Source organism: Pongo pygmaeus, chromosome 1 (assembly GCF_028885625.2).
Source record: "Pongo pygmaeus isolate AG05252 chromosome 1, NHGRI_mPonPyg2-v2.0_pri, whole genome shotgun sequence".
NCBI classification, from domain to species: domain Eukaryota; kingdom Metazoa; phylum Chordata; class Mammalia; order Primates; family Hominidae; genus Pongo; species Pongo pygmaeus.
The window spans coordinates 45,127,739-45,269,637 of NC_072373.2; the positions used below are offsets into that span (position 1 = coordinate 45,127,739).

Sequence of the window (141,899 nt, forward strand, 5' to 3'; positions counted from 1 at the left end):
GGTCACTGGGCTGGGCTGGGCTGCAGCATGGACTTGGGTGCTCAGCTCTTCTGTGTTCTTGTTCTTCCCACACCTTCTGCCTCCTTTCTTCTTCCCGTTTCCCCCTTCTGGTACCTACCTAACGCAGGCAGAAAGGCAACAAGGCATTTGATCAGTTGCTGCAGGTGCTGCTTGGCTGAGACGCTCATTCCTTTTTTTTGTTTTGTTTTTGAGGCAGAGTCTCACTTTGATGCCCAGGCTGGAGTGCAGTGGCATGATCTCAGCTCACTGCAACCTTCGCCTCCTTGGTTCAAGCGATTCTCCTGCCTCAGCCTCCAGAGTAACTGGGATTAGAGGCATGCGCCGCCACCATGCATGGCTAATTTTTTTGTATTTTTAGTGGAGATGGGGTTTCGTCATGTTGGCCAGGCTGGTCTCGAACTCCTGACCTCAGGTGATCTGCCTGCCTCGGCCTCCCAAAGTGCTAGAATTACAGGCGTGAGCCAACGCGCCTGGCTGAGATGCTTGTTCTTTCCACAACCCAGGGTACCGAAAGGCCAAACTCAGTATGAGGCTGGAGATGCTGTTTGTTTTCGGCTCTGAGCCAGGGTGATCTAGGGAAGGAGGGGTGCTTCACATCGGAAGACAGAATGAGGCTCCTCCACAACCTCATGGTGGGGCCTTGGAAGGGCTGCTTCCTCTTTGGTAGCACTGGCTCTACCTCTGTCAAAGGCTCTGAGGGGATCTGGCTATAGAAAGTGAGCTCTAACTTGTCACAGTTGTTCTGCTGGGAAGGGAAGAACAGCCTGAGGGTTCTCTCTACGAGTTCTCCAGAGCAGGACCTCCAGAGGCCTGGCCAGCTTAGAGGAGTTTATTGCACTATCGCCTAGCACAGTTACTCCTAATCTGTAGGGTCTGATTTATATTTTTAAAGCTTTTTATTAGAGAATCAAGCATACACAAAAGTAGAGAGACTGCTATAATAACACCAATGTGCCCAAGCTTCAGTGGTTTTGAAGTCTTCTCTTAGTCAGTCTTCTTTCAAGTATATTCCTGGTCCTTTCTGCCCTCTGACAATTTTGAAGCAAATCCTAGACAGCTGAATATTTCATCTCTAAAGAAAGGGACTTCCGGCCGAGCGCAGTGGCTCATGCCTGTAATCCCGGCACTTGGGGAGGTCAAGGCAGGCAGATCATCTGAGGTCAGGAGTTTCAGACCAGCCTGCCCAACATGGCAAAACCCCACCTTGCAGCTTTTTGGCTAAGATCAAGTGTAAAGATAGGGACTCTAAGAAAAATACCAAAATATGATCACACCTAAACAAAATGAACAATTCCTTAATGTAATCAACTGTCCTGTTACTGTTTATATTTCCCTGATTATATATATATATTTTTTTCTAGTGTTCTTTTAAATTTGGATCCAAATCAGGTCCATTCACTGTGATTGGTCATTATAGCATTTAAATCACTCCTAATCTGTAGGTGTTCTCTCTCTCTCTTCTGAAGAAACTGGATTATATGTCTTCTTTTTTTTTTTTTTTTTTTTTTTTTTGAGACAAGGTCTCACTTTGTTGCCCAGGCTGGTCTCAAACTCTTGGCCTCAAGTGATCTGCCCACCTTGGCCTCTCCAGTAGCTGGGATTACAGACATGAGTCACTGCACGCAGCTTGGGTGATTGTCCTGTAGTGTTTTTCACGTTCTGGATTTGGCTGATTGCATCCTCATTGTGTCATTTAACATGTTATGCTGTCCCTGTAGTTCCTGTAAATGTAGTTAGATTTAGGGCTTAATCAAATTCAGGTTCCTTTAATTTACTTATTTGTGGGACAGAGGCAAGAATCCATTCGTGGTATGCACATCTATCAGGAGGCACGCGATATCTGGTTGTCTCTTTTTTTGTGTGATATTGGCAGCCTAGATGATCTTTGCCTAGCTCCATTAATCCATTACAGGCTAATTGCCTATTAATGACTCTCTAATTAGATGTTGCTTCTTTGATCTCACAGTAAGTGATCTTTTGCTTTGGAAAGAGGCCCTTCTCTGGGAGGTGTTGTTGTGGTAGAGGCTCTGGGATGGCAACAGGATGGCCCACTCCCACCTGTTCTGGCTTCTCTGTGGATTGGTAAGACATGGGCCCCATAAAGGCCAGGTTGAAGGTCCTGGAAAGAGTCCTTTGCATTGCTTTCTAGTCATGTTTTAAGTCTTCGTACTGATGGATGGAGTCAGAGCCTGAAACATTCCAAATAACTTTTCCAATTAGCTCTGAAATACAATTCAGCCACGTTTAATCAAATTAATGCTCAGACACAAATCTTTCCTGACTATCCCCTATAATCACCCCAGGCTCTTTCTACTATCAGTGACCTAATAATAACTCTATAATAATAGCTTACAGTCTACAAAACATACACACACAAGAAGTGGTGCAACACAGAGGGTAAGAGTGGAGCTTTGAGGTCAGCAAGGTTGGCTGCGGATTGTGGGTCCACCACTTTCTAGTTGTTTGGCTTTGGGCAAGCTAGCTAACTTCTCTCCACATTAGTTTCTATCCAACCTTATAAGGTTGTTATGAATATTAAGTGAGATGATATAAACAAAGAGCTCAGCACAGTGCCTGGGATATAGTAGATGTACAACAAATGTCAGCTATTGTTATTTTGAAATCATCTACTCATAGCAATCTAGTATCTAGCTGCAAGAGTGTGCAGACACTGCACAGGGACAGAGTAGCAGTAGACAGTTGAAAGTTGACTGTGAGGCCGGGCACAGTGGCTCATGCCAGTAATCCCAGCATTTTGGGAGGCTGAGGCTGGCGGATCACCTGAGGTCGGGAGTTTGAGACTAGCCTGACCAACATGGAGAAACCCCATCTCTACTAAAAATACACAATTAGCCAGGCATGGTGGTGCATGCCTGTAATCCCAGCTACTCAGAGGCTGAGGCAGGGAAACCTGAGAGGCAGAGGTTGCAGTGAGCCGAGAGGGCACCATTGCACTACAGTGTGGGCAACAAGAGCGAAACCCTGTCTAAAAAAAAAAAAAGAAAGAAAATTGACTGTGGGTTGGGTGCAATGGCTCACGCCTGTAATCCCAGCACTTTGGGTGGCCGAGGCGGGAGGATCACCTGAGGTCAGGAGTTTGAGACCAGCCTGGCCAACATGGAGAAACCTCGTCTCTACTAAAAATACAAAATTAGCTGGGCGTGGTGGTGCATGCCTGTAATCCCAGCAACTCAGGAGGCTGGGGTAGGAGAATCCCTTGAACCCAGGAGGCAGAGGTTGCGGTGAGCCAAGATCACGCCTCTGCACTCCAGCCTGGGCAACAAGAGTGAAACTCCTTCTCAAAAATAAATAAAATAAATAAATAAAAGCAGCTTCTTTCCTTTTAATTCCAGCCAGGGTCATCAGAAAGCAGCCAGGGCTCCAGCTCTAATTTTGAGAATAATGAGGTTTTATCCAGAGAAGTCAGGGAACTGGCTTTCAGAAACACAGCGAGTCAGAGGATATGCCTTAAATGGGAAAGGAAAGCCAGCCATCCCAGCTCTCTGATACCTGCCGTATCCTTTCCTTAGGAATGGGAGCAAGTGAGAAGAGACGAGAGAGGATTGGGGTTTGGCTTAGACTTGCTTTTGTATTTTTCCCTTTTGGAGGCCTGGGTTGTCTCTTGCCCTTGAGACAGGCCCCCTGAGGCCTTGGTCTAGAGAGCCAGGTGGCTGTGCCTCCTCCCCAGGAGCTTGTGGTCCCCTGGGGCCTGGCACAGCTGCTTGTCCATCTGCCCGTGCAGATCACAGATGGAAATCTGCAGTTAGACCATTGGACACCACAACGTGCATGGACAGATGAGGAAGCCTGCTTGCAAGGTGCCGATCAACGACGGGGCTCCCAGCACTCTCCTGGGCCTCAGTGGGCCAGAGACTGCAGGCCAAGAGGGGCTCCCAGAAGGGGCCCGTTTGCATCAAGGCTTATTTGCCCTGTGCTAGCTCCTTATCGCTGTCTACTTCCTGTACCTCTCCACATGCGGGGCACTAGAGACACAAGACACCCTCTGTGGGCCTTGAGAGGGAGACAGAAGGGAATGGAGCTGAGGATAAATCAGGAGTGAGGCCTCAGGGCCAGGTGGGTGGGAGAGGTAAGAAGGATAAACAAGCAGGAAGCCCTGGTACTGCTTTCTTGGGCATTAAACGAGGAAGAATGGTGCACAGTGAACAAAATGAAATGCTGTATTTCTGTTTCACTGGGCTCGCGCCTGTTACATCCTTGAGCTACTTCTTTTGCTGGGAGTTTAGCCTTGTGACTCAAGCATGTGAGCAGAGAGTGGCAGGGTTTCTATCCCAGGAGGAGGAGGAGGGGATGGAGAGAGACTGGTCAGTGGCTGAAACCCAAGTAGCTGCTTTGTCCACAGTTCCCTACTACAGAGGCTGCCGTACTCAGCGCGCTTCTGCCTGGACCACTCCCTGCCTAAGGGCGGAGGCCACAGGGTTTGGGCAGTGAGCAGATCCTCGCCCTATTTGGATCACATACGAAGGAGGGAGCTAGTCTAAGGATGATGAAAGGCAGTGAATGCTGAGTGAGGTCAAGTCCTAGTGCTGAGCTCCGTACTGGCACACAGAAGGCACTCATAAAATATATATGGAATGAATGAATGAACCAACCAACCAAGGAGAAGGAAAGGGGTTTGATTACATTTATCCTCTGACTCTTAATTCTCTAGCTTGATCCTTAGCAGTCGGATTTAGGGCTTGGATAGCAAAAATTATTTGCTAGAAATGTGTTGTGAGTGGGTGTAAGGCTTGATGATCTATCACCTGGAGCACTGCTTTGTGAATTAACCAGGCTTTTGGTTCTCTTCTTTCTCTTTTGTCTCCATGCCTCTGTGGTGCTCACTTGGGTTTGGGAGGTGGCACAGACTGGGGCAGCCATGCAAAGGCTTGTTAGAATGAGAGCTGGGAAGCCTCTGTCTGTCTGTGCTCTCATGGCCCTTTTTGGGTTCTGAATATGGGTCTCGATTGCCTCTGTTTCTTTGCCAGTGCTTTGCACATAGTGGGCACTGATAGAACATTTGATGAGCTAAGACATGACTGTGTGTTGGCACAGGCAGGAGGGAGAAGCTTTATTCTCCTGGCTGGATTGGATCTAAGGGACAGAGGAGATGAGTATCTACTTGTGCCCTCTGGTCTCCACAAACTGAATGGCACAGTTGGAGCCGGGCTCTGTTTCAGCTGGCAGAAGGGGGCATGGAACTGGAGCTGCCCTCGGCCATGGAGAAAGTTGGCCACAGCAGGACTGGACACGTGGAGTGCTCAGAGCCTGCCTCACAAAGCAGCTTAGGAGAAAATTAAGTGGACTCAAGCCAGGGGAAGCATGGCTCACTGTGCCGGATTCATTAGGGAGACGGCTGGGCAGGGTGAGGAATGGGACTTGCTGTGGGGACTCGGCCCCTTTTGTGTTCAGCCCAGTCCATATGTTAATGGAAGCCCAGTGGTGCTTGGCTTTGGCAGCCTGGAAATGGCAGCTACTACTTCTCCCCATGCTGCCCTTCCACCCCTTGTTCAACTGGGCCCTGAGATCTCTGCAGGACTAAGTGACCTTAGGGAAAGGCAGAGTAGAGTCTTGCACCAAGGCCTCCTGGGTTTGTTCACAGGCTACTCTAAGAAGCCACCAATAAGGAACTTTCTTAGGGCTCAGGGTCCTGAGCACCTTTAGAAGTTTCTAATAGGATTTTGTCTTCCAGATAGGAAGGAAAACCCATCCAGATCTTATAGAGGAACCAAAGCCCAGTGAGGCAGGGACTTGCCCACAGTAACATGCATGCTGAGGGCTCACCAAGCAGGCAGCTGGGCATTTGGGCTCCTAGTCCTGGGACCTGAGCTCTCAATATTTCTGAGCATGAAGATCTCATGTGGTGCCCATTGGTTCTTTGTCAAACCAGATATTTATTTATGTGAGTTCTTTGGTAGGGCAACCAATTTTTCTCAGTGTGCCTGAGACTCTCCCGATTTGAGCACTGAAAGTCCTGGGCAAACTGGGACAGTTGACCACCATGTCTCTAGGGATTCTTCCCCTGCCAGCCCTCTAAATCCAGTTTGCATTTCTCTTTATTGCTTTAATTGCAGGAAACATTTCTTCCTGACATTCGTTTTCTATGGGCTGACCCCAGAGAGCTGAACTTGTAGATAACTGGGAAGTAATGTTGCCTACCCAAGGTGCCTGACACTAGACTTTCCTATCTCTCAGGAGCTCTAAGACAATCAAAATAGTTGCATCTCTCTAAATGTAATTGGGGTAACTGAAGTACAGTGTGGAGGTGGCTCCTGACTCTCCCTTGCTGAAAGCTCTGATCAAATTCTGTATTCCTGGGAGGCTGACGCAGGAGAATGGCATGAACCTGGGAGGCGGAGCTTGCAGTGAGCTGAGATCGCACCACTGCACTCCAGCCTGGGCAACAGAGCGAGACTCCATCTCAAAAAAAAAAAAAAAAAAAAAAAAATTCTGTATTCCTACATCTCCTCTCTTCTAAGTAACTCAGGCATCATGTGATCTCCAGTCTCCTTTACCCAACACAGTCCGTAAGCCAAAGGACAAAGACACAAACAGGTGACACAATACCCTTTTAACGAATGGAGAAACTGATGTCTATGGAAGGTTTAGTAAGCTGTTGGCCTCAGGTCAGATAAAAACACCAGGATCCGAATCGACTTCCAATTCAGCACCTTTAGACATAAAGCCTTCAGCTTTTGTGACTTCTGGAATAGTCTCTCCACTTTCACTCATTTCTTCTGAATTGTATCCCTCCCAGATAAGACTTTGTCAGAGAAACTCAACCTCAGAGAAAACTGTTTCTAAGTTCTCTTCATTTGGTTCCTTTCCTTGTCTTATTGATGGTGAGACATTTCTGTCTCAGCATGAGCTGCCTCTCTAATGGGGACCACAAAGTAGCCAGAGCTGGAGTTTCCTATTGCCCAGCCCTGCCCTTCGTATCCTATCCCATAGAGGGCTTATTCATTGAGGCCCCTTTCTTTATCCTATTTATAGATCTTTTCAGCATGTCTTTGTGCCCAGTGACAAAACCTACTCTATCCTCTACTTCAGGCTTTGAGATACTAAAAATTTCCTTCCATCTTCAAAATCCCTTCACAATCCATAGCCCTGACTCTTACCAGGGATTTCTGGCAATCAAAGTCAGAGCAATCAAAGTCAGATTCTGGGATGTGGACCCCAAAGAGGGCTCCTGAAGTCCTCGTGCGGCTGAAACACATCCCTACCGGCTGGACTTTTATTGCACCTCATCATAGCTAGGAGTGACTCATGCAGACTCAAGCAGAACCTTGGGGCTCAGGGCAGAAGTGTGACTTCAGGTCTCACTCAACACTCGTCAGAACACTCATTCAGTATGCTTGTAATTAGAATTGAGTGATCTCATGGATGAACTGTACTGGGCTAACTTGAAGAGCACAGCTCTGGAGTCAGTCTGCCCAGGTACTTTCCAAGTCCTGCCGCTCCATCCTCAAGCAGGATATTTAACCTGATTTTGTCTCAGGTTCCTCATCTTAAAAGAGAGGTCATAATAATAACCATCTCAAAAGGCTGTTGTGAAGATCAAATGAGTTGCATTTAGAATTATGCCTCACACAAGTATGCACTCAATAAATAGCTATTATTATAAAACTAGGTAGCTTGCACCCTCTGCCATTTACCTCTCTAGTAAGCTGTTTATTCATTTGACAAACACATACTGAGCACCTATTATGCACCAGGAATACAAGTACAACCTTGTTGAAGCTTTCCAGTTACACAAGCAGTTTATAATGCCCTCTAATCTCACATTAGCTTTCTTTCTTCCGAAATGTCCATTTGGCTGTGACAGCAGTTGAGAAGTCATCACTTTGGTCCCATCTAGCTCTCAGTGATCCTAGTCTGCATGTTGTGGGGCAAAGGCCACTTGCCTTGGGAGTCAGAGGACCTGAATTTCTATTGATGATTCAGCTGGTAACCAGCTGGGAGGTATTGGACAGGTTGCTTCATCTTTTCTGAGCCTCAGTGTCTCCATCCTACCTTGAGGGATGCTGCGGAGATAAGATGAGATAACGATGCAAAAGACCTATTGAATGTCAGGTGCTAGGATGGAGCAAAGAGAAGACAGTCCTTGCGAGAGTGCCCCATCTAAGTGCAGGGGCAGGCCTCCCCCAGGCAAGGCTCTGAAGATAATTAACATGAGTGCAAGCTCCCGGAGGGCACTGAGTGTCAGGGCCTAGCACAGTGTGCTGTGGCACATAGTAGATACACAGTTAATGCCTGCCACATAGCTGTAGACCCTTAGCAAATGTTTGTCAAATGAATAAATGTGACATAAATGGCTCTAACCAATGTAAAAGCGGGGAAGGCATTAAGTTCCCAGGAAATGCAAAGCAAAGGGAAGGTCAGGTTTGGGCATGGTCTATCAGGGAGGGCTTCCTGGAAGAGATGATTTAGATTTAGGACGGGAAGACCTTGCATCCGTAGAATGATACTCCATGGGACAGGAAGGGAATTTGCAAAATGCGTAGGGCCAGTTAGCTTGGTTGGAGTGGGAAGAGCGGTCCCCAGAATAAAAGGAGTAGGATAGGAGTTTACATGGGTAGTAGCCACAATTGGGTTTTGAGAGAGTAAACACTTGGTTGGGGGAATGTGGAGGAGCATGTGTGAGGAGTGTGATTATGGTTGTGGGGAGTAGACCACAGGAGGCCCATTATGTGCTGCCTGCCCATTAAGGAAAGAATCCCAGTGGCTGATAGCTCTGGATAATAGTGACAGTGGTTGAAGCTATGGGGGCCTGGGACTGCCTGAGACCACCGGCTAAGCAGCCAGTTTCTATTGTCCACTAACGGCACTTTGAAGGTGGTGAAAGCTGGATGGCAGCAGCCTGCTGTGCGACCCCACTGGCTTCCCAAGTCATAGCAGGGAGCTGGTGTGGCTCGTTAAGAGTCCTGGGAACTTCTGTTGCGGTGGAAAGCAAGGGCACAGAGAACTTCCAGAAGGATGCCGGGGCAGCTAGGACTAAAGTCATCCAGTTTAGAGCCTTGAGGTGAATAGATCATCATTTCCTCCCCTTAAACAAGAAGTCTGGGCACAAATAGGCGCTCATTTTTAGTGTGTTAAATTGGGCAGCATGAGACTAAAGGGGTGTGTGTAGGGGGGCAGGTTGAGACAGACCTGAGGTCCTGTGCAAGCTCTGCTGCCTCTGTATGACATTAAGAAAGCTTCCTAACCTCTCTGGGCACCACTTTTCTCATATACGAAGTCAGAGTAACAAAGACTTTTGCCAGAGAGTTAATTTGAGGACTAGCTAAAGTATAGAGAACAGTGGCTACATAGCACATGGTAAACTGCTCCACAAGTGGTGGTGGTTTATGTTTTTAGTTTCTTCTCAATATTTTTTAGTCTCCTGCTAAGGGAGAGAAGGCAGAGCATGCCCTGCCAGAGCCCCAGGGGCAGCTCCTGGGTCTGCCTTTCCTGACTCAGCAGCAGGCTGGGCCCACTCGGGACTGCACTGCCTTAAGCACTGGGGCCAGCAGACTGTGAGCCTGCCCTTTTCTCCTTTCTATTCTGGCAGACACACAGCCGACATTTATTAAATGCTTGTTGAATGAAAGATGCATTTGACATGGTCCTTGTCCTTTCAGTTTCACAGTCTAGCAGGGGAGACACACTTGTAAACAAAGGATGAAGAAAAATAAGATCGGATGCATAGAGTGGTTTGCAAACACAGAGGGGGGAAGACTGCCTGGGTGGAAGTAAAAAGTGGCTGTAGGGTCAGGTTTAGGTTGAACCTTAAAGTATGGGAAGGGTAGGGTGGAAGGGATGAGGTTCCAGCAGAAGAAACAGCATGCACAGAGGCTGAGATGCAGGAGAAAGCATGGGCGCCGGAACTAGATCAGCAGAGTCAGAGGATGGAGCACAGAGCGCACTGCAGGGGGGCAGTAGGGGAGGCTGGAAGGTGGGCCAGCTTGTGAAAAGCCTTGACAGCCCTACACAGGAGGCTGAACTTAATCCTTTAAAAGTTATAAGCAGACATGGGGCACAATCAATTTGCATCCTTTCCTCTCCTTGCTCCCATCCTTATGGTCATGTGCAGATCCTCAGGATTCTGAGGACCAGAGAGGCTTGTGGCCTGCCTGAGGGTGCACAGCATGTTAGCTGTGAGGTCAGAATGAGAGTTCAGTGCCTTTGGCTTCCCCTGAGTGGTGCTTTATGTAGTGGACTGTCCTGATGATGTTCCTTGACTCCCTCTACCATCCTTGTGGGCAGCCATGGCCTCTGGGTAACACTATTCCATATTCTGACCCGAAACAACAGCCTTGTCCATTTAAAGAGCCTAGTGTGATTGAGCCTGGACCTCCCCCTTCACCATCCGCCCCCTTCTTTGGCACAAAGGAGAAGCTACAAGATCCCTTGGAAATAGCCTCCTGCTTCATTTCCAGGTGCTGGGCTGCCTGGCATGCACCAGACTTGGCTTCAGAACATGTTTTTCAAAAGAGATCAGGCAGGCTTTGCAGAATGTAATGGCATTATTCTGGGTTTTTTGGGGGAAGGCAAAGAACCCCTCTGTCCCGCTCCCCATTCTACACACACATACTCTAGAGATCCAGCTCCAAGAGTGCCGCAGGCCAGCCCAGTGTGCCGTGCATACAGGAGATCTCCACAGAACACATGGAGGGAGCAGTTGATGTATGAGCAATAGCCATGTGGGGAGAGATAGGGGACCCAGCACTTTCCAGAAAAGAAAGAGGAGCTGTGGGGCCCCATATGGGCTCAGCATAAACAGGGCTGACCGAAAGTTTCCCTATCTCTTTGCCACAGGGAAATTCCAGAGAGAAGCCAAGTTGCTAAGTTATGGTTTCTAGTTGTTTCCCTGAGTCATGCAGGCACCAAGCCCGCTCAGAGCCCCTTCCTACAGAAGCCACTGCTCCTTCCCACCCACAGTCTCCTGGGGAGCTGAGCTGTGAGTATGGTGAATCCAGATGGAGGGCATGGCTCCTTCCTCAGGGCCCTGCTGGCACCAGCTCCCCACCTGAGAAGCACCCCCCATGCTCACCCCTACCTCGGGGGTTGGGAGTCAAGTGGAGGGGTCTACCCAGTGTACATTGCATGCCGCCATCCTCCTAAATCCACTTCCATCACCCAAGACAGCACCGAGCCTCCATTAAATGTGTGGACATGGAGGCATGAAGGGGTGGTGGAGCATAGCATTCCCCCAGGGAAGAGGCAGCTGGTTCTTTGTTCCCTTCCTTGTGGTGGGAAAGGAGAGAATAAGGATGATGGGGCAGCAATGTCTGAAGTCCTGTGGCTTCCTGGCCCCTTGGTGGCTGAAAGGCCACTCTGCTACTAGTGCTCTCTAGTTATATCCCGGATGGACTCTAGGAGGGCAGCCTGTTCCACTCGTCCCTGTTAGAATTAGACCTGCAGAGGGTGGTGTACCATGATTCCATTGCACTGGCTTGAGAAGACCATGAGCTCCTGGTACCCACTCACCCACTCTTCCTCCCTCCCTCCTCATCCTTGCCCGCCCTGTCCCTTTCTCCCTTCTCTCTTTCCTCCCTCTGTATGTCTCCCTTCTGTCCTCCCTTTCCTCCCTTTCTTCCCCAAATATTTATTGAGAAATGTTTATATGTCAGATACCAGGAATGCAAAGATGAGTAAGACACGGCCACTGCCCTCAAGGAACTCAGAGTGCTGTGGGGGAGACAGACATGTAAACAAATGACTGCAATGCAGGACAACAGTTGTGACTCAGAAATACCTGCGTCTGACTTACAGACAAAGCGCACAGGAGGGAGGGACCACTCCTGTTGGGTGGGGACAGGGGATGTATGGGGACTAGAAGTGCCTACTAGCTCTAAAAGAAGCCCGCCTTAATGGGACCCTCCCTCGCTTACGTTCACACAGTTGTGACAATGAGTAAGTCTCTTAATGTCTCTTGATCTCAATTTCCTCAGTTTTTAAAAAAATAATGTATGTTTGGGGCTTACCACAGAATGAAAAGATATGAAAAATCATGGGTTGTGCCCAGTATGAGGAGATAGTTAGCCAGCTCTCATTTGTAAGGACAGCGAATAGGACACGGAATTTTGGAGGAAACAGTCTATAAGACTGACAGCCTGCTCCTCCTCCTGCTCCCAGTGTTATGAAATATTCCATAGCACAGGAAAGGACTGTGGGCGCCTCGCGGGGAAAGGAGAGTGATTCCACAGTTATAGCCCACTCCTGTCTTCTTTCTCCTCTTTCCTTCCCACCAGAAATGTCCACTGGGTTGATGTGGCAGAGGGTCAGTTCTAGAGATGAACTGAGTACCTTGTTTTGGGCGGACTTTGCATAGTTATCAAGATGGGAAGGAAGCAAGGGCAGACTGGGAGAGATAGGGACCACAGGAACTTGGAGATGGAGATTACCTGATTTTCTGTTCTCCCATTTACTGGACCAGAAACCTTCCCTCTCTGCACTGCGGGCTCACTCATAGAGTGGCCTCTGGCAAGTCAGAGGATATTCCCCTCCTAACATCTCTGGACCATGGAGAAAATGAAACGAGACGTGCTCAGAAAGAACCTGAGTCTTCCAGAATAAAGGGTGTGGGAGAGATGTAATGTCATCTGGTAAGGTTTGTACTGTTCAAATTAAACGAGTACTTAATGCATTATATGTTATGAGCCCTGTTAACCGAGTTTATTATCACCAGCTATTGTAGTAGAAAGCTCTGGACTTTATAGTGGGACCCTGGAGTTATTGTTTCCTGAATTCAAGCCACTTGAAAATTAAATTGCTTGGATTTGAGGCGAGTGCCTATGAGGCCACCCTTATGAAGCCACCCCTCTCACAGACAAGGCCAGCTCCTCAGTGGCCAAAGCTTCTGAGGGCCGGCCTTCCCCTGCTGTGCAACAAGTTGGCTGCAAAGTGAAACAGACGCTGTAGTCCAGTAGTTCCAAGTCCAGACTTGGGAAGCAGAGTTCAAATCCAGCTAAGAAGCTGCTTCTTAGCTGTGTGGCAACTTAACTTCTTTATGGTTCAGTTTCCTCACTTGTACAGCAGGGGTAATAATAGTACCTACCCTGCTGAATTGCATGTGGAGTAAATGAGCCAATTTGAAGCACTTGGCCCTGTGCTCTCGGATCCTCTACACGCTCTGTCCAGCCACTGCTCCTCCAGTGACCTCTGTCTCCTTCTCTAAAGCCGGGACAGACACCTGTGAAATCTTCTGGGCACTGGGAATTGGGTTCCAAGAACAGATTGTCTTTGGAGAGACACTTCTTAGCTTCTCTGACATAGTGACTTTCAGTTTTTTCCCCACCCTACAGAAGGATATTTACCTTGTAAGCAAAGATACTCATGCACGCACGTGTACACACACATGCACTCATGTGTGTATAAGTGTATGAAATAACACTTTTATATAACACTTGTGTAAAGTGCTTTTCCAAATGCTCCATGAATATGGACTAATACGGTCCTCACGATAACGATATGAGGTGGATACTGTTATCGTCCTCATTTTAAAATGAAGAAATGGAAGCATAGAAAGATTAAGTGGCTGAGTCAGGATTCTCATATTGTATGTGTGTGTTTTAACAAAAGTATCCCAAAATAATACTTATTCATATCAAGTGCAGTATACACTATGTTCTATTCTGTTCCACTAAATTTTATAAAAATGCATTTCTGCCATGTGCCAATTTGGATTATGTTTTACTAATTTGAGTTCCCAACTCACTGATGATTCCAAAGCAACAGTTTGAAAGACACTATCTGTAAGATGGGGTAGTTAGAGGAAAACTTCTGAGGAAAAAGAAATGGCAGACTTCCTCCGTGTGGCCTGTGTTCAAAGGTGGGTGGAGATCTAGCCGGGAGTGTTGGTGGGGCTCTGAGATGGATGAGAAGGTGCCTCCTGTTCCCAGATGTGAGATTCTAAAGAAAATAGGCCCAGACCCTCAGAGCTGGCTGAGGAGGTGAAGGCTACAGGTGGGGCCGGGCTTGCATTCCTGGTTGGGCAGATTCTGCTGATAAACTCTCAGAAGAGGCCTGGCTGCTGAACAACATCGCTGATTGTTATCTTATCTCTTCCCAGACTCAAATCAGGAAAGGCCTTCCAAGCTGGAACCCCTGCCTGGAGCTGGGACCCAGGGCTGCTAGCTGTCCCTGAGGGCCTCTTTAGGCTTGGATTGGTATTCTATCAGCAGTACCCTATGCTTAACTTTTTGGTTTAACTTTTTGAGACATTTTTGTATTTACCAAGTTATTTTATGCTCAGAAGAGCTGAATTTGGTGAGCATAGGTTCCATTCCATTCTACAGGTGGGGAAAAGAGGCTGAGAGATGCTCAGTGATTTGGTCCAGGCTGGAGGAGACTGGAAGGCACCTCCAGATGTCCGGTTCTGGTTATTTCAGCTGCAGATGGCACGGTAGATTGTGTGATTAGCCTTGGAGATGTTTAAGGAGTGGATACAAAGAGGCCGCTTTATCTGTCTGGGGTTCATCATTTGGCTTCTCCATTCTTCAGCCCTAGTTGCCCCTGGTAAAATACCAGTAGGGTGATTGAGTCCCACCCTGGGATATCCTAACGCAGATACCAAAGGAAAGAGGAATGAGCTGACATCTTTACTGATTTCCCTAGTGGGGAATGGGTTCAAATAGGTAAGTTTGATACCTGTATTGAGCTCTCCAGTGGAGAATGGGCTTAAATTCCAGTTGGCCAGATAAAAGTTAAATCAAAGACTGGGAGGCCAGAAAAGATGGAAACCGAGGGAAATTGTGACCTTTTAGAAGGACCTCCATCTCTCTGGAATGAGTTACTCAAGTCACTGTGCCAATGAGTAGGGAGGCAGGGCAAACTCAGCTCCGGAGGCTCTGCCAGCTCTGGGTGGTGCTGAGTGAACCCTACCCCCACATACCCTGCAAAGGCACTGGGAACAAGGGGTTGGGTACCCCTGGACTCACCCATTGAAAGCATTTCTCCCGTGTCCCTATTCTGAGCGGCCTGCAGCTGTCTTTCCTGGCAGCTGTCTCCCTGAGCCTACTTGGGTTTCTCGTGGGCACAGGGTGTGCTCCAACACCCACTCTCCACATCCTGTATCGAGAAAGTCAGGTTCTTACCCAACCAGGGCCTCTCCTCCCCTTGTCAGTCCCGGTGTTTCTTTTAATAGTTTAAAAAGTTAGAAAAATATTTTTCAGAGCTTTAGTTGCTCCTGAAAAATTCTAGCTTCCTCCCACTGGGAGCGAGCCTTCAAAGATCATTTATCCATTGATCAACGAGAAAATATTTATTGAGCGGGAGCCACTTCGCGCATTGCATTACATGCATCGTGGGACTCCACAGTCTGGCCCCCAAATACCCGTCCAGCTTCATTTAGTTATGAGGAATAAGCAAGCTCATAAATAGGAAGCATTCCCACAGTGTCCATAGTAAACACACAGTAAATGTTTATAGAATTATTGTTACTTCCCAACACGAACCTTGACCTAGTCCAGGGACCCCAGTAATCTCCTGTCTCCTTAATGTGACTCCCTCTAAAACGCCCAGCCTCCTCCTGTCATGCTGTCGTCTCCATGCTGCGGCCTCCCCTGGGCACCTCCCCGGCTCACCACTCACACTGCCCTCATCCCAGGCTACCTCTTATGGGAGGATGGTTTTGTTGGTTTGCTTTTATCTGTATCCACTCCCTAGATTAGGGTTTCCTTGAAGGTGGGGACCACATCTCTGCTCAGTCTCTAGCACTGTCATGCTCAGGACATTTCTAGGGAATGACTGGCTAACATATGCCTACAACTTCACAGTGGAGGGTGTTTTCTGTGGGCTGGGGGTGTTTAACCGAGGCTTTCTGGAAGAGGTGTCATTTGAGCTCAGTCCTAACACGGTGTCCACCTGCCTTCCCCTGGGAGATTTGGATTTAACAGGCATCTGGGGGAGAGGGAGGGGGAATGACGCCGTCAGAGCAGGAATGCCTAAGGCCTTTCGGGGAAATGTGGCAAAGTTCAGTCAGGTTGAACTAGAAAACTTACACATGGAGCCATAGGATAGGACGTTTGAAAGATGAGTGGAGACGTGCTGCGGTGGGCCTTGGATGCCAAACCGTGGAGGTGGACCCTTATGTAGCAGGCAAGGGAGGGGTAACCACTGAGGATTTCTGAGCAGGAGAGTCACATGATGAAACAGGTGTTGAGCCATAGCCAGTGGAGGGGAAATTGGCTTTAATTTTAAAGGCCAAGGACAGAGTCCTAAATGTCCTCTTATCACCCATTTCAAGTGATTCTTAGTATCTAACCTAAACCGTTCCTGCTGTCATCAAAGTCCAGTTTGTCTCACAGGAACTGGAAAACAGCTGGACAGGGCTGTCATTCTCCCATTTCTGCCAGAGAGAACCCACATATCTTGGTGTGGTGCAGGAGTGTGTGCCAGGGTTCTGAGCCAAGCTGGCAGAGCTCTGGGTCACATGAGGGCACCGAGGCCTGCATTGATACCTCTAGGGGTTGGGTTTGGAGTCACTGAAGCCCCTGTGGAATTAGAAGACCTGGATCTGTCCCTGAGGTACTATTCCCTACTCCCCAATACCAGCATACGTGCTGTCCCCGTGAAAAGCTTGTGGGCATCCATACCAGCATCTCTACCGCCCCTGCGCCATTGTGGAGGTAAGAGATGAAGTGGATAAAGGTCTCTGAGGCAGGGAGATAAGGGCCTAGAAGAAAGACAAGCTTGACTCAGGGAAGGGCACAGGAGAAGAAGTTAAGGAGGGTTCTGCTATTTCTCACCCCAGCTTGGTTGGGGTACTCATCTGACACCTGAGAGTGAGGTCCACCAGGAGCTACAGAGGCAGCAGGTGTCTGTCTATTCCTCTCCAGTCTCCTTGGTTAGACCATCCCCAGGCCAGGGGGAGTGGTGGCCAGTTAGGATCAGTCTTATCCTTCCAGGATCCTTCTCTGCACTTGCTGTTGGCCCAGTCACTCCATTGTCATCTGCAGGAGTATTGGATGAAATTCCAGAGACTTCAGTCTCTAAAGAAGAAAGCTTTTCTAGAACAGGGAATTTATTTCTCTCCCCGGGCTCACAGGGGAAGTGGAACATTCCATTTGAAGGGTGAAACAGGAACAGGTGAGCTACAGTTCAGACAACAGGACTCTGAGACACAGGTTGGGGGAGTGGCTGAGCCACTCATGCTGCCCACCTGTGCCTCTGCCATCTTATCAATCTGTTTGAGGGCACCTTGCTTCCTGTGCCCTGATCTCAAAATGCTAGGATGGCAGGATATGGCTCTGGGACCCCTAAAGAAGACAGGTAAGAGGACATCCCTCAGAAGACCCTGTCCCTCCCCATTTGGGGACCCTCACTTTCCCACCCACCAGTGCTGCTGTGTCCCACAATTCTGAGGGCACCATTCACATTATGCTATATGGGAATAGTACCCCTGGGGTTGTGCAGAGGCCAGGAAGTCTGTGTCAGCAGATAAGTAGGAGGGCAGAATCGGAGACTTTTCTGTGTTCTAGGCAAACAATAGAGACCTTTCCAGGAAGCTCGGGGGAGGGAGCTGCCTGTAAGAGGATCCCCGGGTGGATGCTCTGCGGGGTGGCTTGAACGGGTTTCTGCATTTGCTGCTGCTTGCTTAATTAGACACCTACATGGTGCTCTCTGCTAATGACCATGTCTCCCAGGGAGATGACAGATAGAAAGGTGGATAGCTGCAGAATGTCAGGTGAAAATCTCAAAGACAGCTACCTGAGGATGGGGGCATGGAGGTGGAGCATCATATGATTTCCTTGGGCTAATATGGAATATAGACTGTCAAAAAGAGTATTTTCTCCCCAGGGACTGAGAAGAGAAGCAGTAGCCTCAAGGTCAGCTTCTTTCTGCAATAGTAACATCTTGTGTGAGCTCTGAACTCCTGGCTGTGGTTTGTGCTCTTGAGAAATGGAGAGGTCATCCCTATGTTCAGGGAGTCCCTGAGGCCAGATGAGCCCAGGAATGTGCATGTTTCTGGAGGTAGGCATCCTGGAGTGGAGGACAACCCAGTGTTTTTCCAGCACCCTGTAAGTTAGGTTGAAAAGATGAGCCACGTGGGGAGGCCTGACTATTGTGTGAAGTGCATCGCTAAGATGGTGAACTCCAACAGGGCGTATTAGTCAGGAACCATCCTGGGATTTGGAGCTGAGCTTTGGAAATGGGCTAAGGGCTGCGCACAGTTGGTCCCACTTGTAATTCCAGTGCTTTGAGAAGCTGAGGTGGGAGGAACGCTTGAAGCCAGGAGTTCAAGACTGGCCTGGGCAATGCAAGGAAGGAAGGAAGGAAGGAGGGAAGGAGGGAAGGAGGGAGGGGAGGAAGGGAGGAAGAGAGGAGGAGGGAGGGAGGGAAAGAAAAGAAAAGAAAAGAAAAGAAAGAAAATGAGCTAAGGGCCTGTGCTTTGAGAAGCTGAGGTGGGAGGAACGCTTGAAGCCAGGAGTTCAAGACTGGCCTGGGCAACACAAGGAAGGAAGGAAAGAAGGAAGGAAGGAAGGGAGGGAGGGAGGGAGGGAAAAGAAAGAAAAGAAAAGAAAAGAAAATGGGCTAAGGGCCTTGATGCGAATGCTTCAGAGCTTCTCAGAGAGTGCACTAGAGGCAAACTGATTTCTGCTGATGACTCGGGAAGTGGCTGCATTTTGGCATTTGTGATTCTTCTGTGCCTGTCCCCAGCACACTCTAGCCCATCTTTGTGGAACTGGGATTGTTGGGATATGGGTAAAGAGGTCCTGTGGTCCTCTCCTGGGTGAGCCAGCCAAATATTTACCAAAGCAGCGCCGCCGAGAAAAGGTGCCAGGACCCCAGGTGAACGTTGTGTTTGTGCTGCCCAAACAATGCCGTGCTTCATGGGGTCCTGAGCACCCTGGCCCTGTAGTAAGGCCTGGAGCCAGACCCAAGCAAGGGCAGGTTGTAGGAAAGCACAGGACTGTGTGCCACTTGTGAGCCAGAAAGGTGTCACTCTGCCGTTGAGTGTTTCTGGGATGCTTTGAACGGTTTTGCTTTTGTTTCCCCCATCCCAGGAAGGCCTGAACACCCCCAGAGGGTGGAATCTGGAGAGGGACAGTAGGATTGCTGTGTGCTGTTTATCTCTCCCATGCTTCTGATGGAAATGATGGAAATAAGCATTTCTGCACATTTCAGGGACAGAGTGAGGTTGGCAGAGATGATCGACTGTCATGGAAGCCTTGGACTGTAGGGAAAAGACTGGGTTTTGAAGCTGAGTAGACCTAACTGAATTTTGGCTGTGTCACTGACTAGTTGTGTGATGCTGGGCAAGTTAGCTAACTCTTCTAACCATGAGTTTCCTGTGCTGTAAAATGGGAATACCACCACCCACCTCTGGAGTTTCTGTAGGAATTCAATGAGACAATATGTATAAAGCATCTATCCAGCACTGGCTTAAGCATTAGGCATTAGCATTTTGTCATGTAGCGCCAACTTAATGCCTATAGTAGGAAGGGTAAGAAATGGGCTGAGACCAGAGGAAATGCTTTTGCACGAGGGATTCAGTTTAGATCTTAGGATGCATTTTCTGAGTTTAAGGATTTTAGGGCCTGCATGGCCATGGGTGATTGTGAAGTTTCCTCCTCTAAAGAAATAAAATGATTCCCTTTAGAAGGTAATCTTAGGGCTTTCATGTTGGGAAGTAGGAAAAGGAATTATATTCAATTTCATTCAATAAACATTTTTGAGCAAAGGTACTTTCAGTTCCAAAGAGTTGATGATTTTGTGTGTTTAAAAACCCTTTGAACATCTTGGAAGGAAGAAATATTTGAAAACTGTATTGTATTTGGCAGTTATCATTAGTTTTTTTTGTTACACTCAAGAAGCCCTAATCTGCTTAGTTCTGGAACTAGAAACAATGAGTAGAAGCAGAATAACTTTCTTTCTTTTTTTTTTTTTTTTTTGAGACAGAGTTTCGCTCTTATTGCCCAGGCTGGAGTACAATGGCGTGATCTCGGCTCCCCACAACCTCTGCCTCCCAGGTTCAAGTGATTCTCCTGCCTCAGCCTCCTGAGTAGCTGGGATTACAGGCATGTGCCACCACACCTGGCTAATTTTGTATTTTTGGTAGAGACGGGGTTTCTCCATGTTGGTCAGGCTGGTCTCAAACTCCCGACCTCAGGTGATCTGCCTGCCTCAGCCTCCCAAAGTGCTGGTATTACAGGCGTGAGCCACCTTGCAGAACTTTCTAACAGCACTCTTCAACAATGGAGCAGGCTACCTTCCAAAGTAGTGAGTGTGCTGTCTCTGCAGGAGTTCAAGCGGCCTGTGGATAATCATCTTTCATAGTGGTTGCAGAGGCCTTCTCCTGCACCGGCTGGGAGGGCAGACTGCTTAATGCTGAGATCCCTCCAAAATGTGGGAGGCTCTCATTCTGGGATCACCAAAATCTCCCAGCTGAGGATAAGGGGTTTCCCTAACTCTAGGCTAACGCACTAGAGATTGGAATCAGGGCGAGTTCCTCCCCACACCCGCACCATCACCAGAGGCATTCTTCCTGACTTCCTTCTCCAAAGCAGAGCCTCTTTTCTCTCCCTAAATGTCCTTTACTATGATTTTTTTCCCCAAAGTCTTTGAGCTTTTGTGTACTCTCCCTGCTGCATGTCTCAGAACCAGCTTTTATTGCAGGTGAGTCTTTGCCCTCTGTTCCTAACCATTTCTAGCAGGATGAGAGATTGGCAATCAAGCAACTATTTATTGCATCTCTACTATGTACAAGGCACTGGTATAGGAGCCGAGAGGGAAGGCAAAGAATTGCCATAAATAGTCCAATCCTTAAAGAGCTTCAGTCTCTCTTTTGGAAAGACGTTTTTGGCGTAAAAAGTCAGTTGAGGGTCAAGGTTGTATGTAAATGACAGTTGAGTGGTAAAGACAGTGGTAGGAATGGGGGAAAGGGAGGGAGTAACAGATGGCCAGTAGTAGGCTGAGGCACTTTGGTGAACTGGGCCGGTGGATTTCAGATCTGACTGCTGTTGGGATGAGAGACTGAAATAGGAGAGTCAAAGTTGACCTGGCAGTTATAACCCTGTTTAACCAGGAGAGTGAACATTGACATTGATAGAAGTAAGAGTGAACTTAGATGGGGAGCCCATTCATAATTGATTTTTGTTTTTTTACTTGCATGCGTAGTAGTCAAACAATACAGAAAAGTGTTCAGCGAAACTCTCTCTCTTGATCCATCTCTGATCTATGCCCAGTCCCCTCCTTGGAGATGATCACTGTTACCAGTGTCTGCTACATCCTTCCTGAGAGGCTGTAAGCCAGGGGTCGGCCAACTGTGACCCATGGGCCAAATCCAGCCCACTACCTAATTTTGCGTGACCCTTAAGCTAAGAATGGTGTTTATATTTGGTGCTGAAAAAAAAAAATCAAAAGGAGAATGATGTTTTGTGACACATGAAATTCAAATTTGAGTGTCCACAAGTAGAGTTTTATTGAAACATAGCCACACTCATTCATCTATGCTTTTTTGTTTCTGCTCATTTGTTTACTTATGAGTGGCTGCTTTTGCACTATGATGGTAGCATTGAGTGTAACAGGGACTGTACGGCCTACAAAGCTAAAAATATATATCTAACCCTTTACATAAAAAGTTTGCTGACTCCTGCTCTAGGCAAATATAATAATATTGGTAGTTGTTAACATAAATTATTTTTTAGTCCAAGAAGCATCATACTAAATTGATACTATCTTCATTTACCATATCTTGGACAGTTCCTTCTCAATACAGTCACGCATTACTTAATTTTGGGGCTACATTCTGAGAAGTGCATTCTTAGGTGAGTTTGTTGTCATGCGAACATGACAGTGTACGTACACAAGCCCAGGTGGTATAGCCTACTACACTTGTAGGCTTTATGGTGTAGCCTATTGCTTAAACCTGTACCGCATGCTACTGTACTGAATACTGTAGGCAGCTGTAACACAGTGGTATGTGTGTACCTAAATATAGAAAAAGTACAGGAAAAATGCAGTGTTATAATCCTATGGGAAGACTTTTGTATATGTGGTCCATCATTGACCAGAACGACCTTATGCGGTGAGTGATTGTACAATGATATATTAGTCAGTGGGTGGTCAATCTTAATTTGATTGTAGCATGCTGAGTTTAAGGTTCAGTCTGGTTACCCTCAGGAAAATGCTCAGTAGGTGGTTGGGCTCATGGGACTGAAGCTTGGAGCCTGGAGGTTGAGATGTGAGGGAGACCTGCAGGGAGTCTTCAGTGTGAATCTGTCTGTGACATCAGCCTGCACGTCAAAGATTTCCCTTAACAGAAATGAAGCATTACATGCTGAGCACTGTACAAAGTAAACTATGGATGATAGAGTAACAGAAAGACAATGAATGAGAAACATGAAACCAGCCCCTGGAGGAACAGTAAATACTACAGGCAATTTAGAATTGCCTTCTTGAGGCCGGGCGCGGTGGCTCACGCCTGTAATCCCAGCACTTTGGGAGGCCGAGGTGGGCAGATCACGAGGTCAGGAGATCGAGAGCATCCTGGCTAACACAGTGAAACCCCATCTCTACTAAAAGTACAAAAAAATTAGCCGGGCGTGATGGTGGGCGCCTGTAGTCCCAGCTACTCGGGAGGCTGAGGCAGGAGGCAGAGCTTGCAGTGAGCCAAGATTGCGCCGCTGCACTCAGCCTGGGCGACAGAGTGAGACTCTGTCTCAAAAAAAAAAAAAAAAAAGAAAAAAAAAAAGAATTACCTTCTTGAGTCAGCTGGCGACCAGAGGTAATGTGGAGTGGTGAGCAGAGTGGGAAGAGCAATAGGCATTTACTGAGTGCCTACCATGTGCCCATGTATACATGTTACCTTATTTACCGTGACTCAGGTGGGATCCTTAGCCTCATTTTACAAATGAGGAAATTGAAGCTCAGAGAGGTTAAGTGATTTTTTTCTTGCAATCAGTGATCCAAGTGAATATCTAGTTGTATTAAAGCATGGTTCCAACTGACATTGATTGATCGATTGATTGATTGATTGACAGGGTCTCGCTCTGTCACCCAGGTTGGAGTGCAATGGCATGATCATAGAGGATCATAGCTCACTGCAGCCTTGAACCCCCGGCCTCAAGCAATCCTCCTAAAGTGTTGAGATTATAGGCATGAGCCACCGCCTGGCCCATCTGACGTGTAAGCCTCTTATTTTCCTTCTACCATCCAAGATGCCGAATTGGGCTGGGAGTCACTCCCTGGCTTTGCCAAGCCATGTCATCCATCATCCTGGCCTCAGCTCTCTCATCTGCAAAATGAGGCATTTGTTACAATTGCTACAGTCTCTTCCTAGTCTCACCTGGCCTAATTCTATTATGGGTGGAAACACAAAGGAAAGGGGAGCTCCATCAGAAGGATATGCAGAAAATTGGGAGAGGTGAGGAAGACAAATTTAGCAATTTGTATATGTCAGACCCAGTTATCTAGAATCGAATCCTTAGGAGAATATTCCCTAATATGGATGAATAGTCTCAAAATCTCTGCTCTTAAGCTGCAGACTTGCCTGTTGCCCTTATTGCCTCGATCCTGAGTGCCACTTAAGCACCTGGACTTGAACTGCTGGAGGGGTTGGGGCTGGAGAGACAGAGGAGAGCACCTGGCAGGGCTCTCACCCAGTGCCTGCACCTCTGGGCTCAGCTCCGCTGGGCTAGCTCAGCTTAGGGTTTCAGGAGGAGCTGCAGCTAGAGGGCTGTCTGATGTTTCCAAGGAGCAGGCGGGGTGGGGAGTGAGGGGAATGCGAGGGCGGGTAAGCCATCAGACCCGAGGAACTGGGGGTGTGAGTGTGTTTATATAGGACTCGGCCAACCTGCAGTTTCAGATTTCAGAGCCAGCTTTATTGGGAGATGTTCCTTAGGTTTTCAGTTAGCGCTGGAGCAAGGAGAGAGCTGACACCAGAGTCTTCCTGGAAGGCTGGGGGAATTCTGGAATCCCAGGCTCTCTCCCTGTCTCCTTCCTTCTCATGGGCGCTGCATCCACCACCCTTGGCAGTTTTCTCCGATCAGAAGTGTTGCTTCACTCCTCAGTCGGCAGTGTGCGTCTCCCAGCTGGGTCCTGACATCCAGCATGGAAGGTAAAATCTAGGGTCCTGGGGATCTCCGCTAGGAAGAACTGGGGACAGCCAAACTTCCAGTGGAGAGGACCTGGGAGAAAAACTCACATGTTGGGCAAAGAGCAGTATTTCACAGTAAAGCAGATATGAATGAGTGTGAGTGTGTGAGAGTGAATGTGTGTGAGCGTGTGTGTGGTGCAGGTACTTCTGTTAATAGTTGGGAAGCAAATCTTTTACCTCTTCTTCCTCTTTCTTTTGCCTCTTCTTCCTTTCATTTACCCCTTCTTTCTCTCCTAGCAAATAAGAATATTGCATAAATGTTCATCTTCCTTGGGGTCTCTCATTAAAAAGTTAAAGAAAGTATCTAATTTCTAGAAGGTGACTATTTCCTCCCTTGGGGGTAGGGGGCTGCAGAGGGCATTTAGAGACATAAGTACAGACCCATGTGTATCCAGAGGACTGATGCCCCTAGGGTAAGCCCTGGATTTTGTAGGTACTTAGAACACTTGCTTTTTTAAATTTTAGATGGTGGGGGATGGTGTACATGTACAGGCTCGTTACGTGGATATATTGCATAATGCTGAGGTTTGGGCTTCTGTTGAACCAGTCACCGAAGTAGTGAATATAGTACCCGATAGGTTTCTCCCCCATTTTGGAGTCCCCAGTATCTATCTACTGTTGTTATCTTTATGTCCTGGAACATTTCTGATAAATCTACCTGTAAAGCTGTCTGTTGGGAAGGTGAGCTCTGTATACATGCCAGCATGGTCTCCATGTGAAATTAGCTTGAACCAACCCAAGGGATCAAAGCTATGAGGGGCAAGTGGCAGACGCACTTTCTTTTCAGTGCCTCAGAATTGGGCAGGATGGAGACCAAAGCCTTGGAAGACGGGGAGGAGGAATTGGCATTTTGCCTGAAAGCAGAAATTTGGGCGAGACAGGTGATTGGTGGATGGTGGGTAAGGCTGGCTGAATGTGGCCCTGTCTTCCTAGGGTTTGTGTGGTGTTTCTTGGTGGCAAGGAGCAGAGATCAGAGAACTGCCTCATACAGGGGCTGGTGGGTGGGCAGCCTGGCCTGGCTGCCATTTGAGCAGTCACTGGTCCTGTGGGCAGCACATGTTGTGAGGCAGGATCTTGCAGGAATGGTGGGTGGCCCAGGCTCAATGGGACAGAGCCAGAGGCTGGAGGTGGTTTTTGAAAAGCAGATTTGGGGTGGTGAGATATACATTGGAGGAGGAATGTGGTGGAGAAAGCTAGAGAAAGAATATGGGGTGGATGGAAAGGAACAAAAAGAGGGATTAGGGAGTCCTAAACTCTGACACATTCCAAAGCTGCAGCCAGGCAAGGGATCTCAACTCTCAATGGAGATATAATCCAGAATAGGTGAGAAAACCACCATTTGCCTACTGACTTCTGAATATAATGGGAGAAATGTATGAGAGGTGATGCGGGCTGGGCAAAGTGCAACAAAAATACATTTTAAGCCTAAGAAATCATATAGTACAGTGGAATTTAGAAGGCAATCACACAGCCGTTTATTAGGCAATATAATTAATAGGTTGTACAGTCTGGCTATTTTTGAAACTATGGGCATTAAACATATTTTATTTATGTCACCACCTACTTCCAAATAGAATTCATAGCATCTTTATGTATTTGGTAGATGCTGCTGTGCATAATTTTGGCCAAAAGAGAGTCATAATTTCTTCCTTTTGTTCAATTGTACAGTGCTTTGCAGCTCAGATCAAGTGCACTTTCATATCCACACTCCCATTCTAGCTCAATTTAGCAGGTGTTTACTGATCCCTCTTCTTCCCTAAGCAGTGTGCTAGGTTTTGAGTGTACAGAGATGGAAAAGAACTGGATCTGCCTTCAAGGATCTCCCAGTCTACCTTTAATCCTGTAGGGAAGACAGGAAAAATATTCCTACAATATGGATGAGGAAACTGGAGCCAAAAGATGCTGCTATGGTTAGTCAGCAGGAGGGATGGATTAGAATCCAACTCCTAATCCAGTGTGCCGCAGTACTGCATGCACCTCCCTCTACCCCACTGCCCAGCAATGCACGCACTTTCCTTTACCTGTTCATCCCCCATACTTTCTGCATCACAGTAATGAGAAAGAAGCAGTGATAGGGAAGGCAGAGTGGAAAACTGCTCCCTGGTATGGAACCAGTCCTCTCTGGGCCCCCTCATCGTGCAATTGAAATGGCGTCACTGGGTCTATGTCTATGTTATGTTGCCAATTTGATGCTCTCTACCACGCACCAGAGGCATACTTTTTTTCTCAGGTAATTCTTGACTTGGAGTAGATTGCCTTCTTCTCTATTCTCCCTGAATTATTTGAACAGGCAAGGATATGGTAAAATTCAGGGGCTCACAGAAATTTAAGAGATTTCAGTAGGGTGGTAGATGCTCACTGGACACCTGCTTTATAAAATAACAACCAATGTTTGTTCAGTGCCTTGTAATTGACAGAGTGCCTTTAATATAAGTAAAGAATAGTATGTGTATTAATTTCCCCCTCCCTTCCATACCTGCCCTATTCAGGTTTTCTAGAAGGTCTGAATCCCAAAAGCGTAGGATCTTTCTCTTAATTTTTAGGCTCAAGCTAAAAGGGACATGAAGCTGTCTTCTGGCCCAGTGATTCCCAAGTTTTGGTCTGTGACAAGAGTTTTCACCAGTCTAAGGTAAAATAAGAAAAATAGGGAAAATTTACCAATTTTTTTCAGAAAGCAAAATGTATTAGAAGACATCTTTTAGGGGAAGGAGATGTGCTGAAATATTTACTAGCTTGTCCTTTTTCAGAGCTGATGGTGTGAGTAGATGGTAATCAGGCTTTTAAAATATCCTTATTTAGCAAAATTAAAAGTTGACAACTTTATATTGGTTGTCCCTGATAAGGCCAATTTTGGGGCAGATTCCTGAAAATTTGAATTCTGATCTTGTCACTACCATCTTTCCCTGCGGGTCTTTAGAATGTGATAAACTGATAAACACATTGAGTCTTTCTCCATTCTTACTTTGTGAGAGGTTTCTACCTCCAGGGTCAGGCCCCTGGTGAAGGAATGTGCTCTCACTTCCTCTTCCCCTTTGTCCTGAATAGCAGAGATAGCAGGGCTTTGGGATTAGGACTCGCCCATTCTTATTCCCACAGTCATCTTTTGGAAATGAGGGAGGTCGTCTTCTATCTTTGGAAAAGACCAAGGAGATCTGTGGATTGGATTTTGGGAACAGTGTGAGAAACATGTTGTTAACCAGGTGGTTGAAGTCAAGAACATTTTAAAAATCTTGATATCAATTTTTGAAATGGTGGGTCTTCTTGAACTCTCAAGAATATAGGCTAAGCCTGGCACAGTGGCTCACACCTGTAATCCCGGCACTTTTGGAGGCTGAGGCGGGTGGATCACTTGAGCTCAAGAGTTCAAGACAAGCCTGGGCAACATGGTGAAATCCCGTCTCTACAAAAAAATACAAAAATTAGCCAGACATGGTGGCACACGCCTATAGTCCCAGCTACTCAGGAGGCTAAGGCAGGAGGATTGCTTGAGCCAAGGAGGCAGAGGTTGCAGTTAGCCGTGATTGCGCCTCTGTACTCCAGCCTGGGCAATAGAGTGAGACTCTTGTCTCACCACCGCCCCCGCATCCCAAAATAATATAGATTGGAGCTTTTGTAAATTTGGAGGCTCCTGGGGGTATTAGAGTGTCTGAGTCTCCTACCTTTTGAGGATTCAGACCTGGAATTACAACAAATATGTGGGAAACCCCAGACAGGTCCCCAGCTGCCAGAATCTGAGACACATGGTTGGTGTGCACATGTGTGCAGACTTGTATGAGCAAAAGCTTTTAGGAAAAACTCAGTTTGAAACCACCCTAGGACTTGAACTAGATGCTCTTTTTTGAGGTTCATTCTAGGACCCTTTTCCTAAAAGCAGATACCCAGGACTTCTTTATATAAGAAAACTTTCTGATTTTTTCATCCCATTTTAATGTCCTGAAATAAGAGTCCTCCTAGCCTAGGAAAGTGGTTAAGATTCCTAAATTAGGAAGGTTGTTCAACTGTGGGGAGAGGGTGAGAGGGTGGCAGATTCTCGAGCTTTCTCAGGGCAAAGAGGCATAGGGAAAATGACTAAAAGGAAGATTAGGCTCTGATCTGGAAGACCAGGCCAAGGTGTATGAGATTTTCTTTTCCAGACAGTTTCTAGATAGTGATGGGTCAGTCCAGCAGCATAGCCCTTAAGAATGGTGATGCAGGAAAGCCTGAACCTGTGACTGATGATGGATACCATGGGGCTGTTCAAACTAGCAGAGGTGGGAAAGAAAGAAAAGGATCCAAGAAGTGTAAATTAAAGATAGCTGCCACTTGAGGAGCTTTTGCAGGGTAGACCCCTCCGTGCTTCATCTGATGGCTCCACCTAGGGTTGGGCAGATGAATGATGGTGACAGGCAGTGATTTTCTTTCTCTTTTTCTTTTTTTTTTTTGAGATGGAGTTTTGCTCTTGTCCCCCAGGCTGGAGTGCAATGGCTTGATATCGGCTCACCACAACCTCCACCTCCTGGGTTCAAGCGATTCTCCTGCCTCAGCCTCCCAAGCAGCTGGGATTACAGGCATGCACCACCACGCTTGGATAATTTTGTATTTTTAGTAGAGATGGGGTTTCTCCATGTTGGTCAGGCTGGTCTCAAATTCCTGACCTCAGGTAATCTGCCCACCTCAGCCTCCCAAAGTGCTGGTATTATAGGTGTGAGCCACCGTGCCTGGCTGGCAGTGGTTTTCTTAGCCCACCTCTGGTCCCCTCCAGTGGTGGCTTTCCCCAAGGAGGCTTTCCCCAAGGAGGATCTTGTCTTAACTTTGGATAAGTTTGGGACACAGCATTAGGGAGTACAGATACATTCTTAGAGATTAGAATCTCTTCTGAGATGTTCAAGCCAGAAGGAAGAAGGTGTTAATCATGCAGCATGGCTTTTCCTGAATGCAAAGACCAGCCTGGGCAACGTGGCACATGCAAGGTCAACAAGGATATTCCTGGACTTTTGAAGATGTCCCCCTCATTATCATGGTGAGATTACGGAAAGCAATACCTGGACTCCAGGGCCAGTTTTGTCTCTAACTTGCTTCATGGTCTTGGAAAACTCAGTCCTTCTCTCTGGGCCTCAGATTCTTCATTTGTAACATGAGGGAATTGAATTTGATTGCCACCATCCTCTTTGTTTAATTCTGCATGCCTCAGGTCTCCATGTGATACACAGTAGGGTGTTTCTAAGAATTTCATGTAGACCTTATCACTCCAAGAAAAGAAGCATCCACAACCTCTTTCTGAACTGCAGGTCTACTGCCCAACAGTCGTACGCCTGTTGGAAAAGTGGCTGAAGGTGGCAGGATGGACTAGGTATTCTCAAGATAGCAGATCCAGGGTCAGAACTGAGAAGTCCACTTGGATGACTGTGCCTTAGAGTGGGTTGAGTCCATAATAATCATCAGTAAGTCCCTAAAATGTATGACTAGAGCCAAGAGATCTGAGAATTGCCCAACATTTTTCACTGTTACTGACCAGGGCTGGTTTCCCATTTTAAAAGCCTCCTGAGGCCATGAAACGGCATCAGGAGAAACATGCCAAACCTGTTCGGCTGTGTGTTGATATGTTTGTTTCTTACCCTAATGTCCCATCATCATCATCATCCCCCTCACAGTTGGAATTCCTTCCTTCAATTCCTCATGAACTCAAGCCCCCCTTCTCTCTGGTTCCCCCACAGCTCTGTCATTTATCCCCTGGGAACAGCCCTAGGGAGTAGGTGGCACAGATGAAGCCATGGGGTGGTGGCAGGGTGGAGAGAGGGCTGGAAGCCCAATGAGGTGGGGACTTGGGTGGCGTGTTTGGACTCTGTGGGCATGTCTATACCTGAAGTCCAACCAAATAACACATTGCCTCCGCCAGCTCTATTCAGCGTAGAAATGCAGCAGATTGCTGTAGGCTGATGAGCTGTTCTTTGAATCCTCTCCCCTGTCCCATGCCAACATGCATTCCCAGGAGCCAGCTCCAGGCTGCAGGAACCCAGAGACTCTCCAGACTGGTGATGAGGCAAGTGCTTTGACTGGCTGTCAGCATCTTTAGCTTAAATAACTCTAGTGACTCTGCTGAAACTCTTGTCTTCCGGAGCTACAGAGGTGGCTCGTATAGCTGTATGCTTCATTATCTGAAATCTTTGGGGCCTATGGATTTTAGAATGGTAAAGTGGTACACACTGTTTATTACATAAAACCTTCGGTAGGATCTGGAGCAGCTCCATAATCAAACATATTAATATCCTGCAGCCAGACTGAGAGCATCACATGAGTGGGATAAATAAAGGCTGTAAAGAGTCTCATGCCAGTTCAGGTCGCGGTTTGCAGCTAAATATGCTCAAGTCAGGTTGAGTTTTGCTGCCAGTTAGGACAAAACTTTCAGTTCAGACATTTGTAAATTTTGGAATGCTATGAAAGCATTGTGGCTCTGTATTGCCTCATATATTCTTATAAGGTAGGAATTGGTCTTCCCATTTTACGGATGAGAAAGCTAGGGTTTAGAGAGGATCAATAACTTGTCCATTGACATTCAGTTGATAAGTGGGCTGAGCTGTCATTCCAATCCAGGTCTGTCTGCCTGCAGAGCTAGGCTTTTCCTCCAAGGTAATACCTCTTTAGAATGAATGAAGACGACTCAAGGGTGGGCACAAGGAGCTCTGACTTTGACATCTTCTCTGATTAGGGGGGTACTTTCTGGACATCTGATAGGGATCATTTATTGGCTTGTTCTTATTTATACATTGACTTCTGGGATCCCAGTAGGCTAATGGCTCAGAAGAGAGGAGGCTAAAGTTCTGTCAACTTTGTGGCTTACAAGAAGAATCCAGCTGGCTTTGTGGGGGCTGTGAGAGCCAAGAACAAATGGGGTCAAGTTGGATTTAGTGAGAGATGCATCATCTGCAGTGGAAGAAACCCCCATACAGAGCCAGTGAAGTGCACAGTGCTTCCTGCTTCCCCACCCATTGCCTGGCTGGAGAAGTGTTCCCTTGAGTGGGGACCTGTCTTGAGAGAAGGATTGTCCTCAAGGATCACAAGCCCTGGGTAAGCTTGAGAGTGATGAGCAGCTTGAAATAGGGAGAATTCAATTAGGGAGTCTCTCTGGTCTTCATTAGTGATATGAAAAAACAGTCAAAGGAAGCGCTAATTCAATCTGCTGAAGATGCACCCTGCTTTTAACACATCATTGGAAAGATGGACCCAGGTCTGTTGTCTGGGCAATGGCATAGATAACCTCCCTCTTCTATCTTCTAAGTACTGTCAGATGGCGGCTGCCATTTCTGGGTCATCTCTAGGTGAGGCAAGATCTGGACTCTTAATATTCAGGCACATGTGTCCATGGTGTTCCTCTGTGGTGAGGAGCCTGCCATCAGTGAACTCCAAGCAGTAGAAGGGCCGGCTGCTCTGGCAGGGGAGTGGCCTGTGCTTCGCTAGGAAGACACCCATTAGGAAGGGTGGTAGGTTAGTTTCCATAGGAACAAGGAACATCTGCTCCAGCCAACTAGAGAACAGATGGGGCAAAAAATATTCTTAAAGGGGACATTAGCTCATGGAATTGGTGCCAGGGAAGTAGGCCTTTCTAAAGAAGACATGAGGGGGCATGTTAAACCTCTTAGCCTGAGAGAACTGTGAGGTCCTAAGACAGTAGAAGACCCACTTTGCTTTGGAAAGTGCAGGAGAAAGAACGCAAGATGTTTTCTCCCCTCAATAATGGCTGTCCTCTGGGAAAATGTCTCAAAGCTGTGTCAGCTTGCTGGCTGCCGGCTCAGAGCTCCCTGAGTCCTTCGGTCAGCAGTCTTCCCCTGCCACCTTCCCTATGGACCTTAGCTCATCTATATGACATACCCCACTTCTGTTGCCAGCTCCCTCTTAAACATCCCAGGAGCTCTTCTGCACTGGGCAGTAGGAAGCTCACCTGCTTTCTCTGACCCTCCTCTTTCTTCCTGTCCTCTCAGATGGCCTGGTCTCTAGGCTGGTGACAGCCTCCCAGCACCATTTTCTGCTGTCTTTAGACAAAATTCCCAGTGCTTTCCCTTCTTCCTCCTGTTTGCTTTCCTTTTCTTCCACATACCAACCATGTGTGCAAAGTCTAGATGGAGACTTTGGGTCCTCCGGAAATCATCTTGTCCCTTCCTCTGGGATTAATTTGTGACTTCTGGTTACAAGTTACTGACTACTCAAAGCAGCTTAAGCCCCAGAGGGGATTTAATTATAAGGGTGCTGGGGTGTCTCTCAGAGCTCAAGGTCAAAGAAATGGCTGGATCACAGGAACGGACTAGAAGCAAGAAGCTGAATGCCACAGATATGGTCTTTGCCCCTCTCTGTGTGCTGGCTCATTCGTTTCTCTCATTGCAGAGAGGACTTTCAGCTTCCTGGTCGGTCTATAGGAAAGAAAAGATGGAAAAGCAGCTCCTTCCTGTGCACATCACCAATAGAGTCACCTGGAGAAGGGCTGGCCTCTTTTTTCTCTCCATCTCAGTTCCCATCCCTGGGGAGGGATTTTGGCTGAGCTGAGATCAGGTGGCTACCCCATGTAACCACAAGAGTGGGTAGGGTTTAGGCACATGGTTATTTCCTTAACCATGGATCTACGGATGGGGCCAGTTTCTAGAAAGGGGTTAGTACTTTCTGTTGCACATTAGCCCTTCTTGGACCTCTAAGCCTAGGGGAGTCTGGCCTAGAGAGTTTACACACCCCGACTCCTCTTGCTTGGCTCTTCTCCTGCCTGGCATGAGGACGGGCAAGGCCTAGCAAGGAGCAGGGTAGTCTGACTGACGGAACCTGGGGCATGGCTATGTGTCATTGCCATTCCCCATGTGCAGAAAAGATCCGGAACCTAGACCTTGAAGGCCATTCAGTCCCCGACCCCTCCTCAGGTACCACTCTATCCTTTTAGTAAGTCTTTCATAAATGATTTGATTGTTCCATTTGACACTAGGGAGTCAACATTGAAAAGTCTCACGTTGGAAAGCTCATTGTTTCTAAATTCTGTCTTTCATGATGTAACTGAATCCATCCATTGTCCCTCATTCCATCTGGGGCTCACAAGGAAGACTCAGGCCCACCATCTTGCTTAGGTTAGGATTGAATTAGTGAATATGAAACTATTTTTGCATGAGAAGACAAGGGCTTGGGCCAGGCTCTATGGGATTTGGAAGCATTTTTGACTGGCTGCTGCTCTTCATCGAAATGAACCCCTGAGGAGAAGAGACACATGTCTGACTACTTGTGGAAATGCCCAAGAGCACTCCTCCAGATTCTTCTTTTCCAACTACTGGCTCCATGGGACCAGAGCCAACTGTGAACCATGAGAGAGGTGTGGAGGTTCAGGCAAGTCAAGGGAGAGAGATATGAGGAGTAGGGGGAGGACAGCAAAGGGGTCCTAGACCAAGATGCCGTCTTCCCTCTATCACTCACATTGATGGACCTTGTGGAGGTTGGGCAACCAAAACCTGCAAAAAACCCTAAATCCTTTTGGATCTCTGATAAGAAACAGCTAATAGTTAGCAATGTAGAGGGGACTGAATTTCAGTTCCTGTGTTTCTGGTGGTTCCACAAGCTGGGGTGTTGAGACAATGATAACCACGAACGCATAACAGGCATCATTTTAAGCATTTTATGTAAATTAAGTCACGTAATCCTCACAATAAATCCTATGAAGTAGAAACTGTTACCCACCCCCCATGTTGCCAATGAGGAAACTGAGTCATAGAGAGATTGAATAACTTGTCCAAAGTCCCATTGCTAGTATGGAGTAGAATCAGGATTCAAATCCAGGCATTGTGGCTTCCCAGCCATCCTTCCTTTTCTCTCTGACCAATTGGGGAACCAAACAGTTCTACCCCAGGTGAACAGGAGAAAACACCACCTGATATCAACTCCTCCAGGACAGCAACTTTGTCCTTTGTAGCCATGTGCTAAGGCCCAGTGCCTTACACCCAGTAGAATTTCTTGTTGGAAAGAGGAAAATTAAAGGGGGACAAGGATTAGTCTTTGTCTTGAGACTTTCCAACAAGAGAAATTTACATTTAGACACTCCATGTATCCATGTATTTTCCTACCAGAAGGTAGTGTTTAGGAGTTAAATGTCACATCAAAGACAAATGTTAGAGCCAGGAGATTTTTCTTTCTAGGAAGAAGGATATGTTAGTTAGTGACTTTCTCCATCTGATTCGGACTTTATCTCTACCCTTGTCACTAAATTCTTTTCCTTTCTCTCTCCATGGAGCTGGTAGTTGAAAAAAAGAAATCTGCAGGAATGGGTACGGTGGCTCTCTGGTTATGGTGGTAATAGCCATGTTCCTAAATCTGACCTCCTTTCTTCAGGTCAAATTGGATAAGCTTTCCATGGTGCTGCAGGCTTTTTCTTTCTGATCCCCTTCACTCTGTGATGCCTCAAACCTCTCATTTCCGTCCACGCTCTCTGCAGACACAGAGTACTGAGGCTGGAAGGAGAAGGAGGGGAACAGGCAGGCCCCACTCTCTGCTCTGAGTAGTGTGTGGGAGGAGGCTGGAGAACGGAGCACTTCTCTCTGATCCTGCCTGACTCTTTTGGAGCCAGTGAGGTGGGGGTGTCTCTGAGTGAAGCAGAGGGAGGCCTGGAGGGGCTCAGGAGCTGGACTATTTCTGTAACACAGAGCACATCTGCAGCCAGCCACAGAGAAGGTCAAACTCTGGGCGCAGGGCTGGAATGCAAGGGGCCAGGCAGCTGGGGAGAGCTGTGGTTTCACCCTTTCTGGCAGCTTGGAGGGCTGCTGCAATGCCCTTTGGGGAAGGTGGGGCTACCCACAGCAAAGTGAGTAGGGGAGTGGGGAGGGACTCTGCCCTGGTAGATAGTGATGATGGTGCAGGGCATTGGAGGAGGGTAGGGGAAGGCATGCAAAATCTAAATGCCCATCACATGTGTTGGAGAGGAATTTAATTCCAAGATTTGGGGGCTTTAATTCATGCTCTCTACCATTAAAAAAAAAAAACAGGCAAAGCACTGTGTGAGAGGAAAGAGAAATAGTGCTGAGACAGGAACCAGGAGGCCACGAAACACACGCATGTGAGTGTGCACCAGTGTTCAGAAATCCACATGGGGAGGGGGATGCACTTGCACTGGCCCCTTCCAAGGCCATATCTAACACACAAATTTGTACCTATAGTCTTTTCCTTAATGAGGACCACGCACCTCCCACCACAAATTGTATAAGCTCCAGGCCCCCAGAAACCCAGATCTGTTGCTGCATCCATGACACTGACACATATGCCCTTCCTTGGTCCCCTGCCTGCACGTCATGAAGCCCCTTCCTCTGTGCGCGTGCACCCCGTAGCTTCTGTGCCTTACCCTCATCTTCCCACATGCGTGTGTGTGGTTTGGAGCTTCTTGAGTTTCCGTTTATAGTTAGAAAATTGCACTGCTCTGGCTCTGGCTTTGTCACAGGAGGCTCGTGTTGGCTCAGCTGACTGCTGCTTGACCTTTGGTCACCCTGCCCTTGGCCTGGCCTGCTCTGGCCACCTAGAAGCATAATCTGTTGGTTTGTTTTCCTTCTCGGGCTGTGGGTCCTCCCCAGCTGAATCTAAGCCTCTAAAATGGGGTGAGGGTTTCAGATGAGCAGTCAGCCTTTGGAATGAGCGCTTCCCTGAAAAACCAAAGGTGCTCAGGATGAGCAGCTCTTTTGTCCTATCATTTGTTCTAGGGGCAATGAGATTCCCTTTCTCAGGTCCAGTGGGCCCCAAGGGAACAAGGACTTGCTACACACCTTATGCAGCTGGGTAGCAGCATAAGCACTAGAATTGTTTTTTTGTTGTTTGTTTGTTTTTTTTGAGATGGCATCTCCCTCTGTCACCCAGGCTAGAGTGCAGTAGCATGATCTCAGCTCACTGCAACCTCTGCCTCCCGGATTCAAGCGATCCTCCTGCCTCAACCTCCCGAGTAGCTGGGACTACAGGCGTGTGCCACCACACCTGGTTACTTTTTGTATTTTTACTAGAAACAGGGTTTCATTATGTTGGCCAGGCTGTACTTGAACTCCAGACCTCAGGTAATCCACCCACCTTGGCCTCCCAAAGTGCTGGGATTATAGGCATGAGCCAATGTGCCTGGCCTAGAACTGGGTCTTCTTAGTCAATTATTTCTGTCCAGTAATGTTGACCCTTAGAATGGACTTGCTTTCAACCATGACACACACACAAAAGCCCGCCTCCCAGTTCAAACTACACTAGGAACAGACCTCCCTCACATTTGAGATTCTCAGGTGTTAATTGTTCTGGCTCCTAAGTACAGGGGAGAGGGTACTATCTTGATGGATAACTTCTTTAGGAACAAATTATTAAGCATCCATCTGTATGTGTCAAAGTGGTAAGGGGTTTTATAGTCAAGATTGAGCCACTGTCTCCTAAGGATAAATAGTCCAAGGCAGATGCAGACAGATAATAATGATTATTGGCATTTATTGAACATTTACTAAGTGCCAGAACCTTTCATAAATTTTTTATGGGTATAATCTTATTTACTCCTATGATGAACCCATGAAGAAGGTCTGTATATTATCCCCTTTTCACAGATGGGGGAATGAAAGCACAGAGAGGTTAAGTTTCTCACCCAGAGTCCCTTAGGTAGTAACTGGTGGAGCCAGGATTGGAACTGGGGCAGTCTGACTCCAGAGCCAAAAATCTCAAGGCTAATGCGGATTCAACTCAATAAAAATAAACGAAAGGATTAGCTGGTAGGATGATGCATGAGAAGGGAATTTCAAGTTGCACAACTAACATGAAGTGGGAAGAAAGCTGGCTTTGGGCTGTGTCCTGGGCTCTAATCCCAGTTCTCTCACTTCCTAACTGTGTAGCCTTGGGCTAATAACCTGACCTCTCAGGTTCTTCATCTGCAACAGCAGGACAGCAATACCTATCTCTGGGGGTTAAGCAGAGAATTCGCTAGCATCATGGCTTGGGTAGGTGTTAATTTCCTTCTTCTTTCTGTGCTAGTTGTCAAGTTTTCCTGGGAGGGTGAAGGGTAATTTGGGAATTCAAGGTTAATTCTTATTTCAAGAAGAAATGTCCAACCAGCCCTCCAGTACCTTATCTTCTGGACAAGATTTTCTGCCATCACCACTTCCTCGGTATCCTCCTGGGATCGCCTGGAATTGGAGGAGAGACAGGCTGGAGAGAGAGAAGGGTGTTTGGCTTAATGCAGCTGTCAAGCAGCTGTCACCCTCTGGCCACTCTTTCTTCATCTTCTCTTTTTCCTTTTAAAAACAAGGACATTATCTTGCATAACCACAGTACAATTAACAGACTCAGGAAACTTAATAACATCAATACAATTCTATTATCTAATATACAGGCCATACTGAAATTTCACCAGTTGTCCTAATAATGTCATTAGAATCCAATTCAAGATCATGTCTCCTTCCTCTCAGTCTGGAAAGTCCCTCAGCCTTTCTCCATGTTCATGCATTGAAGTTTTCTTAAAGAGCACAGGATCCTCTCTGGGACTTCCTGAGCATTGTCCTGTCATTCCTCATCCCTGAGCAGGGCTGACTAGAGTAAGGCGATTAATACACTCCCCTTAGGTGCAAAATGTAAGAGGGTGCCAAAAAACTCAGTAGTCAATATAAATAACATTTCAATGCAATAATTTTAAAATCAAAATCAATGCAAACATTTCATGAAGAACAAAATAGTAACATTTGAAATAAAGACAGGATCCAAAACAGTGCCACTTTAAGCCAAATTGGAGGCTGAGGCAAAAGGGAAATTCCAGTGATACTGGTCCTGTCTTTATTTGAAATGTTGGTATTTCATTCATCATGGGTTTTTAATGTTAATTTTTATTTAAAAAATATCGCATTAAAATAAGTCTTGATTGGCCGGGCGCGGTGGCTCATGCTTGTAATCCCAGCACTTTTGGAGGCCAAGGCGGGCGGATCACCTGAGGCCAGGAGTTCGAGACCAGCCTGGCTAACACGGTGAAACCCCATCTCTACTGAAAATACAAATATTAGCTGGGTGTGGTGGCACATGCCTGTAGTCCCAGCTACTTGGGAGACTGAGGCAGGATAATCGCTTGAACCTGGGAGGCAGAGGTTGCAATGAGCCAAGATCGCGCCACTGCACTGCAGCCTGGGTGACAGAGTGAGACTCCATCTCAAAGAAAAAAAAAAAAGTCTGATTACTGAGTTTTTGGATGCCCCTTAAACTTTGTGCTCCCTCCCCCACTCCCACAGGATGAGCTTGCTCCCTCTCCCAGTCATCCCACCCTCAGAACAAGTTGGGGGAGAGAGGTGGGGCTCCATGCCAGGAGGAGGAAGGTTAGGGGACAGAGAGAAGAGGCAGGAGGGGAGGGGTACAGGGGCCTGGAACACAGCCGTGTGTCTGGCCGGGAGCTCTCTAACAGCTTCCAGCTGCTTCCACAACCTCCAGACTTCCGCCCTGGGAGTGGTGTTTGGTTGTTTTTTATTCCCCCTCTTCACATCAAATGTGTGATCTAATTAGACTTTGCATCCCTCATTTCTATCAGTCTTCCCTGTCTTGCAGTGCTCCCCTTAGTTGACCTGTCCTGACCCTGTTTCCACCCATCCCAGGAGCCCCTCAGGTGCTGCCACTGGCATGCTCCAGGAGCATCCACCCAGTGCTGGGTGAGCACCGCAAAGACCAAGCCAGGGCGAGAGACACAGGTGGGCGTCAGCCAGGGCGAGGGAAATGGGGGGCATCAGCCAGGGCGAGGGACACAGGTGGGCATCAGCCACGGTGAGGGACACAGGCGGGCATCAGCCAGGTTGAGGGACACAGGCGGGCATCAGCCAGGGTGAGGGACATAGGTGGGCATCAGCCAGGTTGAGGGACACAGGCGGGCATCAGCCAGGGTGAGGGACATAGGCAGGCATCAGCCAGGCCGGGGCAGCTCCTTGTGGCCCTGAGGAAAGAGCTTCAGACTGAGGTTAACAGACCCCGAGGTTAGCCTTGCCTCAAGTATATGAGGTGGGTTATCTCAGCCAAACTTCCAGCTTCAGGGATTTTGTTTTGTAAAATGAGGGTGGTACTAACACTTTTCTGCTCACCTCATAAGACCATAAAAGAACCAAATGAGATAATGATGACAGTGCTTTGTGAACCGTAAAGGATTTTATCTGATATTTTCCCTTCTGTCATAGAACAAATAATCCTTTATTTTGATTAAGACCGTATTCAGGTCTGCTGCATTATTTGATCTAAATCCACGAGAAGAGTAAAGGCGGATCCAGGACCCATGTTCATCTCTGCCTGTAACCAGCATTTCTGTCAGACTAAAGCAGGTCAGTAGGAAACCATGCCCATTCCCACCCTCATTCCATCACCATGTGAAACAGAATGGGTGTGCCCAATAATAGCAGTCGTTGTTTTAATGTCTCAATTGAAGGCTTTTCTTTTTTATAGATTTATTGAGGTATATTATAAATTGTATATATTTAAAGGGTAAAATTAGGTGCATTTTGTGAAACCATAACCACAGTTGAGAAAATTAACATATATCCATCACTCCCCAGTTTCTTCCTGCCTCTTTGTAATCCCTCCCTCCACCTTGGCCCCAGGCAACCACCAGTCTGCTTTCTGTCACTATAGATTAGTTTGCATTTTTAAGAATTTTATATAATGGAATCATAGAGTATATACTTTTATTTCAGGAAAGCCTGGCTCCTTTTATTCCATATAAATATTTTAAGATTCATCCATTATGTTGCATATTTCAATAATTCATTTCTTTTTATTGCTGAGTAGTACTCTGTTGTATGCATGTAACACATATGTTGTACCCAGGTGTTCATGGACATTTGAGTTGTTCGTAGTTTGGGGCTGTCACAAATAAAGCTGCTGTGAACATCTGTCTACAAGTCATTGTGTGGACATATGCTTTCCTTTTTTTTGGGTAAACGCCTAGGAGTGAAGTCAATGGGTTGCATGGTGCATGGATGTTTAAACTCTTTAAGAAACTGGGAAACTGTTTTCTAAAGCAGGATGTACCATTTATATTCTCACCAGCAGTATATGAGCGTTCCAGTTCCTCTACATTTTTGCCAGCACTTGGTATGGTTAGTCTTTTAATTTTAGCTATTCTAGTGGGTGTGGGTAGAGATAGCTCATAGTAGTTTCAATTTGCATTTCTCTAATGGCTAATGATGTTGTCTTTTCATGTACCTTATTTGACATGTGTATGACTTTGGTATTGTTTGCTATCTTAATACTAAGTTGTGAGAGTTCTTCATAGGTTCTAGATAAAAATCCTATGTCCATTATATATTTTGCAAATATTTTCTCTCTGTTTATGGCTTACTTTTTCATTTTCGTAACCATGTCTTTTTTTTTTTTTTTTGAGATAGGGTCTCACTCTGTCACCCACGCTGGTATGCAGTGATGCGATCTTGGCTCACTGCAACCTCCCCCTCCTGGGTTCAAGTGATTCTCTGACTCAGCCTCCTGAGTAGCTGGGATTACAGGTGCACGCCACCATGCCTGGCTAATTTTTGTATTTTTAGTAGAGACGGGATTTCACTATGTTGGCCGGGCTGGTCTCGAACTCCTGACCTCAAGTGATCTCCCCACCTTGGCATCCGAAAGTGCTGGGATTACAGGCATGAGCCACTGTGCCTGGCCTGTAACAGTGTCTTTTGAAGAGCAAACTTAAATTGTGATGAAGTTCAATTTATTGATTTTTCTTGATGGTGTGTTTTTTGTCATTTTAAAGACATCTTTGCCAAATGCAAAGTCACTAAGATTTTCTCCTGTGTTTTCTTCTGGAAACCTTGTAGTTTTAGCTCTTTCATTTATGTCTATGGTCCATTTTGAGTTAATTTTTTAATGATAGGGTCAAGGTTGTTTGTTTGTTTGTTTTCATACATGGTGTTTTACGGCACCATGTATTGAAAAGGCTGTCATTCTCCTTTGCATTGACTTTATACCTTTGTCAAAAACCAGTTGACCAAAATGTGTAGATTTATTTCTGAACTCTCTACTCTGTTCCATTTATCTATACATGTGTCTTTATGCCAACACTACATTGTCTTGATAACTGTAGCTTTATAGTAAGTCTTGAAGTTAGGTAGTATAAATCCTCCAAACCTATTCTTCTTTTTCAAAGCTTTTGGGTATTCTGGATCCTTTGAATTTCCATGTGAATGTTAGAATCAGCTTGTCAACTTTACAAAGATCTGCTAGGGTTTTGGTTGGGACTGTGTTGTATCCATAGAAAAATATGGGGAGAGTTGACAATTTAACAATATCGAGTCTCCTGATCCATGAAAACAGTATTTTTCTCCTTTTATTTGGATTTTATTTAACTTCTTTCAGCAATGTTTTATAGTTTTCAGTGTATAGGTGTATCCCTTAATTTTACGCTGTTATAAATGGTGTTTTAAAATTTCCTTTTTTCATTGTTTGTTGCCAGTATATAGAAATACAACTGATTTTTCTATATAGACTTTGTATCCTGAGCCTCTCCTCCCTTGCTTTGAAAATTGAATTTAAAAGAGCAGGAACCTGAAAATATCAAGGGGCAGGGCATTTGCATGACATGATAAACATTTATAATGGCTCTAAAAACATGAGCATCTTTCTGTTCTAAGTCATAGATCATTTCAGTAGCAGCCCTATAGTAGCTGTGACTGTAAAGGATGGGAAGGAGGGGTGGTATAGTAAATTCTGACCCTGCACAAGTAGAACACCTCCAGATCTCTGGGGTACTCTTGAGGGTGAATAGAGCAAGTGGAAATGCAGTGCAGCCCCTTTAAGGAACCCGGCCAGCCAGCCACCCCCCCGGGCTGCTAGGAAGGCAGCCCAGGAGATAAGATAAGGCCCCCTGGCAGGTTTAAAGCAGGGTCCTGAGCCACAGTGGCTGGGCTACTGATAGGCAAACAGGAACCAGGGGTGATAAGGAGGAGGTGCCAGCTACTAAATCGGGGCTGTCAAGAGGAGGAGTAGCCAAATCATTCCTCCGGGGCCTGAAAGGAGAAGGGGCTATTAATTGTGGGTGTGTAGGGAGAGGGAACTTGTATTCTCTGTATATCCCATTTATGATCGTGGTAAAAAAGAAAAATCCTACTGGGCTGTACTTAAAGGCACTCTGTTTCATATGGAGTAAATGCTCAATAAATATAGGCTTATTGAGTTCCTTATGCTCTAGTGAGATGCTCTGATATGGGGTTTAGAGACTACCTAATTTCTTCCTCAAACGAGGAAAATCCTGGCAAGGACTTACTCTCACAAGCCTGGCGCTGCTCATTTGCACTCATCTGCATAGATTTGCATGTGTCCTACTTGTAGATACTTTTAGATTTCCCCCAAATCAGTTGCCTATTTTTAAAGGATAAAGAGGGAATTTATCTCTTCTTGTTCTTGCTCACCTTTCATCTGTATCCTTCAAAGACGCTAAAATAATTTCTGCAACTTTGAACTATAAACAATACCTGTGGTTGCATAGTTTATGCAGATAGAAGCAATTCTTTGACTGACGATGTGTTTGTCCTCTTAATTTCTATTATAATTTCTAGTTCTGCTCTCCAAACTTCTGAGTGGGGCAAAGAGATATTAAGGTAAAAAAATAAAAATAAAAACAAACCCTCTAGCTGAACAGCCAGGCTCAAATTGCTTAGAAAACTTCAAGAATTAGTTCACTCTACCTGGACAGAGCAGTTAGAGGCAGTTCCATGGATCTGAAGACCACCTTCCCACTGCTTCCCATCCCAGGGCTAGGGATGCTGTGACTTTGTCTGCTCTCCTTCCTCCAGGAATAAATGACAATATCATCCCTCCCCCAGATCCCAGCGCCTCTATTGGCCCGCCAGGCAAATATTTCATAATGCGGGCTCATCCAATTGGGCATGGTGCCAAAGCCAAGAGCCTCAGGTTGCGAGTGTGCTCCAATCAGGCGGGGCGGCCTGGGTGGGACTAGAGGGCTCTCCTTCTCCACATGGGAGGCGGCAGCATTACTCAGGTGGATGGCATCAACGTGGGAGTTGCTACTTTCTCAGGGCAGAGTAGAAGGGACAGGACTGTCCATCAGCCAGCTCTGGCTGGCTGAGGCAACCCAGCACTGAAGGGGTTAAGGCCAGCCAGCATGTGTGGCTGTTAATGATTGCTACCCACCAGGGACCTGGTGAGTATTAAAGGAAAACCTTCTCCCTATTCCTCAGTGTGAAAGGAGTCAGGGCTAGAGGCAGCAGAGAGAACAGCAAAGAAGAGCCGGTGAGTAAGTGGTTATCTGTCTGGTCTATGTTTGTCTGGGTGGCTCTGGAACAGAAAAGGAAGCCTGGATATACCCATTCCATCAGCTAGAGTGGGCTTTTGTTACAACCAGATACAAATTCTCAGCTTGAGGCCAGATTCCAGTATCATTACTATTTATTAGAAGGCAATCTTTAAAATTATCTTAGTCCAAGGGAGTGAACTACTCAGCGCAGAAGCCAGAGATACAAACCATTGTCTGTCCTGATATCAAGACAATGGTTTCGTGTGGCCACCCTGAACACAAAGCTGGAGCTGCTACTCTTCCTCCTTCTCTCTGAGCCATTGTCTCCAGAGAGGCGCTCGGTAGCTCTGGTCAGAAGCAGCGTCGGCCTCTCTTGTGGGCTGATTTCCTGGATGGGGCCACGGGAGGAAGGTGGAGGGGACAGAGCCACAGGAGACTGGCATGGCCGTGCTCCTGGTTTTATCCTTTCACTTAGCAGAGTCAGGTGTGGTGAGATGTAGGGTAAGACAGAACCTGGCGGGGGTGGGTGCAGAGAGTTGCAGGGAGAACTCTTCACTCATTAAGACAAGGTTGTCAGATGAGAGCAAAACTGAAATCCAGGGAGAAAGAGAACCAACCTTTTGCATTTAGATTTCTGTTGCCCCCATTCCCTCAACTTCCCCTTCAGGTCCCTCATCCCTTCAACCTCCAAAACATTTGTGCTCTTTGACCCTGGCACCTTCTAATGACAGTTTTGTGGAGGGGGTGTGGACAAGAATTCCTTGGCTTGGAGGAGGAGGTGGACGCACTGGCTTTTCTCAGCTGATGCTATCTTTCTGTGTGTGTACTCATGAATGCCCACGTGATTAAAAAAAAAAAAAAAGGGAGACTGCCACCAAAAAGGAAGTGCTTACTTTACCCTCCTCCCGCCCCCAGCTAGGAGCCCTTTTGTTCCCTTGCCTCTTTCTTGGGAGGAAAGAGATTCGATGACATAGTGATGCTAGGTTGAACCTAGGGAGGAACTTGGGGCCCTGGAGAGCCTATTGGGTGGGAACAGGGTGCTCCCTGTGCCAGTTTTGAAAGCAGATTCGAGCGATAAGGTAAACCCAACCCCCTGGTGGCTTTCAGCTGTGGTGCTTCCTCTGGCTGGGCTGCCCATGGGCAAACAGAAACCGGGCACAATAGGGGGAAGGTGCCAGCCACTAGACCCAGCAGGGCGAGAGCAGAAGCAGCCAAGGTTCTGGGCATTTGAGGCCAAGAAAGAGGGGGAAGTAGAGTATAGGAGAGGAACAGGGATACTTGTGTTCTGCCTCATATTGAGAGTCAGCCACAAATGCGACTAGCCAACTTCTATCCCTACACTCCCAGGAGAAGTATACTGGGATTGTTATTCCCAGGCAGGGGGGCTTCATGCAACCTGTGCAGTTGCCCCACATGCTTGGTTTAATGCTCTGCTATTGCTGTCTTGAAATCCTTAAGTTTTGCACAAGGGGCCCTGCAAATTGTGCAGCTGGTCCTATTTCCAGGCCCAGCCAGAAGTTGCAGGTGCAGAATAGTTGCTCATATACTCCAACAGGTGTAGGCAGGCTCACCTGTTACTCAGGTGTCACTTATGGAGGCTGACTTCTGTCCTGGCCGGCACCTGTGCTGCATCCCTTTCCCTTTCCTCCTCTCTGTTCCCCTCCCAGAGCACTCTGTTCCTCCTTGTCACAGCCTCCATGCCCAGTCTTTCTTCACGGCTGCTGCGTGGCAGGACAGGGGTGGGAACAGCAGTGTCCCTTGTCTGACTGCCTCCCTGCCTTCCTTCTCAGGCCCTCTCTTTTCCTTATCTGGGCTATAGCCAGCAGGTTCTCTAGGCTAGGTCTAAGCCTAGGAGCACCTCTTCTGTTCCTCTGAGATTGTCTTCCCTCCCCTCTGTAAGCCCCGGTTATCAGTGGATGCTCTCTGGCACCTGCTTCTTGTGATGTTTGCTTATCAACAGGTTGTTTTCCTGTGATTTCCGTAGGATCCAGGTCTGGATGAGTGCTGGGTGGGGAAGGGGAGGTGCAGGGAAGGAAGAATCCTAAGCCTGCTGTCCTTGGTAGTACTTCTTCTACCCTGTCCTCCTCCATGCCAGCTCCTCCTGCTCTGGACCAAATGGCCCACAGAAGACCTCCCTTTCCTCCTCCTCCCCCAAGCGTTAGCTAGAGGTTGGCCAATGCAGGAAGGAAAAGGAAAGCAGGAGGGAGGAACAGGTCCTCTGTGTCTCTAGCCTCCTCCCCAACTCTTCTTCCTTCTCCAACTCTTCTCTCCCAGCCTCCTTAAGCTGCTGGATGACCTTTTCCAGTGTTTCTTACGAGGCCAGTGCTGTTAGTAATGATACTTTCAAACCGTGCAGAGGAGTCTTAATGCATGTGATTTAAAAATAATGAGCCTGGCCAACATGGTGAGACTGTGTCTCTACTAAAAATACAACAAGTTAGCCAAGTGTAGTGGCCCGTGCCTGACGTTCCAGCTACTCGGGAGGCTGAGGTGGGAGAATTGCTTGAGCTCAGGGAGCTGAGGCTGCGGTGAGCCAAGATCGCACCACTGAACTCCAGCCTGGGATACAGAACAAGAACATGTCTCAAAACAAAAACAAAAACAAAAACAACCAAAAAAACCAACAACAACAAAAACAACAAAAAACCCAAAAAACGAAAACAATGGATTGTCCAGATTAATTCTGAGTGAACTTTGGAGTATATCATTTTTGATTTTTAACTTTTTGTTGTTGACAGCAGATTTTCCTTTCTTTTTAGCTTAGTTTAGGTCTATGAGGGAACTTGTATTTACTGAAGACACTGAGCTCATCAGCTGGTGGAAGGATACACTGGCTTAGAATTGCATTTCATAGAATTCAAAACCATTAGAACTGGAAGGTGGCTTAGAGAACATCTAGCCTAGTGCTGTCCAATAGAATGTTCTACAATGATGGAATGTCCTATGACTATTCTGTTCCATATGGTAACCACTAGCTACTGTGGCTCTTGAGACACAGTGAAATGTGGCTAGTGTAACTGAGGAACTGAAATTTTAATTTTATTTAATTTTAATTATTCAAAATTGAATACGGCTAGTGGCTATCAACTTGGTGCAAATTTAGGATAGTGCTATTTATTGTATTCCCTTATTTTATTAATGATTATAACATTAGCCACTACTAAACAACTGGATGTGCCAGGCATTCTTCTAGAGGTTTTAAATATTTAGTCCTCCCAGCAACTCCATTATCGTTACATGTTGCAGGTGGGGAAACTGAGACCCAGAAAGGGACAGTGACTCAGTAGTGGTCAGTTACCAAGACTCCTGACTCTGAGACCACCGGCCTTACCCTTTTTCTTAAGGACAATCCACACGCTGTCCATTCCTTGCCATCATGTGCCAGCTTTTTTCACAACTCTCCAAGTCCCTTTCCAGATCTCCCTCTTCCTCTCAGGGGCGTCAGGGGAGCTCACAAAGGATCGTCTCAGTCTGCAGCAAGTGCTCTCCTAGGTACAGTTGTTTTCTGGCTGGTTCCTTGGGTGGCCCTTGTTCCTAGGCTCCCTTTGGATCCCCCACCAGCAGGCAGCAGTGCAGGGATATCGCTTTGCCCTCAGAGCCCTTGGCAAGCTCCCCAAGTACAGGAGAAGTTCGATTCCTTGCTCCTGGCAAAAGGAGGTGTTCAAAATTTCCCACAATCCACCTGCCTCCAGCTTACCCTATTACTCTCAGTCTGAAAGAGAAGATCAGCTGAGCCCTCCTTGGGGGCCAGAGGCAGAATGGGTCTCCCTGGGCAGGTGAGGAGCAGCACTAAATTAGAGCCTGCTGTTGCCCCTCAACCCTTGCTGTGCTACCCTCCAGCCGGGAGGCTCCTGCTCTCCAGCTCTGGCTGGTTTACTGCTTTCCTCTTCCCAAGGCAAAGCTTCTGCTTTGTAGACTCTTATCAGAGTCTGGCTGGCTCTGTAGGGAGGGGAGGGACAGGAGGGGGCATGAAGCAGATGCACTGTGCACACTGATCCCAGTGAGAGGGATTTGAGGCTGAGCTCCTGTCTCCTTCAGCCGCTATTCAGCATCCCAACTGGAACAGCACGTGCCCCCTCCTCCAAGCAGTGGTGAGCCTGCTGGCCTGCTCTATAGCTGCTCCATCAAACTCAAACAGTTATTCAGTTCCCCTGTGTGTGAGGTGCTGGGCAGAGGCACAGAAATAAAGGCCAGGCTGTGGACAGTGTTTGCGTGGCTGCCCTTCCATGCCCCTACATCCAGGCAGCTGTTGTCAAACTAAAGTTTGTGGGTAGCTCCCAGCCCACGTCACACACAGTCCCCAGACCTGTAGCCCACAGATTTTATCAGTGAAAGAGTTTGTGGCTTTCATTACTGTGTTCTTGGAGCAGACCTTGAAAAGCTGGCATCTCCCCCTGAACCATGAAGCTCTCTCCTGCTTTCCTAGAGATGAGGAGCTCAGATTGGGTGCATCGCAGGGACAGAAAGAAGGGAGCCCAAGACTCAAATTTTTCTGACCTCTCCTGTCACTATAGCTGGGACAATGCACCTCAGCTTCCCTGATTCTGAAATGGGCCTTCCTTGCCTCCCTCCCAGTGTAAGGACCAGAGACTGCATGAGTTTTATTTTTCTCTTTGTTCCATATGCCTTCAGAGCATCATAACCTTTCTTCCTCTGCTCTCTGGTCCAGTGGGAGATTTGTGTTGTCTGCTGAACAAGGCATCACTCAATACCATTGTTTTACTGTTAAAATGAGAAAACTAAGATACCAGACAGCTTGATTCTCAAATTGCTGGATTGGGAACCAAGAAGGCGCTGGTAGCTTTTGAGGATGGGGAAGGAGGGAGATCAGCCAGCTTCATAACTCTCCAAACACCCACTTTGTAAAATTCCTTTCATGGGGTGGGGCAGGGTGGGGTCGCTGCTCTCCTTAGGACACCAGAAGCAGATCTGCTGAGTTAGGGATGCAGAGACATGGTTTCAGTGACCTTGTATATACCCGGCGGCGGACAGCTGGGCTGCCTCAGCCTCTGAAGGGCAGGGGTTTGAGATTCAACTCAGAGCTGGAAGGCGGCAGGGTGGTGGGGGGGCATAATTAATTATTGCCCTGCCCTGTTACCCCTTGGGATCCGTTCCACATTGCTGGCTGCCAGGAGAAGGCAACTTGGAGGCGAGGGGGCTGGGTCCTTTTTTCTCTGCTTCTGTCTGGCTTAGCTACTGAGGAAAGGCTGAGAGGAGGAAAACCCAGAGCTGTAGGCAGCTGGTTCTCCTTTGAATTCCCCCTCTCTTTAGAAGGGAACAAGAGCACACAGCACAAGGAGGAGCTCCAGGGAGCTGGATTGCCCCAGTTCTCCAAGTTGGGTCAGGGTGAAGGAGAAAGTGTCTCCCAGCCTGCCCACGGCAGCTTCTGGGTGGTAGAATCACAGTTCTCCACAATTGGAAGACACTTCAGTGTTGAGGCAGTTAAGGTCTGGCTGTACCCGGGAATGATATTCAATAATTCATCAACCAGAAAGGATGCTGGCCTGGAGTCTTGGAGGGCCCTGTGGTGCCAGGCATTAACTCTTTTGTCTCTGGGTCATGGAGATGTGAGGAGGTCTCAGACCCTGGCCCGGAGGTGGGGCAGGGACACTCGAGGGACTTGGGGGAGCAGCTTTTCACCTACCAACATGGAAGAGCTTCAGTATTTGAATCACTGGCAGAGTTATGCTATCTACTCTGGTTGTCTTCATTTTTCAGCAGACAGATGGAATTCCCTAAAGTAAAACAACCAGTTTAAAGATGAACCAAGCTAGGGTGGGAGGTCAGAATGAAGTTCCCCTGTATAGTATCCATGTTTTCTCTCATGCACACACACACGTGTGCACACACATGAGCTTGAACCCATTACCCTGACTGAAGTACACCTTGCCGTCCTGCCCTCAGTCTGCCATCTTAGGCCTTCCTATCTCCTCTCATAGGAATAAGGGACCACCCAGGCCCAGAGCAGGGGCTGGGAGACACTACAGTGAGAAAATGGGGGAAGGACAGCACCTGGGCTGGAAGGGAAGAAACCTGGACCTGGCCCCCTCATTTGTGATTTCTCTCCCTTGTCCATGGAGCCATCTCTTCTATCTTCTGCCTGTGGTGGGAGCTGAGCTCATGTAGAAGGCCCCCAGCCTTCCATAACTGCCCATAACAGGTTTTGGGATGGGGCTGGGGGTGCAGTGAGGCTGGGCAGAGTGAAGCAGGAAAGGGAACAGTATGGGTCTTGTCCCCTAGACATGCAGCTGAGCAGCTTAGGACATTTCAATAAACTGGCTTGGGGCAGGGAGGTACCATCTTCTTGACACTTTGGAAATAACTGTGGCATCAAAGGGGGGATGAGCAAGGGCAGAGAAGAAAGGTGAAAGCAAATACAAGGCTGGGTGACAGCCACTGGCAGCTGGTCCCCAGCACCCAGAGAACTGGCATTTTGATCTTCAAGGAGCACATGGAAGAGAAACAGTTGGGGTTGTTGTTTTTAGAGACGGGAGGGTCTTGCTCTGTTGTTTTTTAGAGACAGGGGTCTTACTCTGTTTTTTGTTGTTTTTTTTTTTGAGACAGAGTCTCGCTCTGTTGCCCAGGCTGGAGTGCAGTGGTGCAATCTTGGCTCACTGCAAGCTCCGCCTCCCGGGTTCACGCCATTCTCCTGCCTCAGCCTCCTGAGTAGCTGGGACTACAGGCGCCTGCCACCAGGCCTGGCTAATTTTTTGTATTTTTAGTAGAGACAGGGTTTCACTGTGTTAGCCAGGATGGTCTCGATCTCCTGACCTCGTGATCCGCCCACCTCTGCCTCCCCAAACGCTGGGATTACAGGCGTGAGCCACCGCGCCTGGCCTTTTTTTTTTTTTTTTTTTTTAAGAGATGGGGGCCTTGCTCTGTTGTTTTTTAGAGATGAGGGTCTTGTGCCTCAGGTTGGGTTGCAGTGGTGCGATCATAGTTCACTGCAGTCTCGACCTCCTGGGCTCAAGTGATCCTCCTGCCTCTGCCTCTGAGTAGCTGGGACTACAGATACGTGCCACCATGCCTGGCTAGGGCAGTGTTGTTTGGAGGGGCTCCTTCCCACCTGCAAATACCTAGAAGTGCTGCCAGGGCCTGACCCTCTTTGACCTCTTCTTTATGTGGCAGCAATAGGTGGGAAAACAGAGGGCCTCTGATGAGAAGTGGCTAGGAAAGTGTATTTTCTCCTGGAAATGGCAGGGGGAGCCTCAGGAATCAGGTGCATGAAGATGGCTGGAAACATAAACTGAGTTGGTTTTTGATTGGGACAGGATGCTGGAGCAGATAAGCCTCCTTGAAAATAATGATGAGATCCAGATGGGGAGGCACAGAGCAGGAGCCAACCTTCTTCCCACCTTCCCCTCCTCTGTGGCAGCAGAAATCCTCTCTGGAGCATGGACAGTCTCGGCTTGGAATTTGCTAGCTGGGAGAAAGAAAGAAGTGGGAGGGATGGGACCCCCTTTCCACTTGCCTCTCACGCAAACCTCTCTCCACCTAATGAGCTGTAATGCTGGAACCCAAGGCGTCCTCAGGATGGGGAAGCCGGGCCAGGGCTAATTCTTTGTCAGCAGATTCTCAGGAGCTATGGAAATGAAGCAGCTTGGTGTACAGCAGATAATCAAGAGAGGCCAGTGGGTGGAAGGAGTGGAGTATTTCTCCAGTCGTTCAATATTGATCACAGTGGGGTTCTGGGCATCCAGCCTGGGAGTGTGTGTGCATGTGTGAACATACATGCCTGCAAAAGATCATGAAACTTGGATAAATTTTGCCATTCTTGACAGTGTAGTGCCAGGTATACTGCACGTGGAGGCTGACTCTCCAGGGGGACGTTTGGAGATGAAGCAATGCAGAGTTATCTCTATGTGAGGTACTGTAGAGGTTGAGGATGTCTCTTGAACTACAAGAAAGCTTTAAATAGGTGCAGAGACAAAGGCCTGGAAAAATGGAGAGGATCTGCTTCTTTTCTTTGTAATTTATTGGTCTTGAGACTTCCAGAGTGCCTGCCCCTGGCACTCCCAGCCTGTGCCCCATACACGATCTTCTTAATCCTGGGACTAAGTATTTTTCATTTTTTCGCTCCTGCATCTGGCATATATCTTAATTTGTTTTTAAGTAGAATGATCATAGCCATTATCTCTTCTGCAAAAAATGGTCTACATCTTGAAAGTTTACAGCTATTATTTCATAGAATTAGTATATGTGCTGCTGAAGCGAGCACTATTATTTCATATAGTTAGAAGGTACCTCATTTACACATGAGAAAACTAAGGGCCCAAGAAATAAAGTCACATTCCTAACTCAGGTTGGATCTTGGACTGAATGTTTGGTCCTGCCGTGTTTGTTTCCACTGATGGCACTGCCATCAGGGCCACCCTCATTGTGGATAAGTGACCACCTACTGGACTGCTCTGGAGTTTAGGGCTGTTTCTACCTCCACCGCACAATCTCCTTTACCACTTGAGATTTTCCCTTCTCTTGGGTGGAATTTGAAAGGTACATTTGGATATGTATTCATGGATTCATAATCATTTGTCCTTGACAAATGGAAGCCTTTTGACATCCCAAAAGGAAGGAGAGAGGAAGGAGAAACGGATTACCTGTCCTTGTTTCCCTTTTTAATGTTCTGCCTCTTGTAAGTTCTTCTTGATGTCTAACTAAAATGAAAGTCTGCCATACTCTGCAGTTTATTGGCAAAGGGAAAGAACTGCTGCTAGACATTCTGTGTGCAGACTTAATTCAGAGGATTTCAGAGCTCTCGATGAGCAGGGGAAGCCCCTGAGCTTTCCTTCGTTCCTACTCCCTTGTGCTATCTTTACAGGGCATAGGAGAAGTAATTTAACTTGCAGCTTAAGCAAAGGCTGTGGGAGGCCCCTGAGCTCAGCTTGAAGAGAAAGGGGATATTTTTGCCTTCTAGAGGAAGAAGGCTCATTTTCCCAAAGCACCCCTACCCCCTCCTCCTTCTGTGCAGATGAGCTTAATTTTCTTCCCCTCCTACTGAAGGTGGATCAAAGCCAAGCTATGTATTCAAGGGGGAGCTAGGCAGGGAAGCTGAGTGAGGGGGTGAGGGGGCAGAAGCAGAGCTTCTCTCATGGAGAGGAAGTAATTAATTTTAAGAGAGTGCTAAGATAGGGAAGCCCTTGGCGATAGAATGTCAAACTCCAAATGCAGGTGGTTAAAAATTAAGTCAGGGCTGGAGAGTTTCTATTATTCATTCATTCATTCAACAAATATTTATCGAGCACCTGTTATGTATGGGCAGGAACCTCAAGCCGGCATCAGGAGAGGGCCCAAGAAACTGGATTAGGGACAGGGAAAGGATGTGATCTGAAAACCGAGGCTTCCTGTCACCAGGATAAATCATTTGCAAAAGTCCCATGAAATAGCTGAATATATTGACCTTCTGGATTTAAGATTAAGCTGTTTAAATATCAGCAGCGGTTGACCCCAGTTGTATCCTACCAACTTGTCTAATTATAGGTTAAATAATAATGTTGTCCATTTGCTTTTCCATTCACTGATCACATTATTCCCCAATCAAGTTCTTGCTCGATCCAAAAAATTCGATTAGCCCCTTCCTTTCAGTGTCTGTTGTGATGTCACAGAATTGCCATAGCAACAGACTGTGATGTCAACAGACTGCCTGGTGCTGCTAAAAAGAACCACGTTGGTCAAAAAAGGAATCTGTCATGTGAAGACAAAATGGAATGATATAGAAAGCCAGAGGAACTGAAACGTGATATCAAAAAGAACATCTTGGCAGGATAAGATAACAGTGGGTCTGGAGCCTCCTTTGCTAGAACTCTTTACAGAAAACCAAGGAACTTAATGAGGATTGATTGGAGAACCGGCTTGCCTAGAAGCAGGGGGATGGCAGCGATGACCTTCGGAAGGCCCTTGCAGTCCAAGGATCCTAAGACATGAAGGACATTTAGGAAAGCGGGGAGCGCTGACCATCTTTAGCCGCTGAAGAATTCAGAGGAATTAACATTGATACAAACCTCCTTGCTTCTGAGCAGATCTGACAGTCACCAGCTGGAATGTATCATCTCGTGTCTGGGAAGATTTTCAGCCATAAACACACAATGACCCCCTCTCAAGCCCCATTTGCTGCCCTCTTCCTTGCAAGCCTTGAGAGGAAGCTCTCCTTTAATATTGCCTGAGCAGCCCCATCCTAGCCACCAGCTCTGGTTCCACAACGTCCACGCCCATCTGGTCGACTTGCTTCTCTTCGGTAGGACCGCCACACAGGGAGGAAAAGCAACCCCGTGCTGTCTGAGGGGAGCAAGTCGGAGGGACGGGGCAGAGGATCTTCATTCATTATGCTCCTGTCCACACAGAAGAAGGCTGGGCAGGCTGACAGAAGAGAAAGGAGACCTGCTCAATCAATCTCAGCTTCTCAGCAGCGGCAGCAATAACAGCAGATGAATCTGGAGCTTCATTTAACCCTTATGCCCACAGGATCTGAAGGATCTCTGAGAAGCAAGTTGATTTTCAGCTCAGGAGCCTGTATTGTGGGTTGAGAATTGGGGAGGACTGTCTCCCTACAGGTCGGGCTGGCATGAGTTTCAGCCGTGCAGATGGGAATGCAGCCCCAGACTCCTTCACCCGCCCAGCTACTCTGCGTTCTTAGCTCACTGAGGTCGGACTACCTGGGAGTGCTACACCTGCTCCGTGTATGCCTGTCTCTCCATTTCAGCATTTTCTCATTGGGGCGCTGAATGGGGAGGATATCATCCCCTCTTTGTTTATTCTGCCTCCAGTCCTCTGACCAGTAGCATTCTGGCCGAATACCAGGAAGCCACGGGCCTACTAGAGCACCTAGGTGACCCCTACCACCACCCAAGGAGAGTGCCCTCCTGGTTCTCCAGAGCCAGAGTCAGGAGGAGGGGGAACTGCCAGAGACTCTGCCACCGACAGCTCTGCATCTCTGCCACAGCCTTACGAGTTGGACCAGAGGACTTACTTCTCAGAGGCATGGTAGGATCAGGGTGGCCGGTGGGTCCTTTGAGGCTGCCAACCTGGGGACGGAGCTGCCAAAAAGATGTTGAAGTTTCGGGCTGATCGACGTGTCAGGTAGGGATTTCTTCCACGGATCATGAGCCAAGTCAAGTCAGAGCAATCTCAGTTGGCAGCTTATCCTGCTTGGATCCGGCGGCTTCAGAGTGAGGGGTCTGCTTGAGATGACCTGGAGAAGGAAGCATAGTTAGGTCAATGGTTGCTGCATTGCAGTGCTTGTGAAGGGGAAGCTATTTTGAAATTGGTAGTGCCGGGATAGAATAAGGACGTCATTTGAAGGGGTTGCTGGGTAGGAAAGTCTGGGGCTGGGAGAGATGTGCCATTCCCTAGAAGTCTTGTGATGGTTGGCAGCAGACTGTGTGTGTGTACGCTTCTATGTGTGTGTGTGTGTGTGTGTGTGTGTCTGTGCCAGTGCCTGCAGGGAAGATTCCAGCAGTTACCATCGGGAACACGCAGAGCAGAAGGAGACTGGAGGGTCAGGGCAGGGGGTGGGTGCCCTGCACCACTGAGAAAAAGCAGACAACTTGACATCTCAAAGGACACCATAGTTGCCACAGACTGCTTGCCCCCCAGACCACCAGATGGGACAGATTCAGGGGCAGACAAGGGTAACGGGAAACAGTTGCCCTTCCTTGCAAAGATCCCCTGTGATTCAATTGAGGAGCATGTCCTTGTTGGACCTGGGAGGGAGGTGGGAATAAAGTTTGGGAAGTGGGGAGTGGATTATCAATGTGCTAGACTCAGAACCCAGGCCTGGTGGACACGCGCCTGGTTTTGGGTCCTGGCTGGCAAGCCTGGGCTGCGAAGCCCAGATTTCCACATAGACTGTAGGCACTGCCTGCTGTGCTTTTATCTCCTGCATGTCTTTGGATTACATCTGAGCATGATAGCTTTGGAAACTGAAAAAAACACTCTTTGATATTATCTTTAGCTTTAGCAGACAGCCCAAGGGCTGGGATGTGTCCTGGGCTATTGAAAGGGGGCCCCCAAAAGGTTATTTTCCTTCTCTGATGCAACTGAAGGGACTAAGCTAAGATCTCCTTCCTCTGCTGCTGGCTGACCTGCCACTTGTCAAGCAGAGCCGGCTCTTTGCTGTGGGTGTGCTTGAGTGGCCCTGTCTCCGTGGCCTCTGTCCTAGTGCCTGTTCCTTGCGGTAGTTTGGCACCTACTCTGGGTTCTCACAGTATTTCTCAAGAGGGATGGGCGAAAAGGCCCTTAACTCATCTAGTCCCTCCACTGGCTGAATGCTTGAATCTCCACTGCTACATTCTTGCCAAGTAGTCACCGCTTACCGGATCCATCTCAGGGGTTGCCATTATGGCTTAGACCGCTGCATCAGCCCCTCTGTGCTCTGTCTGCTGCCTTCCTCCCCATCTCCCCTGAGAGCCTCCTGGGGAACTATCCTGACACTCAGCCAGCCGGAGGAGCCACAGCAGGTCTTCCCAAGGAGCCTCCACGATGCTGCTCCCCATCTGCCTCTGCACCTACCCCCCACCCCCCAACCCCTGGTTCCTGCTCCCTTCTGCTTCCTGGCATGCCGTCCTCACAACACCCTGCCCCTCTCCTGGCCACAGCATCCCTTAATGAGATTGGACTGTTGAGCCAGCACTGACCTTCATGCCTGACAGCCCCTGAGGTCTCAATGACATCAAGCAGCCCTTAGACAGGAGACCCTGGACTTAGGGTGTGGGTGGGTCCAAGCCCAAGCTCAAGAATGGAATTTTTCGAGCTCCCATTTCCTTTTAAGAAAGAGACAGAGCATAAAGCAGGAGAAGGAGGAGGAGTCCAAGGTCACAAGAAAGTTTTTTCAGCAAATAATGGGGGGGCTTTTTTTTAATGTGGCTCACTGGCAGACGCTGTCCCTGGGAGAGAACCTGCCATGCGTGAGGTCCTGATGTGCTGAACTGGCTGCTGGAACCCCTCTTCCCCACACTTAGGATAACCACTGAAAGAGTTCAGTGTGGCTTATTTCCAGCCTCAGAGAACTCTAGTAAGTAGTTAGCACTGACTAGTGGGAGGTGACCAGGCTTCATTTCTTCCTTCCCCCACCCCGCCCCCACCCTCATCCAGATGTCAGCCCAGGCCTCCCATGGGTCCCCCTGGAGGACAGAAGCACAAGCTCCTTACATGATCACCTGTCCCTGTCACCACCCAGGGTCTGTCCACGCATTGGCTTTTGTCTCTGCCTTCTTCATCTTTACCACAACTCTTCTGTTTTTCCCTCTACAGCCACAATGAAAGACGGAACACATTTCTACACCCAGTGACTGGCCAGGTCCCAGAGGAAAACAAAAAATTTGACTTGAAAATGTAAGTGTGTCCCCTACTTGCTGTTTGGCCTTTCTGCCCTTAACCACTACCATCCCACCGCCTCCTTGCAGCTGGAAAGCAGAAGCAACAGGGAGGGGAAGGAAAGCAGAAGGCCTTTGCAGTCACTCACCTCGGTTCTGAGGACTGGAAGCATCTGAGACCCATCTGGCTTGACACCCTCATCCACTTTTCCTAGGGTCTAGCAAAAGCCAGGTTGGTGCACCCCGCAGGTTGAGCTGATGGAGTAGAAGACAGGTGTGAGGCTGGCATAGCACCCTTGGGCCTTTGAGGGAAGCGCTGAGAAAATCTGATATGATCACGAGAGCCAAATGCTAATTCCTCTCACTGTGGATCCTGGCTCACCAAATAAAAGGAGAAAAAAAGAAAAGAGGATAATTAATCTACTCTCATAGGCCACTAGGCAGTTGTGTCTTTTAAGGTAGAAGGAAAGGATTTCTGGAGCCGCAGGGTCTAGACTTTTAAAATAAATGTCCAGGGCTGGGAACAGGTGGCTCATGCCTGTAATCTCAGCATTTTGGGAAGCTAAGGTGGGAGGATCACTTGAGTCCAGGAGTTTAAGACCATCCTGGGCCATATAGTGACACCCCATCTCTCTAGAAAAAAAAAAAAATTAGCTAGGCATGGTGGCCCATGCCTGTGGTCCCATCTACTCTGGAAGCTGAGGTGGGAAGATCACTTGAGCCTAGGCGTTCAAGGCTGTGGTGAGTCTTGATTGTGCCACTGTGCTACAGGCTGGGTGACAGAGCAAGACCCTGTCTCAAAAAATAAATAAAATAAATGTCCAAGATCACTGACATATAATTTCAGAAAGGCTGAAGGAGTGGCTGAGGTGACCCTTCAATGGCACTCAAGAGATCTAATTTTGTGCTGATGCTGAAACAGTGGGTGGCAGGGTGCGGGAAAAGGATGGGTGGTTTCCATTGTTTCTTGGATCTCACCAATCTCTTTTTTCTGGTCGACTTGAAATCAGATCGGCCTTGGACATGTCCAATAAAACAGGTGGGAAACGCCCGGCTACCACCAACAGTGACATACCCAACCACAACATGGTGTCCGAGGTCCCTCCAGAGCGGCCCAGCGTCCGGGTAAGTCCAGCCCTCAAGGCAAGCTGTTGGGCTGGAAACATCTTCAGTGCATGTTTAGTGGGATCTCTGGGAATCCTAGGAAATTGTAGCCTGTCCAGCTATTTCTGCAGGCTCCAAGAGTAGGCAAGGTGACCCAGGAAGAGAGTGGAGAGTAGGAAGGGAAGAGGGCTCAGATCAGAACCTCGTAGAAGACCAACATCTAGACCAGGGGTTCTCAACCTCAGCACTGCTAGCAATCAGGGTTGGGTGATTCGTCGTGCTATGAGACTGTCCTGTGCATTGTAGGATGTTGAGCAGCATCCCTGGCCTCTGCCCACTAAATGCCAGTAGCACCTCTTTTCCAGGGGTGACTGTCAACAATGTCTCTAGACATTGTCAGTTGTCCTTTGGGAACAAAATCTCCCCAACCTCATTGAGAACCACTGGTCTTGAAGGATAGTCACGAAGGTCATGGTGATTGAGAGCTCAGAGAAGGGGAAGGAAGGAAGAGAGCCCCAGGAGAAGGAGGTCTAGAGAAGAATGTTGCAAAGAGGGCCAGGAAGACAAAGGCTGAAAGTGTCCTCTGGGTTTAGCAGCAATGTAGTCACTGGGGACCCTGACAAGGGCAGTTTGAGTGGTGTGAGAAGAGCAGAAGGCAGGCTGGAGAGGTAAAAGGGGGGATGGGAGAGGAGATGTAGGAAGAGCATAGCGTAGAAACTGCTCTTCTAAGGAACTAGAAAACAAATGGTAGTATATCATCACATAATGGAGCACTTGCCAAAAATTAAAATGAACTGGAGCTGTATGTATTAACAAGGATAAATCCTGAAAATATAATGTTGAGTAAAAAGCAAGTGGCAGAATATGAGAAATATGATATCACTTATGTAAATGTACAGACATGAAAAGCAGTACTACATATTTATAGGAACATCTGCAGTAGAAGTGCATAATCATGGACAGGAAGACTAATTTTGGGTCAGTGGTTGCCTCTAGGGAGGAAGGAAAGGTAATGAGACTGGGGAGGGGCTTGAGGGAGTTTTAGCTCCAGTTGTCTTGTTTTATTAGGGAAAAACAACATGAAATGATGATCATCATATTATTCCCTACTTTTCAGAAATGTTTGAAATACTTCAAAAAAGTGTTTTTAAAGACACTTGACTGTGATGGGAAATGGAAGGGCAGGGAATGGAAGCTAGAAGGTAACACAGGACTGGAGGGAGGTTTCATTTGTTGGTTTTGTTTTGAGATGTCAGAGGCGTGAACGGAACGGGCCAGTAGGTAGTAGGTTCAGGAGAAAGAGGACAGCCAGTAAGTCACATTTCTATGGAGACAGAGGGAGTCAGATGCAGAGGTGCTGTTAGACTGGATGGGGAAAAGCCACCTCTTCCTGAAACTGCATTAAAAAAGGCATGTGAGGCTAGGGAGTGGGTGTCTAGGAAATTAAAGAGACTCTCACATGATGTCCTCAACTTGTGCGGGAAAGTAGGAGGCAGGGTTTTCTCCTGAGAGGAATGGGGTGGGTGGGGAAGCATCAGGTGCGGGACTGGGAGCTTGAAAATACGTGATACATGTGCCACATTTTCTTAATCCGGGGAGAGGGGAGGGATAGCATTAGGAGATATACCTAATGTAAATGACGAGTTAATGGGTGTAGCACACCAACATGGCACATGTATATATATGTAACAAACCTGCACATTGTGCACATGTACCCTAAAACTTAAAGTATAATAAAAAAAAAAAAGAAAATACGTGATACATGTTTGGGGAACAGGAATGATGGTCAATGAAGGACACATGAAATGTTGCCCTATAATTTCAAAGGATCATCCGGGGCAGTTGAGTGTGATTCTGTGCAGCCCTAAATCTTCAGGTTTGCGTGGTTTTCCTCCAGCATGCTCATAGCCTGGCTGTGAGAGCAGGGAAGGCAGGTAGCTGGATTAGCCTCAGTTTGCCGAGAAGCTGTGGCAGAAAGATAGGAGGCCAGGATACTCAGGAGTTAGTGGGAGGTTGTCTGGAATGGTAAACTATGGGTGGCAGTCTCTAGGCCATGGAGAGAGGAGGTAGAATTATGAAAGTGGTGGACTGAGAGAAAAGGGAAGGATTTAGAGATTTGCATAAGGTTGTGGTGACTTCTTCCAATGGCAAATCTCAGTCATTATATGTGTATTTTTGTTAGTAATGTTCAGATAATAATGTTATTTCACTGTTGTGGGAGTACTTTATAATAAAGGCCAATTTCTTCCTTACTTCCTTCTACAAACAGTTGCTGAGTGCTTGTTATGGCTGGACACCTTGCTGGCTCTGGTGATAAAGAGATGAAAAAGACAAAAGTTCCTCCCTGCAAAGAGCTCATGGTGCAATGGAGGGGATAGAAAGCTGCATTGTGACAGGTTTTAGGCAAGGGGTGTCCAATCTTTTGGCTTCCCTGGGCCACACTGGAAGAAGAAAAATTGTCTTGGGCCACACATAAAATACACTAACACTAACAATATCTGATGAACTAAGAAAAAAAAATCATAATGTTTTAAGAAAGTTTGTGTTGGGCTGCATTCAAAGCCATCCTGGGCTGCATGTGGCCCACGGGCCATGGCTTGGACTGTACAGATGTGTGGAGAGTAGTGTGCAACTAACCACTCGGGGGATCAGGACTTCATGGAGCGGGGGAGTCTGCAGCAAACTTTAAAGCATAAGTTGGGACTTGACAGTGGCCAAGGGAAGATGGGTCCTCCCCCAACGCCAGGGAGCACACTGCGAAAGGCACAGGAGGTTGGAGAGAACCAGAGGCAGGGCCTGTCTGGTGAAGGGGCAGAAGGTGGGTGACAGGCCCTGCCATATCTCACAAACCTGTCCTCTGTGCTATGCTGAGGAATCCAACCTCTCTCTTAAGTGATGAGTGCAAGAGAGAAATAGGATTATTTGTGTTTTGGAAAAAAACCTTAGTTCATTGCAGAGGGCAGACAGCAAGAAGTGATGAGGACCTTTAAGACAACAATAGTGGAATTTGAGAGGCAAGAGCAGATTTGAGAACTATTAAGAAGACAGATTCATCAGCCCTGTATACACGATTGTGTAATGGAACAGAGGAATGAGGGACCCATGTAAGATAACGTGAAGTTCTGGGGTGGGTGGCTAAGTGGCTCATGGTACCATTCACCAAGATGAGAAGTACAGAACAGGCTTGGTTAGAAAGAGAATGTGTTCAGTTTTGCACTTACTTAATCCTGGCAGACAAGCAGATATAAAATGGGTTGAGCTGGAAAACAGGTCTTGGCTATAGCTTAGGGAACTTTTATCATGTTGCTCATAGCTCAAGCAGTGGGTATGGATGAGGTAACACAGGCACGATGTAAAAATGAGAAAATAAAAATAAAATAATAAAAGTGTGATTGAGGCCCACCAACACTTGGAGAGTGGAAGGAGAGGAGATTGAGAAGGAGTGGCCACAGACGGAGGTATTGAAAGGGAAACAATAGTCTTGTAGAAATCCAAAGAAGAGTTCCAGGAAAGTCAGAAAGATTAAGACTGCTCAGTGCTTTAGAGTGAGTGGCCTTAATTCCATAACAGTGCAACAGCCATTTCAGAAAACAGGTAGAAGAGGTTTAGGAGAGATGGAGGGAGAGAAAGTTGAGACTCTTCCCAGGAGCCTAGGACTGAAGAGTAAGTAAGGGAAGGTATTATCTCACAGTGGACATTGGGTATATTGAAGGGGGAATTTGGGTATGTGTGTGGGAGCATGAGAGAGAGACAGAGACATTTTCAGATGGAGAGACTTGAGTGTATTTGCTAAGGAGAAGACATCAGTGGAGGAGGAAGCATCAGAAACATATTTGAGAGGAGATGATCAGTGGAGCTAAGTCTCAGAGGATACAACGGGTTAGAAGTGTTAGCCTTAGAAGGAGAGCAGCACCTCTTCTTTTGACACTGGAGGGGAAGAGGCAAAGATAGTGTAAGGACAGTCATTTTCTAGGTGAAAGGGTGTGACATTGAGGGAGTGCATGTCTAATAGCCTCAAATTTCTCTGTGGAGGAGCAGGTCCACTGTCAGGAGGGCAGAGGCAGGGGAGGTCAGGGGGCTGGGAAGGATGGTGAGGGTGTGGGGTGGAGCTGCCATCTGGGGCTGAGCCTCCTGGGATTGGGACTGTGGCTCTGTGGCAACCTCATCTGTATGGCAGTGTGATTTTTTTTTTCTCCAGCAGCACCTTAATCTGGCTATGAGTACAGGGAGAGTACATAATTTGATTAATTTGGAGTGCCGTATTGAGTTTTAGACAAGGTGAGGTAGGAAGACAATAGAGGGGGTTTCTGAGAGCCCGGTTGATATACTCCACCATGGGCCCAGGCTTTGTAGGGAAGTAATGAAAACCAGGAGGAGCTGACGGATCTAGAAAAAAAGACAAGAATTGAAGAGCTGGGGACCTCAATGGAGTAGAAAAGCTGGTGTTGAGTTAATGGAGTGAGAAAACCCAAAGGGTGGAATGTTGGGATCAGAAAGCAGGAATCCTGGAAGTGAAGATGTTAGCCACGGAGGGGCTTGGGGTGCTGAGAAGATTAAAGGTGTAGCCCTAGGAGCGTCGCTGGAGTGCAGGTGGAGGGTGCTGGAGCCAAGGACATCAAGGCTGTATAAAGCTAGGGCATTGATGGGTCATGCTCCTGAGCAAGGAGATTTTCCACAGTGATGCAGGACAGAATGAAGAGGAGGACTAACATCAAAACCCTTAGACTGAAAGAATGACTGAGAAGCGGACAGTGATGAGAAGGATTAAACAGTGGGAGATCAGGCAGTGGTGCTTCCAGAAAGGTGGACTATTGCCAGAGTGTGGAAGAATGACAGGGTCCACGTGGCAACACAGAGCTAGGAGAACACCCGTCTCTCCTCCTGGCTCTGTGTTATGTTGGGCACGAGACGATGCACGGGACTCCCAGAGCAGGAGGATGCAGGGAGTTAACTTCCAGAACTCACTGTGGAAGAGAGAGGGAGTAGGAGGTTGGGAGTAGGATAGGCCAGAGTGAAATTGGAAATCTTATTATTTTCACCTCCAAAAAAAAAAAAAAAAAAGACTGTGAGACAGGTAGGACTATTATTTTATTTTTTGGAACTATTATTTTGAGCCCTATTTTAGAAATGAGAAAAATTGCCAAAGAACTGAAAGGCCCTGCTCTTGAGTTAGTAAGAGATCCAAGATTCACATCTGGGCCCCTTGGTGTGAGGGCACCCCAGGGTTAACCCTAGGGAGAAGCAGCTCTAGCAGGGGTGGCTCCCTTGCAGATAGAGCAGGAAGGAGGAGACTGGGGACCTAGGTCAGCTTCTCTCTCTGCCCCCAGGCAACTCGCACAGCCCGCAAAGCCATCGCCTTTGGCAAGCGCTCACACTCCATGAAGCGGAACCCCAATGCACCTGTCACCAAGGCAGGCTGGCTCTTCAAACAGGTGAGGCCACCCTGCTGTTCCGGCCACTGTAGCCTCCACCTTCTCCTCACAGAATGAGGATTCCTCTGTGCTTATGACAGGCCGTGTATTTTTTTGGTATGTCCTCCTGCTGTCTCTGTGAATGAGTCTCCTAATTTTATAAAGGCTCAGAGAAACTGAGTATCTTCCCAAAATCACACAGAAAAATTTGTCTCAAACTTGGGAGCCCAGCCCGGTTTCCTGATGGACAGATGCAATGACCTTGAAACATGCTGAATCCCCAACCCCATGGGAACAACCCACTAGCTCCCCAGCAGGTCCTGCTTATTATGGTGGGGGTAGGGGTGTCTCCTGCTAGTTTAGGGTCCACCGATTGGCACCAGATTGGCCTTGCCACTATCCCTGCCTGCCCTTCCACTCACTCATTCTGCCCATCTCTTGCCCCTGCTATCCTCCCCAGGGGAGGCACTGAATGACACAACTGGAAGGTCACAGGCAATAATCTAATGTCAGTTCCTTGCATCTGAGGTCTCCAGGGGTTGCTGCCGTGCATTAACAGCAGAGCCGCAGCTAGGGCCAGGATGTCCTTATAATTGACATGGTGCCCTTTTCCCTGCATCCCATCTCCTTGTCCATGTCCGGCTTGCAGCCCTCATATCTGCCTCTCCCATGTCCCGCAGGCCAGCTCCGGGGTTAAGCAGTGGAACAAGCGCTGGTTCGTCCTGGTGGATCGCTGCCTCTTCTACTATAAAGGTGAGCTTGGCCCTTGGACTGGCAGGGATGGCAGGAAGCCAGGACCCACTACTCTTTCTCATTCTGCCATATCCCCAAGCTTGGCTTTGGATGGGCACCAGCAGGGCAGATCTCCCCACTGTGGTCCTGGCACCAGTGGCAGCAGGATAAAAACAAAGCTCACTTGTTCACTCACACACTCACTCACTCACCCATTCAGTTCACATTCAACAATGCTTGCTAGGTTTCAGACAGAGTTCCAGCGATACACTGGGTGAACAAGGTGGTCATATGGCTGGTAAAATCCTGGAGGAATGGGGAGAGAGGATGAGGACAAAGAGGAGGAGGTCACTAGTCACTACTAGTAGGTCACCTACTAATTGGAGCTTGTGTGTGGCCTTTCCTCCTGTCCCACTGGAATGCACAGTCCCATCTGTGAAGGCAGGAACTTTTGTCAGTGTTGGTCACTGCTGTATCCACAGCACCTAAAACACTACCTGCCATTTAGTCGGTGCTCAGTCAATACTGAATGAGTGAACATGTCCTCCGGCTTCACCTTCTCTGCCGACCCCAACACCCTCTCCCTACTCTCTATTTTTAAAAGTTGTGCCAAGGCAGGCTGAGGGCACCAGCAAGAGTTGAGGTCAGTGATGGTGGCGCCAGGTGGATGCAGGGGAGGAAGTAGACATGAGGGATGAGAGGAGAGAGGGTACAATTTTTATGAAGCAGGAGAGGCTCTTTCCTTCACTCCCTTGGCCCAGGAGGGCACAGCCCTGATTTCCAGTCCTCCTGGGAGCAATTCAGTGAATCATTAACTTTGGCAAACAAAGGTTGTACCCAGTGACCCTGCAGAGCACTGCTGTCGCTGGTTGCTGTATTGCAGCCACCTGAACCCCAAGCACGGAAATCAGGAAGGGGCTGAGCATACAGAGTCCAGTCCCAGAGAAAAGCCCAAGACTCAGGGAGAGGAATCTGCCCAGGCCCAGGACCGAGGGCTGAGCCTCCAGGATATGGGGCCACAGTGGAGCCAGAGTGGGAATGAAACTGGAGGAAAATTGGGGGTTTCTGCAGAGGACAGTCTTTGGGAAGCAGTGGGGGTAGAACCTCAAAGAGCTGAGAACCCAAAGGCTCAGGACACACCAAAATGGGGGTCACTGTTCACAAAGAGATGGACCCAGAACTCCCCTAAATGCTGGTCTGGACTCTGCCACGCAGGGGCTCCATCTCTGGAGGACAAGAGCCTCAGCTCTCCTGAAGGCAGCCCTGGGGTCCAACCCCAAGTGCCTCCTACTACTCTGGTTTACCTCTTCCTCCAGGTACCATGCTGGGGTCCAAACAGAGAAGCTGATCTGTGGGCCAAGTATCGTGTAGATGTGATGAGTAGGAGGAGAAGCAGGGCTTGAGGAGTTTATACCCTACAGAGGTTTCTTCTGAACCCCAGCCAAAGGCTTTTCAGAGTCCCCAGCCTGGGGAACAAATAGTGATCCCAGGGAAGTGGAGAGGGCCTTGCCATGGTCTCATAATTGTCCCCCACACTGTCCCACAGAGCACTCCCTGCCCTTTCTTGCCTCCTGCTTCCAGCTGTGGACCTGACTAGCCAATCCATCAGGCTCCTTTGGAGATCCGGGATGAATTAGGTAATAGCTGGACTGTTAGCCCGATCCCAGGGCGGAGAGGGCCAGAGCTCTCCATGCAGGGGTGCCTTTTCCTATGGAGACATAGAACCTCAGCAGAGATCTGCAGCAGGAAAGGGCAAAGCAGGCTTTGAGTGCCAGGGAGAACCTTAGAAAGAGTTACCCAGAGGCACCAGAGAGCAGAAGGTGGGATAGTCCACTCTACAATGATCTATCCCATCACCTTGTTGCATATGTCACTGCTGGGATTGTCTCATTTAGAGAGGCAGGATAGATAGGATAGTGGTCAACAATGCTAGCTTTGGAGTTCAGTTTTTGTGTTTGAAGACCAATTTTACCACTTGTTGCCTAAGTAATCTTGGATAAATCATCTAACCTCTTTGTGTCTCAGCTTCTTTACCTATAAAATGAGGGTAATAATAGTACCTCTTCATAGGTTTGTTGGGAGGATTAAATCCATTAAGGCATTTCACTTAGAACAGTGCCTGAACGCTTCCAAAATATCAGCTCTTATTTCTTTGTTTATTTGTGCACTAGAATGCAAATTCCTTTAGGGTAGGCACTACTTCTCTCTTATTCACCTCTGTAGTCCCAGTGTCTGGAACAGCATCTCCAGGGCCACCACACTCCCTAATTCCAGGGAATGTCCTCTCGGAGCATGTGTGGTGGCCCTGAGTGCCTGACAAACAGGAAGTGAACAACAAATATGTATTGATATTTATCAGGGAGGGGCAATACACTCCTCCCAACTCTTGGCGCATGCGTGCACGTGCACACACACATGCACACCCTTCTTGTGCCTCTCTCCCTGACAGATGAGAAGGAAGAGAGTATCCTGGGCAGCATCCCCCTCCTGAGCTTCCGGGTAGCCGCAGTGCAGCCCTCAGACAACATCAGCCGGAAACACACGTTTAAGGTCAGTTGGCCTTCCCTTCCCAGGGCAGGTGGGGAAGGAAGGCCTGCTCTTCTAGAGCCTACGGGAATGGAGAAGGGCCAACAGCCATCGCCCTAAGAAATCCCAGGTGGTAGTGGTCATAGCAGTGGTGGTGGGTGGGGGGAGGGGGCGTAGTAATGGCCCCTAGACTCAGCACAGTCTCTTGTAAGGCTAGAGCAAGGCTATGCTGGGACCTTCCTCCTCTCTTGGGGGTTGGGTGGGCAATTCTCCCAAGAGTGGGCCAGTAGAGATGTGTTTCAGCATCACCACAATTGTTACTGGGGCAGGAATAGTTATGTTCTGAGTCCTTGGACTTTTTGCCCAGTGCCTGCCCCTGGGAAATCCCTCTGGGCAGAGGCAGGAGCTGTGGCTGGTGGGTTCTGAGACATTTTCTGGAAAGGCTTCCTCCCCACCATGGTTTCAGGAAACTGGACCTACCCCCAAGTCAAACTTAGTCAAATTTCAATCTTTAGCGAATATTAGAAGTTGAGTTTCATTCCACAAGAACTGCAAATCTTATGAAGAAACCATTTGAGAGAACAAGTGCACAGGAAAATGGGCCTTTCCTGCCTGCTCAATATCACTGCCTTGAACCCCTGGGGAGCCACCCGTTAAAGATGTGCCTGGAGCTGGCTCATCCTAGGCCAGTGTTTTTCCACATTTAAAAATTCATGACCCATCAAAAACTATAAAAATCTCATGCCCTTTTGTATTTTATGATGCAAAAATCATAGGTCCCTTTTCATTTTCCAAATATAAAATTATAGTATCAACTACACATTTTCTTGGTACAAAGCCCTCTCTCCCCTAATTGACAATTGCTGTCCAAGACCCTTCAAAGCTATGATATTAGATGATTGGATCTGTAGGTCACTCCTTGAGCTTCTAGAGCCTTAGAAGAAGGGACTCTGTTCCTTCCTGTCCTTCAGGCTCCAGTCACCTGGCCACAGAAAAGAGCTGGGCAGCATGCACAGGGCCCGCTACAGGGAGCAAAGAAGGACTTATTTGGCACATAATTAGTTTCCAGCCTCCCAGGGTCTTCTATGCCAGAAGTGTGAAGAGAATGAACAATTAATAAAACTCTGACTCCAGGGAGCCGGTTCTAGCTGGGGAAATAGGAACAGGCTGTTTAACCAACAACAAGTAGTCCTGTTATACACAGACACACACACACACCCACACACACAATCAAACAGCCTGTCTCACCCTCCCCACCAGACCTGTGCAGAGACACAGACACGTTCCAGCTCGGAGCTCTGCCAGCAGCAGGCGTGAGATAAACATCCCCGAGTGACTGACACACTCCCTCCACCACAGATCCCAGATATCACCTCTCTGCCCACCAGCCCCTCGCCTCCTTCCCCCTCACTGCGCTGCCTCTTTTAAACCTGACTCTGAGGGCTGTGCTCAGTGGCCCACAAAGGGTTCTGATTGTGGCTATTCCATGGCCCTTCCCCAGGGAAGGGAAGGGAGCTGAGACAGATGGGAGGCTTGTCCTGCTGTGGCCACTGAGTGAAACTCTCGGATGGCTAAGAATGAGCCAGGAACTGTTTCTGCCCAGGCTACTGCTGAATGCCTTAACCTCTCCCTAACTCTGGCCCCACAGAGGCTCCAGGGGCTTTGCCCCGCTGGGACAGCTCCCTCAATTCTCTGGCCTCCTTTCATAGTTCCAGGCCAGCGCCCCTGCCCATTCCCCATCAATGGCCCTGTCTTTTCCCAGGCCCTCTGCCTTCTCCTGTCACAGCACTTGTCCCTGTGCCTCTGCTCTCTCCTTGTTTCCCGCGGCATGTTTTGTCCCCCAGCGTGACTGTCAGCGCTTCAAGTGCAAGAGCCTGTCTTTGCCTTCCTTGTGACTGGTGCCCCCAGCGAGTTCCACACACACAGGCTGCTCCCTGGATGCTCATTGAATTGAGGAATTCATTTGCTGCCCGCTCCCACCCGCCCCAGGACACACCCACGAGCCCTGCCTGTGTGTCTCCGCTCTACAATAACCCTGTGTTCTCCACCCAGAAGACTTGCTTGGGCCCCTGGTCTCTCTATCCCCCATCCGTCGCAAGTCTCAGCTTCTTACGTCTTCACTGGCTTTTTGTCAACACCTCCCCTGCCCTCTCCCACACCTGCCCCGAGCTCCGCCTACATGCTAAGCCCTCTGCTGGAGGGTGGGGACCAGAAGAAGGAGGCCCACCCCTGCCTCTTGCTGGGTAATGGCTCCTGTCAGAAAGAAAATGAGGGCTGGGGACAGGTGGAGGCGAGGTGGGACCAGCTGCAGCTGAGGAACCTTTTGAGCATTTAGAGGGTGTGGGTTTGACGTCACTGTTCAGGGGAGCCCTGAAGCTATCTCAACCCCCAGAGACCTAGGATTTAGGGCTCAAGGGGTCAGAGGCTGGAGTGAGGCTCACATCCCAGACTCTGAATCACTGCTAGATGTCCCCTGTTGAGTGGGCTAAGCTAGGCTACTGAGGATCTCGCTGGGAAGTATGCTGAGGTCCCAGAAAGAATTTAGTCCTGTGGCCTCTTTTCCTTTGGCCTAAGAACTTTGGATTTCACCAGGCAGACTCTTTTCCCGTGAAATAGATGCATCAGTGAAGACCAGAGCAAAACCACAACTTGTCTGCAGTTACAGAGCTGGTCAGGAGCAGAGCCAGGCTTAGCACTGCGATTCCCTGACTCACTCTCCACCACCAGCCCGAATTTCCCTGGTGCAAGCTCTCCACTCCCCACCCCTTGGTAGGCAGAACTGGGCATTGTTGGGTGCTGCCATTCCCAGGGGGGACGCTGAGTAGAAGGGGAGAATCTGAATATTTCCCCCTTCCCTGTGCTCCTCACCATTTCCTGCCACGTCGTCTTCTGTCTCTCCCTCTGGTGTTTGGTTGACCTGTTCTCTGCTTCTCCTCCTTCTGACCGTGTGAGGACCCCTCCTCTGGACAGGAGCTCTCTTCTGGGTTCCCGCCCGCAGTACCTGCTCGCAGCCGCCAACTAGGTAGTGTGCCCCATCTGTATGCCAGTGCCTGCTTTGCATGCCCGCAGAGAGGGGCTTGGCTGTCTCTCCACATGGAAGAGACAGTGCTAGCTTCTCAGCAGTGAAGCTGGGGCTAAGATTGGCATGTGCTCAGGGGGTCCTCTCTCCCAGACATGGGGTCATTGCCTTCGAAATCAAACATGGAATTTGCCGGGAGAATGGGTGTGATCATTGTCCCTCCTGCTTTAATTACCCCAGGTGGGGCAAGTAGGCTGATCTGGTTATTGGGCTGCCTAATGGTGCCCAGAGAGCCAGCCAAGGTGGATACCTGGGTACCAGCTGGAGCCCTCGGGGTAGCTGCAAGCTTTCCTCCTCACCTTGCTCCTGAGCTCCGCATGGGGAAGAGCCTCAGGTGCAGGGAATGGCCCAACTGACTGCCCATTCTGTGGGTGTTGGTGTCTTCTCCCAACAGGTGACTGTGTGCTGGGTGGATGAGGCTGAGGCCAGCTCCACGCGCTGCCTCTCCCCACAGGCCGAGCATGCCGGGGTCCGCACCTACTTCTTCAGTGCTGAGAGCCCGGAGGAGCAAGAGGCCTGGATCCAGGCCATGGGGGAGGCTGCTCGAGTACAGATCCCTCCAGCCCAGAAGTCAGTGCCCCAAGCTGTGCGGCACAGGTGAGTGCCAGGGAATTGAGTGTGGGGGTGCAGGAAGAATAAAGAGGGGAATGGAAGACACACCCAGCTCTGGGCCATTGCTAATCCCAGTGTGCCTGCTTGAAGCCCTGGAGAATGTGTGAGCCATCTCCTTGCATCCAGGCGGGAGGCCTGGCTGAGTGATTTCAGAGCCTGAAGTCTCTCTTCCCCTAGTCAGCTCCTCCTCTTCTCTCTGAGCTGTGGGAGGCCAAGAGAAAAGCCAGGTTCCGTTAGGGCCTGGCCAGGAGCCAGAGGTCAGGGTCATTTGCTGGTTTTTCTCGGCTGTGTGTGTTAAGCACACTGCCTTTGGAGGAAAATAAACTCAGGGTTGAATCACACCTTGTCCACTTGGCTGCAGCGTGACCTCAGTGCAAGGGACTCATGCTCTCTGAACCCGAGGTTCCTCTGCTCAAAAACCAGCAAATATAACTCTACCTCATAGGGCTGTTGTGAGGCCTACACAGAGTGCGTGTAAAACACTCAACATGCAGTAAACTCTTAACATATGGCCTCTCCCATCGCCCGCCGTCACCCGCGGTCTCAGCGTCTGTCTCTCCCTTAACTGGATGTGGAGTCTTGAGTTAGGTGCTAAGGGGGATCCAGGAAAAGGGGGCTTCACTGTGTAGACTCCAAGTCCACATATCTTAGAAATGTTTACCAAGCAATGTTTCAACAATCCCACTTGAATGTGTGGAGTTTGGGAAGCTGTAGGGGGAAAATTGTCACAAATTTCCATCTTTGCTTCAACCAAGGGGCATAATTCCAAGAGTTCATTCATTCGTTTCACAAATACTTACTGTAAATATAAACGTGTATAAGGCACTGTAGTGGGTGCTAGGAACACAGGGGAAGAAAGTCTGCCATGTTCCTACCCTTGTGGGGCCTGTATTCTCACGGAAAGTCAGTCCTGGAAGAAATGTGTTTTGGAGAAGGGAACTAGCGTGTTTATGTGCTTGTGAGTTTGAAAGCAGAAACTTCTGCTCCTGGTGCCCGCCATGTTTTATCTCACAGCAGTCCTAGGAGGGGAGCTATTGTTATGCCCATTCTGCTGATGAGGAGCCCAAGACTCTTGGCAGTTAAGTAACTTTCTATAGGAAAGACAGCTGCCCCGTGACAAGCCTTTGTCGCTGGAGTATCAAGGACAGTTACTGATGTGAGTGCAAACCCAGTTTGGGGAGCTGGGTCAGGGAGAGATTGCAGAGAGGACCAAGACTAGGTGAGGTTAGTCATGCCATAGCTTGAAGGCTGGGCTCAAAGCAGACTGGCAGAGGGGAGTGGGGTGGAGAATGACCTGCAGAGAAGACATGGGGGGCAGAGTTAACACAGCAGGTGTGGGCAGGGGCGGGTTAGGTTGTATAATAATTTCCCAGGCTGGAGTGAGAAGATGAAGAGGTGGGACTTAGGAAGCATAATTGGAATTCATAGAATCCTGGTTCCAGCCACCTCCCTGCCCATCCCTCCCCACTCCTCTTCTCCTTCCCAGTCTGGCACCCCCTGCCCCACTCCATGCTGGGCTAGAGTCACTGACAGCATCTCCCTTGGCATTCTGCAGCCATGAGAAGCCAGACTCGGAGAACATCCCACCCAGCAAGCACCACCAGCAGCCGCCCCACAACAGCCTCCCCAAGCCTGAGCCAGAGGCCAAGACTCGAGGGGAGGGTGATGGCCGAGGCTGTGAGAAGGCAGAGAGAAGGCCCGAGAGGCCAGAAGTCAAGAAAGAGCCTCTGGTGAAAGCCAATGGCCTCCCAGCTGGACCAGAGCCAGCCTCAGAGCCAGGCAGCCCTTACCCCGAGGGCCCAAGAGTGCCAGGGGGTGGGGAACAGCCTGCCCAGCCCAATGGCTGGCAGTACCACTCCCCAAGCCGGCCAGGGAGCACAGCTTTCCCGCCTCAGGATGGAGAGACTGGGGGACACCGGCGGAGTTTCCCACCACGCACCAACCCTGACAAAATTGCCCAGCGCAAGAGCTCCATGAACCAGCTTCAGCAGTGGGTGAACCTGCGCCGGGGGGTACCCCCGCCTGAAGACCTTCGGAGGTGAGGCATGCTGGCGGCTGGGGTGGGGCTGATACGGTGTTATGGCTAGAGCGTGCGAGTGGGGTCACAGCCCACAAGGCATCCCCTGTTGGAAACCTTCTGGAAGCAGGCTGAGTTGGGAAACCAAGCAAATCCCATGCTTCCTGGCTTGCCCAAATCCTGCCTGCCCCGTGGCTCCACCATTAGAGTCTGGCTGCTGTCCCTGATTTTTGGTTTCTCTGTCTGCTTCCTTCAGAAGAAGGGACGGAGCGCCCCAGTGCCTCTCCATGGCGTGCTGGGGAGCCCAGAACACAGCAGGCTTCAGGAGGGGGCCTGAAGTTGTTATAGTCATGCATCCATCCAAGCTATGAGCCCTCCTACAACATCCTCTCCTCCAGTGCTCCACCCACTTGAGACTCACTAACTGCCAGACCAACTCATTCCATTTTTGAACAGCTCTAATTGTTTTAAAGCCATGATTTATATGAAGTTAAAAAACAAAACAAAGTAGCTCATTGGTCCCAACATGGCCATCTATGACCATTTACTCCTTTATCCAATGACTGGCTTTGAAATATCTGGGGACATTTATTGGGCCCAATGGTGTCCCTCAGGGCAAACGGGCTGCAGGCTCCTTCCCTGGGGATTTGGGCAGCTCCAGGGACTGCAGGCCACAGCTTCAGGAAGGCCATGGGGCCCTGGAGGAACCTGCCCTCTAGTGGCCTGAGCGGCTGCGCATTGCTGGTGGTCTGGTGCCTGGGAGCATCAGGCCTGCTCTGGGGAGAACCACTTGGGATGAGTCCCAAGAACCTACTGGTTCTGTCCTTGACAAGATCATACAGTCAGGAAGCTGGGCATGGTGGCTCACACCTGTGGTCCCAGTTACTACTCTACACGTGGATGTGGGAGGATTGCTTGAGCCCAGGAGTTCAAGGCTGCAGTGAGACTTGATGGCCCCACTGTACTCCAGGCTGGTGACAGAATGGACCTCATCTCTAAAATAATATAAAATGGACCTTATCTCTAAATGGGGTCCTCATCTCTAAATCTCTAATGGACCTCATCTCTAAAATAATATAAAATAGATCAGGACGCCGCCCTTTCTTTCATCCCTCCTACGTTGCCCTCCTTCAGATGCCTGGTAGACTTTCTTCTATTTGCCTCTCTCAGAAAAGATCTGATAAACTGGTTCATGCTGAGATGGAGATGGCTGATAAGCCTTCACGTTTCTTCCTAGGGATATGTCATTTTAAAGAGACAAAGATTGAAGCTCTGAATGGTGCAGTGTCCAGCCTTGGGGAGTTGGTTGAGGAAGGGGGCTGTGAGGACAGGAGTCTTTCCCTCATCTCTGGAATAAACCTCAGCCCCTGTGTACCTATTCAAGCACCCTGCTCTAGGCTGGGGGACCTGGAGGTGGGGCTGGGGTGGGTGGAGGGGTGCCCGTGTTGTCTGCCTTCCTTACAATGTCCTCTCTCTCTCAGTCCCTCTAGGTTCTACCCTGTGTCTCGCAGGGTCCCTGAGTGCTATGGTCCCTACTCCTCCCAGTACCCCGATGATTACCAGTACTACCCGCCAGGGGTGCGGCCGGAGAGCATCTGTTCCATGCCAGCCTATGATCGGATCAGCCCGCCCTGGGCCCTGGAGGACAAGCGCCATGCCTTCCGCAATGGGGGTGGCCCTGCCTACCAACTGCGAGAGTGGAAGGAGCCCGCCAGCTACGGGCGGCAGGATGCCACCGTCTGGATCCCAAGCCCCTCCCGGCAGCCAGTCTATTATGATGAGCTGGATGCCGCCTCTAGCTCCCTGCGCCGCCTGTCCCTGCAGCCCCGCTCCCACTCTGTGCCCCGCTCACCCAGCCAGGGCTCCTACAGCCGTGCCCGCATTTACTCCCCTGTCCGCTCACCCAGTGCCCGTTTTGAGCGGCTGCCACCTCGCAGTGAGGACATCTATGCTGACCCTGCTGCCTATGTGATGAGGCGATCCATCAGCTCCCCCAAGGTGAGCCACCAGCCTGCCCTTCCTTCCTCATCCCCTGAGGTCCCCAGAAGCCTAAGACCATCTATTGAGAAAAGGCAGAGATGTGAGAGCATCTGGGCCACGGGGCCACTGGGCTGTGTGTCTGCAGGACCAGCAGTGCTGCCCAGGGTAGCCCCTGGCCTGTGGTTCCGTCTGTAGGAGAGCTGTCTTGGGGATGGCTTTGCCTCTTGAGTGGGAACATTGCTTTCTGTACATGCTCCCAAGTTGTGCCAGAAACCGTGCCGTCATATAAGAGGGCAGAGAGGGTTCTGTCTTTTCAAATCTTGAGGACCTGGACAGATCATTGCAAGGGGGGCTGCTGTCCATTTCAGTTTGGGATCTGCTCTGGGACTGAACACAAATACCTCTAACCTCGAGCTTCAGCTGGTGGGGAACTCCGTGTCCCAGCCAGACCCCTCACCTCTGCGATCCCTTTCTCTTCCAGTATGATTACCTGGGAGACAGGCGGCCAGTCCCTGCAGGACTGTTCCCCTACAACTACCCACCATCCCCCACGGTCCACGATAAGATGGTACGTCCTTTCTCCCCTCCACCTGCCTCAGGGCCTCCCCGCACCATGCTCTACTCAGGGTGGAGCTAAACTGGGGCGGACTCCAGGGACGCTCTGTGCCTAGTGCCTGGCCTGGCTGGTTTTTAGCAGCCTCTGGATACCTCCTCCCTCCCAGCCAGGACTCTAGCCCCAGTATCAAGTTTGGTGCCAATAAGCCCTTCTCCTCTGTGACACAGGCCGTGGAGGAGGGATGAGATCTGGGCGCATGTAATATCCTGGTCCCTCTCTTCTGCAGCATGCAGGAGAAGGGGCCTAGGCAGGAAAAATCAGGCCAGAGCTCCTAACAAGAAGCAAGATCTTCTAAATTTTTCCCCCTGAAGCATAGTTATTTCATGTTTGTCCTTTGCCTGGAATGCCACTTTTGGGGAGAGATACAAGCGATATGATTGAGGGAGAAAAAATTTTCCGAATTGCATCTCCTCCTTTTTCTCTGCCTCTTTCTACTTGTGTCTCTCCCTGGAATTTGTTCTCCTGAGAACTTTGCCACCACCTAGAGACCTAGATGAGATGCTCCGCTTGGGAGGGTTGGAGAGGACCACTGGGATCAACAGGCAGAATCCTTGTCCAGAAAGCCTGTTGCTGACTCGTTTCCATAACAGTACCAGGAGGCCAGGGTGGAGGAGGGCTGGGCAGGCTGGAGGCTAGGCGGCTGCTCCTTCCCCTCTCTGTCTGATTCTCACTCTGCCAGTGTCCACAGCGTATAAGCCTTGCCCACAGCAAACACACGCACCCAGAAACAACCGATTTTTCCAGAAAACTCAGAAACAGCTGCTAACAAGTGCTGCCTAAATTGCTCTGATGGCACTCACCTCTCCCAGGGAGGCCTAGGCAGACCTAGGAGAGATGGCGCTGGGGCCTGCGTGTGTCCCTCCTCTCCCTGGAGTGTCCAGTAGAGAACTACTTTGCCTGCCCACATCCTCAACCCCTCCCTTCCTGAGAACTCCTCAAGGGCAGAGGGAGAAGCCTCCCCTTGTCCTTGTCGCTAACTCTTAACTGCTTTGCTTCTTTTTTTATTGTTTTCTTTTGTGTGTTCCTGTTTGTTTGTGTTGCTGTTTGGCCTCTGGGCCTCGGGCTCCGGGTAGGATGAACTTTTAGATCTTCAGTTGCAAAGAAACCTAGAGTATTTGGATCAGCAGGTAGGCAGAGCTGGTGCCCCCCTTACCATCCCACTGCCTTCCTGTCGCATCTCTCCACTCCTCCCCACCTCCTCATCTTCCAGCCATTTGACAACCTTTGTTGGTGCAAGCAGGACACAACAAAGTGGCTTATGTTTTGGTTTGCGCCTACACACCCCTTCTCTTCAAAGCCCTTTAGGACAGCTGGGAGTTTCCTGGGGAAAGAAGCATAATAAGTAGGCACATGAATAATTAATGCCACCTCTTATTTCTCCAGTGCTCAGCTCAGATGGAACTGCCCCCAGGGGGCAGGTGGGAATTTGCATTTTTTTCTGGCGAGAGGAGGGAGTCGCAGAGTCGAGGGAGCTCTAGGCTGGGCCTAAAATGCTAGGGATTTAGTTCAGCCTGAATCTGGGAAATCATCTTATCATATTTTATAGGTTGTTGTTAAACTCCATAATTGGTAAACTGAGGCCCACAGACCCTCCCTAGGATGATTTTTAAAGTAATATTCACTCAGTGTATTCATTAGTTCCTCCAAAAGCCCTTTTGCATAAACAGCACGTGCATTCCTGAGAATTCAGTGCAAACTGAGGGAGTATTATCAACCCAGTTTTACAGGTGAGCAAGCTGAAGAGGCAGTGAATGTTCCATGAGCTGCAAGCAGTGGCTGCCTGGTCTCTGCTCCAGGGCTCTAACCCTTTCTTGTCTTTTAAGCTAAGGGAGCTGTGAGACTGAGTTTAGACAGGCTGGGGGTCAATATGCTGGGTATTTATATAAGCACACACTCTTAAGTTCAGATCTGTGCTACAAACCACGACCTAGAAGTACACAACACTGTCCTGTGGGGGCAGCCTGGAGGGGTAGAAATAATAATAATAATAACAACAGCTACAATAATTGGATGCCTCCTCCATGCCCCATACTATTCTAAGCACTTTTCAGATCTCTAACTCATTTAATCTTCACTATAACCCTGTAAGATGGATGCTGTTATTACCCCCATTTTACAGTTGAGGAAACTAAAGCACAGAGAGGTTGAATAACATGCCAAGAACACACAGCCAGTGAACAGCCGAGCTTGGACTGTGACTCCAAGCTTCTGACCCAGTTTACAACCGAGGAAACATCTAATGTGTGACAAAGCTGCCATCAAACCTCATTAGGATGAGTTCATGCTCTTAAAGTTACAGAAAAAAAAAATTTAAATTGAGATGCTATAGCTGCAACTGTTGGTTCTTCTAGTCACAAGCCATGTGACCCATCTCACCGGGGCTTCATGTTGATGTCGCAATTCAATTTTGTAATAGGCCTCAGGCACTAGGAAGCACCAATGTCCACAGTTCAATAAGCAGGGATGGCTCCTGGCCCTGGAGGCCATTGCATTCCAGCTCCAGAAGCAGCTCGTTGTGTCCACACCATGAGCATTCTGGGCCATGTGGGAACAGATCCCAGGATTCCAACTTGGAGCAGGGCCGGGAGGTCCAGGATCCTGCTGATGGGAAGCAAGATCCAAAGTGCCTTGCAGGGGTGAGGAGCAGGGCTCAGGGCCCACCCACCTCCAGATTCCTGAGCAAGCTGTCCTCCCTGTCACCCATGTGATTGGCTTTCTACTCCATCCACAATGCCCAGCTGTCCAAGCATTCAGTGCAGACAGCAGAGTCCCTTCCTGCAGGCTTTTGCCCTCACAGAGGGGCTGGGCCATTAGGCTGGGGGCTTCAGAAATAGCCTTCCAGAGGACTCCCTCATGGATAAAGGGTATTATTCCTTTTGTTTGTTTGTTTGTTTGTTTGTTTTGAGACAGGATCTCACTCTGTTGCCTAGGCTAGAGTACAGTGGCACAAACCTAGCTCACTGCAACTTCTACCTCCCAGGCTCAAGTGATCCTCCCACCTCAGCCTCGTGAGCAGCTAGGACTACAGACAGGTGTGCAGCCACCACACCTGGCTAATTAAAAAAATTTTTTTGTAGAGATGGGTGTCCTACTGTGTTGGCCAGGCTGGTCTCAAACTCCCAGCCTCAAGCGATCCTCTCACCTCTGCCTCTCAAAGTGCTAGGATTATAGGCGTGAGCCACTGTAGCTGGCCAAGGGTAGTACTCTTAAAAGGCAGTCTTGTATGATGAGAAGAGTCCAGGGCATAGTCAGACACTGCTGCTCTAGTTCTAGCTCCGCCATTTACAAGGAAGTTTTTTTTTTTTTAAATCTTGAAAAAGTCACTTAGTTTCTCTGGGGCTTTGTTTTCTCAATCATAAAATGGGCATTGTAGAACCTGCCCTTTCCTTTCAACCTCACAGATGTATTGGGAGAATCAAGTGGGGGTGCATATGTGAGCTCTTTGTCAGGCATCGCAAGGAGTGACAATCACCACTTGCTGCTGTTATTATTTTGTTTTTCCCAAACTCAAAAATATCAACGAGCACTTCTTACCATGTGTGAGGCACTGGGTTAGGTGGTTTCTTACAAAATCTAACATTTTGGAGAGACAGAAGGTAGCACACAAGAATCCTCCTAGAGGTAAGACCCACCTGTGCTGAAAGATCCCCAAAGCCGCAGCACAGGCGGGAGCAGGCCAGGATGAGAACACTCCTGCTCGCTTCCTCTACTGCTCTGGATCTGCTTGTTGGGGAAGGAATGAGATACCCACAGGTTACCGTGCAGGGATGGCTCCCGGCCCTCAAGGCCCTTGCATTCCAGGGCTAAAGAGGTAGAAAAATCAGTTCCTAGGAAAGCCTTTAGAAATGCTGCAGACCCTGCAAATGGGGTGGTGGGTGCCCTGGCCCTGCGTACAACATGTAGAAGCAAGGCTGTATTTGGGCCGCTGCCTAAAAGGGGTAAGAGGAAGAAAGGACAGTGTGGGTACAACTGAGACTGGAGAGTTGACGGAAAAATCACATGGGACCCTCTGAACAGGAACCTCAGATAATCTTCCCTAATATGGCTCTTTCCTCCCTTCCTCATTCACTTTCCCTTCCAGAAAGCTTTGCCTGCACAACCCCCTCTGTCTTCTGCCACCTTCCCCTGTAGAACAATGGAGTTAAAGGGACACAGCCAAGGACATTCCCTGATATCTTCACTTTTTGGTCCTTTCCCATTGGAACCAGTGGGGGAAATGATGGCACTTCTGGTTGATTTGTTGACCTGCCCTTTCTCCCACCCCTCCTTTCCCTTCCTCTTCCTCCTCATCCCGTCCTTTCTTCCATTTCTCTCTTTTTAAATTGGCAAATAGTCTTTCCACTTCCATGTTCCTAAAGATTCTTGAAATAGAAAGAATGTGTTGGAAACCCTGGTGTCCCTTTAATGTGGCTTGCTTGTTTTGGCCTCCTTGTTTGCTCCCTAATGTCATCTGAGATCCTCATGGATGCTGCCAGCCCAGCTCTGGAAACCGTGTTTAGCACTTTCTGCACTAGAGCCGAGGGTGGGGAGGGCAGGGGCAGGGAGAGGGGCCAGGCCTCTGTATCTGTGGTGGCCCATCCAAAGAGCAGGTCCTAGATTTCCTTTTTTGTTGTTTCACTTAGTTCAACTTTGGGGAGATCAATCTTCCAACTGCCTCTATGGTCTTTGTGAAAAGTGGTGTGAGAAATGAGATCAGGGCAGGGAGATGACAACCGTGGCCAATGCGGATGGGACAACAGCCAGGCACCCTGGGGAGGCCTCTGCAGTGCCTCCAGCAAAGTCCCAGTGGCCTCCCGGACACTTCCGTGGCCTTTCTGCAAGGACAGCTTCAATGCTGGTCCTGAAACAGAGGTCACTAGGGGTGAGCAAGGAGTGAGGGCAAGCTCAGGGTGCTGGGGGAGCTGCCCTCCCCTGTTTACTGGGAAACAAGCACAGGTGGGTGAAGGGGAGATACCTACATGTGGGTCGGAGTGTGAATAGTCCGTTCCTTCCTCTGCTGCAGATGAGTGAGAGCGAGACTCTCATCAGTATGGTGAACCGCATGGTGGAAAACTCCTCCCCCAGGTCCCAACTCTTCATGCAAGTAAGACCTCTGCCTGGCAGCATGGTCCCTGCCAATGCCATTTCAGCTGCTTGTGCATGGTCGAGTTGCCCATCTAGGATAAGGCTCACGCCACCCAACCCGCTCATCTGCCTGGACACAGGCTTGGCCTGGTCTTCCTTCCTTAATTCCACTATGTCACCTCCATTCTTCACTTTCATGGGTAAACCCAAGGCCCATTTCCCAAACCATCAAAATAGCCAGCACCAACATCTCATGCCATGCTGGGGATCGCAACTCTGCTCTTGAATGTTCTGATTTCGATTTCATATTTGTAATATCTTGACAGACGTCACTGGGGTTAAAGGCATGAGGGGTGTAATGGAACCATCTAATGTCAAAGGTGTATAGAATGTGCTGTGGTCACCAGATGTGGCATCCAGGCTAGGCAGCATTTGCTGGACCCAGAGATGCTTCTGAATTCTTGCCAATTTTGGTTTAGACACAAGCCCTGGTGTTTAGTCTACTAGGGCAATAATTTTCAACTGTTCCCAATGCTCATTCCAACCATTCCCCTATGTCTTATCCCCACAGACAGCCATGGAGTTCACTGATGTTCTCATGGTGGTTACCAACAAGCCATTGGGAGCTGCACACCCTGCAGTCGCTCTTGGCAGCAGACCCTAGTGCTTGGGGGAGAGGAAATACAGAGCATGACTCAAGCAGAGTTCTGATCTCTCCAGAGTCAGCCTAGGACAACTGGGATGGGGTTAGGCCGGGCCATCCCAGGCTTCCAGCCAGGGGATGTAGAATGAGCTCAGGTCCCTGGAACAGAAGCTACCAGAGGTGATGGACCATGGTCTCTGGCAGGAGCACAGCGGGATTGTGATGTTAGCTTCCTATCCCTGCATACCCTCATCCTGCCCCTGCTGCAGTAACCGGCCTCATGTTCCTGCAGGTCCCTCCGTACCCAGAAGTGTTCCGGGAAAGCCTCCACACCTACAAGTTAAACGAGCAAGACACAGATGTAAGAGCAGTGCCCCCTGCTCCCTCCCTCCACTCCAGCCTCCCGCTGCTGTCCTCTGCGGGGGCAGTCTCTCCATCCATCTCTCTTCCTCTGCGGGGGCTGTCTCTCCATCCATCTCTCTCCTTCTGGTGGCTCTTCATACCTTTGATTCATGTCTTCTCTCACCACAAGATTCTGCCTACCTCCTCCTCATCCCCCTTCTTTTCTGATCTACCACCCACTCACCTTTCCCTCCCATGCTGGCTGTATCCGTTTCTTCACTGAGCGCTCGGCCCTTTTGCCTACAGCAGTGAGATCTGCTTGTAACATGAATGCAGACTTTGTTGGGAGATAGATCAGTCAGTCTATTCTGTGCCCGGCATGGCGTTAGTCCCTACAGGTAACTAGAAAGGAGAATACGGCTATGCCCCTGCCTTCAGGGAGCTTCAGGGTAAGTGGGAAGTGCCAGGTAGCAGCAGGAGGTGGCAACACAGTATCCATGTAGTGAAGAGGAGCCATAATAGGTTCTGCCAGGTGCAGGGAAGTGAGGCCATGTGGGCTAAAGGTCAGGGACAAAACAAGCAGCATGTGAGTTAGGCCTTGAAGTTAAAAGGCCCAGAGGGTAAAATCTGACTCAGTAGAAAGGAGCAAAGCAGGTATTTGAGGAATGGCATGAATAAAGGTGTGGACTAGGAAAGCATGAGCCCTCTTTCTGGCCTCACCTGTCTGCTCCCCATCACCACTGGCCCTGCTTGGGTAGTGGATCTGCCCAGTGAGACTGGGAGAGGTTCTTTCCTGACAGGACTACACCTCAGAGGGAGGATCAGCCATCCTGAGACTTTGAAGGGAGGAGGGAAGAACAGGATCTTGAGAGAGAAGGGAGAAGGTTCTGTGGGATTGAGGGACAGTTTCTATTGCTCACTGCTTTTCCAAGACTCCTTGTTCTGACACCCGGCCCACCTCTTCAGTCCAGCCTAGGAGGTGAGGTCACATCATCTCCTCAGTCCTTTGTGATTGCAACCCTTGGAAGGATGGGAGTGCCAGAGTTTAACACTTGGCTCCCAGCCCTCTTAACCCAACTCACTTCCTCAGAGAGTAAGCATACCTCACGTCCCAAGATGAAGACCCATCTTCTTGTTCTCAGGAGCTACCAAGGGCAAGGTGAAGGCCCAGGGTTCCTCAGCAGGAGAAAGGAGGGGGTATCCAGAGGCCAGGCCTGTAACTCCCAGGTCGCCATCAAACTATGTCCTTCATCCCCTTCTTTCTCCCTCTCCTTCCCCACTCTCTGGGTCCCTAGAAGCTGCTGGGAAAATTGTGTGAGCAGAACAAGGTGGTGAGGGAGCAGGACCGGCTGGTGCAGCAGCTCCGAGCTGAGAAGGTGAGAAGCTGGGGGTGGCTTTAAGCTGGGGCAGATGGGCGAGGCTGGCTTGGAGAAGGTTGTGGGCTGCTGTCTCCAACCTGACTAACATGACAAAGCAAGGACAGCCTCCACTCAGCTGCCTGTTGAACCTCTAAGGGCTCAGTCCTCTGCTGTTCAATCCCAGAGAGTAGCTGTCAGGGCGCTTATGTCATTCCCCTGCCTTTCTTCAGGAGAGCCTGGAAAGTGCCTTGATGGGGACCCACCAGGAGCTGGAGATGTTTGGAAGCCAGCCCGCCTACCCAGAAAAGCTGCGGCACAAAAAGGATTCACTGCAGAACCAGCTCATCAACATCCGCGTGGAGCTGTCTCAGGCGACCACGGTAACCTAGGGAGCGGGGTTTGTGCACCCCACCTCATCAGCACTAGGCAGGAGGGCCACCACCTCCCAGCTTGTGCTGTCTTAGTCCAGTTTTCCTCAGAGGACAAGAGCTGAGTACTCCCGTGCAGAGGGGCATGAACAAAGACCTCAATATTGCCCTGCAAATAAATAGCAAGTCAGCCAGTCTGCTCATTCCAGTCTCCACCGAGGAAATGAGCTTATTTCCCACAAACTGTACCTGTACCTGGATTTCTTTGGGACAGCATGAAGTTGTGAGTTACTTATTTCCTTGGCTGTGCTAACACCTCTGCTGCCCACTTCTGTCTTCTCCCTCAGAGAAGCAAAGCACTGGCAAAAAGGCTGCGGCCAGCTGGCCTCAGTGGCTCACGCCTATAATCCCAGCACTTAGGGAGGCCAAGGCGGGTGGATCACCTGAGGTTGGGAGTTTGAGACCAGCCTGACCAACATGGAGAAACCCCGTCTCTACTAAAAATACAAAGTTAGCCGGTCGTGGTGGCACATGCCTGTAGTCCCAGATACTCAGGAGACTGAGGCAGGAGAATCGCTTGAACCCACGAGGCAGATGTTGCCGTGAGCCGAGATCGCACCATTGCACTCCAGCCTGGGCAACAAGAGTGAAACTCCATCTCAAAAAAAAAAAAAGGCTGCTGCCCTGGTCACTACTTCCCAGCAGGTAAGGGCAGACCTTCCGACACAGACTGCTTAGAGAATGGCTCCAAGAAGCAGCAGAAAAAGCCCCATGAAAGTGTGGCTCAGAAAGGAGGAAGCTCTCTAACCTCCGGATAACAAATATCCTCCTTCAGGCTTTTTTCTCTTTGACCTCCACTTAAAATTTTTTTTTTTTTTTTTTTTAATGACAGGGTCTCACTGTGTCACCCAGGCTGGAGTGCAGTGACACAAACACAGCTCACTGCAATCTCGACCTCCAGGGCTCAAGTGATCCTCCTGCCTCAGCCCCCAAGTCACCAGGACTACAGGGGCGCGCCACCATGCCCAGCTAACTTTTGTAATTTGTAGAGATGGGGTCTTGTCATTTTCCCCAGGCTATGCCCTCTACTTTTTATCCGCTAATCTGGGGAGAATAGGAGGGTATGGAAGTGATATCATGCCTCTCCATTTTCTCTTTATTTTAGTTGGTGGTGGGATGGGCTGTTACATCTCTTGTAAGGCTAGTGTTTGGCTGTCACCAGAATGTCTCAGCCTGGTGCCCTTCTCCTTCCGTCCCTCCATGCTCTCTTCCCCAGATCTTCATGCCTCTGGTACCCTGTCCCCAGGGTCCATTGCAGGATAAGGAGGAATGCCTTGGTGATGGTGGCTTTCTCAGTGAACACCTCTTTCCCCCATAGGCCCTGACGAACAGCACCATAGAGTATGAGCACCTCGAGTCTGAGGTCTCTGCCCTGCACGATGACCTCTGGGAGCAGCTCAATTTGGACAGCCAGGTGAAGAAGGGCCCTTGAGCTGGCGGGGATTGGGATGTGACTAAAGATGAGGAGTTGGCCTCGAGACAAAAGCAAAGGTTCTGGCCACTGATAACAGACTCTAAGTTTCAGGATGAAGATAATGGGATGCTTTAGGTTCATCTCACAGGGGAAGGAGCTAAAGCTGAAGCTTGGGAGACTTCAGTTAGACACAGGTGTTTTATGACTGAAAGGATTTTTTTTTCCTCTTGGGATGGGGTCTTGCTCTGTTGCCCAGCTTGGAGTGCAGTGGCGCAGTCACAGCTCACTGCAGCCTTGACTGCCCCGGGCTCAAGCAATCCTCCCACCTCAGCCTCCTGAGTAGCTGGGACCACAGTCATGAACCACCATGCCTGGCTAGTTTTTGTATTTTTTATAGAGATAGGGTCTCCCTGTGTTGGCCGGGCTGGTCTCTAACTCCTGAGCTCAAGTGATCCTCCTGCCTCAGCCTCCCAAACTGCTGGGATTACAGGCATGAGCCACTGTGCCCAGCAGGATTTAAAAACAGACGTGTAAATATAAATAACTCAGGCATTAGAAGAGTGGGCGCTGCGGGAGCAATCTGCTCAGGAATTTTTAGATAGGAAAGAGGCTTTTCTTCCTGGGGTGGGTTAGAAACAGTCTGCCCGGAGGCAGGAGGATTGACCTGATGATCTTGGGGAGTTCTTGTTCTTTTCTTCCCTCTGCCTCTTCTTCACCCAGGCCCTGCCTCTTCTCTAGCTAGTTTGCAAGCCCTGTCTCTCTGATGCAGTTAACACCCTGGTTTCCCCCATTTTCTTCTGTTTCCCTCCTGGCAATGCCACTTACCACCCCTACCTTGCAGCTGGTTAGGTAGGGTGAAGACCCACCTGGTCCAGAGGACCCAAATACCACCATGTCCCGTGGCCAAGCCTCACTTGAAACAGACATTTTAGGAGGGGGGATAGAGTTGTGGTCAAGGGCACTAATTTTCGGGTCCAAATAGACCCACATTTAGGTGATGGTCATGCTGCTTACTAAATAGATGGCCTTAGGTGTGAGTCTCTTCATCTCTGAAGAGGGGGCTGCTGCCCTTATCTCCTAGAGTCATGCAGCCAAAATGAGTTAGCACTGTATATGCAAAGTGCTTAGCATAGTGCCTGGTGCTGAGGGATGCTAAATACGTGGGAGGTCTTACCTTTTAGACTGTCAACTGTAATTGAATTCATGACTCTTCAGACGTACGCTGGGAGTGGGTATTAGAAAAGGGCTGTTTGGATGTAAAGAAAAGCAGTAAAATGGAAGCTCTTGCCCCACGAAAAACAGGATACCATAAAGTGTTCACTTAGATGGGCATTCACTCAAAAACCACCCATGTTTCCCCTGGGGGAACTCAGAAGGGTGCATCCTCAGTCTTGGTTCAGAGACATGGGCAATTTTGGGGTGCCATCTCCTAGAGGCTGAAGAGCAGAGGCAGCCCATGGGAAAGATGACTGCTGGAGGGGCGTGTGTGTGTGTGTGTGTGTGTGTGTATGTGTACAGGGTGCCTGCCTCCTGCTGGACCAAAGGAATGTGGGTTCCGAGGGGTCTGGGCTGAGGAAAAGGGCTGGACACTCCTCATGGCCATTTCCTTTGACTCACTGTGTGGCTGCTTCAGAATGAGGTGCTGAACCGGCAAATCCAAAAGGAGATCTGGAGGATCCAGGACGTGATGGAGGGGCTGAGAAAGAACAACCCCTCCCGGGGCACGGACACTGCCAAGCACAGAGGTGGGTGCCTCCTGTGCCAGCCTCCTAGGCTTCCTGCCTCACCAGGAGTGCTCCAGTATTTCTGGCCTCCATCCCACTCCTGCCAGCTCACACTGTGTTCAGAGCCAGGCAGGGTCTTCTTGGGACACCAGAATCTTCCCCTGGGTTCTAGGGTGGTATGTACGGCTCCCTTACCCCCCGCAGAATAGACCAAATAAACAACTCAGAGACACTGTTGACCCTGACACTCTAAAGTCCTCCCCAGAAAAGGTCAAAAGCATCTAAGCCTCCCCAACCCCCAAGCACATGGGCCCACTCGTGACCTGTGACCGCTACTGTAGAGTTTTCCTTGAGCCCTGGGACCTCAGACTGGCTTTCCTTGACACCTCAGGGACAACAGTATCATTTCCATCTACCATCTTCCCCAACCAGCACACCTCTCAACAGCCAGCCTGTGGCCCAAGAACCTGTAATGAGTCCCTCTGGCAGTCCCAGGTAGCCCTGCGACACTAAATCTGCCCTTCCACATCCCTGGATCTGGCTTCTCCCTGCCACCTCCACTCACAGTGCCCATCTACCCACCAGGCCGCACCCCTCCTCCATTGCTCACCCATCCCTTGTTTCCCCCAAGGAGGACTTGGCCCCTCAGCCACCTACAGCTCCAACAGCCCGGCCAGCCCCCTCAGCTCCGCCAGCCTCACCAGCCCCCTGAGCCCCTTTTCACTGGTGTCGGGCTCTCAGGGGTCCCCCACCAAGCCTGGCTCCAATGAGGTAAGTTGAGAAATGGAGTAGAAGGTAGGTGGGGGAGGGAGGACCAGATCCTGGTTTGTCTGAAACTATACAACTTCTGTGCCCATCTCTTCCCTACAGGCCTCCAGCCCTAGTGCTGGAGCTCTTTGTTTAAGGAGGTAATTCTCACACCCCATTTTGTGAACTTCTCTCCAGGTTTCCCCTTTACCTGTTCTCATCTCCATCTGTCATCTTTAGCTCCCTTGCAGTGAAGCCTGTTCCTGGGCACCAGGATGGATAGCAGACAGTATGCATTTCATAAGAATTTAAATCCAGGATGATGCCAGGATAGCAACAGGGTTAAGGGTCAGTGTGGGGAGCTGTTTCCTAGTCAGTCAATCAGCAAGTGTTTTCTGGGGCTCGACTGTGGGCATGGGGTGCCATGAGGCCCTCTTAGAAAGATACACATGTGGCTGGGCGCGTAATCCCAGCATTTTGGGAGGTCAAGGCGGGTGGATCGCTAGGTCAGCATATAGAGACTGTCCTGGCCAACATGGTGAAACCCTATCTTTACTAAAAAAAAAAAAAAAAAATACAAAAATTAGCTGAGCATGGTGGCGCATGCCTGTAGTCCCAGCTACTCAGGAGGCTGAAGCAGAAGAATTGCTTGAACCCAGGAGGCGGCGGTTTCAGTGAGCCAAGATCGCACCACTGTACTTCAGCCTGGTGACAGAGTGAGACTCCATCTCAAAAAATAATAATAATAAATAAAATAAAGAGGCTAGGTGTGGTGGCTCACGCCTGTAATCCCAGCACTTTGGGAGGCCAAGGTGGGTGGATCACGAGGTCAGGAGATCAAGACCATCCTGGCTAACATGGTGAAACCCCGTCTCTACTAAAAAATACAAAAAATTAGCCGGGCATGGTGGTGGGCGCCTGTAGTCCCAGCTACTCCAGAGGCTGAGCCAGGAGAATGGCGTGAACCTGGGAGGCGGAGCTTGCAGTGAGCCGAGATTGCGCCACTGCACTTCAGCCTGGGCGACACTGCCAGACTCCGTCTCAAAAAAATAATAATAATAAAATAAAAAAGAAAAATAAAATAAAGGTATGCACATGTGCTCAAAGGCTTCACTCAGGGAGCCCAGCATCCTATGGACCAAGACCAATTCATAGGAACATGACGGCGTATGTCTCAATATTAAGCCACATGGTTCAGACTATAAATGCCCTAATGTTCCAACAGACAGTGGGGCCTAAACCAGGCCACAGAGCAGCAAGACAGGGAGAGGAACAAGGGAAAGGCATTCTAGGCAGGAGAGTGGGTGGAAGCAAAAGAGTGGGAGAGGAGCTGCCTGGCATGGGGGCGAGGCAATGAGAGAGCTTTGGGGAAAACTTGGGGAGCAGTGGGGAGTGGTGGACAGGTAGAGGCTGGGTCAAGGAAGGCCTTGAAGGTCAGGCAGAGAGTTAGCTGCAGAGCTGGCACTCTCTTCAGGCCACGGGTGGGAGTGCAGTGGTCCCAGGGGCCCACCCAGGTCTCCAGCAATGTTGTTGTCTGCCTCCTGCTAACACTCTTTTCTCCTGCTCTCACAGTGGCTGCTCTTGTTCCTCCTAATGCTCTGGCTTCTGTCTGCCTCAGGAACCTGGCCCGCCTCGGCCTCCCCTCCCCAAAGCCTACGTCCCCCTGGAGTCTCCTCCAGCCGTCCCTCCACTCCCTAGCGAGAGCCGCTTCTGGCCCTACCCCAGCTCCCCTTCCTGGCACCGCAGTGGCGAGACAGCCAGGGGGCAGGTACCCATCACCCTTGGGTCCTGGAGGGTGGGGCAGGGGACAATGGGCAGAGGGCCAGGCCACGGGACAAGGCAGGGCCCTGGAGTCATTTTCCCCATTAATTTTCCCAAAGTTCGGTTTCTACGGCGCCCCTGCCCAGCTGGACTCTGGGATAAGGAAAGGATAGTTGAAGCCATCATACAGGCCATCTTTCTGTGCCTTTTTGCTTTCTGTAGGTGATGGGGACATGAGTTACTGCTCCAACCCCAGGCTCATGGGCAGCCAGTGTTTGTGGGTGCTGGTATTATGCCCCACTCCGTACCAACATGACCAGCCAATGGGAACTGAGTGATACTCCCAGCAGTGCCATTCCGATCCCTTCGTGTGCCCATCCCAGGCCCCACTCCACCCATGCTGTCTCTCTGCCTCCACCTTGTATTGTATCCTCGCTGGGTTTCATGAGTCCCTGGAGTATAAGGATATAGGCCCTTTTCTCTCCTGTTCTGGCTCATTCTCTCACCTGCATCCCTAGCCAAGATCCAGGAGATATGCAGTTAGGCTTGGAAGAGGTTGTGTGGTGAGTAGAAAGAGTCCTGTGCCTAAAATTGGAAAACTCATATGCTCATCTAGGTTTAGCTATGTATAATTTGCATAACCCTTGAGGGTTTGCCTGGTGAGATGGGCAGAGCAGGTAATGTTACCCGTATGTGACAGGTAAAGAAAGGGGACCTCTGTTCTCTAGTCGGGCTAGAACTGGAGTTGCTGACCTTTAGCCTGGTCTTCTTTTTGTATTCTTCTCACTGACACTTAGATTCTTCAACTGTACCATGGGAGCAGTGGCTCAGATGATGGCTGAGGTCTCTTCTAGTCTCTTGATTTTGTGAGCCCACACACTAAGTACCCTTTTCATTTCCCTAGAATCCTGGTACCAAGGCCCGCCTGGTTCTGTTTGCTCATGTCTTGGGTAGGATTCCCTACAGGATCCTCAGAGATCCCCCACCGGCCATTCCTTGACTCTGGCTCACAGCAAGTCTGTGGTTCTCAGTGCCAGCCAAGACGAATGGTCAGGTTGAGGGGCCTCCTAGGGGCCATGAGCTCTCATTCCCCAAGATGGCCCATCATTGATCAGTCTTAAAGTGCATGAATGGGAGGCTCCAGTGCATCCCTGTCTGCCTCCCAGGTGGCACACAGAATTTCCTTGTTCCTTGTATCTGCAAGGGTTTGAGCTTCAACCATTAAAAAACAAAGAAACATCACTGGGGGCCAAGTTCCTAATAGCCATACTAACATCAACCATCTTCTCACCCTTTCTCCCCAGCCCAAGGCAAACTATGAACAAAGCAAGAAAGACCCCCACCAGACATTGCCCCTGGACACCCCCAGAGACATCAGCCTTGTGCCCACCAGGCAAGAGGTAGAGGCAGAGAAGCAGGCAGCTCTCAACAAAGGTACTTTCTGTCCCATCTTCCCCTAGAAGTAAGGCAAGGATGCTCAGGGAGGAGCCCCGGGTGCTCATTCACACCCAAAACCCGGTGCCACACCCTGGGCTTTTTAATCTTGGTGGAGAGTGGGGCTGAGCTTGTCTCTGAGAAGGAGGCTTCCTGCCTTCCTGCTTTCCATGAGGCCCACTGGCTACTCTGTCTTTCTGCAGTTGGCGTTGTGCCCCCTCGGACAAAATCGCCCACTGATGATGAGGTGACCCCATCAACAGTGGTGAGGAGGAATGCCAGTGGGCTCACCAATGGACTCTCCTCCCAGGTGGGTACCTCTGCGAGTTCATGCAGGCCTGAGCTGGGCTGCGAGCCCAGGGGCCTGTGTGTGTACCCACTCATCTCCCTCTGCTGTTCAAGAAACTCAGGGCTGGAGAGGAAGGTGGAACATGTGAGAGGAGGGGCAAGAGCCCCACTGGAGGAGGAGCTCTCCTGCAGGGAGATGTGTCAGGGGATGAGGAAGCTATGCTGCATTAGTCAGGGTTCTCTAGAGGGACAGAACTAAAAAGATATATAATATATATGTATAAAGGGGAGGTTAGTAAGTATTGACTTACATGCTGACAAGGTTCCACAATAGGCCGTCTACAAGCTGAGGAGCAAGAAGAGCCAGTCTGAGTTCCAAAACTGAAGAACTTGGAGTCCGATGTTTGAGGGCAGTAAGCATCCAGCATGGGAGAAAAATGTAGGCTGGGAGGCTAGGCCAGTCTCTCCTTTTCATGTTTTTCTGCCTGCTTTATATTCACTGGCAGCTGATTAGACTGTGCCCACCCGATTAAGGGTAGCTCTGCCTTCCCCAGCATGTTAATTTGTTTTGGCAACACCCTCACAGACACACCCAGGATCAATACTTTGTATCCTTCAATCCAGTCAAGTTGACACTCAGTATTAATCATCACAAGTCCACCCCTTGTCAACTTGAACCCATACGCATCCCCTGAGATCATACATAATCTTCAAATAAAGACAATAATAAGGTCATAATTACACCTCACATAAGACGACTATCCTTTGTACAACAGGAAATGCACCAATCCCCAACCCAAATACTATTACATAAAGTTAACAATACATCAGTGCTGATGTGAGGTCAATAAATCCTATGTCATATGATAAAGGAAATAAAATAAAGATATTTCCTTAGCACAAGTGTATACATGCACAAACATATTTTTAGCAAAAGAAGGAGGAAATACTCATGACCATTACAGTCCCTGCTTCTGCAGCTAGTCACATGATCATAGCTGGTGTTGATGACTACTTTCTTCTGCTATCCATTCTGTATTCACTTTGCCTTCAGCAAGCACCTCAGCAGGTCGTGGTGTTTTTCCTGGTGGAGTGACCAAACCTTCATTCCTGAGGGATCTGGGCCATTTGTAGTCCTGCCTGGATTAAGCTGTTGTAGTTTTCCATTGACCTTAATCACAGGATCTCTTAATACTAAGAGATGCCCTAATGTATCTCCTGTATTCCATGCATATTCTTCCTTATTTCCATTGTGGAGTGGTAGACTGATTTCATCTTGATAGTCCGGGTCAGTCACCCCAGCCAACGCTATAACTCCCTTCTTAGCCTGTTGATTTAAAGGTAGGAGGAGCCTAAAGTGTCCAGGTGGCAATCTTAACTTCTAGTTTAATGGAATTGTTGTGTTTCCTGGTAGCAGCATTCCTCCCTCTGGAATGAAGACCTGTAGGCCAGCAGAACATAATGTCATGGGAAAAGGAAGCAAAAATTTTGTTAGTGGATCACTAGGGGTGATGGTGAGTGGTGCCACTTCCACTTCCACCCCTTGATTCCTGGACCCATAAATCTTGGCTATGGGAGAAAAACTACTACATATTGGATGCTGATTCAGAACATACATGGCCTTCTGAAGAACTTTGCACCAGCCCTGCAAAGTACTGTCACCTAGTTGGTGTTGTAATTGTGACTTCAAAAGGCCATTCCACCATTTTATCAATCCAGCTGCTTCAGGATGATGGATAACATAGTAAGACCAGTGAATTCCATGAGCGTGAGCCCACTGCCACACTTTTTTTTAGCTGCAAAGTGAGTGCTTGGTCAGAAGCAATGCTGTGTGGAATAGCATGACAGTGGATAAGGCATTCCGTGAGTCCATGGATGGTTGTCTTGGCAGAAGCATTGCATACAGGATAGGCAAACCCATATCTGGAGAGAGTGTCTGCCCTTTCCATGATGGAAGAGGTCCAATATAATCAACCTGCCACCAGGTAGCTGGTTGTTCACCCCAAGGAATGGTGCCATATCAAGGGCTCAGTGTTGGTTTCTGCTGCTGGCAAATTGGGCATTCAGCAGTGGCCATAGCCAGGGCAGCCTTGGTGAGTGGAAGTCCATGTTGCTGAGTCCATGTGTAACCCTCATCCCTGCCACCATGGCCACTTTTTTCATGGACTCATTGGGTGGCTGGGAAAAGAGGCTGAGTGGTGTCCACAGAATGGGTCATCCTATCCACTTGATTATTAAAATCCTCCTCTGCTGAGGTCACCCTTTGGTGAGCACTCACATAGGATACAAATATCTTCATGGTTTTTGACCACTCACAGAGGTCCATCCACATACCTCTTCCCCAAATTTCTTTGTCACCAATTTTCCAATCATGCTTCTTCAAAGTCCCTGACCATCCAGCCAAACCATTGGCTACAGCCCATGAATCAGTATATAATCGCACATCTGGCCATTTCTCCTTCCATGCAAAGTGCACAGCCAGGTGCACTGCTTGAAGTTCTGCCCACTGCGAAGATTTCCCTTCACTGCTATCCTTCAGGGATATCCTGGAAAGTGGCTGTAGTGCTGCAGCTGTCCACTTTTGGGTGGTGCCTGCATATCGTGCAGAACCATCTGTGAACCAGGCTTCAGTCTTCTCTTCCTCTGTCAACTGATCATAGGGAACCCCCCATGAGTCCATCAGTGCAGGGTAGAGGAGAGAAGGCATGGTGGCAGGAGTGGAGGCCGTGGGCATTTGAGCCACTTGCTCATGTAACTTACTTGTGCCTTCAGGACCTGCTCGAGCCCGATCACGTATGTACCACTTCCATTTGATGATGGAATGCTACTGTGCACCACCCACTTTATGGCTAGATGGGTCAGAAAGCACCCCGTTCATGATAGGCAGTTCAGGTCACATGGTGACTTGGTGACCCATAGTCAAACGTTCAGTTTCCACCAAAGTCCAGTAACAGACCAAGAGCTGTCTCTCAAAAGGAGAGTAGTTAGCTGCAGAAGACGGCAGGGCCTTGCTCCAAAATCCTAGAGGCCTCCGCTGTGATTCACCTATGGGGGCCTGCCAAAGGCTCCAAACAGCATCCCGATCTGCCACTGACACCTCAAGCACCATTGGATCTGCTGGGTCATATGGCCCAAGTGGCACAGCAGCTTGCATGGCAGCCTGGACCTGTTGCAGAGCCCTTTCCCGTTCTGGACCCCCCCTCAAAATTGGCAGCCTTTCAGGTCACTCGATAAATGGGCCAGAGCAACACACCAAATGAGGAATATGTTGCTTCCAAAATCCAAATAGGCCTACTAGACTGTGCCTGTTTCTTGGTTGTAGGAGGGGCCAAAGGCAGCAATGTATCCTTCAGCTTAGAAGGAATATCTCAACAGGCCCCATACCACTGTACTGGAAATTTTACTGAGGTAGAAGGTCCCTGAATTTTAGTCGGATTTATTTCCCATCCTCTGGCATGCAAATATCAATAAGTCCAGTGTGTTTGCTACTTTTTGCTCACTGGATCCAATCAGCATAAGGTCATCAATGTAATGAACCAGTGTGATACCTTGCAGAAGCGAAAAGTGATCAAGGTCTTTCTGAATAAGGTTATGACACAAAGCTGGAGAGTTGATACACCCCTGAGGTAGGACAGTAAAGGTATATTGCTGGCCTTGCCAGCTCAAGGCAAATTGCTTCTGGTGGGCCTTATGGACAGGAATGGAAAGAATGGAAAAAAGGGCATTTGCCTTGTCAATGGCTGCATACCAGGTGCCAAGAGATGTGTTAATTTGCTTAAGCAATGAAACCACATCTGGTATAGGCAGCTGCAATTGGAGTCACCACTTGGTTAAGCTTACAGTAATCCATTGTCATTCTCCAAGATCCATGAGTCTTCTGCACAGGCCAAATGGGAGAGTTGAACGGGGATGCGGTGGGAATCATCACCCCTGCATTTTTCAAGTCCTTGATGGTGGCACTAATCTCTGCAGTCCCTCCAGGGATGTGATATTATTTTCGATTTACTATTTTTTTAGATACAGGCAGCTCTAATGGCTTCCATTTGGCCTTTCCCACCATCATAGCCCTCACCCTGCCAGTCAGGGAGCCAATGTGAGGGTTCTTCCAGCTGCTAAGTATATCTATGCCAATTATGCATTCTGGCACTGGGGAAATGAACACAGGATGAGTCTGGAAATCCACTGGACCCACTGTAAGTCAGACCTGAGCTAAAACTCCATTAATTACCTGACCTCCATAAGCCCCTACTTTAACTGGAGGACCACAATAACGTTTTGGGTCCCCTGGAATCAACATCAGCTCAGAGCCAGTGTCCAGTAGTCCTCAAAGTGTCTAATCACTTCCCTTTCCCCAATGCACAGTCACCCTGGTAAAAGGCCAGAGGTCTCCTTGGAGAAGGATGGAAGAAAGGTTCACTGCATAAATTGTTGGTAATGTAGTGGGGTCCTTCCTGAAGAGGACCCAGCCTCCCCTTCATTCGAGGGGTTCTGCGTCTGTAAACTGGCTCAAGTCTGGAAATTGACTGAGAGGCTGTGATTCTCTGTTTTTATAATTCAAATTAGTCTTTTGTCCATTTGACTTGGAAGTTTTCTGCTTGTATATATTAAGTAGGAATGCAGTAGGCTTCCTACCAATTTCACTTCTAGGAATACCAGGATTAATTAGCCAATGACAGAGCTCTACACAAGTCAGACTATTCTGATTGCTGTTTTGCCTCCGCTGTCCATTACAGTAGCTACACACATCTTGCCTTTGATGGTTGAGTACCACCACTTGGACCCTGCCACCTCAGGATCCAATTATTCCCTTTGTATTTAAATTTTGTAGTTGAGTGACTGCAGTTCCCACTGTTAGATCTGACATGCAGAGAAGAGCAATTACAGGGCTCTTCAAAGATGCAAGTGCTGCCCTCACAAATCTATTTCACAATGCATTGGTCAAGGGTATATCTTCTGGACCCTCCCAGCTGGAATAAGTAGGTCTAAAGTGACTAATCCACTCCACCTTCCCAGTCTCCCTGAGCCTTTGGATCCCTTCCTCTACATTAAACCAAGGGAGATCAGGCATTTCCAGCTCGCTCACAGTGGGCCGTCTTTTATCCATATTTCAGCTAACCAAGCAAATAAACTATTAGAACTTTTTTGACCTCCCTGAGCTGCAACATTAAATGCAGAGTCCCTACTTAGTAGGTCCAAATCAATAAATTCAGCCTGATCCAACACTATGTTCCTTCCACCATTATCCCGCACTCTTAATATTCATTCCCATGCCTGTTCTCCAGATTTCTGTTTATATAGACTAGAGAACGCAAACAGTTCTTTTCGAGTGTAGCATACCTCCTCATGGGTCACACTCTCAACCTCACCTCTAGGAGCCCACTGGGATTTTAGTCTAGTTACAGGTCTAGAAGCAAACAGAGGTGTTGGGGATGCCTCCCGAGGAGAATCAACATTATCTTGCCTGGCAACTGCTTCAGGGGAGGCCATGACTGTTGCCTCTGGCAGCACAGGGTTTACCTCCTCAGACAAAGGTGGAAAGGCTGATGGCAGCATGGGTCGGGGAGAGGATGTTGCCACTATTGGGAATGGAGAAGCTGTTCCTTCTAGCAAAGAAGGTTCATAAGAGTTTACAAACTCAGTGTCCCCAGCTTGATCAGGGTCATCCTACATGTCCCCATTCCAAGTTTCAGAGTCCCATTCTTTTCCAATCAATGCCCGCACTTTAACAGTAGACACCTGGCAAGGCTGTGCATGCATCTTTCATTGCAGGTCAGCCACTCACATGATAAGAGCTTGTGTCTGTTTTTACACAATTTCAGCTCTTTCTCTACAGGAGATAAGACTCTAACTCAGGACAGTCTTAGCATATTTGAGGCTCAGTATCTGCTTCTGAAGCTGGGAGATAGAATCCCTGAGTTCATCATTTTCTTTCATCACTGTCTACTGAACTTAGGAGCAATCAACCAGCTTCATTATGTTCCTTGGTTCTCCACATATGGTCAAAGGTATTATGTAGAGTCACTAAACTTCTTGCCTCTCAACGAACCATGAATCAAGAGTGTCAAATGCATTTATTTTGCTTAACTCTCTAAACAGTTCATGCCAAGGACTATCAGTGTTCTCCATGCTATTAGAAGTAGAGTCCTTAGCATTTTTGGGTCTAATCATATTAAGCAGCCAACTCCAGAAACCCCAAAACCAGTGAAAGATCTCCATCCTTAATACCAAAATCTGTATTAGTTAGGGTTCTCTAGAGGCACAGAACTGATAGGATATATATATATATTTATTTATATGTATAAAGGGGAGTTTATTAAGTATTAACTTACATGATCCCAAGGTCCCACCATAGGCTGCCTGCAAGCTGAGGAGCAAGGAGAGCCAGTCCCAGTCCCAAAACTGAAGAACTTCATTTCGATGTTCAAGAGCAGGAAGCATCCAGCATGGGAGAAAGATGTAGGCTGGGAGGCTAGGCCAGTCTCTCCTTTTCACGTTTTTCTGCCTGCTTTATATTCACTGGCAGCTGATTAGATTGTGCCCATCAGATTAAGGGTGGATCTGCCTTCCCCAGTCCACTGACTGAAATGCTAATCTCTTTTGGCAACACCCTCACAGACACACCCAGGATCAATACTTTGTATCCTTCAATCCAGTCAAGTTGATGCTCCATATTAACCATCACATATGCATAAAAAATATAAAAGAATATTTTACAAAATTATCATAATGTGCTATTGATGAAATACAAAGCAGGGAAAGCAGCAAAAGTCAATGTTCAGAGTCTAATGTGCTGATCCAAGGCAGTGTGAATTTCCTAGGGCTGCCAGGAGTTAACAAATTACCACAAACCAGGAGCCTTAAAACAAAAGAAACTTATTCTGTCACAGTCGTGGAGGCTAGAAGTCCAAAATCAAGGTGCCAGCAGTGTTGGTTCCTTTGGAGACGCTGAGAGACAATCTGTTTCATGCCTTTCTCCTGGCTTATGGTGGTTCCTGGTAACTCTTGGCATTCCTTGGGTTGTAGATGCATCAACAAAATCTCTGCCTCCAACTTCACATCACCTCATTTTCTGTGTGTCTTCTTTCCTGTCGCATATAAGGATACCCATCATTGAATTTAGGGCCCACCCTCATCCAGGATTATCTCATTTTGGGATTCTTAATTACATCTGCAGAGACCTATTTCCAGATAAGTTTATAGTCACAGGTATTGGGGGCTAGGACTTGGACATCTCTTTTTGGGGGTACTATTCAACAACTTCAGTCCACCCTGTGATACCCAAATTTCATGCCCATTTCACTTGCAAAATACATTCACCTAATACCAACATTCCCAAAAGTCTCAGCCCATGACTGTATCCTAAGTCTAAAATGTCATTGAAATATCATCAGCTCAAAAGTCCCAAATCTCATCATCTTAATTGTCTCCATCTGGTATGCATGAAACTCTAGGTATGATCCATTTTGGGGCAAAATCTCTCCCTTTTTAAACTAGAAAACAAATTAATTGGCCAGGTGCAGTGGTTCATGCCTGTAGTCCCAGCACTTTGGGGGGTCAAAGCAGGAGGATCACTTGAGCCCAGGAGTTTGAGACCAGTCTGGACAATATAGTGAGACCCTGCCTCTACAAAAAAATTAAAAATTAGCCGGATGGGCTGGGTGCGGTGGCTCATGCCTGTAATCCCAACACTTTGGGAGGCCGAGGCTGGTGGATCATCGTGAAACCACATCTCTACAAAAAGCACAAAAGTTAGCTGGGCATAGTGGCACATCCCTGTAATCTTAGCTACTCAGGAGGCTGAGGCAGGAGAATTGCTTGAACCTGGGAGGCAGAGGTGGCAGTCAGCTGAGATCACACCCCTGCGTTCCAGCCTGGGTGACAAAGTGAGACTCTGTCTCAAAAAAAAAAAAAAGAAAAGAAAAAAAAATTAGCCAGGTGTGGTGGTGCACACCTATAGTCCTAGCCTCCTCCAGGAGGCTTAGGCTGGAAGATTGTGTGAGCCCTGGAGGTTGAGGCTGCAGTGAGCTGTGGTCATGCCACTGCACTTTAGCCTGGACAACAGAGCTAGACAAAAAAAAAAAAAAAGAAGAAAAAAAAGAAGAAAAAAAAGAAAGAAAGAATAAATTAATCTGCTTTCAAAATACAGTGGTGGAGGACAAGCATAAGTAAGTCATTCCTGGCCAGGTGTGGTGGCTTACACCTATAATCCCAGCACTTTGGGAGGCTGAGGCAGGAGGATCACTTGAGCTCAGAAGTTTGAGACCAGCCTAGGCAACATAGTGAGACCCTATCTCTATTTAAAAAATAAATTTAAAAAAATAAGAATTTTAAAAAGTAAGTCATTCCTGTCCCAACAAGGAGAAATTGGAAGGAACAAAGGGGTCACCATTCCAAGCAAGCTTGAAATCCAGCAGGGAAAATTCCATTAGGTTTCAAGGCCTGAGAATAATCCTCTGTGGCTCAGTCCGCTGCCCTCTGGGTCCACAGAGACTCCATCAGCCCCTGCCTCTAGGCCTGCCTCTTTGGACCCTGCCTCTGCATCCACGGCTTTGCTCTGAGTCATTCTTGCTTTTCCTTGAAGATTAGCATGTGTTTGTAGTTAAGTAGCTCTATTAGCCTATTTCCTGCCTGTAGAATCCCAGAAGTCTCATAGTTATTTTCATTTTCCATTTCATCTTATCTCTGTCCCTTTCTGTACAAGCTAGCAGTGTTTCTGTATGTATATCAGTCTCAAAAACTTTGTAGACCCCCTTTGTATTTCAAGGGTATCCATTCTAGATAACTCCATCTCTATTTCTGGCTTCTTCTGGGATGGTCGATTAGGTTCATGAGACATACCTAATCTCTTTAGCAAAATGTTGTCCAGCTACATCCTTGACCCTCTCTCTAGGGCACACTTTTCCTACAATGAGTTTCCTAACTTAAGCATCCTTTGTGAACTAGGTAGGCTGAGAACCTCCCAAATAAAAAAGTGCTGGTTTCTCTTGGCTTAACAGTTCTTTCCTCAATTTATCTTCTCTATCATTTTCCTGTAAGTAGAAAGAGAAACCAGGCCACACCTTCAACACTTTGCTTGGAAATCTCCTCAGCTAAATATCTAAGTTCATCACAGCCTTCAAGTTCTGTTTCCACTCAACAGTAGAAAACAATATATCCACATTTCTGCCACTTTATAATAAAGATGGCCTTTCTTCCCTTTCTAATACACGTTTCTCATTTCCTTCTGAGACCTTACCAGAAGCATCTTTAACATTCATATTTCTACCAGCATTCCATTCATGATGTATATACAATGGGCCCTCCATATCTCCAGGTTCCACATCCATGGATTCAGCCACCACAGATCACAAATATTCAGGGGAAAAATACTAAAAAACAAAACAACAGTAAAAATAAAATAATAAAAAGCAATACAGGCCAGGCGTGGTGGCTCACACCTATAATCCCAGCACTTTGGGACAAGAGGATTACTGGAAGCTAAGGGTTCAAAAACAGCTTGGGCAACAAAGCAAGACCTCATCTCTACAAATAATAATAATTAAAAAATTTGCCAGGTGCAGTGGCATGTGTCTGTTGTCCCAGCTACTTGGAAGGCTGATGCAGGAAGATTGCTTGAACCTAGGAGTTCAAGGCTGTGGTGAGCTATGATTGCACCACTGCACTCCAGCTGGAGTGACAGAGCAAGACCCCATCTCAGAAAAAAAAAAAAAAAAGAAAAAAAACCCAACAATACAGGATAACAACTATTTACATAGCATTTACATTGTATTAGGTATTATAAGTAATCTAAAGGTGATTTAAAGTATACTGGAGGATATGTGTAGGTAATATGCACATCTTTGCCATTTTATAGCAGGGATTTGAGCATTCATGAATTTTGGTATCTATCAGGATCCTAGGACCAGTCCCTTGGGACACCGAGGCATAACTGTATTCTCTAGGGCAATAGAAGCTTTCTTTTCTATGCTGTTCACTTCCTCTGAGCCCTCATCAGATCATCTTTAAAGTTCATATTTCTGCCAGTCATCTCTTCAAGGAAATCTACTAGGCTTTTTCTATTATATACCTTGAAATTCTCCCAACCTCTACCCATTAGCCAATTACAAAGTCTCTACCACATTTTTAGGTATGTGTTATAGCAGCACCCCCTTCCCAGTACCAAAATCTGTGTTAGTTTCCTAGGACTGATGTGACAAATCACCACACACAGGGTGGCTTAAATCCATGCTCTTATGGATGTGGAAGCCGCAAGTCTAAAATCCAGGTGGTGGCAGGGTTGGCTCCTTCTGGAAGCCCTGAGGGAGAATCTGTTCTAGGTTTCTCTCCTAACTTCTGGTTATTGCTGGCAATCCTTGGCATTCCTTTCTGAGTAAATGAACTGCTCCGATCTCTGCCTCCCTCTTCATGTCACCTCTACTCTGTATGTCATCTTCTTTTCTGTCTCTTACGAGGACACACCATTGGATTTAGGGCCCAGTCTAATTCAGGGTGATCTCATATTTCTAAATAAGGTTACACTCTCAGGTACCTGGGGTTGGGACTTGGACATATCTTTTGGGGACCACTCTTCAGCCCACTACAGGCAGACTTCCCATAGAAGGTAAATGTTAAGGGTTCAGGATGGAAAAGCTGGGTGGGGTATAAGGCACTTGTCAGAGCCCTGTTTTCCCACAGCAGCAGGAACGCCCCAAGAGTGCTGTGTTCCCTGGTGAGGGGAAGGTTAAGATGAGCGTGGAGGAGCAGATTGACCGAATGCGTCGGCACCAGAGTGGCTCCATGAAGGAAAAGCGGAGGAGCCTGCAGCTCCCGGCCAGCCCGGCCCCCGACCCCAGTCCCCGGCCAGCCTACAAAGTGGTAATGCCTTCCCAGCTACCCACAGGCGTGAGCCTGGCATCTGCCAACACTGCCCACTCCCAGGGCATGGCCAGCCTGGGCCTGGGGGGTTTGAGAGGAAGGAGAGGGGAAAGAACCCAAGCTGGGCACCTGGGAGAGCTGGAGAGTCCTCTCCCCAACCGGCAGAAGCGTCCTTCAAGTGTTGACTTTTTCTTGTTTAAAGAAAATAACTCACAAAAAGGAATGCCTTAATTATTTTTGTTGAAATGAATTATACAAAATTCACTTAATAGAGAATAGTACAGAATTCACCACACAGAAATAGCTGTCACTTATGCCCATTTCTGGAGCATCTCCTCTGTGCCTAGCACTGGGCTAGCTGCGATGAAGATAATCATAATAGCTCACCATCGTGTGACACAATATAATACACAGATCTCTTTCATGTTATTTCATTTAATCCTTTTAAGAACATTGGGTTAGGAATTATTATCCCTATTTTGCAGATGGGGAAACAAAGTCAAGAGAAATTAAAGGATTCCTGGGCTACACAGCTATTAAATACAGAGCTGGATGTAGCCCAAGACATCACTTAACTTTTCTTTCCATTAAATTTTAGAAATATGGAAAAATTATGACTCATAAGTCCTGTCCTCAACAGCTTACATTCTAGTTGATGGATTAGAACTTCTATAATATGAAATCATTAGAAGTTAGCCGGGTGTGTTTGGCTCCTTATGCATGTAATCCTAGCACTTTGGGAGGCCAAGGTGGGAAGATTGTTTGAGACCGGGAGTCTGAGACCAGCCTGACAACAAAGCAAGACCCTGTCTCTATAAAAACATGTTTAACAAGTAGCTGGGCATGGTAGATGCACCTATAGTCCCAGCTACTTGGAAGGGGGCTGGGATGGGAGGACTCGAGGCCAGGAGTTGGAGATTGCAGCGAGCTGTGATTGTGACTGTACTCCAGCTGGAGCGACAGCAAGACCCTGTTTCTTAAAAAATAAAAAGAATAAATCAATACAAATCACACTAATTCAACTGCCCAAAATACACAGCACAGAATGTGAATACAGGGTACAGCAGGATGGGGAACAGCAAGAACTGACAAGAGATGATGAGATGTTGCCTCTGGGGCCTAGCAGGTGGGCAGGCTTTGGGCCAGCAGAAAGGAAAGAGGATAGTTCTGCAGTGGGGTGCGGTGGGAGCAGTGGGGTGGCAGCTAGATCAGGCGAGCTGGGAAGGGAAAGCGAGGACAGGGCATAGCTAGAGCTGCCTGGAGGCATGGGTAGCTGTGGTGCGATCATGACGCTGCTGTCCCCTAGGTGCGCCGCCACCGCAGCATCCACGAGGTAGACATCTCCAACCTGGAGGCAGCCCTGCGGGCAGAGGAGCCTGGCGGGCAAGCCTACGAGACACCCCGGGAGGAAATTGCCCGGCTTCGCAAAATGGAGCTAGAGCCCCAGCATTATGACGTGGACATCAATAAGGAGGTGAGTGGAGCCAGGAAGGGCTGTAGTGGGAGACTCTGGGAAGGGACAGAGGTGGTGACCCCAGCCCTTCCATAGCTCTCCACTCCAGACAAAGTCCTCATCCCTGAACGGTACATTGACCTGGAGCCTGACACTCCCCTGAGCCCTGAGGAGTTGAAGGAGAAGCAGAAGAAGGTGGAGAGGATCAAGACACTCATTGCCAAATCCAGGTAACCGGCCTGGGTGAGCCTCTACTTCCTCTGCCCACCCTGGCACCTAGGACACCTGGGCCACTAGAAGTCGTTGGGGGCACAGAGCCTCCCCAGGGGAGAGCACATCGAGGTGGTGGCTCCAGGCAGCAGACAGGGCCTAGCTACCAGCAGAGGCAAGGATGCTGCTGTCAGGTGCTACTAAGACCTGCCAGGCTCGTGCACATCACACCATCAAGACGAAACTGAAGGCTCGCCCTCTGGTGACTTCTTTTCCCCTTCAAGGCTGCCCTAAATGCTCACTTGAACCTTTTAATTCATTTGAGAACATTGAGGGTAGGGGTCCCAACCTGTGTTTTGCCAGGGTCCCACTCACTCCTAGGGACAGCCTTGCTGGGAACCAGAGACTGCACATTCACGGGGCCCTGGCCCTCCCTGCCAACCTCAGTCCACAGGCCCCCTCAAGCCACTTGGACCATCCTGTCCCTCCCTCCATTTCTGTGTGTCTGTGCCTCTTCAGTATGCAGAACGTGGTGCCCATCGGCGAGGGGGACTCTGTGGACATACCCCAGGACTCAGAGAGCCAGCTGCAGGAGCAGGAGAAGCGGATTGAAATCTCCTGCGCCCTGGCGACCGAGGCCTCCCGCAGGGGCCGCATGCTGTCTGGTGAGAGGGGCTGGGCCTCGCTCCACCCTGCCAGGGAAACCAGCTGACCAGGTTTAGGGGAGGAAGCGCGGCACTGCTACAAGGGGGGCAGTAACAAAGAGATACAAGGCTGAGGAGATGCTCCTTGAGGTTGAGACGAGCATCTATTGAGCACCAGGTACTGTGCTAGGCTCAGGGAGGTGCAAAGGGGCCAGAGTTGCTGCATCCAGGAGCTCAGAGCCAGGATGATCCTTACAGCCACCTTAGGGAGTAATGGCCAGAGGCCATGAAGAACATGGGGAGCCATTCTGCCTGGGCAGGTCAGGGAAAGGCACAGAGAAAAGACGATAGCTGAGTTTGACTGAGAAAGATAAAAATATTTCTCAGTTGCAGGGAGAGGGCCAGGTATTCCAGAGTATCCTTTCATTTCCTGCTTTTGCTGCATGCAAATAGGAAGAAGCCAAGAAAAGACGGTGAGGGCAACCAAAGAGTTGAGAGCGATGCAATTTCCACCTTGGCTACTGATCCAACTCACTTTTCTGCTAAGAAAAGATGACTATGAGGAACTGACTTCACGCTGATACAAAGGCTACCAGGTCCTGACTAGATGCTGATAGGGTTGAGATCAACAGGGTCAGCTTCTACTCAGCCTGAGATATCATCCCAGAATAGATGAAAATGTAGTTGAGCTTTTAAGAAGGAAAGAGATTCTGTATGAATGGGAGGGTTAAAGGGAGAGGAGAGACAGTGGGTAAGTCAAGGAGCCTGGGAGACTGTTCCCTTCATCAGGATAAAGGTGCTTAGGATAGAGAGGTAGAGTGAGAGTGAGAGCTTTGAAGGCCACAGTTAAGAGGAATGACTCAGAAGGGGGAGCCATGGTTGGAGATGACATTGGCAGAGGAGCGAGAGCAGGTGTGCAGGCCACCATTCCAGTAGCCCAGGCAAGAACCAGGCCATGAGCAGGTTAGAACCGTGGCTCAGAACATAGTGGAAGGGGTGGCATTTCATGTTGGTGATTGAGGAGGTTCAAATTCTGGTGCTCTGAGGCTCCATTTCCTCATCTGTGAAATTCAAATCAAAATTCCTGCCTCCAGTGCTGGTGGTATGAGGATTGGAAATAATGTGTGCCAAACACCTAGCACAGTGCCTGGCATTCAGTAAGTGCTCAATACATGCTCGCATGCCGTAGTAGTGGTGACAGTAGCAGTAGCGCTGTGTTGCTGGTAGTAGTAGTTGAAATAGCAATAGATGAAGTAGAAATAGAAACCATTTGTCGTTTTGCTAATTATTTTAAATATGGATATTTTCAGAAACCAGATTTTAGCTACAGAAAAGATGATTTAAGTAAGCCTTAATGAAGAACCTTCTGCCAGTTAGGGTGTAATGGACTTTAGAATGGGTGTCCAGGGAGAGCCTTGGAGATATTTCAGGGAGAGGCTGTCTTTAGGCTGGAGTTCAGGGGAAGAGAAGAGATAGCTTCAGAGAGCCCCGTCCTGCAGCCAAAAGGCAGCAAAACCAGTTTGGCCACAAGGAAGCAGGCGTCTGTTGAACCTCCCTGTAGTTTAGCTGCAAAATGAACTTGAACCTTCCAAAGATCAGATTCCACATGCTCTGGGCAAAAGGCAACTTCCTGTTTCAAGGGGTTAGAGAGACAAGGCTGGTTTAAAAAACTTGCTCTGCCCCAACCCCAGCCCCTGGCGCTCTCTACTGCAGTTCCTCAGCCAAAGGTCCCATGAAAACAAAACCCACCCGGCCTATCCGATTTCCGTCCTGATACACATGGGCTTACATGTCAGGGTCTGTGTGCTGAAACCAAACGGTCACCTTGCTTTTGCCAAAACCCCAACTATTTAAAAAATGGCTGTGGCAGGGCCAGACCTCAGACTCAGCCCACTGTTCCCACCGCCCCTGGCCTGTGGCCCAGCTCCCCGGAGCTACAGCTCTGCCAGGCACAGCAAGGCTGCTCCTGGGCATGCACTGTGTGGGCACAGGTTCACACCCGGGACACTGTGTGTGTGGCAGTGCTGGGCACAGGTCACGAGCACAGCGTGCAGCGGGTACAGCGAGTAGAGTTTGGTGCCTGCGTGTGGTGTGTGGCACGGACAGAGTAATCAGTGAGGAATGCTGTTATGCTTACAAATCCACCCGGTGCGTGCAGACTCAGGTATGTAATATGTGGAAGTTATGGCATTTTTTGAGTTCGTACATGTGGCGCAAATGTCATGTGCGGTGTCTGGATCTGGTCATGTTTGTAGATACATGCATTTATTTGTGTGTATTCAAGTGTGCAGTGTGAGAGTGGAGGAAAGGTTTGAGTACAAATGTAGGAATGTGTATGTCTGTGTAAAATGTCTAAGGATGTTGTGTGGGGACCCGTTATTTATGAATCCAGGTGGTATATGGTAAGCTGTTGGAGCATAAATGTACATGTATGTGAGTGTACAATACATTGGTGGAGGCGGTGTTTATGAATGCATGTATTTATGTGTGATTGGCTTTTCTGCAGTATGGGAAATGATAAAGCATATTTGTGTATATGTTGTGTACAGTGTGTACGTTGCAATATTGTGAACTTATGTCTGTGTGCACCGACTGGGAGAAAGTACAGTGTCATGAATGTGAGTATGTGTGACTGATCATTTCTGCACGCATGTGGTACTTGTGATTGCACACATTATAATATCACATCTGTATGATTCACATCTGCAGCATATGCAAATCTTAACTATTTTGATGGATATATTTCTAATATATATTTAGTATTTTTCTGCCTTCTTAACAAAGTTCTGTTTACATATGACCTTTTCTTGCTCATGTATTATCATTATAAATATCTTTATTTTGCCGATCTCTGTTAAAGGAATGCCCTTAGGGCCACAATGGACATAGATCTGTTTGTAGCTATGCTAAATGTTCCCAAACTGTCACTCTTTTAAAGCTGTTGTGTCTGCTTTTTACAAAACATTTTCTCTCCTCAGTTGTGCTTTCTTACAGATGTCAGTGGACCTCCCAATTCCTCTGTCTCTTTGAATTTTCCTGTTTCTAATCTCCCCTGGGCTAGAAACCCAGCGAGTCAACACCTATTAGAATTGTGTATAAATAAGAGTAACTGGACTCCAAGGGGTCCCTATGAGTAAATTCTGAGAGCCTCACTGCATGTCCTGTGGGCTGTAACCTCTATGTCGGCTTCCTGGAGATATCTTTTGCTTCGTTTTTGGTTTCTTGGCTGTTTTAGAAGTTGAGACTGCTAGATGACTAAGCGTTGGGTCAGTGATGTGGCCATGCACATGAATGTGTGTTTGAAAGTGTTTGTGAGTGTATTTGCACATGAAGTTACAAGTGTTGGGTCATGTGGAAGGGCACAGGCTTGGAAGTACACAAATTCGCTTATGTGAGCTGTGTGCGATGAGTGTAATGATATGGACTTGCCAGATCCCATACACAAACTTTGTATTGTGTATAGGCAGAAAACTTCACATCCATGCGAGAACTACATATGTTCTATGCACATGTAGGTGTATTAGATATATAACGACAGTAGCCACCTTGGCTCTTTCTCTTGCACAGACTGCAGGGAAGGTGATGAGGTCCAGGGTAGGGTGGGGGACGAGGGACTGGGAAGTTCAATGTTGGGACCCCTCTCTCGGTGGAAATGCAGTGTGACACTGGCTGAGGTCTGGTTCCTTTCTGAGCCTGAGTGAGGATGTTGTCTCTGCCATCCTCCTGCCTCGTGGCTACAGTGAGGATGCATAAGGGTCTGGAGACTGCATAGAGCTTGTCCCCAGTAATAAATCTCCCCTTCTCATTGTCCTTCCACTTTGCTATTCTTAACATGGAATAATAATGATAATAGAGTAAAATCTCATTAATTCAAACCTCATTTCAGGCTTGTCTCGATTTGCTCAGGAGTGGACCGAAGTTTGCCTTTACTGGACTGATGAAAAGGGGGTCTCAAGTGTTAGCAGGGAACATGTTTCCGAGCCCTTGACTGTGCCAAGTTGACAGAACTCCCTTTAAGTTTATCAGAAACCTCTGTTTTTATGGCATTGATTAACATGGTGGTCACTTCACTTCTGTTCATTAAATGGGGCCAGATGGTTTGGATTAGTGTGATTTTACTGCACTATTAATCATTATCATTAGTGACACTGCCGTATATAAAGTACCACTCCCTGGTTCTGTCTGCACAGTAGTGGAGAGGTGTGTGAATCTCCCCATTGTGTGGATGGGAGGGGAGCCCTTGGCCCAGAGAGGGCCTGGCCTTACCCACAGTCACACTGGTTCTCAGCAGAGCCTAGATTCGGCCAGGTCTCCTCTGGAGCCTCACACTCTCCTCCACGACGCCCTGGGAATGAGGACAGCTTGTCCTAGCTTGAGCAAGCTCCAAGCTCAGTGCTCTCTCTTTGCTTGCCTCCCTGCCTCACTCCCTGCCTGGGGAGGGCCTCGCTTGCTCTGGGTGCCCACCCTCCTCCCCCACCCACCCCCATTCACCTCCCTGTTCATTTCTGTTTCCAGTGCAATGTGCCACCCCAAGCCCTCCCACCTCCCCTGCTTCCCCGGCTCCTCCAGCAAACCCCCTGTCGTCTGAATCCCCGCGGGGCGCCGACAGCAGCCATACCATGCGGGTCTGAGCTCTGACGTAAGCACTTTTCTACTGTATTTCATCCACCTGGGTAGTGGGGCCCCTTCCTTCACCCCCATTGAGCCATCTATGCCCTCTCATTTTGGTATTGCTTCTCCCCTACCCCAGTGCCTTGTGCCGCTCCTCCCCACTATCCATCCATCCATCCATCCATCCATCCATCCATCCATCCATCCATCCATCGTCCATCCGTCCATCCAGCTTCCCCACGCGGTGCTGGGCTGGAGCCAGCTGGCAGGGCCGCTTCTTGGATGTTGTGATGCCAATGGCCTTTGCTTCTCCAGAAGCAGGCAGGGAATGGAGCCGAGACCTCACCTGTCTGCTCTCAGGGAAGGCTCTTCCCTGACACCCCACCCCTGTGCCTCCTGTCTGCTGACAAGCTTTCCATCTGTTGAGATACACAGATCCAGAACCTTCAGAAGCCCTCAGAAGCTGTTTCTCCACTCCCAGATCTTACTGTAAATTAAAATAACATTGACAACTCCAGCCAAAGGCTGTGAACCCTTCCCTTGCCCCTAGCCCACAGCCGCTCACTCTCAGTCAAGTAGAAAATAACACTGACTTCCTTTCCTTTGTTCTCCTCTCAGGACTGAGGGACTGGAGTGGGTTTCTGCCAGGTTTTTGCAGGATGAGGCTTCTTTCTCCTGGGAAGGTTGGCTGGAGTCCTTGCTCCTCTGTGCAGCACTCTTCTCACTCCATTTCTTTTTTCTCCAGTGCAAGCCCTGGCTGAGGCCAATGCTGTGAAGCTCCACAGAGCCACATTCTGAAGCCGTCCTCTGCCCACCTGAGGTCCTGGCTCCCCACCCTGGCCCCCTGCCCCTGCACTCCCATGGGAATGCCGCAGGGAGCCAGGCTGGGGCCATGGGCTGCTGCCGAGAGGACCGTGGATACCTCAGTGTCCACACACCCACCATGCCTAGTCCTGAAGCCCTCACCACTCACACCGTGGTCCTGGGCCAGGGCCTGAGATGACAGTGGGGAGCACGATCCTCTTTAATGTCCAAGTCACAGGGAGCCTCAGCCTTGCCCTGGCTGGGGTTGTGGTGACTCCAGTGGAACATTCCCTGATGGGGGACATGCCGTGGTGGAGAACACACCTGTGGCTATCTTATGTGAGGACTAGAGGTGAAGAGGAGATGGACACCGCCTCTGGAGCCAGCCTGACACCGAGGACAGCACTTGTCATCCTCCCTATCCTCTTCAGCCCCACCCTGCTGCCTCAGCTGGACCCAGGGCTTTGACACAAACCCAGTGCTTTGCTTATGGGTGCTCGCTGGGGTCCAGTGGAGACTGACCACCCTGCTTGAGCCAAAGACAAGGTGATGAGAGATGGGGAGAGGCTATTGGCTCCCAGAGGGAACAGTGCTGGCTGTGGCTAGAGAACAGCAGGTCTGTGCAGTGTCTGAGGGCAGGTTGGGAAGGGTAGCAGAGAGAAAGAGACAGAGAGAGAGAGAGAGAGAGAGAGAGAGAGAGATCCTCAGAGTGGAAGGAGGGGGAAGCAGCAGGACACATTGGCAAGTCAAGCAGGAAGGAGGGAGATGGAAAGGGGGTATCAGATTGGTTTCCCCGGGTGGAGCCTTAGGTTAGTGCCCAGTGCAGTGCCAGACTGTCTCCTCTGCTCCTCCCACCTCATCCCCAGGAGGACCCACCAGTGGAGCACATGGCAGCCTCAGTGGAGATGCTTAGTGTGGGGATCTGGGTGAAGGGGGTTGAGTAGCGACTGCCTGGGAGATGGCTGTTGGTAGGTCTGCGCCTGGTGTCTGCCTCCCCATCCTGGGGTAAGGGGCAGAGAGAAGGACGTGTCTTATGTAGGGTGTGGTCAGCCTTGGGGCCTTACCTACCCAATTCCGTGATATTTCTTGCCCTGTTCCCCCTGGAATGTGCAGTGGGCCAGCTGAGAGTACGCCTTGAGGAGGGGGGATGAGGCCTTAATCTGGGAGGCCTATCCCCCTATCCCAGGCATCCCAGACGAGGACTGGCTGAGGCTAGGCCCTCTCATGATCCACCTGCCCAGGGAGGGCAGTGGGGGAGACACAGAAAAGCAAACGCATTCTTCCTCAGCTCCACCCACCAGAGAGGAGGAAGGAGGGAAGCTGAAGACGCCGTGGCCCCTCCGCCTTCTCTCTGCTAGAGTTGCCGCTCAGAGGCTTCAGCCTGACTTCCAGCGGTCCCAAGAACACCTACTAATTCCTCTCCGCTCCTTCATGGCTGGGACAGTTACTGGTTCATATGCAAGTAAAGATGACAATTTACTCAACAAATATTTATTGAGCACCTTTTATGTACCAGGCACTGTTCTAGGTGCTTAGGATATTCTCATGTTTCTGAGGGATTACAGCCTGGGAGGATTCCACCGATCTTCACTTCTAGCAGGTTTTTTAAACGTGACCCTTGGCTGTATTTCCCACCTTCACAGTTCAAGCACCCAAACCTGCTCTTTCTCCCCTGCAGACTGGCAGGTGAGATTGGCTCCCAGGTCATCTCCTCTCTCTCTCTTTCTCCCAAGCCTTTCTCCCTCCACAGGAAACAGATTTTTCAGGGCCTTCCATGCCTGCCACTTTGTCCGTCTCTCTTTTTTTTTTTTTAAAGTAATATTTTTTAGAAATACATGTAAAATACCAAGAAATAATGTCTGCACCTCTGCCACCTCTCTCTCACCTCTTATTTCATAAAGCTGGCTCTTTATGTTGCTTTACATGCCTTAATATATGTTTTATGGAGATTATACATATTATAGATCTATATATGTAATATATTTGTTTGGATGTCTGATCTTTTCCTACAGTTCCTGCCCAGGCCTGTTTTTCTCTCCCTTATTTTCCACATCATTCCTAGCATATCAAGGCCATACCCCTTGCCTTTTTGATCCAAAGAAGGGGAGAGGAAAGACTTATTTTAAGACAGATCTATTTTATGCTTTTGTTTAAAAAAAGCAAATCTATTTTCAAATTGTGCAATGTCTGAATGGAATTGGCAAATGAGGTGAGGAGACGGGGTAACTGCCTTTAGGTCCCAACCCTGTACCCTTCCCTCTGCCACAGTGGCTTCCTTCCATCGTATTCCCCAGTCAGGAAAGGGCTGGTCCCCAGAGTTCACCCAGAAAGCATCTTGCCAGGGGAGGGCATTCCCTCGGAAGTCCTGGCCTAAGGATTTGATGACACTGGCCGCTCCTGATGACCCTCTGCGGTTGTCAGGCGTGAATCATCTGGAAGGAACTGTTTGCAGTTGTATGCACAAAGGAGACCCATGCAGGCATGCACCCCAGATGGACTGCTAGACTACCCCTCTTCATCAGCCTGCTGGAAAGAGCAGACAGCATAATGGCAGCCTATGCCAAACAGCACTAAGGATGTCAGTCTACGAGACGGTGCGAAGCCCAGAGGAGGCGGCTTGGGATCCTCTGGGCCATCCCTGGCCCTTTAGCACAGACACATACAAGTTCCTTGGGCTTGTCACACTCCTTGTCACTTGATCCCTCTCTGGCCTGGGTCACATCTATGACATCCCCCCTCTGCAACCTTTCTCTCTGGGAACTGTACCAAAGGCATGGTACCTCAGTCTGGCATCCAGACTGTGAAATCAGCCTCTGGGCCGAGGAGGGTCCTACAGACAAGGTGGCATCTCAACCTCACCCAAGAAACCCCCGGGACTTTACCCCAGCAGGCTGCCACTGGGACACCGAACTAAGCCAGCTCAGCCTTCCAAACTGCTTAGCCTTTGTCAACCATCAAAGTGGGCAAAGGGTCTCTGGCCTTGCAAGGATTTGGGCAGGATGGAAGTCTTTGTCTAGATCTGAAATCAAGGGCTTGGGAATCTAGAGCAGAGCTCCTGACCAGTGTTTGAAGCCTGGCCTCCCACCTGGGGCATTTACTGACACCCTGTCGCCAGCCTAGAACATCCTGCTCTGAATGAACAGAGCCCAGATGGGGGTCCAGGGCTAAGTGACCCACCTGGGGAAGCTCTGATTCTTCATCCAGGGCCTTCTCAATGAGCACATTACCTCCATGATCAATAACCAAGAGGCTGCAATCAGATACTGCTACTGTCACTTTGAAGATCTTCTAAGGTCACAAGTGGCACACTTGCTCTCCGGCCTTTGGGAGAGGCATGTTCTTGGGCAGGGCTGGCTACAGCAAGAGGGAACCAATTCCTTTCCCCTTTAGGCACCCTCTACCTGGCAGCTCTTAAAACTAAGAAAAAATATTATATACACACACACACACACATATATATATATACACACACACACACATATATATCTATTTATGCACATATTGGGGCCAATTTGATTTGCTAGTATTAGACAATAAACCGTACAAGGAAATTTATTCTCTCAGTGTCTTTATTTAGTATAAAAGTGGCCTTAGAAGAAGGGTGAAGGTTAGATAGATGGAATCTCTGTCAGGGGACAAACAGCTGTAGCATCCCCTTAGCATCTTTCTAGCCGATGAGCCCCCTCCCCAGGAGGAGGGGATGGCCTGACTGAAACAGGTGAGAGTTTGCTTCCTCCTTTCAGCAGCATTCTTTTTAGATTTAGGTACTGAAGAATCCCAGTGAGTTCTGCATTTGTATCTTGCAAGTTTGTATAAACCCAATACAGGAAATAAAATGAATGGTTTGTACATGTGGTATGTGTCTCCTACTCTGTGTCTGCCCTTGTGGTGCTTGTGGGGTTGTGGGGTTGGCAGGAAAGGGGAATGGGGGCTGGGAGGTAGGCTGGGTGCAAAACATATGCTCCTTCCTCCACTGTGCCTCAGCCTGCACTTTTTGGCCTCCATCCCCAGGAGCTGGGGAAGCGAGGGTATACTGCCAACACCAGCATCATCATTTCAGTTCAGGTGACCCCAGATCAGGGTTTGTCCCAAGGTTCTGTATAATGGCAGTATCAGATGCTTCAGGCCCTGGCACCTTCCCTTGGTTTGACTCAGACAAAGGATAGGACAGCAGGAGAAGAAAATGAATTCCCAGCCTTTCTTGATTACTACACAATGCGCTATATTGCTGCTTTACAAGAAGGTGTATAATTTGGTGGGAGGTATGAGACCACCCCAGTTATCATCCTGCCTCCATCCCTTTGGTTTATTTCTCTTGGCTGGTGTTTTGTGGTTATCAGGTATTGACAGTCTGTGTGAAGGGCTTTACCAGTGCTTCTCAATTTGGAATCTTACTGTGGGGAACAAGAGTCAAGAAGCCTGGTGAATTTTGTGGGGTGGGTAGTGGAAGAGAAGAGGTGCGCCTGGGAGACTGGCAGGCTCAGCTGGGCTTCTGCATGTTGTCCGAGGGAGGGATGGCTCAAGAAAAAGCGAGAAGGAGAGATGAGAAAGAAAGCTTCCTCTAACTCCTGATCTTGCATCGGCTTGGCTTTCATGGCTGAAGCTGAATTCTGGACACCTGTTCCCATTTCTAAGGGCTAGTACAGGGGAGGTCATTCTTTAAATTTGACTCTATTTTGGATTTTGTCCCATCCCCAGGATGATGTCCTTTGTGAACCCGGGAGAGTTGTGACCAGATGTAGGCTCTGGGGGAGGGCCTGCATCAGAGGCTGGGGTAGGGGGATGCATACTGGAGAACTCGTCACTTTCCGGGGGGCTGAGCCTTTATCTGCAGCCTCCATCTGAGCCAGAGCCAGAGCCAGTGGCAAGGGCTTGGGGAGAAGGTGGAATGTGAGACCACAGAGCACCACCAGGCATCACGGCATCCACCGACAAGGGCTGCCTCCTCCTTTCAAGAGATGATACCAGCTGGTGCCTGCTCCATCCCCTACCAGATCAAGCCAGGTTGGGATTTGTAAAAACGGGGCAGTAGCTGAGAAATGTAAATGAAAATGCAATAGCAGAATGCCCTTCAAGGAGCTGAGCTGTGTAACTGCGTGATCATTTATTTATTCTTGAAGAGAGGCACGACAGGGTCAGGCAGGCAGCCAAGCCTCAGACCCTGCTGCTGCCAGGGAACTGGGGCCACGCCACGTCCCCCTCCTCATCCCGAGCCTCACCTCGTTACTGAGACCGATGAGAGAAGGTGGCATGTCATCCTCAATTCCTGCCCCTAGCAACATGCTCCTTGCTAGCTGCATGAAGATTTGGACAAGTCATTAAATTCTTGAGTCTCAGTTCCCTCGTCCAGAAAATGGGTATATTAACCACCATCTTATGGAATTTTCAAGAAAGGCAAATGAGAAAAATGGATGAAAATCACTTCGAAAACTCAAATTCACTTCCAAATGTGAGGAAGTGGAAGTGGTGATGTTGCAAAGGCTCCCTGGCCACCTGCAGGGGCCTGATGTGGGAAGAGGGAGAAGGTTTTCCAGGACCCCTCCTTTACTAGCTCTATAGCCTTTGCTGGAAGACATCACCAGGGCCCGTGCCATCCCTGAGGTGTCCCTCCCCTGCCAGTTCTATGCCTCCAGCCCAGGGAGTAACTGCACTACCCCACACCTTTCTCATCATGGCAGGGTCATGAGACTGCCATGGGTCGAGGACTAGCACCAGCCTTCCAGGGCCCGCATACCCCTTCCTGGGGTTGTCCCTATGAAGGTCCCTCTCCAGAAGGATGAGTTGTGGACAGCCCCTCTGGGGCTCCAGTACCCAGAGAATCAGGCCAGGAGGGCCCAGTATCATGAGCGTTTAATTCTCCTGAGCTCACAGGTGGGTTCCACGGCTGGGGGTGGGGGCAGGGAGGGGCATCCCCAGCTGCTATTTTATACACCTGTGGGAGTGGTTTAGCACCACAATTTGAGATGACAGTAGAAGTCTTTCATATAAAGCATATTAACAGTATACTAATAATAACATTAATAACAATAGTAATTATTATAACTGTACAGTAACAGGAATAACAGTGGTTCATTAAGTGCTTACCATGTGCCAGGTACCTGGTTCTATGCACTTCACATGCATTTACTCACGAATCCTCATCCTGTATGTCAGTCATTGGTACTATAATTATCCAAGAAGCTGAGACACAGAAAGGATAAATAAAATGCCCAAGCCTTCACGAAGCTAGGATGAAGCTCTTAACCTACCAGTGATTTCAACAGGGATGATTCTGGCCCCTAGGGGCATTTGGTTGTCTCAGTCACAAGGTGCAAAACTCTTACTGCATTTCGTAACTGCAATGCACAGGACAGATTTCCAAAACAAAGAATTGTCCCACATCCTGCACAACTTTCGAATGTACAACTGAACTAAACCCACTACCAGTAAAAGTTGGTCATACTTCAATTGACAGCAATACCAAAAGGTTTTGTAAGCTTTTAAAAATAAATTTCATGAACACTCAGAAAGTTAGGAGATGGTTATTATGGAGCAGAAGCTTAAAAGGAATAAAGACATTGTCTCAAAATTATTGAATAATCTACTCCATGCATTGTCTACACAAAGGATTATAAGATTTCAGCTACTACGTGTTTGATTGAAAACAGTTCCAATCAGTAGGTGATACTGAATAAGCAAAGAAATTGACTGAAAATATTTAACAGAGGAGATGTGAGAGAACCAAACATGAAATCAGAGACACTTGAGATGCAGAAGATCTCACTGAGTTTCCTTAATAAAAGTTTTTAGAGTTTATTTCATATTATTGCCATCCTTTATATGTTTAAAGTTTTTTTGCAGCCCAAGGATCCTACGTTGTCATAATTATGTGTGGAAATGTTGTGTCCTGTCTTTACAACACTGTCCCAGGTGTCCACATGCAATTGCTCTAAACCACTTTTATCTTCTTTTCTTTTCCCAATCCATCCTCTATCCCCCATTGCCCATTGGAAATATGTGATCTCTAAAGCCCTTTAAGATCCCAGAGACTGAATTTTACCTCAACGCTGATATGTTTCAAGACAGAGGTTGATGTGTCTGTGGTACTCTATGGCGACCCCATTCCATGGGAGCTATTTTGACAATACACACATATATAAGACTCAGTTCCTTTGCATGCACATCATACTTCTATATTATCTCCACCTTGTGCTCTCTAATTTGCCTTGCTATGTTATCCCTATTTCAATTAAGATGCTTTCCTTCTCATCATATGCAAGTACGTCTGGTCTGTTATTCCTTATCTAACAGTTTTTATTCTATGTTCACTTCCTGCTACTCTTTCATTTTCTTGCATGTGTGTGATTTTTGTTTTTGCGTAGAATGGCTCGTCTTCTATTTCTTTTAAATTCAAACATATATGATGTGTGGGTGCAAGCAATCTGCCTATTTCATTTATGTCTTCTGGTAAGTCTTGCCTGAACATTTATATATTGAAAGACATCATGTTTTATTATAATTTATCTTTTTGTTTCCTTTTAAAAAATTATGTTAGCTTTCCTTGGTTTTGATGTTGTTGTTTGGTTTGTTTTTTTGAGACAAGATCTTGCTCTGCTGCCCATGCTGGAGTGCATGGCTTGATCACAGCTCATCGCAGCCTCGACCTTCTGGGCTCAAGCAATCCTCCTACCTTAGCCTCCCCAGTAGCTGGGACTACAGGCAGGTACCACCACATCTGGCTAATTTTTTATTTTTATTATTGTAGAGACAAGGTCTCACTATGTTGCTCAGGCTGGTCTGAAGCTCCTGGGCTCAAGCAATCCTCCTGCCTTGGCCTCCCGAAATGCTGAGATTACAGACATAATGCATTTTGTATCCCAGGCCTATTTGCATTTTTAAATGATGTATGTAGATTAGTCATATCATCTTTGAAATTCATGTCTTCATTTCTGGACAGAGAAGACATTGCAAAGTGGATGTTGGCTCTCCTGGCATTGAGAACCACTGCTCTGCGATGGGAAAAAAGGATTTTAGGAAATAACTGCCCCTCCTTTTGCAGACCCAAAGGACGAATCCATGTCTACACAGCTGGTGGGTAGACTAGAACCAGGCCCCCTAAATTGTCCAGTCCTGCCCCAACCCCAAATTCAGGGCTTTGTCTTCCATAGCTCAACATCACAGTCAGTCCAAAGCTTGGACGCCGCTTGGGGAAAGGAGGTCGAAGACCTTCATGTCTAACTTCCCCCATGGCGCTTTTGCCATTGATTTAACCGGATCTGGCTCTGCCATTAGGGCAGCAACAGGCTTTGTGCTCAGTCGCTCATCGCCTCCCAGCGCCTAGCATGTGCAATAGCAGAGAGCAAAAAGCTTGACTTTCAAGATGAATTTAGTACATTCCCAAAGGGATGCGCAGATGCCAACTCTTCCCACACCATCAAACCAAGCAAGAAACCTGAGCACCCCCTAGATTCCAATGCTTCCGCATACAATCTAAGTTTCGCGGAGCAGACGAGAGCCGCAGAACACCGGGCGGTGCGAGGAAAGGGTCAGGTGGGCGGTGCCTTCCCCGGGCGGGCGCGGCAGGTGGAGGGGCGGGGCATTGCCCTACCGGAAAACGGGAGGAGGGAGCCGGCGAGTAGAAGCACCTGCGTGGTGTGCGGGGGTGGAGCCGGGGCTAGAGGGAGAGTTAATGATTTGCCACAGGCTCATTTCGCAACTTAACCAAGGGTCAGCTTCCCGTGACCATGTACCAGCTGCGTCCTCTGGGCCACGCTCCACTTGCCTGCTTCCACCCGGAAGGCCCCCCAGGCTGAGTGCGGCATGATCTCCATCACCGAATGGCAGAGTGAGTGGGGTGAGCGGGGCTGCAGTGGGCTATCCAGGCCAGGCTCCCTGCCGGCTGGCTCTGTCTCCCAGCTGGGCTCGCTGTCACTACAAGCGTGACCTACAAGCGTGACCTCTGGAGCCAGGGGCTGGGAGCTGCTGTGCTGGCACCCCGGGGCAGCAGGCAGGGTGGGGTGTGGCTCCCTACCCTCCAGCGGGTGGGAGTTGCTCAGGGCCCACAGGTAGCCAGAGGCTGGTGCCCAGGGGACCTGGCAGGTTCCCCAGTCGCACTGACCTCTTTCCCATCCCGGGTTCTTAGAACTGGATTGCCACAAAGGTGGACTCAGGAGGCCTCTGCCCATTCAGACATCTTTCCCCACACCATCAAGGTCTCCTGTGGCCCTGGGGGCTTCTTATAAAAAACTAAACTCCACTCCCCTGACCAAACCACCACACCCTCACTCCTAAACATCCTTCGCCTTCTTTTGGGGGAAGAGGTAGGGAAGAGGTCTTGGAACAGGTCTGGGGCCATGGGAAGAACCGTGGCTCGGTGGGCTTCATTTGGGTGAGTTACTTAAAGCCTCTGAGCCTTGGTTTTTCATCTGAGAACTGGTGACAGCATTCTTTTGTTCACTCAACAGATTTGTCTCTGCTGTGTGCCAAGCACTGTGTTGGACATAGAGTGTCCAACGTTAAATGAAACTGACTGCCTGCTTACATTCTAGAGAGGGGAGACAGGTAATTAACAGAAAGAAGTATGTAGTATATCAGAAGATGATAAGTCCTCTGGATGAAAATAAAACAAGAGGAGGCTATGGAGTTTGAGGTAGGAGGGGTCGCTATTTTATATAGAGTGGTCAGGGAAAGCTCACTGAGAAGGTGAGCCTTTATTCAGATCTTTATTCAGAGATCTATAGGAAGTGAGGAAGCAAAGCCATGCAGCTCTCTGGAGGGGAAATGTTCAGGAAGCAGGGACAGGCAGTGCAAAGGCCCTGAGGCATTAGCATACTTGGTGTGTTTGAAGAACAACAAGGAGGCAGGTATACCTGGAGCAAAGTGAGGTGAAGGGTGAATCATAGGAGTTTAGGTCAGGGAGGTCACTGAGGGGTCAGGACACTGGAGACTTACAGACCATGGTAATGACCTTGGTTTTGTGCTATGGTGTGATACTTCCTATTTCTATGTTTAAAAGATCATTCTGGGTGCTGGGTTGAGAATAGGCTGTGGAGGTATGAAGGCAGCAGCAGGGAAGCCAGTTCTTTTTTCTTTTTTTGAGACAGAGTCTCACTCTGTCGCTCAGGTTGGGGTACGGTGGCACAATCTCTACTCACTGCAACCTCCACCTCCTGGGTTCAAGCCATTCTCCTGCCTCAGCCTCCCAAGTAGCTGGGGTTATGGTCACCCACCACCACACCTGACTAAGTCTTGTATTTTTAGTAGAGACGGGGTGTCTCCACATTGACCAGGCTGGTCTCAAACTCCTGACCTCTCAAGTGATCCACCCGCCTTGGCCTCCCAGAATGCTGGGATTACAGGCGTGAGCCACTGCGCCCAGCCAGGGAAGGCAGTCCTGAGTGTGTGAAGGTGGAGGAGACCAAGGTGTCAGCAGGGGATTAGTGGGGTGTGGTCCATGCTGGATCTGCCTTGAGGAAAGTGTAGAGGATTTGCTGATGGATTGGACGTAGGGTGTGAGAGAAAGAGGAGTCAAGAATGCCTTGTATATTTTTTAGCCTGTGTAATGGAAAGGGTTGAGTGGGGGGGAAGCAGGAATTGGGCTTTAGATGTGTTGAGTTTGTTTGTGCTGTTAGACATCTGGGTGAGATGTCAGGTAGGTGGCTGGGTATGTGAATCTGGAGTTCCAGGTAGAGGCCTGGGCTGGAGACAGAAATGTGGGAATAATCTGCATATACATGGTTTTTAGGACTATGAGCATTCGTGAGATCACTGAGGGCAGGCACAGTTTCTCACCTCCCCACTATTGACATTTTGGGGCAGGATAATTCTTTGTTGTGGGGGCCTGTCCTATACATTATAGGATATTAGCAGCATCCCTGGCCTCTATCCGCTACATGCCAGTAGCACCCCCACTCCAAGTTGTGACAATAAAAAATGTCTTCAAACATTGCCAGATGTCCCCTGGGAAACATATTTCCATCCTGCACCCCGCCTCCCCACCCGCAATCCCCTCAGCCCAGTTGAGAACCATGGACCCGGTGAATAAAGATATAGACAGAGGTAGGTTGGGTCCTCAACCCAGTGGCACGCTGACACTTTGTTAAACCAATTAGCCTGCAAGTAATATACTCTTACCAAATATGATAAGCAAGTCCTGTGAGAGAGAGAAATGAGGGATTTAGGTCAGGGAACAGAGTGGACCAGCTTTCCCTGAGCAACTGACATTTCAGTTGAGACCTGAATGATGAGGATGCACTGTCAAGTAACAAGTGAGAGGCAGGGTGTTGCAGACCAGGAAACTGCATGTACGAAGGCCCTGAGTCAAGAGGGCTCACATGGAAGCCATGGAGAACAGTGTGGTTGGAGCAAGGCAGGCAATAGGGACAGTGGCAGGAGATGAGGTGGACAGGCAGGACTGGGCCCCACCAGGCAGGGCCTGTGAGCCGTGGTGTGGATGAGAAGGCTCTGCTGCAGTCTAATCTCAGTGGGCAGCCGTGAAGGAGTCTAGGCAGTACGCTAACATGATCAGGTTGTATGTTTTGCAAGACCCTTGAGCGCCGTGTGGAGAAGGACTGAGAGGGTGCAGGAATAAAGCAGGAGGCCATATGGGGGCTGCTGCATACATCCAGGAAAGAGATGATCGTGGCCGGGAATTAGGTGGTAAGAATGGAGAGAAATGGACAGCTTTCAACATGTATCTTGGAAGAAGAAAAGAAAACTTAGCTGTGGATTTCATGGGGGAGGGGTGGGCTTTTGCCTTAAGTGGTGGGGTAGGCGGTGGTGACATGTTTACTCATTTGAGGACAACCAAGGGAGGCACAAGTTGAAGGAGGAAAGATAAATTGACCAGTTTGGGATTCAAGATTAGCCCAGTTCAAGATGGCTGAGAGAAAACCAGGCAGATATGCCAAGTAAGCAGCTAGATATGAGTTTCAAAGCCCAAAGATAGGCATGGACTAGAAAGAGAGACATCAATGTCATCAGCATACAAGGGATGTTTAAAGACGTGAGAGGCTGGGTGTGGTGGCTCACGCCTGTAATCTCAGCACTTTGGGAGGCTAAAGTGGGAGGATCGCTTGAGGCCAGGAGTTCAAGACCAGCCTGGGCACACTGCAAAACCCCTGTCTCAACAACAAAAAAATTTAAACCAATTTAAAAAAATTAGCTGGGCATGGTGGCCAAGTGCCTGTATTCCCAGCTACTCAGGAGGCTGAGGTAGAAGGATCCCTTGAGCCCAGGAGTTCAAGGCTGCAGTGAGCTATGATCATGCCATTGCACTCCAGCCTAGGCAACAGAGCGAGATCCCAGCTTTAAGACAAAATTAAAAACAAAAATAAACACATGGGAATACATGTGGAATTAGAATGAGAAGAGAATTGAGCTTGGGCACAAGCCCTGTGCAATTCAAATCCCAAGAAGAAGAGAGAGAAGTAGGAGCTGGCAGAGGAGACAGAGAAAGGGCAGTTAGAGCAGTAGGAAGAAAATCAAGAATGTGTTGTGCACAAACCAAGAGAAAGGCTGTTTCAACACCAGAGTGGTCAGCTCTAACAGATGATGGTTCACACCTGCCCATTGGATCTGATAACATGGAGGTCATTAATGGCCAAGGCAAGAGCATTGCCTGTGGAAGTGGACTGGACTGGGTTGGTTAAAGGCATTTTTTATTTTTTGTTTTGTTTTGTTTTTGTTTTTTGAGATAGAGTTTCACTCTTGTTGCCCAGGCTAGAGTGCAATGGCGTGATCTTGGCTAACTGCAACCTCTGCCTCCTGGGTTCAAGTGATTCTCCTGCCTCAGCTTCCTAAGTAGCTGGGATTACAGGTGCCCGCCAGCTCACTGGCTAATTTTTTGTATTTTTAGTAGAGACGGGGTTTCACCATGTTGGCCAGGCTGGTCTCGAACTCCTGACCTCAGGTGATGATCCACCCACCTTGGCATCCCAAAGTGTTGGGATTATAGGTGTAAACCACCATGCCCGCCCAAAAGGCACTTTTTGGAGCTCGAGACTAGGCTCAAATCCTGCTTCTGCCAGCTGCTGTGTATCCCCAGGCAAATGACTTAACCTCTGTGTTTCAGTTTTGTTTGTGAAATGGTGCTAATAGTAGTACCTATGTCACAGGTAGTTATGAAAATTAAATGTGTTAATATACTTAAAGCATATATGTGCTTGGACTATGCCTGGCACAGTATGTTCATTACACTATCAATCACTATTGCTAATTTTAAAAAATGAATGAGGCTCTTTCTCTCCTTATTTCCCTCCTTCCTCTTCCTGAACAATTCAATCTTAAAGCCATTAGGTTTAACACAGAGAAGGGGGTGCCCAGAGTGGGGTGTTAGAACCCCAGCAGGGTGAGAAGGGTGTTCACACTAGGGGTGACCTGGTGCAAAGTATCATAGGCAAAGCATCCCCTGCAGGGTCAGGGATGGGGTGGTGAGGGGCCTGGCAGATACTGCCTTAAGAATAAAGAAACATTATCAGCTATGGGGCAAATTGACATCTTGCACCACCTACCAGGATGCAGTGAGAAAAATACAGCATCACATCTTGTGCTATTTCTGTCTAAGATGCATAACCTGAATCTAGTCGTGAGGAAACATCTGACAAACCCAAATGGAGGGATGGCTACAGAATAAGTGGCCTGAATCTTCAAAAGTGTCAAGGTCATGCCAAGGAAAGACCAAGGAGCTGTTCCAGACAGAAGAGTTTAAAGAGACATGATCATTAAATGCCACACAGAATGATGAACTGGATTCTTTTGCTATAAATGATGCTACTGGAGTAACTGATGAAGCTTGAATGGAGTCTGAGGGTTAGAGGATAGTCACATATCAATGTTAATTTCCCAATTTTGATGGCTGTATGTTGGCTGTCTAGGAGAATTTTTTGTTTGCTTGTTTATTTCAATAGGTTTTTGGGGAACAGGTGGTTGGTTACATGGATAAGTTCTTTAGTGTGATTTCTGAGATTTTGGTGCACCCATCACCCGAGCAGTGTACACTGTACCCAATGTGTAGTCTTGTATCCCTCAGCCCCCTCCTACCCTTTCCCATGAGTCCCCAAAGTCTATTGTATCATTCTTATGCCTTTGCATCCTCATAGCTTAGCTCCCACTTGTGAGTGAAAACATATGATGTTTGCTTTTCCATTCCTGAGTCACTTCACTTAGAATAATGATCTCCAATTCCATCCAGGTTGCTGCAAATGCCATTATTGCATTCCTTTTTGTGGCTGAGTAGTTGTTCATTATATATATATATACACACACGCATATATATACACATACATATATATATATGTATGTATATGTGTGTGTGTATATATACACATCACAATTTATTTATACACTCATTGACTAATGGGTATTTGGGCTGGTTTCATATTTTTGCAATTCCAAACTGTGCTGCTAGAAACAGGCATGTGCAAGTATCTTTTCCATATAATGATTTATTTTCCTCTGGGGAGATACCCAGTAGTGGGATTGCTGGATGAAATGGTAGTTCCACTTTTAGTTCTTTAAGGAATCTCCACACTGTTTTCCATAGTGGTTATTCTAGTTTACATTCCCACCAGCAGTGTAGAAGTGTTCCCTGTTCACCACATCCACGCCAACATTTATTTTTTTTGTTTGTTTTTTTTGATTATGGCCATTTTTGCAGGAGTAAGGTGGTATCACATTGTGGTTTTGATTTGCACTTCTCTGATCATTAGTGATGTTGGGCATTTTTTCATATGTTTGTTGGCTATTTGTATATCTTCTTTTGTGAATTGTCTATTCATGTCCTTAGTGTCCAGGAGTTTTAAAAATCACACCAAAGCATTCAGGGGTGATGAGGTATGAGGTGGAAACTACTTTCAAATGGTTCAAGAAAAATATTCTTTGTACTGTACTTTCTAGTTTCCTGTACATTTGTGATTCCTTTAAGAAAAGGAAAAGGGGGAAAAAAGACAATGGTGTTCTGAGACTCACTGCGCGCCTGAGGCCAGAAGGACTCATCTGCCTGCTCCATGAGATATTGTTTCCTTGGAGCTGTAGCTGACTTCTGGAGCAAGAAAGACATTGAACCTGGCTTTTCTTAAAGTGAGCTACAAAATGGGGAGTCAGGGAAGCCTGGCTTGTCTGTATCAGATGGCCGTGGGCTCTTCTTGGCAGCAACTAGGGAGTTGCAGAGCAAGGAGCTAAACAAGGGCACCAGTGCAGCCATCAGTGTGCCTTGCCAGGGAGACCTAAAGCTGGTCTCTGAGGTCTGGGGAGGTCTCCACTTCTAGGTGGCGCCTGGAGAGCCAGGCCTCCCTGAAGTTACCTTGGCCTCCCAGCTTTTTTCGGCTGGGTGTAGGCGTGACAGCCCTGGCCGCCTCCAGCAGAGGGCGCGCTGCCCAATCTGTCTGGATCACGGGGACCGTGCCCGGCAGGCATGCCTGTCACTCCTGGGGGCATCTGTATGACATCCCCACCCCTTCGCTCTTTCTGCCTTGGTTGCTGCCTGAAAAGAACTTTAGGAGCAACCTCTGGCTGGGTAACTTGACTAAAATAGCTAAGCTACTCCAGAAGCAAGAGGCAAAGGCAGGTCTGAAGTTTGTGTGTGAGAAACACAGTTTCTGACCCTTTTCTGTGGGGTTTTGTGTCCCACTGAGCACTGAGAGCACTAAGTGTGGCCCATAAAGAAGGCTGCCCCCATCACAGGAGAGTCCTGGAATTGCATCTGCCCTTAAAGAAGAGTGTAGAACAGGTGGAGGAGGGATAACTATGCCAGCTAGCAAATCACTGCTGCAGAAGAAGAAGGAATAAATAGGAGAATGGACATCATGTGTGAATTTGAGAAACTTACGCTGTTTCTACAAAATGAGTATGAGGCTGTTCTTAAGTGTGTGCAGGATGAACATATAGAAAGTTCAACAAAACGAAATGAAAACCCCATAAAATGTGCACATCGTGTTTCCACACAAATACACCTACTGAGGGGGAGGAAAGGGTGTATAGTCAGAGCTGAAGTCAATGACAGATGTTTTTATGGCAGGCATAAGCCAACAACAGATATTTTATAACAAGCATAAAAACCTAAAACACTTTTATCATTTGGGTTAAACAAAGATGACTGTGGTCTTCCTCCACAATATTCTGACCTACACGAAATTATTTTGGTAATTCAGGTAGATGTAACTCTAGATTCTCACTGTGTTGTCTCTGAGGATGGAAATGTTGACAAAACACAACCTTCATCACGACCCACGGGGGTGATATTCTGCTGAGCTGTCCCAGCTTCTAAGAGATTTAATTCAGGCCAGCAGGAGGAGGTAGAAGTAGGAAACAAGCCCAAATCGATCACGAGGCTTGTCAGGAACACAAGGAATCAGCTTTTAGTAGAAAATGGATTCTGGGCAGCTGGGTGATATGTTGAGAGAAATTATGTTACACTGGGTCCCAACAAAATCCAGTTTCTGCCAAAAGTGAGATCCAGTAAGACTGGCATGATACCAGACTATGAGTTGAGTTGAACAAGGTTTCAGTCTATAATTTGAATGCTAGATCTCATCACTGTATTTTTCTTTTTTCTTTTTTTTTTTTTTTTTTTTGAGATGGAGTTTTCCTCTTGTTGCCCAGGCTGGAGTGCAGTGGCGTAATCTCGGCTCACTGCAACCTCTACCTCCCGGGTTCAAGCAATTCTCCTGCCTCAGCCTCCCACGTAGCTGGGACTAGAGACGCATGCCACCATGCCCAGCTAATTTTTGTATTTTTAGTAGAGACGGGGTTTCACCATGTTGGCCAGGCTGGCCTTGAACTCCTGACTTCAAGTGATCCACCCACATCAGCCTCCCAAAGTGCTGGGATTACAGGTGTGAGCCACTGAGCACCTGGCTTCATCACTGTATTTTTGATGATTCTTTTAAAGAAGCTCTTTGACCTTTTTTCTGTATTGGAATTGATCCTAATCCTCTTAAAATCTGCATAGCAACAGATGATGGATTAACTACCCAGAAGATGATTATGTTGTTTCATTTTCTTTCAGTTGTAAATATAACTCAGCCAGTAAATCTAGTCTCGATAATTTTGTTTTTGTTTTTACAGTTCTGCCTCTAAACACCAGAATAATTTTTCCCCTCACTTTTAACAACCATCTGCAAAAGCATATTAATAATACCCAGTTTCATAGAGGTTATGAGAACTGATTCTAACGAGTCCAGTAAAATTTTTGACAAGGGTATCAAGACCATGAAATGGGGAAAGAAGAGTCTTTCCAACAGATAGTGCTGGGAAAACTGGATATCCACATGCAAAAGATGCAGGTGGATCCTTACCTTATACTATCTGCAAAAAGTAACTCAAAGCAGATCAAAGGCCTAAAAATAAGAGCTAAAACTATAAAACTCTTAGAATGAAACACAGGGGAAAGCATTACAACACTGGATTTGATAATGATTTCTAGGATATGACATGAAAAGCACAGACAACAAAAGAAAGACATCAATCAGACTACATCAAAATTTAAAACTTCAGTGCATCAAAGGACACAGTCAACAGACTGAAAGGTGACCTACAGAGTGGGAGAAAATATTTGCAAATCATATACTCGATAGTTAACATCCAAAATATATAAAGAACTCCTACAGCTCAACAACAAGAAGAACAACCTGTTTAAAAAATAGGCAAAGGACTTAACTAGACAATTCTCCAAAGAAGATATACACACAGCTAACAAGCACATGAAAAGATCATTAATCATTAATCATTAGGGAAATGTAAGTCAAAACCACAATGTATACTACCTTATACCCATTAGCATGGCTGCTATCAAAACAAAACAAAACAGACAAAGTATTGGCAAGATGTGGAGAAATTAGAACTCTTGTGTACTGTTGCTGGGAATGTTAAATGGTGCAGTCACAATGGAAAACAAAATGACAATTCATCAAAAAATTAAAAATAGAATTATCATGTGATCCAGTATAATTCCGTAATTCCACTTTGTGGGGTATACACCTGAAAGGATCGGAAGCAGGGTCTTGAAGAGATATTTTCTTACACTCATATTTATGGTAACACTATTTACAATAGGTAAGAGATGGATGGAAGCCCCCCAGATGTCCATCAACAGATGAATGGATCAACAAAATGCAGGATACAGATAGCAATGGACTATTATTCTTTCATAAAAAGGAAGAAAATTCAGACACATGCTACAACATGAAGGAATCTTGAGAACGTTATGAAATAAGACAGTCACAAAAAGACAAATATTGTATGATTCCACTTATAGGAGGTTGCCAGAGTAGTCAAAAATTCATAGAGAAAGTAAAATGGTGGTTGTTGGAGGCTGGTGGGAGGGGAATGGGGAGCTACTGTTTAATGGGTATAGAGTTTCAGCTTTGCAAGATGAAGAATTCAGGAGATGCACTTAATACCACTGAACTGTACATTTTAAAATGGTTAGATGGTAAGTTTCATTTTATGTGCACGTTGCCACAATTTAAAACTTAAAAAGGTAACAATTTAAAAACAAAGCAACAGAATGAATTTTTATTTATTGACTATCATAGTGGCAAAGATAAGTAAAATGAACAATTCTGAGTGATGGAGAGGGTTAAAGAAAAAAGGAACTATATATCCGGTTATTGTACAATGCGTCTTGAGGGGAGCGATCTGAAATATGTTTATCAAAATGTCAAAAATGTAGCCCTTGACCAAACGAGGGGGCCTTCATGTCCTGCACTTCTGGGCCACACTTGCTGGCTCTGAGCGAACTCCTGCAGCTTCAAAGAATGCCCTGAGACACTTACAAAGCTTGGGAATGGGGGCTCACTGTCAAACCTTGGGAATGGGGGCTCATTGTCAGTGTGGGTCCAACCTCGGCAGAACTGCCCAAAGCCACTGGGCTGAAATGAGAGTTGGCCGAAGAGTGTGTGGCGGGCCTGCAAGGTGCCTGCTGCAGGAGGGAGGGAGGACAATGGGAACAGGTGCAGGCTTGGGTCTTGGGTATAGGTCCCAGCTGGGAAGAGGAATGCATTCCTAACTGATGACTTCTGTTTTCCCAATCCAGTGGGAAATGTCACCACCTGAGAGTGGAGACAGGGCAATTCTGAGGAGAAAGGAGACAGTGTGGAGAGTTGCTCAGACGGGCCAGCCTCTTGAGAAAGGACCAGGAGAGCTGGGTGGTTCTGAGGCTCTTTAGGGCTGGTGGTCCTGAGTTTGCAGTGGCTGTCTTCTACGCAGTGTGGGCTGGGCTCCAGTGGTTCTCAGTTGCACAAGGCAGGAGCAGAGGAGGCAGATGCTATGTTCAGCCCTGATACTGATGTGGATAATGTGGCTTTTGAGGACAAGAGGAGGCTGAGAGTATAAAGTGGTCAGGGCAGCACCAGCTTCCACACAAGGCTGTGGTGAGGACAGAATGCCACTGTGTACAGAAGTGACAGCACAGTTCCCAGGTGCCAGACAAAGCTTCATGCCATCCTACCTTCCCCTGAGAGCATGAAAGCTGAGATTCCTGGATGGAAGTGGAGTCACCCCTACAGAGGGCACCTGTCCTGTGGCAATGGGGGAAGTTTCAGGGTCCCCACCTGCTCCCCAAAGCCCTTTCCTCCACCACCTCCTTGCCCATTGCAGAGATTGGTGTGGGGATCACCGGTTTCGGCATCTTCTTCATCCTCTTTGGAACACTCCTGTACTTTGATTCCGTGCTCCTGGCCTTTGGAAACGTGAGTCCCCCAGCCCTGTGTCCCCACTCCCCTGCCCCAACCTTTCTGAAGTCTCTATTGCCAGGATAGTCCTGGTAATAAAGACTTAAAATTTATTTAAGTCTTTAAATAAATCCCTTAAGTAAGTCCCAAGTTTATTCAGACTATGCCTATCCAGGGGTCAGACATCATCAAGCCTGGGCAGAGGAAGGCACAGGAAATGGACGCAGAGCCTGCTGGCACCAAGAATCTGAGGGCCTGGATTCTCACACCGAGCTCTGGGCGAGACCCTGGGGGTTCTAAGAGGACTCCGACACTGTCCCTGCCCTCTGAATCCCACTCTAGGACTAGAGATATAACATGACATACATGTCTGGGAGGAAGGCAGGGGCCATGGTAAACACATTTAATAGGAAACAAGGGGCTTAGTGGAAAGAGGGCACACTGAATGGGAGAAGGGTGGAGAGGGATTTGGAAAGGAAATGGGTGAGGAGGTGAATAAAGCACTTCCAGGGGGATTGGAACAGCAGGAGAAAAGGTGTGGGGAAGGAGCAGGGAAGCATGGGATATGCTGGAAGAAAACCAGAGAGTTCAATTTGACGAGAGCCTGGGCACTCTTAAGGGATCATTAGGAGCCAAGCTGAAGACAGTGATAGGGCATCCAGGGGAGGGCCTGGAGGGTTATTCTGTAGGCAGTGGAGCCTCTGAAGGTTCTGTGTGACTTTCAGTATGGCTGCCTAACCTACTTAGGCCTCAATCTTCACTTCTTTGGAATAAAAATCCCGCCCGATTCCATCTTCCCCAGATGGTATGGTGAGAAACCAAGTCCCATATGAAAAAGTGCTTGGGCTCCAGGGAATTGGGTGGGCAACCAGAAACCGTCAAAGGTTTCTCATCCATCCCCCTGCCTCTGCGCAGTCCTGTTCCCAGCCAGCAAGACTTATCAAGGCTCTGGGATTCTGCCATATTGCTGGATGGCCCTCACTCAGATGGTCTTGAAGAGTTAGCACATCCTGCCGCTGCCCGCCGCCTTGCTCTAGGCCTAAGCCCCCCACTCCTCAGGGGGCTGGTGGGTTTGCTTCATGCTCCCCTCCCTCCCCTACAGCTGCTGTTCCTGACGGGTCTCTCCCTCATCATTGGCCTGAGGAAGACCTTTTGGTTCTTCTTCCAACGGCACAAGCTCAAGGGAACCAGCTTCTTCCTGGGGGGTGTGGTTATCGTGCTCCTACGCTGGCCCCTCCTGGGCATGTTCCTGGAAACCTATGGATTCTTCAGCCTGTTTAAGTGAGTGCAAATCCCTATAACCCTGGACAGACCCACCAAAGCATCTGAGTGGCTGAGATCACCCCAGCAGGGAGTGCAGAAGCTGGGACTTTATCCTGCAAGAGATGAGAACCATGGACACTTTGGAAAGGCCCCCTAAAGTAGGCTGAAGGGTACTTTGGAGGGATTAGCCCATCCATCAACAAATACTGATAGAGTGCCGACTGTGTTCCCAGCACTGTGCCCCCAGCACTATGCCTGTGAGCAGGGAAGAGACACGAGGCCTGCCCTCAAATCTCAGTGATCCAGCTGGAGAGGAAGGGCAGTGAGCTAACATGTTCCAGGCACACTCATGATCATCATCTTATTTTATCACAACAACCCACTATAGGATCATCCTCTACTTCATAGATAAGGAAACCAACACTCAGAGAAGTTGTCCCCGGCCTGAAGTCTCAAACTAGTATGTGAAAAAGGTTGCCCTTGACCCAGGGGGCTCTGGCTCCTGACCCCGTGTCATCTCCTGATGGGGCCTGTGTCAGCCCTGGGCCTGGGAAAAGGCAGGGTGGAACTCAGCCATGTTGTGTGGCCACTGTCAGGCCTGTAGGCACTTAGAGGGGCGCCCAGAGTAGTGTCATAGAGGAAGCAGGACTTGAGAGAAGCCTTGAGGGGTGGGTAGGGTCTAAGAGAAGACTGGAGGGTACTGAAGGAAAAGGAAGGAAGGGGTCTCAGAGAAAGTGGGGGTGGGAAGGAAGACTTCATATGTCTACAGGGTAGTGTGGAGAGAATAGGGGTGGGATCGGGACAATGGAGACTGGAAGAATGATGGCTTCTGCAATGATGGAAAGGAGTGGGGCTCAGGAATCCCTGGGTTCTCATAGGAGCTCCATTTGCTGAATGCAGCCCTGAAACCCCCTGATTAGCCTGAATGGCCGAGGCCTCAGAGACTTCGGGAAGTGTGGCTTTAAATTTTCTCATGCATACCTGCCATCTATTCATTCCATATTCAAATGTCATTTTATGGCTGGGCGTGGTGGCTCACACCTATAATCCCAGCACTTTGGGAGGCCGAGGCAGGCGGATCACTTGAGGTCAGGAGTTCGGGACCAGACTAGCCAACATGGTGAAACCCTGTTTCTACTAAAAATACAAAAAAAATTAGTCGGGCTTGGTGACAAGTGCCTGTAATCCCAGCTACTCGGGAGGCTGAGACACAAGAATCGCTTAAACGCAGGGGGTGAAGGTTGCAGTGAAACAAGATTGCACCACTGCCTCCAGTCTGGGTGACAGACCGAGACCCTGTCTTTTAAAAAAAAAAAAAAAAAAAAAAAAAAAATCTATCTATCTATCTATATCTATATATATACATATATGTCATTTTCAAACAGTCACTTATTCAAATTGTCAAATATATAATAAGCACCTACTGAGTGCCAAATACAGGGCCAGGTGTGAGGATGTGGCACTGAATGAGGAGAAAGTTCCTAAGGAATTTACAGTTTAGTAGGGAAGACCCATAAATAAATTCTGACAACAGTTAGCATTTATGGAGGGCTTAGAAAGTGGAGTGGGACAGCAGCAAATTCGATAGTTCAAACTGAAAGTCAGCCTTGACAAAGACACTGTGCAGTAACACAGAAGGCAAACAAATTACAGCTATCAGGGACCTCAGAGTGCAGTGAAACCTTGGGAAATTGAGGCCCACAGTAAGGAAGTGGCTCAGCCAGAATCCATATTTCAAATCTCCCTTCCCATCCGCCACACACCGGGATCCCTTCCCATGCCAGCCTTGGCACCTCCAAGCCCTGTGAGGGGTCACACATGTGTCTGCAGTCAGGCCTTGGCAGGGTATCTTTGATGAGAGCAGGGTTGCCAAAGGCAGGGGTGGCTGTGTGCCTGGGGGAGCCAGGGCACCAGGGAGCGTAACGGTGAGCATGGCTTCCAACAGCCCCCCACGCCCAGGGCCCAGGACACCCGGGGCAGGTGGAGCTCAGGAAGAGAAGAAAGCTTTAGGCCAGAAGAGTAATAATCATGACAGTAACAATAATAAAAATAAGCACTTCCTGAGCATTTCTTTGTACATGGCCTTATGATGTAGATACTGTTATTGTTAGCCACATTTTATGGCTGGAAATTGAGATTCAGAGAAGTTAAGGAATTTGCCCAAGTGTATATGGTGCCAGTAAGTGGTAGAGCCAAGATGTGAACCCAAGGAGTGTGACCCTGGGGCCTTCATTCTTAATCATGTCACTCGACTGCCTCTCGGAACACAGGAGTGCAGAACCAAGCCTGCCCCTGGTGTGCGGAAGCCAGAGCTTGAACCTTTCGGTGGACCTCAGCCTCCTGCCCTCTATCCTCCCTTTCTGGGCCTTCTGACTCCTCCCTTCTCCCCTCTGCTCCTAGGGGCTTTTTCCCTGTCGCCTTCGGCTTCCTGGGCAATGTCTGCAACATCCCCTTCCTGGGTGCGGTAAGCAGATGATGCCTGCAACCCTGCGGGCGTACCCTGGGGAGTGAGGGGGAGCACACGGAGGGAAGCTGGTAAAACTGCTGCCCCAGGGGCAGTGGCCTCTCCCCTGTCTCCCCTCAGGCTCCCTAGCCCAGATTTGGTGCTTTAGGCTCCTCTTACCCCCGCACCTTCTCCATTTGACAAGAGCCCATGAGGAGAGGGGATCCAGATGCAGTTGTAGCTCAGTGTGGCTGTAGAGGAAGGTAGCTATGAATAGCTTCCTGTTTACAGCCAAAGAAATGAAGACGCAGAGACTCTAGGTGACTCAGCCAGGACATGCCTGAGATTTCTGGGGATCTGGCTAAGTGTGGGGCCCCAGGCATGGAGAGAATGTATGACAGCCCATGACAGCAGGAAAAGCTGTCCTGCAGGTGGCAGATTTTGTCCTCTCCTGGGGATAGGCACAGCCAGTGGTATCCAGCCCCTGCCCCTCCTCATCCCTTTCTCTGAAGCACCTGGCAGAATGTGAGCTCTCTGAGGAGCCCAGGGAGACCCTACAGCCAGTACCCCACCATAACTGCCAGCTGGACACAGCCCCTACAGCCCCTCTCGTATCTGCACCTGGCACAGCCCCTGACTCTCAAGGCCAGCTCTGTAATAACTAGATATTGCATCTGCTCTCTACCCTTTGTCTGGAGTAATGATTCTTGGCTCCCACAGCTGTTCCGGAGACTTCAAGGCACTAGCTCGATGGTCTGAACAACAGAGATGAGCTCCTTGAACTTGGATCATTGGTTGAGGGGGCTAGAGGGAGAATGGGAACCACCCCCTCAGTCCCCCGCACTGACTCACTCCCCGACATATCCGGACCTCCCCAAGTCCAGAAGGAAGGAATGGAGCTAAGCAACTGACGTCAAATCCCCAAGTCAACTCAAGAGGCTGCCAGGAAGCAGAGATGCAGACCCCAAGGAGACTAGGCTGGGGCTGGCCTCACACCCTCACTCTATATTTATGGGAGGAAAAGTGAAGATTAAATTCCCAAGTTGTACGTGTGTCTAAGGCTCAGAGTTGGCATTTTTGGCCGGGTGCAGTGGCTCACACCTATAATCCCAGCACTTTGGGAGGCTGAGGTGGGCAGATCACCTGAGGTCAGAACTTCGAGACCAGCCTGGCCAACATGGTGAAACCCCGTCTCTACTAAAAATACAAAAATTAGCCGGGCGTGGTGGCAGGTGCCTGTAGTTCCAGCTACTCAAAAGGCTGAGGCAGGAGGATCGCTTGAACCCGGGAGGCGGAGGTTGAAGTGAGGTGAGATCACACCACTGGATTCCAGCCTGGGCGACAAAGCCAGACTCCATCTCAAAAAAAAAAAAAAGTTAGCGTCTTCAGCCCATTAAGACTGCCTCCTGCTTCAGGGCAGACCAACGTACACATCATCCCCATAGCGAAGTTTTGGTCTATGAGGGTCAGTGCTGTCTTCATAGGCTATCATTTCTGTCCTGGTGTTTAACAGCCCTAATGGGTGTGATAATAATATGTTTGCAAGCCCCTGTTAACAGTAAGCATCAGACAACTGAGGGGTGCTAACCTGCAGACTGCTGGCATGCTTCTCCAGCATTAGGGGATGACCAGGTCGAGCTTGTGCTGGGAGAGAGTCTTGTCTGAGGGTAGAGACATAGCCCCTGCCTTCAGAGACTCCCAGCCTGATAGAAGAAACAGTCTCTGCCCTGGAAAGCCCCTTGTCCAAGGGTACAGAGAGTTATCGCAGGCTCAAGAAAGAGACAAAAGTCACTTGCGATGCATGCGGTTAGCAAATACCTATTGAGGGCCCTCTCTGTATGTGCCCAGCAATGGAGTGGGTGCCGAGGGTACAGGAGGAAGGGGGCCTGTCCCTGTCCTCAAAGTGCTGTACCTGAGCAGTCACAAAATAGTATGGTGGTGGGTGCCACGAGACAAGGAGGTGGGGCCCCCAAGCAGGCTGTGGATGTGCTGCCACCTGGAAGTCCCCTCTCTGCACACCTGGCACTTCCCAGGTGCATCCACCTTCTGCAGCTCCCATTTCGTCCTCGTTGCTCATAACTGGTTACTCACCTAAGGTCTCTGACCACGCCATAGCCTAGTCACCTCAAAACCCTGTGCTGAGGAAGCGCTCAGGAACCGAGGAAAGAAGGGAAGCAGGAAGGAAGAAAAAAGGAGAGAATCTCCGCCACCACCACCCTGCGCCAGTCACAGGGCGCAGTCTAGGAGCCGCCTGGAGACCCACTCTGACCTGGCTTTCCCTCAGAGCTGGGAGCGTGGGGTGTGAGGAGCCCCCGGGTCAGCCTGTGCCCTTTTCCTCCCCTCTTCCTGTCCTTTTCTACGTCTAATTCAGACTAGGTGTGTCTGTGGCTCTTCGGAGAGGAGACAAGACATTTCACACTGACACTTCTCCCCGCCCTCCTCAGATAGCCCATTTCCATGTTGTTTGGGGGCAGGATGGGTCCTCTGGGTGGGAAGAGGGTGTGGAGGATGGAAAGAGCCGGTAAGAAGGAGAAAGTCCCGCCTTGGAGGGCTCGGGTGGGGCAGGAGGAGAGGCTGCCTCCAGTCACAGAGCCCGGAGGCAGAGGCCTCCCAAGGTGCCGTGCTCTCCAGGAGGGTCTGAGGAGGAGGGAGGGGCGGCAGAGTGGGCCTGTGCTTGGAGACGTCACCCCGGGCTTTATAAAAGGGATGTGATCAGGGAGCTGGGGAGAACTCAGCCCGGGAGCCCAGCTGCCCACCCTCTGGACATTCACCCAGCCAGGCGGTCTCGTCACCTCAGAGACTCCGCCAGACTCCCGCCCAGGCCAGGACTGAGGCAAGGTAGGCACACTGCGGCGTCTACCCCTGGGAAGGGGGTCTGCCCTGACCTGGGGATGCTCTGGAGGGGAGCAGGGAATCTGTTCTAAGACTGACAGATGCATCCGGGCAGGTAAAGGCAGGGGAGGGAGACACTGATCTTTCCTGTTTACCGGCCTGGCCAGATTATTCTGGGATGCCTGGGCGAATACACTGAGTCTCACTTTATTTGTGAAGCTAACACTCTGGGGATCCCGAGGGCTCTCTCTTGCTGTGGAAGGAATACATGCAATAAACAAACGCTGTGGCTGGAATTAGAGACCACAGACACTCTTGGATGGACCTGGGGAACCCCTCGGGGCTCTTCAGAGCAATGGGGCTCCTCTGAGCAGCTTCCCCAAATTACGGATGGCAAATACAAGCCTAACCAAGGGCATCTACCTACCCACTAAGAACTAGGGGCCACTTCACTCCAAAAGCTTTCCAACCATGCCTGGAATTTCTCTGTCACTCACTGGATACAAACCCCCCAGGGTGGAGGGAACCACAAAAATTGTCTACAGCAGGTCGGCCACTCATGGCCCCTTTCCAAATAATTCATTTCTACCATATATATTAAGTGCCCCGATGGGCTGGGCAGTGGAATCTGTGTGTGTGTGTGTGTGTGTGTGTGAGAGAGGTGTGTATGGGTGTATGTGTGTATATGTGTGTGTGTGTGTGTGGTGTGTGTGGTGTATGTGTGTGTATGATGTATGTGTATGGGTATATGTGTGTATATGTGTGTGGCGTGTGTGTGAATGTGTGGTGTGTGGTGTATGTGTGTGTACGGGTGTATGGGTATATATCTGTGTGGTGTGTATGTGCATGTGTGGTATGTGTGGTGTATGTGTGTGTATGATGTGTGTGTATGGATGTATGTGTGTATATGTGTGTGTATGATGTGTGTGTATGGGTGTATGCGTGTATATGTGTGTGGTGTGTGTGGTTGTGTATGTGTGTGTATAGGTGTGTATGTGTGTATATGTGTGTGGTGTGTATGCATGTGTGGTGTGTGTGGCATATGTGTATGTGTGTGCATGGGTGTATGTGTGTATATGTGTGTGGTGTGCATGTGTGGTGTGTGTGGTGTGTGTGTGTGTATGATGTGTGTGTATGGGTGTATGCGTGTATATGTGTGTGGTGTGTGTGTGCGTGTGTGGTGTGTGGTGTATGTGTGTGGTGTGTGTGGTGTATGTGTGTGGTATGTGTGGTGTGTGTGTGTATGATGTGTGTGTATGGGTGTATGTGTGTATATGTGTGTGGTGTGCGTGTGTGGTGTGTGTGGTGTATGTGTGTGTATATGTGTGTGTAAGGGTGTATGCATATATATGTGTGTGGTGTATGTGTGGTGTGTGTGGTGTATGTGTGTGGTGTGTGTGTGTATAATGTGTGTGTATGGGTGTAAGTGTGTATATGTGTGTGGTGTGCGTGTGTGGTGTGTGTGGTGTATGTGTGTGTGTATGATGTGTATGTATGGGTGTATGTGTATATATGTGTGTGGTGTGTGTGTGCGTGTGTGGTGTGTGGTGTATGTGTGTGGTGTGTGTGGTGTATGTGTGTGGTATGTGTGGTGTGTGTGTGTATGATGTGTGTGTATGGGTATATGTGTGTATATGTGTGTGGTGTGCGTGTGTGGTGTGTGTGGTGGTGTATGTGTGTATGTGTGTGTATGATGTGTGTGTATGGGTGTATGCGTATGTATGTGTGTGGTGTATGTGTGTGGTGTGTGTGGTGTATGTGTGTGGGGTGTGTGTGTATAATGTGTGTGTATGGGTGTGTGTATATGTGTGTGGTGTGCGTGTGTGGTGTGTGTGGCGTGTGTGTGTATGATGTGTGTGTATGGGTGTAAGTGTGTATATGTGTGTGGTGTGCGTGTGTGGTGTGTGGTGTGTGTGTGTGTATGATGTGTGTGTATGGGTGTAAGTGTGTATATGTGTGTGGTGTGCGTGTGTGGTGTGTGTGTGTATGATGTGTATGTATGGGTGTATGCGTATATATGTGTGTGGTGTGTGTGTGCATGTGTGGTGTGTGTGGTATATGTGTGTGGTGTGTGGTGTGTGTGTGCATGTGTGGTGTGTGTGGTATATGTGTGTGGTGTGGGGTGTGTGTGTGTGTGTGTGTGTGCTGGGGTCAGGCAGAGTTGTCTCATGGCGCACATGGTAAGTGCCATCCACAATGGGAAGGAGGCACTCGAGGGGAAAGGGGAGCTGGAAGAAAGAGCACCACCCTCCAACCACACAAGCCGACTGCCCTCCTTCCTGGCCCACCACGCTGCTTCCGCACAGAGAACCAGAATGCTCCATCTGAAATGTACATCTACACACATTCCTGTCTGGCTCAGACCCCTCCAGGATGAAGCCCCTGCAGGGCCCCTTCCCCCAGCCTTGTTACTCGCTTTCTCTCCATGCAAAGCTCCATCCTCTTGTCTAGCTAGAGGGCCTGAAGTTCCCTTTGCACCCAGCCCCTGCCCCTGCTGCAGCACCTTAGCACTGTCCTGGGAACACTTTCTGTAAACCTTTCAGCGATTCATGCTCAGAAACAGCTGAAGTGCCACCCCCTACCAAAAATCTGCCTGGGCCCCCTAGGTTGGGTTCCCCTGAGCTCCCATATCCCCTTGTGGATTCACATGCATCCAGTATGTCATTTACAGTGTTATTTTGAAATGGTCTGCTGATGAGTCAATTTCTCATGCTGGACTTGAGATATTAGGGGCAGCAACTCTGTCTTAGCACACCTGTGCACCCCTAGCACCTAGCACAGCACCAGCACCTAGTCGGTGCTCAAGGAGTGATTTCCAAATCAACCCAGACCCTGTGCATCCACAGTCTGAAACGCTTTTACACTATTCTCTCCAATGGATTAATCCTGCCTCTACTCCATGCCCCAGCCCTGGGCCTTAAGGTAAATGCAGAAAGCTGTGGTCTGGGTTTCAACTTGTCACAGTATCAAAGTCTGCAAGGATAAGTAAACTTCTGAGCAGGCGGCTGGTGGCCAATCTGATCCAGGGTTCTTATTTTATAGATGGACCAATGAGGTCTGGAGATGGGGGTGACTTGCTCACATTTCACAGGGAATGAAAGCAGAGCTGGGGCAAGATTCAAGTACTCCTCATTTTATTTCAGGGTTCTTACTCTTTACTCCATGCCTGAGTCCTGCAGGGAGCTGGGTGAGGAATGGGGGGTGGGGGTGCGGGTGCAAGAGCAGAGAGATGCGTGGGCCTGAACCACCATTAGGAACTGATGGGCACAAAAGTTTCTCATCCCCCAGCCCCCCTTCCCCAGGGAGAGCAGCTCCAGGCTGTGGGTCAGGCCAGGACAATCTTTTTGCTCAGCTGGCATTGCTCCTGCCTCCCCAGCCTTTTGTCTTTAATCATGTTTGTTGGACAGTCTCAAAGTGTCTGGTGACTTTTTCAAAAAGAAATTAGACTTGGGAGCCGGAAGAGGTGGGGCGGGGTATGTGGGGGGTCGGTGGGGCAGCGCAAGGCAGGGTGATGGGAAATGGTGTGAGAATCAGGGCACACGGCTCCCATCTCAGCAGCCAAAACGATGAGGCCAATTCAATTCATAGCCTCTCAGAGTCCACAAAGAATAGACTATGGAGATAATTGACCTGATAAATCAAGGAAAGGTTTTTCTTTTCCATGAATGATAGGCAATAAGACAATTTAATGACCGTCTTCAAGGCTGTGAAGGGCTATGAGAGAGAGCAAGATGATTGCCTCTTTCTTTCTTTTTCCTTAGAAAAGAAAAAGAAATAAGTTTCTCTCACAGCAGGAGAGAACAAGGTCAGACTTAAGCATATGGATGGGGAGAGTGGAACACAGAAAGTTGTGGATTTGTGCAGAACCCACCATGGAAGGAAGAGGTGCCTGCTGCCAGGCTCCAGAGAGAATGTTGGAACCTCAAAGTCCCCCCACTCAGTGCCCTGAAGTCCTTGCCCTACTTCACCCCTCTCCAGTCACTCCTATACATGGCATCTCACCCCACCTTTCTCAAACATTCCTCTCAAGCAACCCTGAGATTCAGAATCCTGGCCATTCTCTGACCCAAGCAGTCCTGCCCCTTCCACCAAATTGGGTCTTTCCTTTTTTCCTAACTTTACTGTCCTCACCTCCTCCAGGAAGCCCTCCCTGATGACCCTCACCTAGCATGAATTCAGCTTTAACTACACTGTGTAAAGAGTCTCAATCCCATTTCACTGATATATTTGTTTAGACTCATCCCTCTACCAGGAGCCTCCAAAGGCAAGAACTTGCCCCTCTCTTGGAGGACTGTCCCTTTTGCACTGGGCTCTGCCCTCAGCACCCAGCCCAGATCCTGTGCCTGACCTAGTCTTTGTTCCCTCTCTCTGTCTCAGCCTCAAGGCACTTCTAGGACCTGCCTCTTCTCACCAAGATGAACTCACTGGTTTCTTGGCAGCTACTGCTTTTCCTCTGTGCCACCCACTTTGGGGAGCCATTAGAAAAGGTGGCCTCTGTGGAGAATTCTAGACCCACAGGTATGTATCCTCCGGGGAAAGGAGTGGGAGGGAGCAAGTGGGTTGTTGCAAAATGAGCTTTCCCGTATTTTCCATCTAGTCGACTGGTGTGAGTTTAACATTGCATTTGGTGGAAATCTAAGACTGGCACATGTGCAACTCATTGAGGGGGTCCCGTTAACCCTGCAAGTGACAGATGCCTTGCTTCTGTGATGGCCTCAGTCCGCTCACCTAGGTTCCAGGGCTTGTTAACCCTTGAGCTCCTTCATGGTTTCCTCACACTGTGTTCTCTGCTCTACATCAGCAACCTCTCTGTGCCGATGTTGAGAAAGAACTTCATATGCAACCTTCCTTTATTGATGACCTCAGATTCTTTGTGGAGAATCTGAAAAACAAAAAAAAGAACAAAAACAAAAAACAAAAAAAAAACCTAAACGAAAGGACAAATATTTGATACCTATTAACCTTTTGGGGACAATGAACTGTCTCCAGTTCATTGGGGAACTGATAAGCTGGAAAATTTGAGACCCACAGAGGTAAAGAGATTTCCCCAGAGTCACTCAAACACTGTGGAAACCCAGCAGGTGTCAGAGCTCCCCAGGAGTGTGTCTGGTGAGTGGCACAAGCTAGAACAATACTAGTCCCCAAGTCAGGAGCTGTGGCTTGGCACACTTCCTGGTGTCAGCTTTCTGGGCAAACTAGAACCCATGACTTAGCTTCTCTGGATCTCAGTTCCCCCAGCTATAAAACTTGGGGCATGCCCTCAAGGCATGACATTTGATGTCATCGTATATGCCCATAAGACCTTCCAGAGCACAGAGGACATGGCCCCGGGTGTCGTTTGCCAAGCGTGTCTTCTGTCCTGGGATCAGGCGGTTTTCTGGGTGAGGGAGGCTACCCCAGACAATAACCCCACACTGCCCAGGGACATAGGGTTGTTGGCTCTTTTTGGCAAAAGGCTTTAGGTGAGGTCACCAACAGCAGCCTGAACAGTGATTTACTACTGCTCTAGCACGTGCAACTGGGGAGGAAGCCATCCTCCTCCTATCTCAGCCAGGCCCTGGGCAAGGGCTGAGGGACCTCGCAGGCGACTGCCATTAACTCGGGACCAGGTCCACACTCCTCTTTTCCAGACTGTGCCAGGGCACGGAGGAGCAGGGCTCAAAGCCAACTCCCGCCCCAGCACATCTATTCACAACCATTCACACACCGGGCCTCATTTCCACTAATCTCTTGCCGCAATGGGCTGGGGTTATTGTCTACGCAGAGCTAGTTGCCCTATTTTACAGCCAAAAAGTACAGTGAACTTAATGAGCCTTGCATGTGAAGTGCCTTCCAAATTAGCCTTGTTAATCCTCAGAATGAAGGAGAGAAGTTATACCCAGGATGGAGGAAGAGAGCCAGTTAAGGTGACCCAGAAAATTTTTGTTTCTCATTGAGTCCTTATGTAGCTTATTGGGCAGCGGGGGAGGGGAGGCGCTCACAATTCTTACCAAAGACGAGGGTTGGAACACTGGTGTGTGGGGCCACAATGTCTTAGCCCCACTTTCTTGATTTCTGTTACTACACGTTTTTAACTTTTATGTATTTAACAGGCATTTATTGAGGCCCCACTATGAGCAAGCCACCGTTTCAAGCACTATGAGAGATACAGAGATGAATTAACATGGCCCCACTGCCCAGGCTGCTCACAGCCAGGAAGGGGCCCAGAGCTGGCTGTTTAGGAAATACTTTGGTTTTCTTTATTTCCATGCCCTACCCTGTTTGTTTCCTAAAAGGAAGTAACGTAATATGCGAGTTATTTAAGATAATTCTGGCAAACATTCTAAATCAAAGCTATGTTGGAAGAGGGAGGCGCCTAGGGCCTAATCATCCCAGCTAAGATGATCGTGCTGGTTCGCATGGCACTGAGCTCCGAGCTTCCAAAAGGTCAAGGGAGGAAAAGAAGGATAGGATGGGATGAGAGGAGGTGTTGCAAAGCCATCTTTCCCGGACCCCGGCCTCATCTTTCTGTGCCCTCTGTCCTAGGCCAGCAGCTGGAATCCCTGGGCCTCCTGGACCCCTGGGAGCAGAGCCTGCCGTGCACCGAGAGGAAGCCAGCTGCTACTGCCAGGCTGAGCCGTCGGGGGACCTCGCTGTCCCCGCCCCCCAAGAGCTCCGGGAGCCCCCAGCAGCCGGGCCTGTACACTCCCCACAGCCGCCAGATCCCCGCACCCCAGGGCGCGGTGCTGGTGCAGCGGGAGAAGGATCTGCCAAACTACAACTGGAACTCCTTCGGCCTGCGCTTCGGCAGGCGCAAGCGGGAGGCGGCACCGGGAACCACGGCAGAAGCGCTGGGCGGGGCTGAGGGCGCAGGTGCGGGGCAGTGAGCTTCAGACCCTAGAGGAGTCAGAGCATGCGGGGCGCGGCGGGGGACGCAGGGCTAAGGGAAGGGGCGCTGGAGCTTCCAACCCAAGGCAATAAAAGAAATGTTGCATAACTCACTGACCTGTGGTCTGTGGCTCATTTTTGCAAGCAGCTCTGATGAGGCTGTTCCCCTTCCATCCTCATTGGATGGTTAGCTGATTTTAAGAGGCCTCTGGTGTCATTAAGGTCAGTGCTTCTCACACTAAATGTAATGAAGGAACAGGCGGTTAGTTCTCCAATCCATTGCAGATTGGTACTTAAAAAAAAAATTAAAAAATGGATCACTGAAAACCTGAAAAATTTAAAAACAACAAAAGAGAAGACCAAATTGTATGCTGCTGG

General features: G+C 48.7%; 3 protein-coding genes across 9 annotated transcripts; all 3 read left to right on the forward strand.

Annotated features, from left to right (window-relative positions):
* Positions 1–23,758: 23,758 nt before the first annotated feature.
* PLEKHA6 (pleckstrin homology domain containing A6) lies at positions 23,759–112,311 on the forward strand. Of its 6 annotated transcripts, none has more exons than XM_054479133.2 (27): positions 23,759–24,061; positions 56,550–56,630; positions 57,622–57,736; positions 63,043–63,147; positions 63,807–63,879; positions 66,308–66,408; positions 69,918–70,060; positions 71,631–72,113; positions 73,574–74,090; positions 74,554–74,640; positions 75,762–75,815; positions 79,691–79,771; positions 80,688–80,756; positions 82,033–82,113; positions 82,326–82,475; positions 83,842–83,937; positions 85,571–85,682; positions 86,293–86,432; positions 88,027–88,176; positions 89,474–89,603; positions 89,807–89,913; positions 100,569–100,745; positions 102,052–102,219; positions 102,295–102,428; positions 102,928–103,073; positions 107,568–107,691; positions 108,409–112,311. In XM_054479133.2, the coding sequence occupies exons 1-26, from the start codon at positions 23,835–23,837 to the stop codon at positions 107,681–107,683; spliced, it is 3,843 nt and encodes a 1,280-aa protein (XP_054335108.1). In that variant the 5' UTR covers positions 23,759–23,834; the 3' UTR covers positions 107,684–107,691; positions 108,409–112,311. The 6 variants fall into 6 exon arrangements, with proteins under 6 accessions (XP_054335108.1, XP_054335100.1, XP_063502970.1 ...); XM_054479125.2 differs by having other exon boundaries at positions 23,760–24,061; positions 100,566–100,745; XM_054479142.2 differs by lacking the exon at positions 23,759–24,061 and adding an exon at positions 52,933–54,377 and having other exon boundaries at positions 69,858–70,060; positions 100,566–100,745.
* Positions 112,312–117,089: 4,778 nt separating this feature from the next.
* On the forward strand, positions 117,090–132,876 carry GOLT1A (golgi transport 1A). Of its 2 annotated transcripts, XM_054479163.2 has the most exons (5): positions 117,093–117,291; positions 128,043–128,134; positions 129,219–129,397; positions 131,780–131,843; positions 132,543–132,876. In XM_054479163.2, the coding sequence occupies exons 1-5, from the start codon at positions 117,267–117,269 to the stop codon at positions 132,579–132,581; spliced, it is 399 nt and encodes a 132-aa protein (XP_054335138.1). In that variant the 5' UTR covers positions 117,093–117,266; the 3' UTR covers positions 132,582–132,876. The 2 variants fall into 2 exon arrangements, with proteins under 2 accessions (XP_054335147.1, XP_054335138.1); XM_054479172.1 differs by lacking the exon at positions 131,780–131,843 and having other exon boundaries at positions 117,090–117,291; positions 132,543–132,870.
* A 1,522-nt stretch (positions 132,877–134,398) lies between these two features.
* Positions 134,399–141,556, forward strand: KISS1 (KiSS-1 metastasis suppressor). The gene is given in 4 exon segments (XM_054479187.2): positions 134,399–134,660; positions 139,032–139,172; positions 141,180–141,464; positions 141,467–141,556. Coding segments are annotated over 3 exon segments (420 nt in total). The 5' UTR covers positions 134,399–134,660; positions 139,032–139,069; the 3' UTR covers positions 141,499–141,556.
* The last annotated feature ends 343 nt before the right edge of the window (positions 141,557–141,899 follow it).

Bases quoted from the DNA above. Each gene is read 5' to 3' on its own strand.
- PLEKHA6 (XM_054479125.2), top strand. From the start codon at position 23,835: ATGTTCCTTAGGTTTTCAGTTAGCGCTGGAGCAAGGAGAGAGCTGACA. The intron at 56,631-57,621 runs GTAAGTGTGTCC...ACTTGAAATCAG, and splicing joins AAAAAATTTGACTTGAAAAT to ATCGGCCTTGGACATGTCCA. The intron at 88,177-89,473 runs GTACCCATCACC...CTTTCTCCCCAG, and splicing joins GCGAGACAGCCAGGGGGCAG to CCCAAGGCAAACTATGAACA.
- GOLT1A (XM_054479163.2), top strand. From the start codon at position 117,267: ATGATCTCCATCACCGAATGGCAGA. The intron at 117,292-128,042 runs GTGAGTGGGGTG...TGCCCATTGCAG, and splicing joins CTCCATCACCGAATGGCAGA to AGATTGGTGTGGGGATCACC. The intron at 129,398-131,779 runs GTGAGTGCAAAT...CTCTGCTCCTAG, and splicing joins GGATTCTTCAGCCTGTTTAA to GGGCTTTTTCCCTGTCGCCT.